Raw genomic sequence first — 144,179 nt, forward strand, 5'->3', positions numbered from 1 at the left:
GAAGTTGAATATCTGAAATTTGTTGTCCTCTTGTGTACATCTCCTGTATTCTCATTCTGAGATCCTTAGAAATCTTTTTAGCAGGCATCACTGTGTGTAGAAAGAAATACAAGCACAAGAATGTATATTCGATGTTGAGTCTGTGTATTCAATGTGCAGTGAATCCACAAAATGGATGGTGTATTTATACGTTAATGACTCACATTTAAGTGCGCCCACTTTTAACACCTGCACCTCAATCACAATAGGGACACAGTGTATAAGGTGACTCAAATTGCATAGCCCACCACACTCTGATCTGTATCTGAACATTCTCTTGTCCAGATACTGCATTGGGCTTTATTCCATCTGCATCCATGGATTCTATGGACGCAGGAACCCAGTCTCTTCTGAAGTGCCTGCCGTCTCGAAAAAGCGAAAGGCGGGAGCCTTTTCCAAGCCACAGCCAAAGCGAAAGGCCAAGGCTAATAAAGAAAATCTTCTGACGACTCCAAAGGCTAAGGCTTGTATGAAGCCTTATTATGTCAAGAAGAAATTTGCTGATATATCATTAAAGCAAAACAAATGGAAGCCCCTCCATCGAACCCACATTTCACCTTCTCCTGCACTCCTCGACGACGCTGTCGCTTATCCCCATGGAACCCCCAGGACACCTTCTCCTGCACCCCATGCTGCCACTTCTCTCTAGGGAACCCCCAGGACACCTTCTCCTGCACTCCTCGACGATGCTGCCGCTTCTCTCCATGGAACCTACAGGCCACCTTCTCCTGCACCCCACGCTGCTGCTTCTCTCCAGGGAACCCCTATCTCATCTGCTCCAGCACCCATCCTCTCAGATGTCCACATCACCCCATGCACAACATCCAGCTCGTTAGACCGCATGCTGAATGGGTTAAGTGTCAATACTCCTGAGAACTCTGGTATGCTGGTAAAGATAGATCTTCTTTTAGAGACCATGCTAAATATGGATCAACGGATGGAGAAGATGGATAAGCGTATGGAGAAGATGGATAAGCGCATAGAGAAGATAGAGACTGACATAGCGGGGATACATAATTTGCTTGGAGTTCCTGCCCCTGTATGTCGGCCGCAGGAGCAGGAGGGTGGAATGGATTGGATGGATGGGATGAATGGGACCCTCAACCTTCCATCACCAAGCGCACCCCCTCCATCAGAAGAATATGTGTTCATGTATGCCGTTGACGAGGATGACATGACAACCCCGTCAAGACCACGCTAGGAGACAACACAGACATGGCGACTAAGACAGGAGGAAAGCATCCTCCCAGACCACCTACCCTCGCCCGCTGTCACAAGCACACCCGTTCCCAGAAGCACACCCGCTCCCAGAATCCCACCCACACACGCTTGCATTGAGACGGTGCCCGACATCATCTTGCGCGACCTGTTCCAGCCACTCAGAGAGAAGTATAGGCTTGTAAGTGGTGGTGTAGCCCAGAAACATGCCATGTACATTTTCAAGCACCACGTGAGCTACTAGGTGTACTTACAGTGGGCACACAAAGTCAACTACGAAGGGAGTCGCGTCAAAAAGGCTCTTCCTGAAAATCAAAGACAGCTATGGTGGAGGAATTGCGGCGCTATCATTCCATTAAAGATCATTTAATGAGAATCGTGAGAGACTCCATCAATGGCATTTTGTGGCATACGGGGCATTGTCCCTGGAAGCACAGACTGGTGGGGATCGAATTTGATGCGTGCTTGGTCGTCTGTTCAAATGTTGATTCATTTTTTACTTACTGTACTGTACTCCAATAAAAATAATGTAGATTGTTTTCAATTGTATTAATAAATGTTTTTACTTACACCATACACAGAATAAATGCATACTTTTTTATTTTTGGGGTTTATTGTACAGTGCAGTATGTAAACAAGTATTTTATACTATATGAAAAAAACAGCATACTGAACTGTTTCAGGTTTTCTATAAAGCTCACCGTTATTCTATCCTAATCCATAAAAATGGCACTGTGCCTCTGCTGTAGACTGTTGCCTCCGGTACGTGGATTTTTAAATCAGATTCAACAATGTGTAAGCATCATTACAAAAAGCGACATTATTGATTGAAATCCCTCCATTTGCCGTTCTCCGCCTGATGACAAAGTTTCTTTTCTGAGGAAAAATAAAAGTATTACTGTAATGGTTGGTTCAAATTAGTCAGTCCCCTAAAGAAGTTCCCTCAGTCAGTCCCCACAGTCCCCTCGGTCAGTCCCAACAATAATTTTCTCGTGGGGCGTCTCTTGTTCACATACAGTACACGCATGCGCCTAGCTGTGATGACACGCATATGCATATCAACGAGGTACCAATGAGACATAGTGTACAGTACACGCATGTGCCTAGCTGTCCACGAATTGTTCAGTATCTACTGTAGAAGCTGCTCAGCCAATGATATTGTTGGACTACATTTTCGCGAATTGTGACTAAAATAATAGAACTAAATAACCATAAGCAAAGCGATTGATTACAGGAGAATCGCTTGACTGTGCATTGATATTGATATTTAAAAAAAAGAATAAAATACGGCAGCTGTACTCACCATAGACTGTTCCAATCGGTTGGCGCTGAGCCAATGCCAGCAGTCCCGTATTCTTGATTATACACGTAGTTGACAGCTGACAGCTGGCCTGCTACACCAGTAGTTGAGAGCTGATGAAGCTGAAAATCTTTTTTGTACATGCAAGCTTGCTGGTATCTGTACGTGAAATCCTGCTCAGGCTGCAGGTATCCAGGCGGGGACAGATAGCAAGGGTTGCCGGTCACCAGGTTTTCACTGACGGTCGGACCGTTATTGGAAGCCGGTGCTGGCGCTGGTCCCTGCACTGGGGCAGTTCCATTGCTGGCCTGAGACAGACGATTCTTAGTTGGTTTTACCATGACTTTTCGCCTTTTTAAGTCTCCATGATCAAAGATACTGGAAAAATCTGGCGCAACACACCAATACCCTCCTCTAACTCCGGGTGCGGGATCAATACGAAAAAAACACGGATCGATACATAACTTTTTCCTTATTGCACACTTGTACACACGAGAATCTGGTGAAAATTTGTGAAAGTCATAATTTTAGATAAAATATTGATAAATTTGACCAACTGTAGCCATTTTATCATCTGCTGCATTAATTACGGACCATATTAAATAAGCGTACGTTATGTCGGGCTTTTTGAACACGTACTGCGGCGGGGTATTCATCTCGGAACTCTCTGAACAATTCTGTAGAACACCAGACACTGTGCATTGAGTTTTTAATATGAAACGCCTAAATTGAGACAGTATTGTAACTTCTTCAATCCCAAAGTCAATTCACAATGGACCACTGTGGTATTTTTTAAACACCTGCAAGTCACACATTACTGAAGCGCATCTATAGTACTGTAGTGTACACATTAGAATCCATTACAATTCATGAATATCTGCCACCTGGCGGATACGCGAAGAATTGCACCCATTTAAATCCGAACCATTATCATTAAACTGATCAACCGCGGGTGACGGCCGGCATGAATGTGGCATGAACGCGGTGAAGCGCGTGGAATTCTGAAAATGCAACCGCAAAATAACCGAGAAGTGTTCAAATAAAAGCTGCAGTGGCTGTATTTTGCATTTTGCTGATTTTATTTTCAGATGCAATGTGCTGTTTTTGAGATTGAGATTTCATGTTTTTATTTCTGCATCTTTGTGTAATCCTTAACCATTTATTGGTATATATATATATATATATATATATATATAAAATACCCACTGTACAAATGAATGGGGGAAGGGTTGGTATCTGGGCAGGGTTGGTTAACCCCTTAATTACTTTCACGGTTAATAACCGCTAAGGTGTGTAAGGGGTTAACTGGCATTTTAAAGTATTTGCTATGTATTTTTTTTGCCAACGGAAGCCGTTTGTTGATCGGTCGCCCATCACATTGCCAGGGGGTAAGTAGAACTCTATTTATTTACTTTATTGATGCTGTTTTATGTGTTTAATAATGGGCAAATAATCTATTATCCATATCTGGAATAATAGTTATTTTGCACATTTCTGTATGTGTTTGGGGGAGGGGAGGTGGGGGGGGTATTTATTTATTTAAATGTATATGACAGGTTTATTTTATTTACATACAGGGTTGGTTCCTTAGGTCTGCGGGGACCTCTAGAGACCACCGGAGGGCCCACGGACACCCACGGGTACCAGGCTGCGGACCCACGTGGGACAGTTGCGGGGACGAACTGGGGGCCCCACAGCTGTGGGGGCCCCGTGGACCCATAGGAACAACTCGAGGGCCCCAGCCCCCTGTGAGAACCACCCGAGGACCCTCAGACACCTGTGGGGCTGACTCGGGGACCCCCAGAAACCTGCGGGCCCACCCGTGGAGACCCCATTTTGGGCCTACGGACCCGCAGGGACCACCTGGAGGCCCACGGCGCTTGACCCTGGAGTACTGGTACACTGTGGGGCCTGCGGACACCCACCAGGACCACCGGGGACTCCTGTGGGCCTGGAGTATTAACCCTGTATGTAAAAGAATAAATCATGTATTTATGGGGGGGCAAGTGGGTGGGTTATGTATTGTTTATTAAATATAGTGATGTTTATTGTGGGTAGCGGGGGTGAGAGAAGTGGGAATTGTCCCCAAGCCACGGTGGGTAGCCTCCCGAGGTAGTAGGTGAGGGGGGTAGTGGGTGAGGGTGGTTAGGCCTCACGGGGTGGGTAGTGGGAGAGGGTGGTTAGGCCTCCCGAGGGGTGGGTGAGGGTGGGTTAGCAGTTAATGACCGCTAGGGTGATATAGGGGTTAGGGGACATTACATTGGCTCATTTTATTCTTGTGTATGTTTTGTAGCACCGAAGAGGGACATGGGCAGGATGAGGATGAAGATGAGGATGAAGACGGCCTTCATCGTGGGTGCCTGGAAAGGGTGAGTGGAATATGTATTTACTATATTTAGTAAATTTAGTGATTCATGTATTTTAAATGGGCAAATGCACTATTATCCATATGGGGATAATATTAATTTTGCCCATTACTGTAGTGTATGTGTTAGGGAGCAGGGCGAGGGGGTGTATTTATTTACAAATTTGTTTATTTTTTGGGGGCACACCAATGGTACTGCAGGCCTGCAGGGACCCCCGGACGCCCGTGGGGACCCCCGGACTCCTGCAGGGATCACCCAGTGACACCGTGGGGTCAGCAAGGATCACCTACCGGCCTGTTGTATGGATGGTGTGCCTGCAAAAAGGTAAACAAATACATTTGTCTATGTCCTGCTCCTGAAGCGCCTGCCTTTGGCTTGCATGCTTTTTCAAGCGCGTTTTTAAAGCACGATCACTTATCGTAGCTTTCAAAATCACGCAGGCTGTCAGAAATCAGCGCATTAAGATGATCGTACGAGCTTTGTGGGACTTAGAAAAATGTCTTGAAAAAAGCCAGTTTAAGAGCGCAAACTCCCTGTTATCACTGCTCTGTGAATGGCGCTGAGCGCAATATCACGTTCTAAATGCACTTTGCGCTCTTAAAGACACTTATCGGAGTTTAGTGCATAGCCCCCATTGTGTGATATAATCTCTTGTGTGTGTGAATATCTGATATATTGTGTGGGATAATCTCACGTGTGATTATCTGATGCATTGTGTGGGATTATCTCACGTGTGATTATCTGATGCATTGTGTGGGATTATCTCACGTGTGATTATCTGATGCATTGTGTGGGATAATCTCACGTGTGATTATCTGATGCATTGTGTGGGATTATCTCACGTGTGATTATCTGATGCATTGTGTGGAATAATCTCTTGTGTGATTATCTGATGCATTGTGTGGGATTATCTCACGTGTGATTATCTGATGCATTGTGTGGGATAATCTCTTGTGTGTGTGATTATCTGATGCATTGTGTGGGATAATCTCACGTGTGATTATCTGATGCATTGTGTGGGATAATCTCACGTGTGAATATCTGATGCATTGTGTGGGATTATCTCACGTGTGAATATCTGATGCATTGTGTGGGATTATCTCACGTGTGATTATCTGATGCATTGTGTGGGATAATCTCACGTGTGAATATCTGATGCATTGTGTGGGATTATCTCACGTGTGAATATCTGATGCATTGTGTGGGATTATCTCACGTGTGATTATCTGATGCATTGTGTGGGATTATCTCACGTGTGATTATCTAATGCTTTGTGTGGGATTATCTCACGTGTGATTATCTGATGCACTGTGTGGGATTATCTCTTGTGTGTGTGATTATCTGATGCACTGTGTGGGATTATCTCTTCTGTGTGTGATTATCTGATGCATTGTGTGGGATAATCTCACGTGTGATTATCTGATGCATTGTGTGGGATTATCTCTTGTGTGTGTGATTATCTGATGCATTGTGTGGGATTATCTCACGTGTGATTATCTGATGAATTGTGTGGGATAATCTCTTGTGTGTGTGATTATCTGATGCATTGTGTGGGATAATCTCACGTGTGTGTGAATATCTGATTCATTGTGTGGGATAATCTCACGTGTGTGTGATTATCTGATGCATTGTGTGGGATAATCTCGTGTGTGTGTGTGTGTGTGATTATCTGATGCATTGTGTGGGATAATCTCTTGTGTGATTATCTGATGCATTGTGTGGGATTATCTCTTGTGTGTGTGATTATCTGATGCATTGTGTGGAATAATCTCGTGTGTGTGTGTGTGTGTGATTATCTGATGCATTGTGTGGGATTATCTCACGTGTGATTATCTGATGCATTGTGTGGGATAATCTCTTGTGTGTGAATATCTGATGCATTGTGTGGGATAATCTGGTGTGTGTGTGATTATCTGATGCATTGTGTGGGATTATCTCACGTGTGTGTGATTATCTGATGCATTGTGTGGGATTATCTCACGTGTGTGTGATTATCTGATGCATTGTGTGGGATTATCTCACTTCATATCAGATATTGCCATTTTGGAGTGATGACCTACAGAGTGAGTGTGAACACCCGATCAGATGGGCACTTTGAGGCGGACCTTGCACGATACCGAACAGTTTTAGCAAGAAAAGAGAAGTTGCGCCAAAAAGAATATCCTACTGTTCAATGTGTGGCTTCAGTTCTTTCCACAAAAGGAGTTCCGCTGCCTGAGTCTCTCAGAGGTAATTCACCAACCTCTGTATAGATGTAGGTAGAAAAAAGGGGAAGGGTCCTCAGGCGCGTTGCTCCGCTTGTGTCTCCACGACGTTTTGGACGTATGAAATTGAAGGGAAGAAAGGGGAACTACAGTGAAAAAACAACACAAAGGTAATATGCAATTCACTTCTTCATTTATGGGGAGGGGGGGAGGCGTAGACAATAAAAATTCACTTCTAGGAGGAGACACACTCACATCTAGTCTCCAGTTCTGATTAGATGTTTTCTCCTCTGTGGATGATTGGATGGGGTGGGGATGAGGGGATGACTCCTGGTATCTTTCTCAAGATAATAAAACAGAGGGAAAAAATAGTGCAATACAATTTATTAACAGGTAAGTAAAAGAGATTTAACACTCACAAGCGACCAATATCTATTGGCATTGGAAGGAGATGTCGCCAGACTCCACAGCGCGTCCCTTTCCGGGTTGGGGTGTCTTGTCCTGGCTGGTTCCCTGCTGGCAGGTTCTTTTTGTCTGTGCGTTGAGTTCAGCAGGCTGCAGAAAGGATATCCAGAAGCCCGTGCACAGGCTGGATCCCTCTCCGGCTGTCTTTCCCCTCTGCACACACGATATACAGCTCCTTTGTTCCGCTGCGCATGCGCATGCGCAAACGGCAAGATGCTAGGCCAAATGGCAGGGAAGTCAAACTCCTCACTACGGTGGCTTGCGGTGACCAAAAAACGTCAGACGCGTTTCGCTATTGCTTCCTCAGTGACGTGGCTATTTTTTTTCCCTCTCTTTTATTTTCTTGAGGAAGATACCAGGAGGCATCCCCTTATCCCCACCCCATCCAATCATCCACAGAGGAGAAATCATCTAATCAGAATTGGAGACTAGATGTGAGTGTGTCTCCTCCTAGAAGTGAATTTTTATTGTCTACCCCTCCCCCCCCTCCCCATAAATGAAGAAGTGAATTGCATATAACCTTTGTGTTGTTTTTGCACTGTGGTTCCCCTTTATTCCCTTCAATTTCATACGTCCTAAACGCCGTGGAGACACAAGCGGAGCAACGCGCCTGAGGACCCTTCCCCCTTTTTTCTACTTGCACGATACCGCCTGAGTCCGGCTGCTGGCTGCTTTTTCAAACCCCCCCCACCCCCCGCGGCCTTGCAAATGCCCCGAGTCAGATCCGGCCTGATCAGACTCATGCGTGATGATGCAAAATCCTGTCCTGATGCGTTTTGTCACACTCTGGCAACTTTCTTATGTTGTTTTTTTGTTATTTGTTTTTTTGGTTTGTATTTTTTGTTTGTTATAGACCATTAGGTGCCACTCATTTTCAACTCACTTTTACTTGTCACATTTATCACATGTTGGGTTGATACTGTTCCCTTAGTATTCACAGAATTAGCTCATTAATATATGATCACAATATACTTTAATATTAATGTAATATTCTATCACCTCACTTTATTGGCACTACTCTTTATTTCTTGTATGTATATCTTTATATATATAGCACCAAATGTGTAGTCAGCGCTTCACAAAGACAATACAGTACAGGGAATTATAATAATGCAATAAACGCAGCAAAATCAGACAATAAGAAAGGAAACCCCTGCCCCAGAGAGCTTACAATCTAAGTAGTATGATGGGAGAAGATGGCAGTGCCAGCCGTGATGGTGGATAAGTGCAGTAGATGGCAGTGCCTAGCCGTGATTGTGGATAAGTGCAGTTGATGGCAGTGCCTAGCCGTGATGGTGGATAAGTGCAGTAGATGGCAGTGCCTAGCCGTGATGGTGGATAAGTGCAGTAGATGGCAGTGCCTAGCCTTGATGGTGGATAAGTGCAGTAGATGGCAGTGCCTGGCCGTGATGGTGGATAAGTGCAGTTGATGGCAGTGCCTAGCCGTGATGGTGGATAAGTGCAGTAGATGGCAGTGCCTAGCCGTGATGGTGGATAAGTGCAGTAGATGGCAGTGCCTAGCCGTGATGGTGGATAAGTGCAGTTGATGGCAGTGCCTAGCCGTGATGGTGGATAAGTGCAGTAGATGGCAGTGCCTAGCCGTAATGGTGGATAAGTGCAGTTGATGGCAGTGCCTAGCCGTGATGGTGGATAAGTGCAATAGGTGGCAGTGCCTGGCCTTGATGGTGGATAAGTGCAGTAGATGGCAGTGCCTAGCCGTGATGGTGGATAAGTGCAGTAGATGGCAGTGCCTAGCCGTGATGGTGGATAAGTGCAGTAGATGGCAGTGCCTAGCCGTGATGGTGGATAAGTGCAGTAGATGGCAGTGCCTAGCCGTGATGGTGGATAAGTGCAGTAGATGGCAGTGCCTAGCCGTGATGGTGGATAAGTGCAGTTGATGGCAGTGCCTAGCCGTGATGGTGGATAAGTGCAGTAGATGGCAGTGCCTAGCCGTGATGGTGGATAAGTGCAGTAGATGGCAGTGCCTAGCCGTGATGGTGGATAAGTGCAGTTGATGGCAGTGCCTAGCCGTGATGGTGGATAAGTGCAGTAGATGGCAGTGCCTAGCCGTGATGGAGGATAAGTGCAGTAGATGGCAGTGCCTAGCCCTGATGGTGGATAAGTGCAGTAGATGGCAGTGCCTTACCGTGATGGTGGATAAGTGCAGTAGATGGCAGTGCCTAGCCGTGATGGTGGATAAGTGCAGTTGATGGCAGTGCCTAGCCGTGTTGGTGGATAAGTGCAGTTGATGGCAGTGCCTAGCCGTGATGGTGGATAAGTGCAGTAGATGGCAGTGCCTAGCCGTGATGGTGGATAAGTGCAGTTGATGGCAGTGCCTAGCCGTGATGGTGGATAAGTGCAGTAGATGGCAGTGCCTAGCCGTGATGGAGGATAAGTGCAGTAGATGGCAGTGCCTAGCCCTGATGGTGGATAAGTGCAGTAGATGGCAGTGCCTTACCGTGATGGTGGATAAGTGCAGTAGATGGCAGTGCCTAGCCGTGATGGTGGATAAGTGCCGTAGATGGCAGTGCCTAGCCGTGATGGTGGATAAGTGCAGAAGATGGCAGTGCCTAACCGTGATGGTGGATAAGTGCAGTAGATGGCAGTGCCTAGCCTTGATGGTGGATAAGTGCAGTAGATGGCAGTGCCTAGCCGTGATGGTGGATAAGTGCAGTTGATGGCAGTGCCTAGCCGTGATGGTGGATAAGTGCAGTAGATGGCAGTGCCTAGCCGTGATGGTGGATAAGTGCAGTAGATAGCAGTGCCTAGCCGTGATGGTGGATAAGTGCAGTAGATGGCAGTGCCTAACCGTGGTGGTGGATAAGTGCAGTAGATGGCAGTGCCTAGCCGTGATGGTGGATAAGTGCAGTTGATGGCAGTGCCTACAGTAGCCGTAATGGTGGATAAGTGCAGTAGATGGCAGTGCCTAGCTGTGATGGTGGATAAGTGCAGTAGATGGCAGTGCCTAGCCGTGATGGTGGGTAAGTGCAGTAGATGGCAGTGCCTAGCCGTGATGGTGGATAAGTGCAGTTGATGGCAGTGCCTAGCCGTGATGGTGGAAAAGTGCAGTAGATGGCAGTGCTTAGCCGTGATGGTGGGTGAGTGCAATAGATGGCAGTGCTTGGACACAATGGTTGGCAAGAGTGACTGTGGGTGTGGGACAATAGCCACGAGTGCAGGCTGTTGGGATGCTTGATTTGTGGGGTGAGTATTAAGGTTAGTCAGAATTAAATCAGATAGATTAACACCATTAGCAGGGGAAGAGGTGGAAGGGAGGCGTGGTTCAGAGCAGGTGTGTATATGGCTGGGATCAGGTTTAGGAGAGATATGCCCAGCAGCAGGAAGGAATAGATAGAGGATTTGTGTGGGTGCTTTTTATTGAGGGGTAAAGAAGTTGTTCGGAGAGGTGTATAGATAATGGTGCAGTGGGTTGGCACACGCATAGGTAGAGGGGAGGAGAGATGAAAAAATGTGGATAGGCGGGGGTTGGAGAGAACAAATGTTTACAAAGGAGTGAGGAAACAGTAAACAGAAAATGCAATAGGGAGGGCATAGTGAGATGCAGGAGGAGAGACTTCCCAGGTATTGGAGGATAGGAAGAGTACAAATAATCACAGCTTTTAGAAAGTCACGTGCTCACAGTTACAAGGTTGTAGTTGTTTTTGAAGTGCAGAGTCCAGATCTCCCTGTAGTTTTCACCTCCACTTCTACAGTAACTCCAGTATTAACTCCACAGACACTTTATATGTGACACTAAGATGTTACACACAGCCAAGATAGACTGACTTAAGTACTCTAAAACACTGTCACTTGACTAACAATTAAGGGAGGGGTCTGCCTATTCAGCTCATACCAGGTAGTTGTTAATTAGATATCAATTGCAGGTAACATCCCTTTATATCAGATTCTGCCTTCACAGCAACCATTTACGGACACAGATATTTCACGTGGCTCCAATGTGCCATTATTTTCATACATTAAGAGACAATTTGCTAGTTATCTCTTGAAAATAAATTGCCAGAATATGTGCAAAACACTAATTTTAAAATCAGATTTTACTGAGCAGAACGTAGTATTATTCCAAGGATAAATACCCTGGGGAAACCCATGAAACTCCCGGGATGGGTGGCCTGTGCCTCTCTTCCTCAGACACTGGTATCATCCATCACAATCACATTGACGTTTATTAATTCAACTGTAACAGGGATTATCGGGGGAAAATTTTCAATAAACAATCCCATTGACGTACAGTGGCGGCCGCCTTTAACCTCCTGCGGCCGCCACCGCAGGCTTTTTAAAAACGCGGGCAGATGCTGCGTTTTTTCGCTGTTTTCCGGGCGCCGCGGGCGCTTTCAATGATACTTCAATGACGCGCTTGTCTGGTGATGCGGCAAAACCCCGACACAAATTGAAAACATCCCCACATTTCTACGGGTAAGAAGGAGGATAGGAGGGGTCGCAGCAGTATGGGAACTGCCAATTAGTGTAGCCCAATCACCGTTTAATGAATTAGTCCCATTGTTTCAGATGATCTAATTATCAGGAAAGCGCCCATTCTCCGCTTTTTCCTATTTAACACAGCGTGGTCTATTTTCCTTCCTTGGAATGGCCAATGAATATAATTAAAAAAAGGGTTTTATTTGGCTACTCATTCCTACTGCTTTATCTTCTACTGAGTGTGAAAAGTACTTTAATGTTTTCTTCCTGTATGCCGGACTGTGATATTTACATTATGTCGCCTCACAGGATATCCCCATCTCCCCCTAAACCCATAATAACAGACTCTCATGGAGGTTGCTTGTGATTACAGCTGCAGAGATACCATCCAGCAGCTCTATCTGTACTACTAACCACCCACAGACCCACAGCTATCAGATCCAGACCCAGCAATGAGTAAATAAACAGGCTCTGCTCTGATTCACTTTATCCCCTCACTGGGTCGCACTCTCCTGGGAATCCGTAACCATAACATGGACTCATTGAAAGGGTTGGGTCACAGCCCAGTAACAACATGAGTAGCTCTGGCACAAATCCCCTGGGCTCAGCATACGTGAGGACTTCACACGTTGTACAAACAAAATGTGCTGTTTGTGTACAACCAAATAGACACATTTCCTATCTGGCACCTGATTGTAGTTAGATAAACACATTACTGACTGTCCTGTTCAGTCGGGCCCAGCACCTACTGACGTAGAGAACTCATGGGACAGGCTAGGAAAGCAGTGTTTGGCAATAAATGGGTTAAGCGGCACCCAGCCTGCAACCCTCACCATCAGCCCAAACCCCTATTTTTGCCACCTGGAATAAGCCCTCATTCTCTATCTTATTTCATCAGTTTTTTCCAAGGTGTAGCCCACTTTAGTATTTATTTTGCTGTGCTTATAGTCTGTTGTGTGCTTTAACATGTGGCCAAGCCCTGTTTGATCATGTATTTTATGGAAGTGAACTATGTTCCTTCATTCTAAGTGTTGAGCCTGTGGGATCTGATTGCAGTTCTCTGTTCCCTGTTATTATACTGCTGTGCCAGCCTTTATTCTAAATCTTCTCGGGTGCGTTACGGTTCCATGTCCTGAATGACACGCGGAATAAATGGAGCATCCCCCGTGCTCATGATGCATTCGCGCCGCCCGGCACCCGCGGTTGAACTGCGGTTGTTTGCGATTGATCTGTTTAATTCTAATGGTTCGGATTTATTTGGGGGCAATTCTTCGCGTATCCGCCAGTTGGCAGATATTCATGAATTGTAATGAATTCTGTGTACACTATTGTATTGTATGTCTTTATTTATATAGCGCCATAAATGTACATAGCGCTTCACAGTAGTAATATATATCATATAAATAACAAATAATATAAATAACAGATCATGGGAATAAGTGCTTCAGACATAAAAGTAACATTAAGGAAGGAGTCCCTGCTCCGAGGAGCTTACAATCTAATTGGTAGGTAGGGAGAACGTACAGAGACAGTAGGAGGGAATACTAGTAAGTGCGTCTGCAGGGGGCCAAGCTTTATGTATCGTGTTCAGAATGTTCACAGTGCTATTCATATGCTTCTTTAAGCAGATGTGTGTTAAGGTGGGTCTTAAAGGTGGATAGAGAGGGTGCTAGTCGGGTACTGAGGGGAAGGGCATTCCAGAGGTGTGGGGCAGTCAGTGAGAAAGGTTTAAGGCGGGAGAGGACTTTAGATACAAAGGGGGTAGAAAGAAGACATCCTTGAGCAGAACGCAAGAGTTGGGATGGTGCATAGCGAGAAATTAGGGCTGAGATGTAAGGAGGGGCAGAAGAATGTAAAGCTTTAAAAATGAGGAGGAGAATTCAGTGTGAGATGCGGGATTTGGTCAGAAGCCAGGAGAGGGATTTCATGAGGGGAGGCGCTGAGAAAGATTTAGGAAAGAGTAGAGTGATTCTGGCAGCAGCGTTTAGGATAGATTGTAGGGGAGACAGGTGAGAGGCAGGAAGGCTGGACAGCAGGAGGTTACAGTAATCGAGACGGGAGAGAATGAGGGCCTGAGTCAGAGTTTTAGCAGTTGAGTAACAGAGGAAAGGGCGTATCTTTGTGATATTGCGGAGGAAAAAGCGACAAGTTTTAGAAACGTTTTGAATGTGAGAGGAGAATGAGAGAGAGGAATCAAGAATAACCCCTAGGCAGCGTGCTTGGGCTACTGGGTGAATGATCGTATTTCCAATAGCAATGTGGAAGGAGGTAGTAGGGCCAGGTTTGGGAGGAAGTATAAGGAGCTCTGTTTTTGCCATGTTAAGTTTCAGTCGGCGGAGGGCTATCCAGGATGATATTCCAGAGAGACATTCAGAAACTTTGGTCTGTATAGCAGGTGTAAGGTCAGGGATTGAAAGGTAAATTTGTGTGTCATCAGCATAGAGGTGATATTTAAACCCAAAAGATGTGATTAGGTCACCTAGAAAGAGTGTGTAAAGAGAAAAGAGAAGGGGTCCCAGGACAGAGCCCTGGGGTACCCCCACAGAGAGATCAATAGAGGAGGAAGAGGTGTTAGCAAAAGAGACACTGAAAGTACGATGGGAGAGGTAAGAGGAGATCCAGGATAAAGCTTTATTCCGAATACCAAGTACATGTGCTACAGTAATGTGTCGACATGCAGGTGTTTAAAAAAAAACCACAGTGGTCCATTGTGAATTGACCTTGGTACTGAAGAAGTTACTGTATCAATTTAGGCATTTCATAATAAAACTAAATACACCGTGTCTTTTTCACATATTTTCTCACTGCACAATCGCCGGACGGAAAGCAAAGCAATGAGTACTAGTACACCGCAGTACGTGTGCAAAAGACCCGACTGTATCTATTCATATGTAACGGTTTTTGTGAACCGGCCTGACCCACCCAATCTCACATTGGCCCCTGTGGTCTAACCGGCCCCCGTTACAGTGTGATAGTGTCTGGTGGTGCACCTGTCGGCAACAGGACTCCCGAGTCTCCCGCATGATGGTGTATGGGGAGGACCCGTCCAGACAGGCAGCTGAGGTAGTGTGCTGAGTCTCACCTAGTTCCAGTGCAGCGCCTCCACCTCATCAGGGTCCCTGCGTCCGCATGGGGATGGTCCTGTTGAGGAACTCCTCCGTGGTGCTCCTCTCTGTACATTCACTCCACACATGTACACGAGAGGGTTTGTGATTGAGAACATCTTTATTGATTGATGTGGGCTAGCTGCCCCTCGCAGTATATTCTTAGCCACTCATTCTGCAGTCAGTGCCTCCCTTTAAAAGGTGTATCTCTCCTTAGATAGGGATTCCCTATCCCCGCAGGGATCACTGCCCTGTGCCAGGTCCCTGGACACAGTCTCCTCTATGGTTACTATAACATAACTTTCAGTCTCTTAGGCTAGTACTTGAACTTGGGCTCCTGCCAGAACTCCTCCTCTTGGCAGAGCTGAACGTAGATCTGTGCAGAACTAACTTTAGACTCAGTGCTGTGCCTTATGTATACTCTGGAAGCTGACACACCTCTGACATCACTAACCATGGAGTCAGAGCATGTGACTACTCCCATCCATACACAGGGCACCCCACCAGGGTGTGAGGGCAAACCTCCATAATTACTGCTGGCATACCCACAACTTACCAGGCCTTACTGCCAGCAGGAGAGATGACTGTAGCCATTTTACATGTCCGCTACACATATATAATATTTTCTGCAATTAATGCCGCAGCTGAAAAAATGGCCACAGTTGGTGAGATTTATCAATTTTTTATCTCAAATTATGACTTTTACCAATTTTCACCTGATGCTCGTGTGTGGAAGCATGCAATAAGGAAAAAGTTAAGTAGCGATCCGTGTTTTTTTCGTATTGCCCCTGCACACGGAGTTAGAGGAGGGTATTGGTGTGTGGTGCCAGATTTTTCCAGTATCTTTGATCATGTTAACTTCAAAAGGAGAAAGGTCATGTTAAATCCTAATAAGATTCGTCAATCCCAGGCAAACAATGTAACAGCGCCTGCGCTGGCGTCAGCACCAGCACCGGCTTCCAATAATGGCTCGATCGTCAGTGAAAACCCGGTGACAGGCAACCCTTGCTATCTCTCCCCGCCAGGATACCTGCAAAACTTCCAGCCTGAGCCTGATTTCACGTACAGATACCAGCAAGCTTGCATGTACCAAAAAGATTTCCAGCTTCATCAGATGTCAACTACAGGTGTAGCAGGACCACTGTCACCTGTCAACTACGTGTATAATGGAGAGGATGACACTCATGGCTTATCACCACCCATTTGGCAAAGTCTATAATACAGTATAATTTATTACATTAACTACCTGTATTACAGTACCCTAGAGTACGTGGGTTACGGTACTTACACTAGCTGCAGTTCAAGCTGCCGTATTTTATTCTATTTTTTAAAATATCAATACATTATGCGCACAGACAAGCGATTAGTTACTGCAGATCGGTCCGTTCTCTTGTAATCAATCGCTTTGCTTATGGATATTTAGTTCTATTATTTTATTCACAATTCTAGAAAATGTAGCCCAGCACTATGATTGGCTGGGCAGTTTTGTACAGTAGATAGTGAACATTTGGTGGACAGCTTTGGCGCATGCGTGTACGTCTCATGGTAGTACTGTACCTTGTTGAAACGCATATGCGTATCATCACATCCCCACCCCCCACCTACAGCAACATGACAACGGTAATGCAACCGCTTATCAACACCCCCCCTCCTTGTAGCCTTCTTGAAGGAACCATTATGGGAAATGTTATACGGTACTTACAGTACTGTACTGTATGTTTTATAAAATGTGACAATTAAACAATTTTAAAAATGCAACTTTGTTTATTTTTTTTGGAGTACAAACATTATTATTTTATACATTTTGAACAACAGAACAATCAATCAGCAGCAATAACAGAAATATATAATATTTTATTTTTCCTCAGAAAAGAAACTTTGTCATCAAGCGGAGAACGGCAAACGGAGGGATTTCGATGGACCTACAGTACAATACAATATCGCTTTTTTGAAACGTTGCTTGCGCATTGATGAATCTGATTTAAAAATCCAAGTACCGGAGGCAACAATTTAATGACTATGCAATTTTTATTGATTAGGATAGAATAATTGTGAGCTTTAGAAAACCTTAAACAGTATGCTGCTGTTTTCATATGCAATACTTTTTTACATACAGTACTGTAATATAGTACACGTGCACATTTAATTAACTCTTACTGTATAAGAAACCCCCAAAATAAAACGTTATAATCTTTTATTCTATACAGCACAGTATGTATTTATTCTACAGTATAGTTTACAGTTTATCAAACTAAAACAGTTTTAATGCCTCCTAATTTGGTCCAAACACCACATATGCACCTCGGTATAAAGAAAGCCAAATAGCAACCATAAATGTGAGATACCCTGTGTATAATGTGGCACAATAACCCCAGCGTGATAAGGCAAGCAATTTGCCTACCACCTGTTCGACCGGCCGGTCATACAATGGAAGCTATAAGGCTAACTGGAGCTAATAATGAGCCCTAGTTAAAGTATGCAAATGTACCAAGGGTCCTGCAAATCCCAGAAGTGCTAAACCCTGTCTTCAAAATACATGAGATGAGTCAATATGAACCCATGTGATGACAGAGGAGCAATGTATAGAAATGAATCAATGATGTGAACACAGCAGCCTCTATGAAACAGAGAAAGAACAAGTGCAAACACTGATGCACAAACATAGCATGATTAAACTGCCCAACAGATGTCTGTATTTAATGTTAGGCAAATCCACAGGAAGCTGATAAAGGATAAGGCAGAAGTAGATAATAATGAGGCAATACTTAGTCCAATGTTATGCCTTCTGTAGCAAGAGTTCCATAGAGTCAAAGTTCAGTCCGCTACTGATGTAAACATAATAGCCGCCGTCCATCCACAAGGTTCATCCGGAGAGTGCAGGAGCAAGGAGGAGATCACTTGAGAGTACAAACAGGCAAGGACAAACCCCGACGTACGTTTCGCCACCGCTTTGTCTAGGGGCTTGATTAGGATGTGTGCGCCAGTTAGTAATGTTATTACAATCTGGCTATCTCTATTTGATATGTATTTTGAGGTTTGCCATTAACTTCTGCTATTCTAAGCCTCTATTGACATGCATAGGTTACTATTGGCTCAGAGGGCTGCACACAGTGTTATGCCACAACACACCATGATTGGTTCATCACCCTCCTGAATCAGCTGTTGAAGCTCAGCACACTCTGTTTTTAATTGGATATCGTCACGGATGGAGCGTCTTAAATAGTACTGGCGCATACCTCCTAATCAAGGGTACCCCCGAAGAAGAGACCTGTTACTTTGCATCTCGAAATGCATAGGAAGAGTGGCACAACACGGACACCGTAGTGGAGTATTAGCTTGATGACGTCACTAGGAACAGCTGAGCGGTGGTGATTCGAAGGAGTCAGCCGGACGAGGCAGACCAGCGTGACCGGAAACAAGCACCCACAGAGGAACAGAGATCCGAGACGCTTGTGACATTTTCCACAAAGGCACATGACCTAGCCACTTGATGTGAGTAGGTTTTCAATGTTTACCCACGGCGGAGGAGTGTTTGACGGAGCCAACTGCTGTCAAGTTTATTTTATGTTGTGTTACCTTTTGTGCACATAGTTGTATGTATGTATGTATGTATGTCTTTATTTGTATAGCGCCATAAAATGTACATAGCGCTTCACAGTAGTAATACATGTCATATAAATAACAAATATAAATAACAGATCATGGGAATAAGTGCTTCAGACATACTGTAAAAGTAACATTAAGGAAGGAGTCCCTGCTCCGAGGAGCTTACAATCTAATTGGTAGGTAGGGAGAACGTACAGAGACAGTAGGAGGGAATACTAGTAAGTGCGTCTGCAGGAGGCCAAGCTTTGTGTCATGTGTCCATGATTATCCAGTGCTACTCATATGCTTCTTTAAGCAGATGTGTCTTAAGGTGGGTCTTAAAGGTGGATAGCGAGGGGGCTAGTCGGATATTGAGGGGAAGAGCATTCCAGAGGTGTGGGGCAGAAAGTGAGAAAGGTTTAAGGCGGGAGAGAGCTTTAGATACAAAGGGGGTAGAAAGAAGACATCCTTGAGAAGAACGCAAGAGTCGTGATGTATGTAATATATACAATTTTTAGTAGAGTGATATCTACATGTTGTTCCATATGGAGTATTACATTCTCTACCTTTGCCAGTGTATCTGGTATATGTTGGTATTTTGTCCCTGGGTAATGCCCTATGGTAGTGCGTATTATGTTTTTGTCTCCCATCTCCTGAGGTACTCATTATTCCCAGGATTCAAGTTTTTCTCCAGAGACTACAACCGAGACCAACTGTGGTATATTTAGTCCTAAGCGCCAGAGAGGTCTGTTTTGTTTACAAAGAGGTTGAGGCATTGAGAAAAGATTAAAGAATTGGATACAAAATGGTATAATGCGTTCTTACTTTGGTGGGAGAATTTGCGGCCAGTGCAGTAGTACTACTCACATTTCCCCAAATATGAACAGCATATCGCACTGTTTCAATGGCTGTGTGGATGATCTGCTCTTACACACCAACCCCTTAGTAGATAAGAGTCCCAACAGTTTACAGTCAAATCATGCTGACACAATGTCTCTCAGATAAATGATATCTTCCCATGTAACATATTCTGTAGTACAGTAATTACATAGGAGGTTGTCACTGTCACATGGCTTTGTCCTTTACAATATACTGTATATATACCGTATTTGAAGGAATATTCACTCATGGGAATAAGGGATGACATGTCCGTACATAAATACAGAATGCACATTAATTATAATAATAATTAAGCTGCAAATCCTTCTGTAGAGTTAAACATTGCTGACAATCTCAGTCTAATTATATTGTCCCCTCGGGATGGCTCATTATCTGGAGATGTAACAGAAAAGTCCCCAACTCTTGGGAAACATCGGAGTGGGATCCAGAGTACTTGTTTATTTGTCCGGTCGATAAGAGCAGAGCCATGACTTGCACGGAGGGTCACTGGAGACTTCCTGCATCCCCAGTGACAAGCTGTGAAACATCACGGCCCTGACACATAGCTGGCATCCTGCCCCTCGTACTGATCTCAGTCAGTGTGTAAATCCTCCCCAACATGGCAAAGCCCCAGAAACTGTTATTACAATGAGCATAATTAGTGAGGAGGGAGGAACAGCTAAACATCCCACAGAAAGCCTCACTGAAAGCTCTGGGCACCAAAGGAAAATCAAGTTAAAGTGCGTGTGTGGGTGCAATGGTCAGGACAGTCACAAGAGTAACCCCTCCACAGATTTATAAAGAAGCAATTTAACAAAACGGGAAAGATGAAAATGAATAATGACTTTTAGCAGTGGTATTAATATGATGCAATTACTGGGGCTATTATTATCTCTGTCCTCAGGAGTAAGGCTAAGGCCCCGGTCACGCCGCTGTAATGCGCGCCCGCGCTTTTGGCTGCGCGTTCCGGCGATTCTCCGGTCTGCAGCTCACTGCAGGAGCAGAGACCGGGGGGGGGGGCGTGGCGGAGGAGTGACGGGGGCGCGGCCATGACGTCATCCGGCAGGTTCGCCCTCATTGGCTGAACCGCCGGGGGGCGTGCCTAGCCGCTCGACGCGATGAGAGCAGGAGTAGCTCTCGCGCGAGCGCTGCGGCCCCCCCTCGCAGCGGGCACGGCGCCATTGCGGGGAGGGCTCTCGTGAGCGCAGCGTCCACCACAGCGGACGCTGTCGCAGGCAGCGGGGGCAAGGCCTAAGACAATACCAGCTGTTTCTTATCTAGCTAACAGTACATCTTGATATGAGACTTTTATAGAGCACAGTAAATGGATGTTACTCAGTATCTTCATCGGGTTGGTGCTGGATATACTGTAGACAGAACTGCTTTGGTTTGAGCAGATTTCGCACATTTGCTGAGTTCCAGTATTACAAAAACTTATTTTTTTCTGGAAAATGCCAGAACTAATCACTAAAGTCTCCCTGCATATTACCCAAACCCTAATATGCAAGACATCAGCACGAGCATTGTACTAGATTGATAGAAATGCTGAACGATAACCTTGGACGGCAGATACGGACCGCTCGCCCCCCATGTCTGCCCATTTCCTCTCTGTTGTAAAATCTCAAACATTATTTGGTCCTGGGCTTTCTGTCACATGTTTAGGATTTAGCATTGGGCTATCCCTAGCATTATATGCCCTTACTGTATTAAACTCTACTGTCTCTGCTGGGAGGCTATTGCATGGATTCACCGCCCCTCAGTGAAGAAGTACTTACTCGCATTTCCACAGCTGCTCCCACTCTCCAGCTTCAGAGAATAACATATTTTTCTAGCACCTCTCCAGCACCCTTCATACTCTCTCCCAGCACCCTTCATACTCTCTCCCAGCACCTTTCAGCAGCTCCCCCAGCACCCTTCATACTCTCTCCCAGCACCTTTCAGCAGTTCCCCCAGCACCCTTCATACTCTCTCCCAGCACCTTTCATAGTTCCCCACAGCACACTTCATACTCTCTCCCAGCACCTTTCATACTCTCTCCCAGCACCTTTCAGCAGTTCCCCCCCAGCACCCTTCATACCCTCTCCCAGGACCTCTCAGCAGTTCCCCCAGCACCCTTCATACTCTCTCCCAGCACCCTTTATACTCTCTCCCAGCCCCTTCCTGCAGTTCCCCCCCAGCACCCTTCATACTCTCTCCCAGCACCTCTCAGCAGTTCCCCCAGAACCCTTCATACTCTCTCCCAGCACCCTTCATACTCCCTCCCAGCACCTTTCTGCAGTTCCCCCAGCACCCTTCATACTCTCTCCCAGCACCCTTCATACTCTCTCCCAGCCCCTTTCAGCAGTTCCCCCCAGCACCCTTCATACTCTCTCCCAGCACCCTTCATACTCCCTCCCAGCACCTTTCAGCAGTTCCCCCAGCACCCTTCATACTCTCTCCCAGCACCTTTCAGCAGTTCCCCCAGCACCCTTCATACTCTCTCCCAGCACCTTTCAGCAGTTCCCCCCCAGCACCCTTCATATTCTCTCCCAGCCCTTTTCAGCACTTTCCCCACACCACCCTTCATACTCGCTCCCAGCACCTTTCAGCAGTTCCCCCAGCACCCTTCATACTCTCTCCCAGCACCTTTCAGCAGTTCCCCCAGCACCCTTCATACTCTCTCCCAGCACCTTTCAGCAGTTCCCCCCCAGCACCCTTCATACTCTCTCCCAGCACCTTTCAGCACTTCCCCCCAGCACCCTTCATACTCTCTCCAAGCACCTTTCAGCAGTTCCCCCCAGCACCCTTCATACTCCCTCCCAGCACCTTCCAGCAGTTCCCCCCCAGCACCCTTCATACTCTCTCCCAGCACCCTTCATACTCTCTCCCAGCACCTTTCAGCAGTTCCCCCCCAGCACCCTTCATACTCTCTCCCAGCACCTTTCAGCAGTTCCCCAGCACCCTTCATACTCTCTCCCAGCCCCTTTCAGCAGTTCCCCCCAGCACCCTTCATACTCTCTCCGAGCACCCTTCATACTCTCTCCCAGCACCTTTCAGCAGTTCCCCCCAGCACCCTTCATACTCTCTCCCAGCACCTTTCAGCAGTTCCCAACAGCACCCTTCATACTCTCTCCCAGCACCCTTCATACTCTCTCCCAGCACCCTTCATACTCGCTCCCAGCAGCTTTCAGCAGTTCCCCCCAGCACCCTTCATACTCTCTCCCAGCACCATTCAGCAGTTCCCCCCAGCACCCTTCATACTCTCTCCCAGCACCCTTCATACTCTCTCCCAGCACCTTTCAGCAGTTCCCCCCAGCACCCTTCATACTCTCTCCCAGCACCTTTCAGCAGTTCCTCCCAGCACCCTTCATACTCTCTCCCAGCACCTTTCAGAAGTTCCCCCCAGCACCCTTCATACTCTCTCCCAGCACCATTCAGCACTTTCCCCCCAGCACCCTTTATACTCCCTCCCAAACCCTTTCAGCAGTTCCCCCCAGCACCCTTCATACTCTCTCCCAGCACCTTCCTGCAGTTCCCCCCCAGCACCCTTCATACTATCTCCCAGCCCCTTTCAGCAGTTCCCCCCAGCACCCTTCATACTCTCTCCCAGCACCCTTCATACTCCCTCCCAGCACCTTTCAGCAGTTCCCCCAGCACCCTTCATACTCTCTCCCAGCACCTTTCAGCAGTTCCCCCAGCACCCTTCATACTCTCTCCCAGCACCTTTCAGCAGTTCCCCCCCAGCACCCTTCATATTCTCTCCCAGCCCTTTTCAGCACTTTCCTCCCACCACCCTTCATACTCTCTCCCAGCACCTTTCAGCAGTTCCCCCAGCACCCTTCATACTCTCTCCCAGCACCTTTCAGCAGTTCCCCCAGCACCCTTCATACTCTCTCCCAGCACCTTTCAGCAGTTCCCCCCCAGCACCCTTCATACTCTCTCCCAGCAACTTTCAGCACTTCCCCCCAGCACCCTTCATACTCTCTCCCAGCACCTTTCAGCAGTTCCCTCCAGCACACTTCATACTCCCTCCCAGCACCTTCCAGCAGTTCCCCCCCAGCACCCTTCATACTCTCTCCCAGCACCCTTCATACTCTCTCCCAGCACCTTTCAGCAGTTCCCCCCCAGCACCCTTCATATTCTCTCCCAGCACCCTTAATACTCTCTCCCAGCACCCTTCATACTCTCTCCCAGCACCCTTCATACTCTCTCCCAGCACCCTTCATACTCTCTCCCAGCACCCTTCATACTCTCTCCCAGCACCTTTCAGCAGTTCCCCCCCAGCACCCTTCATACTCTCTCCCAGCACCTTTCAGCAGTTCCCCAGCACCCTTCATACTCTCTCCCAGCCCCTTTCAGCAGTTCCCCCCAGCACCCTTCATACTCTATCCGAGCACCCTTCATACTCTCTCCCAGCACCTTTCAGCAGTTAACCCCAGCACCCTTCATACTCTCTCCCAGCACCTTTCAGCAGTTCCCAACAGCACCCTTCATACTCTCTCCCAGCACCCTTCATACTCTCTCCCAGCACCCTTCATACTCTCTCCCAGCAGCTTTCAGCAGTTCCCCCCAGCACCCTTCATACTCTCTCCCAGCACCATTCAGCAGTTCCCCCCAGCACCCTTCATACTCTCTCCCAGCACACTTCATACTCTCTCCCAGCACCTTTCAGCAGTTCCCCCCAGCACCCTTCATACTCTCTCCCAGCACCTTTAAGCAGTTCCTCCCAGCACCCTTCATACTCTCTCCCAGCACCTTTCAGCAGTTCCCCCCAGCACCCTTCATACTCTCTCCCAGCACCATTCAGCACTTTCCCCCCAGCACCCTTCATACTCCCTCCCAAACCCTTTCAGCAGTTCCCCCCAGTACCCTTCATACTCTCTCCCAGCACCTTTCAGCAGTTCCCCCCAGCACCCTTCATACTCTCTCCCAGCACCATTCAGCACTTTCCCCCCAGCACCCTTCATACTCTCTCCCAGCCCCTTTCAGCAGTTCCCCCCAGCACCCTTCATACTCTCTCCGAGCACCCTTCATACTCTCTCCCAGCACCTTTCAGCAGTTCCCCCCAGCACCATTCATACTCTCTCCCAGCACCTTTCAGCAGTTCCCCCCAGCACCATTCATACTCTCTCCCAGCACCTTTCAGCAGTTCCCAACAGCACCCTTCATACTCTCTCCCAGCACCCTTCATACTCTCTCCCAGCAGCTTTCAGCAGTTCCCCCCAGCACCCTTCATACTCTCTCCCAGCACCTTTCAGCAGTTCCCCCTAGCACCCTTCATACTCTCTCCCAGCACCTTTCAGCAGTTCCCCCAGCATCCTTCATACTCTCTCCCAGCATCTTTCAGCAGTTCCCCCCAGCACCCTTCATACTCTCTCCCAGCCCCTTTCAGCAGTTCCCCCAAGCACCCTTCATACTCTCTCCCAGCACCTTTCAGCAGTTCCCCCCAGCACCCTTCATACTCCCTCCCAACCCCTTTCAGCAGTTCCCCCCAGCACCCTTCATACTCTCTTCCAGCACCTTTCAGCAGTTCCTCCCAGCACCCTTCATACTCCCTCCCAGCACCATTCAGCAGTTCCCCCCAGCACCCTTCATACTCTCTCCCAGCCCCTTTCTGTAGTTCCCCCAGCACCCTTCATACTCTCTCCCAGCACCTTTCATACTCTCTCCCAGCACCTTTCAACAGTTCCCCCGAGCACCCTTCATACGCTCTTCCAGCACCTTTCAGCAGTTCCCCCCAGCACCCTTCATACTCTCTCCCAGCCCCTTTCTGTAGTTCCCCCAGCACCCTTCATACTCTCTCCCAGCACCTTTATACTCTCTCCCAGCACCTTTCAGCAGTTCCCCCCAGCACCCTTCATACTCTCTTCCAGCACCTTTCAGCAGTTCCCCCCAGCACCTTTCATATTCTCTCCCAGCACCTTTCAGCAGTTCCCCCCCAGCACCCTTCATACCCTCTCCCAGGATCTCTCAGCAGTTCCCCCAGCACCCTTCATAATCTCTCCCAGCACCCTTCATACTCTCTCCCAGCCCCTTCCTGCAATTCCCCCCCAGCACCCTTCATACTCTCTCCCAGCACCTCTCAGCAGTTCCCCCAGCACCCTTCATACTCTCTCCCAGCACCCTTCATACTCCCTCCCAGCACCTTTCTGCAGTTCCCCCAGCACCCTTCATACTCTCTCCCAGCCCCTTTCAGCAGTTCCCCCCAGCACCCTTCATACTCCCTCCCAGCACCTTTCAGCAGTTCCCCCAGCACCCTTCATACTCCCTCCCAGCACCTTTCAGCAGTTCCCCCAGCACCTTTCATACTCTCTCCCAGCACCTTTCAGCAGTTCCCCCAGCACCCTTCATACTCTCTCCCAGCACCTTTCAGCAGTTCCCCCCCAGCACCCTTCATATTCTCTCCCAGCCCTTTTCAGCACTTTCCCCACACCACCCTTCATACTCTCTCCCAGCACCTTTCAGCAGTTCCCCCAGCACCCTTCATACTCTCTCCCAGCACCTTTCAGCAGTTCCCCCAGCACCCTTCATACTCTCTCCCAGCACCTTTCAGCAGTTCCCCCCCAGCACCCTTCATACTCTCTCCCAGCACCTTTCAGCACTTCCCCCCTGCACCCTTCATACTCTCTCCCAGCACCTTTCAGCAGTTCCCCCCAGCACCCTTCATACTCCCTCCCAGCACCTTCCAGCAGTTCCCCCACAGCACCCTTCATACTCTCTCCCAGCACCCTTCATACTCTCTCCCAGCACCTTTCAGCAGTTCCCCCAGCATCCTTCATACTCTCTCCCAGCATCTTTCAGCAGTTCCCCCCAGCACCCTTCATACTCTCTCCCAGCCCCTTTCAGCAGTTCCCCCAAGCACCCTTCATACTCTCTCCCAGCACCTTTCAGCAGTTCCCCCCAGCACCCTTCATACTCCCTCCCAACCCCTTTCAGCAGTTCCCCCCAGCACCCTTCATACTCTCTTCCAGCACCTTTCAGCAGTTCCTCCCAGCACCCTTCATACTCCCTCCCAGCACCATTCAGCAGTTCCCCCCAGCACCCTTCATACTCTCTCCCAGCCCCTTTCTGTAGTTCCCCCAGCACCCTTCATACTCTCTCCCAGCACCTTTCATACTCTCTCCCAGCACCTTTCAACAGTTCCCCCGAGCACCCTTCATACGCTCTTCCAGCACCTTTCAGCAGTTCCCCCCAGCACCCTTCATACTCTCTCCCAGCCCCTTTCTGTAGTTCCCCCAGCACCCTTCATACTCTCTCCCAGCACCTTTATACTCTCTCCCAGCACCTTTCAGCAGTTCCCCCCAGCACCCTTCATACTCTCTTCCAGCACCTTTCAGCAGTTCCCCCCAGCACCTTTCATATTCTCTCCCAGCACCTTTCAGCAGTTCCCCCCCAGCACCCTTCATACCCTCTCCCAGGATCTCTCAGCAGTTCCCCCAGCACCCTTCATAATCTCTCCCAGCACCCTTCATACTCTCTCCCAGCCCCTTCCTGCAATTCCCCCCCAGCACCCTTCATACTCTCTCCCAGCACCTCTCAGCAGTTCCCCCAGCACCCTTCATACTCTCTCCCAGCACCCTTCATACTCCCTCCCAGCACCTTTCTGCAGTTCCCCCAGCACCCTTCATACTCTCTCCCAGCCCCTTTCAGCAGTTCCCCCCAGCACCCTTCATACTCCCTCCCAGCACCTTTCAGCAGTTCCCCCAGCACCCTTCATACTCCCTCCCAGCACCTTTCAGCAGTTCCCCCAGCACCTTTCATACTCTCTCCCAGCACCTTTCAGCAGTTCCCCCAGCACCCTTCATACTCTCTCCCAGCACCTTTCAGCAGTTCCCCCCCAGCACCCTTCATATTCTCTCCCAGCCCTTTTCAGCACTTTCCCCACACCACCCTTCATACTCTCTCCCAGCACCTTTCAGCAGTTCCCCCAGCACCCTTCATACTCTCTCCCAGCACCTTTCAGCAGTTCCCCCAGCACCCTTCATACTCTCTCCCAGCACCTTTCAGCAGTTCCCCCCCAGCACCCTTCATACTCTCTCCCAGCACCTTTCAGCACTTCCCCCCTGCACCCTTCATACTCTCTCCCAGCACCTTTCAGCAGTTCCCCCCAGCACCCTTCATACTCCCTCCCAGCACCTTCCAGCAGTTCCCCCACAGCACCCTTCATACTCTCTCCCAGCACCCTTCATACTCTCTCCCAGCACCTTTCAGCAGTTCCCCCCCAGCACCCTTCATACTCTCTCCCAGCACCCTTCATACTCTCTCCCAGCACCCTTCATACTCTCTCCCAGCACCCTTCATACTCTCTCCAAGCACCCTTCATACTCTCTCCCAGCACCCTTCATACTCTCTCCCAGCACCCTTCATACTCTCTCCCAGCACCTTTCAGCAGTTCCCCCCCAGCACCCTTCATACTCTCTCCCAGCACCTTTCAGCAGTTCCCCAGCACCCTTCATACTCTCTCCCAGCCCCTTTCAGCAGTTCCCCCCAGCACCCTTCATACTCTCTCCGAGCACCCTTCATACTCTCTCCCAGGACCTTTCAGCAGTTCCCCCCAGCACCCTTCATACTCTCTCCCAGCACTTTTCAGCAGTTCCCAACAGCACCCTTCATACTCTCTCCCAGCACCCTTCATACTCTCTCCCAGCAGCTTTCAGCAGTTCCCCCCAGCACCCTTCATACTCTCTCCCAGCACCTTTCAGCAGTTCCCCCCAGCACCCTTCATACTCTCTCCCAGCACCCTTCATACTCTCTCCCAGCACCTTTCAGCAGTTCCTCCCAGCACCCTTCATACTCTCTCCCAGCACCTTTCAGCAGTTCCCCCCAGCACCCTTCATACTTACTCCCAGCACCAATCAGCACTTTCCCCCCAGCACCCTTCATACTCCCTCCCAAACCCTTTCAGCAGTTCCCCCCAGCACCCTTCATACTCTCTCCCAGCACCTTTCAGCAGTTCCCCCCAGCGCCCTTCATACTCTCTCCCAGCACCATTCAGCACTTTCCCCCCAGCACCCTTCATACTCTCTCCCAGCCCCTTTCAGCAGTTCCCCCCAGCACCCTTCATACTCTCTCCGAGCACCCTTCATACTCTCTCCCAGCACCTTTCAGCAGTTCCCCCCAGCACCATTCATACTCTCTCCCAGCACCTTTCAGCAGTTCCCAACAGCACCCTTCATACTCTCTCCCAGCACCCTTCATACTCTCTCCCAGAAGCTTTCAGCAGTTCCCCCCAGCACCCTTCATACTCTCTCCCAGCACCTTTCAGCAGTTCCCCCCAGCACCCTTCATACTCTCTCCCAGCACCCTTCATACTCTCTCCCAGCACCTTTCAGCAGTTCCCCCAGCATCCTTCATACTCTCTCCCAGCATCTTTCAGCAATACCCCCCAGCACCCTTCATACTCTCTCACAGCCCCTTTCAGCAGTTCCCCCAAGCACCCTTCATACTCTCTCCCAGCACCTTTCAGCAGTTCCCCCCAGCACCCTTCATACTCCCTCCCAACCCCTTTCAGCAGTTCCCCCCAGCACCCTTCATACTCTCTTCCAGCACCTTTCAGCAGTTCCTCCCAGCACCCTTCATACTCCCTCCCAGCACCTTTCAGCAGTTCCCCCCAGCACCCTTCATACTCTCTCCCAGCCCCTTTCTGTAGTTCCCCCAGCACCCTTCATACTCTCTCCCAGCACCTTTCATACTCTCTCCCAGCACCTTTCAGCAGTTCCCCCCAGCACCCTTCATACTCTCTTCCAGCACCTTTCAGCAGTTCCCCCCAGCACCCTTCATACTCTCTCCCAGCCCCTTTCTGTAGTTCCCCCAGCACCCTTCATAATCTCTCCCAGCACCTTTCATACTCTCTCCCAGCACCTTTCAGCAGTTCCCCCCAGCACCCTTCATACTTTCTTCCAGCACCTTTCAGCAGTTCCCCCCAGCACCCTTCATACTCCCTCCCAGCACCTTTCAGCAGTTCCCCCCAGCACCCTTCATACTCTCTCCCAGCCCCTATCTGTAGTTCCCCCAGCACCCTTCATACTCTCTCCCAGCACCCTTCATACTCTCTCCCAGCACCTTTCAGCAGTTCCCCCCAGCACCCTTCATACTCTCTCCCAGCACCATTCAGCACTTTCCCCCCAGCACCCTTCATACTCTCTCCCAGCCCCTTTCAGCAGTTCCCCCCAGCACCCTTCATACTCTCTCCGAGCACCCTTCATACTCTCTCCCAGCACCTTTCAGCAGTTCCCCCCAGCACCATTCATACTCTCTCCCAGCACCTTTCAGCAGTTCCCCCCAGCACCATTCATACTCTCTCCCAGCACCTTTCAGCAGTTCCCAACAGCACCCTTCATACTCTCTCCCAGCACCCTTCATACTCTCTCCCAGCAGCTTTCAGCAGTTCCCCCCAGCACCCTTCATACTCTCTCCCAGCACCTTTCAGCAGTTCCCCCTAGCACCCTTCATACTCTCTCCCAGCACCTTTCAGCAGTTCCCCCAGCATCCTTCATACTCTCTCCCAGCATCTTTCAGCAGTTCCCCCCAGCACCCTTCATACTCTCTCCCAGCCCCTTTCAGCAGTTCCCCCAAGCACCCTTCATACTCTCTCCCAGCACCTTTCAGCAGTTCCCCCCAGCACCCTTCATACTCCCTCCCAACCCCTTTCAGCAGTTCCCCCCAGCACCCTTCATACTCTCTTCCAGCACCTTTCAGCAGTTCCTCCCAGCACCCTTCATACTCCCTCCCAGCACCATTCAGCAGTTCCCCCCAGCACCCTTCATACTCTCTCCCAGCCCCTTTCTGTAGTTCCCCCAGCACCCTTCATACTCTCTCCCAGCACCTTTCATACTCTCTCCCAGCACCTTTCAACAGTTCCCCCGAGCACCCTTCATACGCTCTTCCAGCACCTTTCAGCAGTTCCCCCCAGCACCCTTCATACTCTCTCCCAGCCCCTTTCTGTAGTTCCCCCAGCACCCTTCATACTCTCTCCCAGCACCTTTATACTCTCTCCCAGCACCTTTCAGCAGTTCCCCCCAGCACCCTTCATACTCTCTTCCAGCACCTTTCAGCAGTTCCCCCCAGCACCTTTCATATTCTCTCCCAGCACCTTTCAGCAGTTCCCCCCCAGCACCCTTCATACCCTCTCCCAGGATCTCTCAGCAGTTCCCCCAGCACCCTTCATAATCTCTCCCAGCACCCTTCATACTCTCTCCCAGCCCCTTCCTGCAATTCCCCCCCAGCACCCTTCATACTCTCTCCCAGCACCTCTCAGCAGTTCCCCCAGCACCCTTCATACTCTCTCCCAGCACCCTTCATACTCCCTCCCAGCACCTTTCTGCAGTTCCCCCAGCACCCTTCATACTCTCTCCCAGCACCCTTCATACTCTCTCCCAGCCCCTTTCAGCAGTTCCCTCCAGCACCCTTCATACTCCCTCCCAGCACCTTTCAGCAGTTCCCCCAGCACCCTTCATACTCCCTCCCAGCACCTTTCAGCAGTTCCCCCAGCACCCTTCATACTCTCTCCCAGCACCTTTCAGCAGTTCCCCCAGCACCCTTCATACTCTCTCCCAGCACCTTTCATCAGTTCCCCCCCAGCACCCTTCATATTCTCTCCCAGCCCTTTTCAGCACTTTCCCCACACCACCCTTCATACTCTCTCCCAGCACCTTTCAGCAGTTCCTCCAGCACCCTTCATACTCTCTCCCAGCACCTTTCAGCAGTTCCCCCAGCACCCTTCATACTCTCTCCCAGCACCTTTCAGCAGTTCCCCCCCAGCACCCTTCATACTCTCTCCCAGCACCTTTCAGCACTTCCCCCCTGCACCCTTCATACTCTCTCCCAGCACCTTTCAGCAGTTCCCCCCAGCACCCTTCATACTCCCTCCCAGCACCTTCCAGCAGTTACCCCACAGCACCCTTCATACTCTCTCCCAGCACCCTTCATACTCTCTCCCAGCACCTTTCAGCAGTTCCCCCCCAGCACCCTTCATACTCTCTCCCAGCACCCTTCATACTCTCTCCCAGCACCCTTCATACTCTCTCCCAGCACCCTTCATACCCTCTCCAAGCACCCTTCATACTCTCTCCCAGCACCCTTCATACTCTCTCCCAGCACCCTTCATACTCTCTCCCAGCACCTTTCAGCAGTTCCCCCCCAGCACCCTTCATACTCTCTCCCAGCACCTTTCAGCAGTTCCCCAGCACCCTTCATACTCTCTCCCAGCCCCTTTCAGCAGTTCCCCCCAGCACCCTTCATACTCTCTCCGAGCACCCTTCATACTCTCTCCCAGGACCTTTCAGCAGTTCCCCCCAGCACCCTTCATACTCTCTCCCAGCACTTTTCAGCAGTTCCCAACAGCACCCTTCATACTCTCTCCCAGCACCCTTCATACTCTCTCCCAGCAGCTTTCAGCAGTTCCCCCCAGCACCCTTCATACTCTCTCCCAGCACCTTTCAGCAGTTCCCCCCAGCACCCTTCATACTCTCTCCCAGCACCCTTCATACTCTCTCCCAGCACCTTTCAGCAGTTCCTCCCAGCACCCTTCATACTCTCTCCCAGCACCTTTCAGCAGTTCCCCCCAGCACCCTTCATACTTACTCCCAGCACCATTCAGCACTTTCCCCCCAGCACCCTTCATACTCCCTCCCAAACCCTTTCAGCAGTTCCCCCCAGCACCCTTCATACTCTCTCCCAGCACCTTTCAGCAGTTCCCCCCAGCGCCCTTCATACTCTCTCCCAGCACCATTCAGCACTTTCCCCCCAGCACCCTTCATACTCTCTCCCAGCCCCTTTCAGCAGTTCCCCCCAGCACCCTTCATACTCTCTCCGAGCACCCTTCATACTCTCTCCCAGCACCTTTCAGCAGTTCCCCCCAGCACCATTCATACTCTCTCCCAGCACCTTTCAGCAGTTCCCAACAGCACCCTTCATACTCTCTCCCAGCACCCTTCATACTCTCTCCCAGAAGCTTTCAGCAGTTCCCCCCAGCACCCTTCATACTCTCTCCCAGCACCTTTCAGCAGTTCCCCCCAGCACCCTTCATACTCTCTCCCAGCACCCTTCATACTCTCTCCCAGCACCTTTCAGCAGTTCCCCCAGCATCCTTCATACTCTCTCCCAGCATCTTTCAGTAATAACCCCCAGCACCCTTCATACTCTCTCACAGCCCCTTTCAGCAGTTCCCCCAAGCACCCTTCATACTCTCTCCCAGCACCTTTCAGCAGTTCCCCCCAGCACCCTTCATACTCCCTCCCAACCCCTTTCAGCAGTTCCCCCCAGCACCCTTCATACTCTCTTCCAGCACCTTTCAGCAGTTCCTCCCAGCACCCTTCATACTCCCTCCCAGCACCTTTCAGCAGTTCCCCCCAGCACCCTTCATACTCTCTCCCAGCCCCTTTCTGTAGTTCCCCCAGCACCCTTCATACTCTCTCCCAGCACCTTTCATACTCTCTCCCAGCACCTTTCAGCAGTTCCCCCCAGCACCCTTCATACTCTCTTCCAGCACCTTTCAGCAGTTCCCCCCAGCACCCTTCATACTCTCTCCCAGCCCCTTTCTGTAGTTCCCCCAGCACCCTTCATAATCTCTCCCAGCACCTTTCATACTCTCTCCCAGCACCTTTCAGCAGTTCCCCCCAGCACCCTTCATACTTTCTTCCAGCACCTTTCAGCAGTTCCCCCCAGCACCCTTCATACTCCCTCCCAGCACCTTTCAGCAGTTCCCCCCAGCACCCTTCATACTCTCTCCCAGCCCCTATCTGTAGTTCCCCCAGCACCCTTCATACTCTCTCCCAGCACCCTTCATACTCTCTCCCAGCACCTTTCAGCAGTTCCCCCCAGCACCCTTCATACTCTCTCCCAGCACCTTTCAGCAGTTCCCCAGCACCCTTCATACTCTCTCCCAGCACCTTTCTGCAGTTCCCCCCAGCACCCTTCATACTACCTCCCAGCACCTTTCTGCAGTTCCCCCCAGCACACTTCATACTCTCTCCCCGCCCCTTTCTGCAGTTCCCTCAGCACCCTTCATATTCTCTCCCAGCACCCTTCATACTCTCTCCCAGCACCTTTCTGCAGTTCACCCCAGCACCCTTCATACTCTCTCCCAGCACCTTTCTGCAGTTCCCTCCAGCACCCTTCATACTCTCTCCCAGCACCCTTCATACTCTCTCCCAGCATCTTTCAGCAGTTGCCCAGCACCCTTCATACTCTCTCCCAGCCCCTTTCTGCAGTTCCCCCAGCACCCTTCATACTCTCTCCCAGCACCCTTCATACTCTCTCCCAGCATCTTTCAGCAGTTGCCCAGCACCCTTCATACTCTCTCCCAGCCCCTTTCAGCAGTTCCCCCCAGCACCCTTCATACTCTCTCCCAGCACCTTTCAGCAGTTCCCCCCAGCACCCTTCATACTCTCTCCCAGCACCTTTCATACTCTCTCCCAGCACCTTTCAGCAGTTTACCCCCAGCACCCTTCATATTCTCTCCCAGCACCCTTCATACTCTCTCCCAGCATCTTTCAGCTGTTCCCCCCAGCACCCTTCATACTCCCTCCCAGCACCTTTCAGCAGTTCCCCCCAGCTCCCTTCATACTCTCTCCCAGCACCCTTCATACTCCCTCCCAGCACCTTTCAGCAATTCCCCCCAGCACCCTTCATACTCTCTCCCAGCACCTTTCAGCAGTTCCCCCCAGCACCCTTCATACTCTCTCCCAGCCCCTTTCAGCAGTTCCCCCCAGCACCCTTCATACTCTCTCCCAGCACCTTTCAGCAGTTCCCCCCACCACCCTTCATACTCTCTCCCAGCACCTTTCAGCAGTTCCCCTTAGCACCCTTCATACTCTCTCCCAGCACCTTTCAGCAGTTCCCCCCAGCACCCTTCATACTCTCTCCCAGCACCTTTCAGCACTTTCCCCCCAGCACCCTTCATACTCTCTCCCAACCCCTTTCAGCAGTTCCCCCCAGCACCCTTCATACTCTCTCCCAGCACCTTTCAGCAGTTCCCCCCAGCACCCTTCATACTCTCTCCCAGCACCTTTCACAGTTCCCCCCAGCCCCCTTCATACTCTCTCCCAGCCCCTTTCAGCAGTTCCCCCAAGCACCCTTCATACTCTCTCCCAGCACCTTTCACAGTTCCCCCCAGCACCCTTCATACTCTATCCCAGCATCTTTCAGCAGTTGCCCAGCACCCTTCATACTCTCTCCCAGCACCTTTCACAGTTCCCCCCATCCCCCTTCATACTCTCTCCCAGCCCCTTTCAGCAGTTCCCCCAAGCACCCTTCATACTCTCTCCCAGCACCTTTCACAGTTCCCCCCAGCACCCTTCATACTCTATCCCAGCATCTTTCAGCAGTTGCCCAGCACCCTTCATACTCTCTCCCAGCACCTTTCAGCAGTTCCCCCCAGCACCCTTCATACTCTCTCCCAGCCCCTTTCAGCAGTTCCCCCCAACACCCTTCATACTCTCTCCCAGCACCTTTCAGCAGTTCCCCCCACCACCCTTCATACTCTCTCCCAGCACCTTTCAGCAGTTCCCCTTAGCACCCTTCATACTCTCTCCCAGCACCTTTCAGCAGTTCCCCCCAGCACCCTTCATACTCTCTCCCAGCACCTTTCAGCACTTTCCCCCCAGCACCCTTCATACTCTCTCCCAACCCCTTTCAGCAGTTCCCCCAGCACCCTTCATACTCTCTCCCAGCACCTTTCAGCAGTTCCCCCCAGCACCCTTCATACTCTCTCCCAGCACCTTTCACAGTTCCCCCCAGCCCCCTTCATACTCTCTCCCAGCCCCTTTCAGCAGTTCCCCCAAGCACCCTTCATACTCTCTCCCAGCACCTTTCACAGTTCCCCCCAGCACCCTTCATACTCTATCCCAGCATTTTTCAGCAGTTGCCCAGCACCCTTCATACTCTCTCCCAGCCCCTTTCAGCAGTTCCTCCCAGCACCCTTCATACTCTCTCCCAGCACCTTTCAGCAGTTCCCCCCAGCACCCTTCATATTCTCTCCCAGCACCCTTCATACTCTCTCCCAGCATCTTTCAGCAGTTCCCCCCAGCACCCTTCATACTCCCTCCCAGCACCTTTCAGCAGTTCCACCCAGCACCCTTTATACTCTCTCCCAGCACCTTTCAGCAGTTCCCCCCACCACCCTTCATACTCTCTGCCAGCATCTTTCAGCAGTTCCCCCCAGCACCCTTCATACTCTCTCCCAGCACCCTTCATACTCCCTCCCAGCACCTTTCAGCAGTTCCCCCCAGCACCCTTCATACTCTCTCCAAGCACCTTTAAGCAGTTCCCCCCACCACCCTTCATACCCTCTCCAAGCCCCTTTCAGCAGTTCCCCCCAGCACCCTTCATACTCTCTCCCAGCACCTTTCAGCAGTTCCCCCCACCACCCTTCATACTCTCTCCCAGCACCTTTCAGCAGTTCCCCCCAGCACCCTTCATAATCTCTCTCAGCACCTTTCTGCAATTCCCCCCAGCAACCTTCATACTCTCTCCCAGCACCTTTCAGCACTTTCCCCCCAGCACCCTTCATACTCTCTCCCAACCCCTTTCAGCAGTTCACCCCAGCACCCTTCATACTCTCTCCCAGCACCTTTCAGTAGTTCCCCCCAGCACCCTTCATACTCTCTCCCAGCACCTTTCATAGTTCCCCAAAGCACCCTTCATACTCTCTCCCAGCCCCTTTCAGCAGTTCCCCCAAGCACCCTTCATACTCTCTCCCAGCACCTTTCACAGTTCCCCCCAGCACCCTTCATACTCTCTCCCAGCCCCTTTCAGCAGTTCCCCCCAGCACCCTTCATACTCTCTCCCAGCCTCTTTCAGCAGTTCCCCCCAGCACCCTTCATACTCTCTCCCAGCACCTTTCAGCAGTTCCCCCCAGCACCCTTCATACTCTCTCCCAGCACCTTTCAGCAGTTCCCCCCACAACCCTTCATACTCTCTCCCAGCACCTTTCTGCAGTTCCCCCCAGCACCCTTCATTCTCTCTCCCAGCACCTTTCAGCAGTTCCCCCCAGCACCCTTCATACTCTCTCCCAGCACCTTTCAGCAGTTCCCACCACAACCCTTCATACTCTCTCCCAGCACCTTTCTGCAGTTCCCCCAGCACCCTTCATTCTCTCTCCCAGCACCTTTCAGCAGTTCCCCCCACCACCCTTCATACTCTCTCCCAGCACTTTTCAGCAGTTCCCCCCACCACCGTTCATACTCTCTCCCAGCCCCTTTCAGCAGTTCCCCCCAGCACCCTTCATACTCTCTCCCAGCACCTTTCAGCAGTTCCCCCCACCACCCTTCATACTCTCTCCCAGCACCTTTCAGCAGTTCCCCCAGCACCCTTCATACTCTCTCCCAGCACCTTTCAGCAGTTCCCCCAGCACCCTTCATACTCTCTCCAAACCCCTTTCAGCAGTTCCCCCAGCACCCTTCATACTCTCTCCCAGCACCTTTCAGCAGTTCCCCCCCAGCACCCTTCATACTCTCTCCCAGCCCCTATCAGCAGTTCCCCCCAGCACCCTTCATACTCTCTCCAGCACCTTTCAGCAGTTCTCCAGCACCCTTCATACTCTCTCCCAGCACCTTTCATACTCTCTCCCAGCCCCTTTCAGCAGTTCCCCCCAGCACCCTTCATACTCTCTCCCAGCAACTTTCAGCAGTGCCCCCCAGCACCCTTCATACTCTCTCCCAGCACCTTTCAGCAGTTCCCCAGCACCCTTCATACTCTCTCCCAGCCCCTTTCTGCAGTTCCCCCAGCACCCTTCATACTCTCTCCCAGCACCCTTCATACTCTCTCTCAGCATCTTTCAGCAGTTCCCCAGCACCCTTCATACTCTCTCCCAGCACCTTTCTGCAGTTCCCCCCAGCACCCTTCATACTACCTCCCAGCACCTTTCTGCAGTTCCCCCCAGCACCCTTCATACTCTCTCCCAGCACCTTTCAGCAGTTCCCCCAGCACCCTTCATACTCTCTCCCAGCACCTTTCTGCAGTTTCCCCAGCACCCTTCGTACTCTCTCCAAGCACCTTTCAGCAGTTCCCCAGCACCCTTCATACTCTCTCCCAGTCCCTTTCTGCAGTTCCCCCAAGCACCCTTCATACTCTCTCCCAGCACCTTCACAGTTCCCCCCAGCACCCTTCATACTCTATCCCAGCATCTTTCAGCAGTTGCCCAGCACCCTTCATACTCTCTCCCAGCCCCTTTAAGCAGTTCCTCCCAGCACCCTTCATACTCTCTCCAAGCACCTTTCAGCAGTTCCCCCCAGCACCCTTCATATTCTCTCCCAGCACCCTTCATACTCTCTCCCAGCATCTTTCAGCAGTTGCCCAGCACCCTTCATACTCTCTCCCAGCCCCTTTCTGCAGTTCCCCCAGCACCCTTCATACTCTCTCCCAGCACCCTTCATACTCTCTCCCAGCATCTTTCAGCAGTTGCCCTGCACCCTTCATACTCTCTCCCAGCCCCTTTCAGCAGTTCCAACCAGCACCCTTCATACTCTCTCCCAGCACCTTTCAGCAGTTCCCCCAGCACCCTTCATACTCTCTCCCAGCACCTTTCATACTCTCTCCCAGCACCTTTCAGCAGTTCCCCCCCAGCACCCTTCATATTCTCTCCCAGCACCCTTCATACTCTCTCCCAGCATCTTTCAGCTGTTCCCCCCAGCACCCTTCATACTCCCTCCCAGCACCTTTCAGCAGTTCCCCCCAGCACCCTTCATACTCTCTCCCAGCACCCTTCATACTCCCTCCCAGCACCTTTCAGCAGTTCCCCCCAGCACCCTTCATACTCTCTCCCAGCACCTTTCAGCAGTTCCCCCCAGCACCCTTCATACTCTCTCCCAGCCCCTTTCAGCAGTTCCCCCCAGCACCCTTCATACTCTCTCCCAGCACCTTTCAGCAGTTCCCCCCACCACCCTTCATACTCTCTCCCAGCACCTTTCAGCAGTTCCCCTTAGCACCCTTCATACTCTCTCCCAGCACCTTTCAGCAGTTCCCCCCAGCACCCTTCATACTCTCTCCCAGCACCTTTCAGCACTTTCCCCCCAGCACCCTTCATACTCTCTCCCAACCCCTTTCAGCAGTTCCCCCAGCACCCTTCATACTCTCTCCCAGCACCTTTCAGCAGTTCCCCCCAGCACCCTTCATACTCTCTCCAGCACCTTTCACAGTTCCCCCCAGCCCCCTTCATACTCTCTCCCAGCCCCTTTCAGCAGTTCCCCCAAGCACCCTTCATACTCTCTCCCAGCACCTTTCACAGTTCCCCCCAGCACCCTTCATACTCTATCCCAGCATTTTTCAGCAGTTGCCCAGCACCCTTCATACTCTCTCCCAGCCCCTTTCAGCAGTTCCTCCCAGCACCCTTCATACTCTCTCCCAGCACCTTTCAGCAGTTCCCCCCAGCACCCTTCATATTCTCTCCCAGCACCCTTCATACTCTCTCCCAGCATCTTTCAGCAGTTCCCCCCAGCACCCTTCATACTCCCTCCCAGCACCTTTCAGCAGTTCCACCCAGCACCCTTTATACTCTCTCCCAGCACCTTTCAGCAGTTCCCCCCACCACCCTTCATACTCTCTGCCAGCATCTTTCAGCAGTTCCCCCCAGCACCCTTCATACTCTCTCCCAGCACCCTTCATACTCCCTCCCAGCACCTTTCAGCAGTTCCCCCCAGCACCCTTCATACTCTATCCAAGCACCTTTAAGCAGTTCCCCCCACCACCCTTCATACCCTCTCCAAGCCCCTTTCAGCAGTTCCCCCAGCACCCTTCATACTCTCTCCCAGCACCTTTCAGCAGTTCCCCCCACCACCCTTCATACTCTCTCCCAGCACCTTTCAGCAGTTCCCCCCAGCACCCTTCATAATCTCTCTCAGCACCTTTCTGCAATTCCCCCCAGCAACCTTCATACTCTCTCCCAGCACCTTTCAGCACTTTCCCCCCAGCACCCTTCATACTCTCTCCCAACCCTTTCAGCAGTTCACCCCAGCACCCTTCATACTCTCTCCCAGCACCTTTCAGTAGTTCCCCCCAGCACCCTTCATACTCTCTCCCAGCACCTTTCATAGTTCCCAAAGCACCCTTCATACTCTCTCCCAGCCCCTTTCAGCAGTTCCCCCAAGCACCCTTCATACTCTCTCCCAGCACCTTTCACAGTTCCCCCCAGCACCCTTCATACTCTCTCCCAGCCCCTTTCAGCAGTTCCCCCCAGCACCCTTCATACTCTCTCCCAGCCTCTTTCAGCAGTTCCCCCCAGCACCCTTCATACTCTCTCCCAGCACCTTTCAGCAGTTCCCCCCAGCACCCTTCATACTCTCTCCCAGCACCTTTCAGCAGTTCCCCCCACAACCCTTCATACTCTCTCCCAGCACCTTTCTGCAGTTCCCCCCAGCACCCTTCATTCTCTCTCCCAGCACCTTTCAGCAGTTCCCCCCAGCACCCTTCATACTCTCTCCCAGCACCTTTCAGCAGTTCCCACCACAACCCTTCATACTCTCTCCCAGCACCTTTCTGCAGTTCCCCCCAGCACCCTTCATTCTCTCTCCCAGCACCTTTCAGCAGTTCCCCCCACCACCCTTCATACTCTCTCCCAGCACTTTTCAGCAGTTCCCCCCACCACCGTTCATACTCTCTCCCAGCCCCTTTCAGCAGTTCCCCCCAGCACCCTTCATACTCTCTCCCAGCACCTTTCAGCAGTTCCCCCCACCACCCTTCATACTCTCTCCCAGCACCTTTCAGCAGTTCCCCCAGCACCCTTCATACTCTCTCCCAGCACCTTTCAGCAGTTCCCCCAGCACCCTTCATACTCTCTCCAAACCCCTTTCAGCAGTTCCCCCCAGCACCCTTCATACTCTCTCCCAGCACCTTTCAGCAGTTCCCCCCAGCACCCTTCATACTCTCTCCCAGCCCCTATCAGCAGTTCCCCCCAGCACCCTTCATACTCTCTCCCAGCACCTTTCAGCAGTTCTCCAGCACCCTTCATACTCTCTCCCAGCACCTTTCATACTCTCTCCCAGCCCCTTTCAGCAGTTCCCCCCAGCACCCTTCATACTCTCTCCCAGCAACTTTCAGCAGTGCCCCCCAGCACCCTTCATACTCTCTCCCAGCACCTTTCAGCAGTTCCCCAGCACCCTTCATACTCTCTCCCAGCCCCTTTCTGCAGTTCCCCCAGCACCCTTCATACTCTCTCCCAGCACCCTTCATACTCTCTCCCAGCATCTTTCAGCAGTTCCCCAGCACCCTTCATACTCTCTCCCAGCACCTTTCTGCAGTTCCCCCCAGCACCCTTCATACTACCTCCCAGCACCTTTCTGCAGTTCCCCCCAGCACCCTTCATACTCTCTCCCAGCACCTTTCAGCAGTTCCCCCAGCACCCTTCATACTCTCTCCCAGCACCTTTCTGCAGTTCCCCCAGCACCCTTCGTACTCTCTCCAAGCACCTTTCAGCAGTTCCCCAGCACCCTTCATACTCTCTCCCAGTCCCTTTCTGCAGTTCCCCCAGCACCCTTCATACTCTCTCCCAGCATCTTTCAGCAGTCCCCCCAGCACCCTTCATACTCTCTCCCAGCACCTTTCAGCAGTTCCCCCCAGCACCCTTCATACTCTCTCCCAGCCCCTTTCAGCAGTTCCCCCCAGCACCCTTCATACTCTCTCCCAGCACCTTTCAGCAGTTCCCCCCAGCACCCTTCATACTCTCTCACAGCAACTTTCAAACTCTCTCCCAGCACCTTTCAGCAGTTCCCCCCAGCACCCTTCATACTCTCTCCCAGCATCTTTCAGAAGTTCCCCCCAGCACCCTTCATACTCTCTCCCAGCCCCTTTCAGCAGTTCCCCCAGCACCCTTCATACTCTCTCCCAGCATCTTTCAGAAGTTCCCCCCAGCACCCTTCATACTCTCTCCCAGCCCCTTTCAGCAGTTCCCCCAGCACCCATCATACTCTCTCCCAGCCCCTTTCAGCAGTTCCCCCCAGCACCCTTCATACTCTCTCCCAGCACCTTTCAGCAGTTCCCCCCAGCACCCTTCATAATCTCTCCCAGCACCTTTCTTACTCTCTCCCAGCCCCTTTCAGCAGTTCCCCCCAGCACCCTTCATACTCTCTCCCAGCCCCTTTCAGCAGTTCCCCCAGCACCCTTCATACTCTCTCCCAGCATCTTTCAGCATTTCCCCAGCACCCTTCATACTCCCTCCCTGCACCTTTCAGCAGTTCCCCCCAGCACCCTTCATACTCTCTATCAGCACCTTTCAGCAGTTCCCCCAGCACCCTTCATACTCTCTCCCAGCACCTTTCAGCAGTTCCCCCCAGCACCCTTCATACTCTCTCCCAGCACCTTTCAGCAGTTCCCCCAGCACCCTTCATAATCTCTCCCAGCAACTTTCAGCAGTTCCCCCCAGCACCCTTCATACTCTCTCCCAGCACCTTTCAGCAGTTCCCCCCAGCACCCTTCATACTCTCTCCCAGCCCCTTTCAGCAGTTCCCCCCAGCACCCTTCATACTCTCTCCCAGCACCTTTCAGCTTCCCCCCCAGCACCCTTCATACTCTCTCCCAGCACCTTTCAGCAGTTCCCCCCAGCACCCTTCATACTCTCTCAGAGCCCCTTTCAGCAGTTCCCCCCAGCACCCTTCTACTCTCTCCCAGCACCTTTCAGCAGTTCCCCCCAGCACCCTTCTCACTCTCTCCCAGCACCTTTCAGCAGTTTCCCAGCACCATTCATACTCTCTCCCAGCCCCTTTCTGCAGTTCCCCAGCACCCTTCATACTCTCTCTCAGCACCTTTCAGCAGTTCCCCCAGCACCCTTCATACTCTCTCCCAGCACCCTTCATACTCTCTCCCAGCACCTTTCAGCAGTTCCCCCCAGCACCCTTCATACTCTCTCCCAGCACCTTTCAGCAGTTCCCCCAGCACCCTTCATACTCTCTCCCAGCACCTTTCAGCAGTTCCCCAGCACCCTTCATACTCTCTCCCAGCATTTTTCAGCAGTTCCCAAGCACCCTTCATACTCTCTCCCAGCATCTTTCAACAGTTCCCCCCAGCACCCTTCATACTCTCTCCCAGCACCTTTCAGCAGTTCCCCCCCAGCACCCTTCATACTCCCTCCCAACCCCTTTCAGCAGTTCCCCCCAGCACCCTTCATACTCTCTTCCAGCACCTTTCAGCAGTTCCCCCCAGCACCCTTCATACTCTCTCCCAGCACCTTTCAGCAGTTCCCCCCAGCACCCTTCATACTCTCTCCCAGCCCCTTTCTGTAGTGCCCCCAGCACCCTTCATACTCTCTCCCAGCACCTTTCATACTCTCTCTCAGCACCTTTCAGCAGTTCCCCCCAGAACCCTTCATATTCTCTCCCAGCACCTTTCAGCAGTTCCCCCCAGCACCCTTCATACTCTCTCCCAGCCCCTTTCTGTAGTTCCCCCAGCACTCTTCATACTCTCTCCCAGCACCTTTCGTACTCTCTCCCAGCACCTTTCAGCAGTTCCCCCCAGCACCCTTCATACTCTCTTCCAGCACCTTTCAGCAGTTCCCCCCAGCACCCTTCAGACTCCCTCCCAGCACCTTTCAGCAGTTCCCCCCCAGCACCCTTCATACTCTCTCCCAGCACCTTTCAGCAGTTCCCCCAGCACCCTTCATACTCTCTCCCAGCACCTTTCAGCAGTTCCCCCAGCACCTTTCATACTCTCTCCAGCACCCTTCATACTCTCTCCCAGCACCTTTCAGCAGTTCCCCAGCACCCTTCATACTCTCTCCCAGCACCTTTCAGCAGTTCCCCCAGCACCATTCAAACTCTCTCCCAGCACCTTTCAGCAGTTCCCCCCCAGCACCCTTCATACTCTCTCCCAGCCCCTTTCAGCAGTTCCCCCAAGCACCCTTCATACTCTCTCCCAGCACCTTTCAGCAGTTCCCCCCCAGCACCCTTCATACTCCCTCCCAACCCCTTTCAGCAGTTCCCCCCAGCACCCTTCATACTCTCTTCCAGCACCTTTCAGCAGTTCCCCCCAGCACCCTTCATACTCCCTCCCAGCACCTTTCAGCAGTTCCCCCCAGCACCCTTCATACTCTCTCCCAGCCCCTTTCTGTAGTTCCCCCAGCACCCTTCATACTCTCTCCCAGCACCTTTCATACTCTCTCTCAGCACCTTTCAGCAGTTCCCCCCAGCACCCTTCATACTCTCTTCCAGCACCTTTCAGCAGTTCCCCCCAGCACCCTTCATACTCTCTCCCAGACCCTTTCTGTAGTTCCCCCAGCACCCTTCATACTCTCTCCCAGCACCTTTCGTACTCTCTCCCAGCACCTTTCAGCAGTTCCCCCCAGCACCCTTCATACTCTCTCCCAGCACCTTTCAGTAGTTCCCCAGCACCCTTCATACTCTCTCCCAGCACCTTTCTGCAGTTCCCCCCAGCACCCTTCATACTACCTCCCAGCACCTTTCTGCAGTTCCCCCCAGCACCCTTCATACTCTCTCCCAGCACCTTTCTGCAGTTCCCTCCAGCACCCTTCATACTCTCTCCGAGCACCCTTCATACTCTCTCCCAGCATCTTTCAGCAGTTGCCCAGCACCCTTCATACTCTCTCCCAGCCCCTTTCTGCAGTTCCCCCAGCACCCTTCATACTCTCTCCCAGCACCCTTCATACTCTCTCCCAGTCTCTTTCAGCAGTTGCCCAGCACCCTTCATACTCTCTCCCAGCCCCTTTCAGCAGTTCCCCCCAGCACCCTTCATACAGTACTCTCTCCCAGCACCTTTCAGCAGTTCCCCCCAGCACCCTTCATTCTCTCTCCCAGCACCTTTCATTCTCTCTCCCAGCACCTTTCAGCAGTTCCCCCCAGCACCCTTCATATTCTCTCCCAGCACCCTCCATACTCTCTCCCAGCATCTTTCAGCAGTTTCCCCCAGCACCCTTCATACTCCATCCCAGCACCTTTCAGCAGTTCCACCCAGCACCCTTCATACTCTCTCCCAGCACCTTTCAGCAGTTCCCCCACCACCCTTCATACTCTCTCAGAGCCCCTTTCAGCAGTTCCCCCCAGCACCCTTCTACTCTCTCCCAGCACCTTTCAGCAATTCCCCCCAGCACCCTTCATACTCTCTCCCAGCACCTTTCAGCAGTTTCCCAGCACCATTCATACTGTCTCCCAGCCCCTTTCTGCAGTTCCCCCAGCACCCTTCATACTCTCTCCCAGCACCCTTCATACTCTCTCCCAGCATCTTTCAGCAGTTCCCCAGCACCCTCCATACTCACTCCCAGCACCTTTCAGCAGTTCCCCCCAGCACCCTTCATACTCTCTTCCAGCACCTTTCAGCAGTTCCCCCCAGCACCCTTCATACTCTCTCCCAGCCCCTTTCAGCAGTTCCCCCCAGCACCCTTCATACTCTCTCCCAGCACCTTTCAGCAGTTCCCCCCAGCACCCTTCATACTCTCTCCCAGCACCTTTCAGCAGTTCCCCCCAGCACCCTTCATACTCTCTCAGAGCCCCTTTCAGCAGTTCCCCCCAGCACCCTTCTACTCTCTGCCAGCATCTTTCAGCAGTTCCCCCCAGCACCCTTCATACTCTCTCCCAGCACCCTTCATACTCCCTCCCAGCACCTTTCAGCAGTTCCCCCCAGCACCCTTCATACTCTCTCCAAGCACCTTTAAGCAGTTCCCCCCACCACCCTTCATACCCTCTCCCAGCCCCTTTCAGCAGTTCCCCCCAGCACCCTTCATACTCTCTCCCAGCCCCTATCAGCAGTTCCCCCCAGCACCCTTCATACTCTCTCCCAGCACCTTTCAGCAGTTCTCCAGCACCCTTCATACTCTCTCCCAGCACCTTTCATACTCTCTCCCAGCCCCTTTCAGCAGTTCCCCCCAGCACCCTTCATACTCTCTCCCAGCAACTTTCAGCAGTGCCCCCCAGCACCCTTCATACTCTCTTCCAGCACCTTTCAGCAGTTCCCCCCAGCACCCTTCATACTCTCTCCCAGACCCTTTCTGTAGTTCCCCCAGCACCCTTCATACTCTCTCCCAGCACCTTTCGTACTCTCTCCCAGCACCTTTCAGCAGTTCCCCCCAGCACCCTTCATATTCTCTCCCAGCACCTTTCAGTAGTTCCCCAGCACCCTTCATACTCTCTCCCAGCACCTTTCTGCAGTTCCCCCCAGCACCCTTCATACTACCTCCCAGCACCTTTCTGCAGTTCCCCCCAGCACCCTTCATACTCTCTCCCAGCACCTTTCTGCAGTTCCCTCCAGCACCCTTCATACTCTCTCCGAGCACCCTTCATACTCTCTCCCAGCATCTTTCAGCAGTTGCCCAGCACCCTTCATACTCTCTCCCAGCCCCTTTCTGCAGTTCCCCCAGCACCCTTCATACTCTCTCCCAGCACCCTTCATACTCTCTCCCAGTCTCTTTCAGCAGTTGCCCAGCACCCTTCATACTCTCTCCCAGCCCCTTTCAGCAGTTCCCCCCAGCACCCTTCATACAGTACTCTCTCCCAGCACCTTTCAGCAGTTCCCCCCAGCACCCTTCATACTCTCTCCCAGCACCTTTCATTCTCTCTCCCAGCACCTTTCAGCAGTTCCCCCCAGCACCCTTCATATTCTCTCCCAGCACCCTCCATACTCTCTCCCAGCATCTTTCAGCAGTTTCCCCCAGCACCCTTCATACTCCATCCCAGCACCTTTCAGCAGTTCCACCCAGCACCCTTCATACTCTCTCCCAGCACCTTTCAGCAGTTCCCCCACCACCCTTCATACTCTCTCAGAGCCCCTTTCAGCAGTTCCCCCCAGCACCCTTCTACTCTCTCCCAGCACCTTTCAGCAATTCCCCCCAGCACCCTTCATACTCTCTCCCAGCACCTTTCAGCAGTTTCCCAGCACCATTCATACTGTCTCCCAGCCCCTTTCTGCAGTTCCCCCAGCACCCTTCATACTCTCTCCCAGCACCCTTCATACTCTCTCCCAGCATCTTTCAGCAGTTCCCCAGCACCCTCCATACTCTCTCCCAGCACCTTTCAGCAGTTCCCCCCAGCACCCTTCATACTCTCTTCCAGCACCTTTCAGCAGTTCCCCCCAGCACCCTTCATACTCTCTCCCAGCCCCTTTCAGCAGTTCCCCCCAGCACCCTTCATACTCTCTCCCAGCACCTTTCAGCAGTTCCCCCCAGCACCCTTCATACTCTCTCCCAGCACCTTTCAGCAGTTCCCCCCAGCACCCTTCATACTCTCTCAGAGCCCCTTTCAGCAGTTCCCCCCAGCACCCTTCTACTCTCTGCCAGCATCTTTCAGCAGTTCCCCCCAGCACCCTTCATACTCTCTCCCAGCACCCTTCATACTCCCTCCCAGCACCTTTCAGCAGTTCCCCCCAGCACCCTTCATACTCTCTCCAAGCACCTTTAAGCAGTTCCCCCCACCACCCTTCATACCCTCTCCCAGCCCCTTTCAGCAGTTCCCCCCAGCACCCTTCATACTCTCTCCCAGCCCCTATCAGCAGTTCCCCCCAGCACCCTTCATACTCTCTCCCAGCACCTTTCAGCAGTTCTCCAGCACCCTTCATACTCTCTCCCAGCACCTTTCATACTCTCTCCCAGCCCCTTTCAGCAGTTCCCCCCAGCACCCTTCATACTCTCTCCCAGCAACTTTCAGCAGTGCCCCCCAGCACCCTTCATACTCTCTCCCAGCACCTTTCAGCAGTTCCCCAGCACCCTTCATACTCTCTCCCAGCCCCTTTCTGCAGTTCCCCCAGCACCCTTCATACTCTCTCCCAGCACCCTTCATACTCTCTCCCAGCATCTTTCAGCAGTTCCCCAGCACCCTTCATACTCTCTCCCAGCACCTTTCTGCAGTTCCCCCCAGCACCCTTCATACTACCTCCCAGCACCTTTCTGCAGTTCCCCCCAGCACCCTTCATACTCTCTCCCAGCACCTTTCAGCAGTTCCCCAGCACCCTTCATACTCTCTCCCAGCCCCTTTCTGCAGTTCCCCCAGCACCCTTCATACTCTCTCCCAGCATCTTTCAGCAGTCCCCCCAGCACCCTTCATACTCTCTCCCAGCACCTTTCAGCAGTTCCCCCCAGCACCCTTCATACTCTCTCCCAGCCCCTTTCAGCAGTTCCCCCCAGCACCCTTCATACTCTCTCCCAGCACCTTTCATACTCTCTCCCAGCCCCTTTCAGCAGTTCCCCCCAGCACCCTTCATACTCTCTCCAAGCACCTTTAAGCAGTTCCCCCACCACCCTTCATACCCTCTCCCAGCCCCTTTCAGCAGTTCCCCCCAGCACCCTTCATACTCTCTCCCAGCACCTTTCAGCAGTTCCCCCCAGCACCCTTCATACTCTCTCCCAGCCCCTTTCAGCAGTTCCCCCCAGCACCCTTCATACTCTCTCCCAGCAACTTTCAGCAGTTCCCCCAGCACCCTTCAAACTCTCTCCCAGCACCCTTCATACTCTCTCCCAGCATCTTTCAGCAGTTCCCCAGCACCCTTCATACTCTCTCCCAGCACCTTTCTGCAGTTCCCCCCAGCACCCTTCATACTACCTCCCAGCACCTTTCTGCAGTTCCCCCCAGCACCCTTCATACTCTCTCCCAGCACCTTTCAGCAGTTCCCCCAGCACCCTTCATACTCTCTCCCAGCACCTTTCTGCAGTTCCCCCAGCACCCTTCATACTCTCTCCCAGCACCTTTCAGCAGTTCCCCCCAGCACCCTTCATACTCTCTCCCAGCCCCTTTCAGCAGTTCCCCCCAGCACCCTTCATACTCTCTCCCAGCACCTTTCAAACTCTCTCCCAGCACCTTTCAGCAGTTCCCCCCAGCACCCTTCATACTCTCTCCCAGCATCTTTCAGAAGTTCCCCCCAGCACCCTTCATACTCTCTCCCAGCCCCTTTCAGCAGTTCCCCCAGCACCCTTCATACTCTCTCCCAGCATCTTTCAGAAGTTCCCCCCAGCACCCTTCATACTCTCTCCCAGCCCCTTTCAGCAGTTCCCCCAGCACCCTTCACACTCTCTCCCAGCCCCTTTCAGCAGTTCCCCCCAGCACCCTTCATACTCTCTCCCAGCACCTTTCAGCAGTTCCCCCCAGCACCCTTCATAATCTCTCCCAGCACCTTTCATACTCTCTCCCAGCACCTTTCAGCAGTTCCCCCCAGCACCCTTCATACTCTCTCCCAGCCCCTTTCAGCAGTTCCCCCAGCACCCTTCATACTCTCTCCCAGCATCTTTCAGCATTTCCCCAGCACCCTTCATACTCCCTCCCAGCACTTTTCAGCAGTTCCCCCCAGCACCCTTCATACTCTCTATCAGCACCTTTCAGCAGTTCCCCCAGCACCCTTCATACTCTCTCCCAGCACCTTTCAGCAGTTCCCCCCAGCACCCTTCATACTCTCTCCCAGCACCTTTCAGCAGTTCCCCCAGCACCCTTCATACTCTCTCCCAGCAACTTTCAGCAGTTCCCCCCAGCACCCTTCATACTCTCTCCCAGCCCCTTTCAGCAGTCTCCCCCCAGCACCCTTCATACTCTCTCCCAGCACCTTTCAGCTTCCCCCCCAGCACCCTTCATACTCTCTCCCAGCACCTTTCAGCAGTTCCCCCCAGTACCCTTCATACTCTCTCAGTGCCCCTTTCAGCAGTTCCCCCCAGCACCCTTCTACTCTCTCCCAGCACCTTTCAGCAGTTCCCCCCAGCACCCTTCATACTCTCTCCCAGCACCTTTCAGCAGTTTCCCAGCACCATTCATACTCTCTCCCAGCCCCTTTCTGCATTTCCCCAGCACCCTTCATACTCTCTCCCAGCACCTTTCAACAGTTCCCCCAGCACCCTTCATACTCTCTCCCAGCACCCTTCATACTCTCTCCCAGCATCTTTCAGCAGTTCCCCAGCACCCTTCATACTCTCTCCCAGCACCTTTCAGCAGTTCCCCCCAGCACCCTTCATACTCTCTCCCAGCACCTTTCAGCAGTTCCCCCAGCACCCTTCATACTCTCTCCCAGCACCTTTCAGCAGTTCCCCAGCACCCTTCATACTCTCTCCCAGCATCTTTCAGCAGTTCCCAAGCACCCTTCATACTCTCTCCCAGCATCTTTCAACAGTTCCCCCCAGCACCCTTCATACTCTCTCCCAGCACCTTTCAGCAGTTCCCCCCCAGCACCCTTCATACTCCCTCCCAACCCCTTTCAGCAGTTCCCCCCAGCACCCTTCATACTCTCTTCCAGCACCTTTCAGCAGTTCCCCCCAGCACCCTTCATACTCCCTCCCAGCACCTTTCAGCAGTTCCCCCCAGCACCCTTCATACTCTCTCCCAGCCCCTTTCTGTAGTTCCCCCAGCACCCTTCATACTCTCTCCCAGCACCTTTCATACTCTCTCTCAGCACATTTCAGCAGTTCCCCCCAGAACCCTTCATACTCTCTTCCAGCACCTTTCAGCAGTTCCCCCCAGCACCCTTCATACTCTCTCCCAGCCCCTTTCTGTAGTTCCCCCAGCACTCTTCATACTCTCTCCCAGCACCTTTCGTACTCTCTCCCAGCACCTTTCAGCAGTTCCCCCCAGCACCCTTCATACTCTCTTCCAGCACCTTTCAGCAGTTCCCCCCAGCACCCTTCATACTCCCTCCCAGCACCTTTCAGCAGTTCCCCCCCAGCACCCTTCATACTCTCTCCCAGCACCTTTCAGCAGTTCCCCCAGCACCCTTCATACTCTCTCCCAGCACCTTTCAGCAGTTCCCCCAGCACCTTTCATACTCTCTCCAGCACCCTTCATACTCTCTCCCAGCACCTTTCAGCAGTTCCCCAGCACCCTTCATACTCTCTCCCAGCACCCTTCAAACTCTCTCCCAGCACCTTTCAGCAGTTCCCCCCCAGCACCCTTCATACTCTCTCCCAGCCCCTTTCAGCAGTTCCCCCAAGCACCCTTCATACTCTCTCCCAGCACCTTTCAGCAGTTCCCCCCCAGCACCCTTCATACTCCCTCCCAACCCCTTTCAGCAGTTCCCCCCAGCACCCTTCATACTCTCTTCCAGCACCTTTCAGCAGTTCCCCCCAGCACCCTTCATACTCCCTCCCAGCACCTTTCAGCAGTTCCCCCCAGCACCCTTCATACTCTCTCCCAGCCCCTTTCTGTAGTTCCCACAGCACCCTTCATACTCTCTCCCAGCACCTTTCAAACTCTCTCTCAGCACCTTTCAGCAGTTCCCCCCAGCACCCTTCATACTCTCTTCCAGCACCTTTCAGCAGTTCCCCCCAGCACCCTTCATACTCTCTCCCAGCCCCTTTCTGTAGTTCCCCCAGCACCATTCATACTCTCTCCCATCACCTTTCGTACTCTCTCCCAGCACCTTTCAGCAGTTCCCCCCCAGCACCCTTCATACTCTCTCCCAGCACCTTTCAGCAGTTCCCCAGCACCCTTCATTCTCTCTCCCAGCACCTTTCTGCAGTTCCCCCCAGCACCCTTCATACTACCTCCCAGCACCTTTCTGCAGTTCCCCCCAGCACCCTTCATACTCTCTCCCAGCACCTTTCTGCAGTTCCCTCCAGCACCCTTCATACTCTCTCCCAGCACCCTTCATACTCTCTCCCAGCATCTTTCAGCAGTTGCCCAGCACCCTTCATACTCTCTCCCAGCCCCTTTCTGCAGTTCCCCCAGCACCCTTCATACTCTCTCCCAGCACCCTTCATACTCTCTCCCAGTCTCTTTCAGCAGTTGCCCAGCACCCTTCATACTCTCTCCCAGCCCCTTTCAGCAGTTCCCCCCAGCACCCTTCATACAGTACTCTCTCCCAGCACCTTTCAGCAGTTCCCCCCAGCACCCTTCATTCTCTCTCCCAGCACCTTTCATTCTCTCTCCCAGCACCTTTCAGCAGTTCCCCCCAGCACCCTTCATATTCTCTCCCAGCACCCTCCATACTCTCTCCCAGCATCTTTCAGCAGTTCCCCCCAGCACCCTTCATACTCTCTCCCAGCATCTTTCAGCAGTTCCCCAGCACCCTTCATACTCTCTCCCAGCACCTTTCAGCAGTTCCCCCCAGCACCCTTCATACTCTCTCCCAGCACCTTTCAGCAGTTCCTCCAGCACCCTTCATACTCTCTCCCAGCACCTTTCAGCAGTTCCCCAGCACCCTTCATACTCTCTCCCAGCATCTTTCAGCAGTTCCCAAGCACCCTTCATACTCTCTCCCAGCATCTTTCAACAGTTCCCCCCAGCACCCTTCATACTCTCTCCCAGCACCTTTCAGCAGTTCCCCCCCAGCACCCTTCATACTCCCTCCCAACCCCTTTCAGCAGTTCCCCCCAGCACCCTTCATACTCTCTTCCAGCACCTTTCAGCAGTTCCCCCCAGCACCCTTCATACTCCCTCCCAGCACCTTTCAGCAGTTCCCCCCAGCACCCTTCATACTCTCTCCCAGCCCCTTTCTGTAGTTCCCCCAGCACCCTTCATACTCTCTCCCAGCACCTTTCATACTCTCTCTCAGCACCTTTCAGCAGTTCCCCCCAGAACCCTTCATACTCTCTTCCAGCACCTTTCAGCAGTTCCCCCCAGCACCCTTCATACTCTCTCCCAGCCCCTTTCTGTAGTTCCCCCAGCACTCTTCATACTCTCTCCCAGCACCTTTCGTACTCTCTCCCAGCACCTTTCAGCAGTTCCCCCCAGCACCCTTCATACTCTCTTCCAGCACCTTTCAGCAGTTCCCCCCAGCACCCTTCAGACTCCCTCCCAGCACCTTTCAGCAGTTCCCCCCCAGCACCCTTCATACTCTCTCCCAGCACCTTTCAGCAGTTCCCCCAGCACCCTTCATACTCTCTCCCAGCACCTTTCAGCAGTTCCCCCAGCACCTTTCATACTCTCTCCAGCACCCTTCATACTCTCTCCCAGCACCTTTCAGCAGTTCCCCAGCACCCTTCATACTCTCTCCCAGCACCCTTCAAACTCTCTCCCAGCACCTTTCAGCAGTTCCCCCCCAGCACCCTTCATACTCTCTCCCAGCCCCTTTCAGCAGTTCCCCCAAGCACCCTTCATACTCTCTCCCAGCACCTTTCAGCAGTTCCCCCCCAGCACCCTTCATACTCCCTCCCAACCCCTTTCAGCAGTTCCCCCCAGCACCCTTCATACTCTCTCCCAGCACCTTTCAGCAGTTTCCCAGCACCATTCATACTCTCTCCCAGCCCCTTTCTGCATTTCCCCAGCACCCTTCATACTCTCTCCCAGCACCTTTCAACAGTTCCCCCAGCACCCTTCATACTCTCTCCCAGCACCCTTCATACTCTCTCCCAGCATCTTTCAGCAGTTCCCCAGCACCCTTCATACTCTCTCCCAGCACCTTTCAGCAGTTCCCCCCAGCACCCTTCATACTCTCTCCCAGCACCTTTCAGCAGTTCCCCCAGCACCCTTCATACTCTCTCCCAGCACCTTTCAGCAGTTCCCCAGCACCCTTCATACTCTCTCCCAGCATCTTTCAGCAGTTCCCAAGCACCCTTCATACTCTCTCCCAGCATCTTTCAACAGTTCCCCCCAGCACCCTTCATACTCTCTCCCAGCACCTTTCAGCAGTTCCCCCCCAGCACCCTTCATACTCCCTCCCAACCCCTTTCAGCAGTTCCCCCCAGCACCCTTCATACTCTCTTCCAGCACCTTTCAGCAGTTCCCCCCAGCACCCTTCATACTCCCTCCCAGCACCTTTCAGCAGTTCCCCCCAGCACCCTTCATACTCTCTCCCAGCCCCTTTCTGTAGTTCCCCCAGCACCCTTCATACTCTCTCCCAGCACCTTTCATACTCTCTCTCAGCACCTTTCAGCAGTTCCCCCCAGAACCCTTCATACTCTCTTCCAGCACCTTTCAGCAGTTCCCCCCAGCACCCTTCATACTCTCTCCCAGCCCCTTTCTGTAGTTCCCCCAGCACTCTTCATACTCTCTCCCAGCACCTTTCGTACTCTCTCCCAGCACCTTTCAGCAGTTCCCCCCAGCACCCTTCATACTCTCTTCCAGCACCATTCAGCAGTTCCCCCCAGCACCCTTCAGACTCCCTCCCAGCACCTTTCAGCAGTTCCCCCCCAGCACCCTTCATACTCTCTCCCAGCACCTTTCAGCAGTTCCCCCAGCACCCTTCATACTCTCTCCCAGCACCTTTCAGCAGTTCCCCCAGCACCTTTCATACTCTCTCCAGCACCCTTCATACTCTCTCCCAGCACCTTTCAGCAGTTCCCCAGCACCCTTCATACTCTCTCCCAGCACCCTTCAAACTCTCTCCCAGCACCTTTCAGCAGTTCCCCCCCAGCACCCTTCATACTCTCTCCCAGCACCTTTCAGCAGTTCCCCCCCAGCACCCTTCATACTCCCTCCCAACCCCTTTCAGCAGTTCCCCCCAGCACCCTTCATACTCTCTTCCAGCACCTTTCAGCAGTTCCCCCCAGCACCCTTCATACTCCCTCCCAGCACCTTTCAGCAGTTCCCCCCAGCACCCTTCATACTCTCTCCCAGCCCCTTTCTGTAGTTCCCACAGCACCCTTCATACTCTCTCCCAGCACCTATCAAACTCTCTCTCAGCACCTTTCAGCAGTTCCCCCCAGCACCCTTCATACTCTCTTCCAGCACCTTTCAGCAGTTCCCCCCAGCACCCTTCATACTCTCTCCCAGCCCCTTTCTGTAGTTCCCCCAGCACCATTCATACTCTCTCCCATCACCTTTCGTACTCTCTCCCAGCACCTTTCAGCAGTTCCCCCCCAGCACCCTTCATACTCTCTCCCAGCACCTTTCAGCAGTTCCCCAGCACCCTTCATACTCTCTCCCAGCACCTTTCTGCAGTTCACCCCAGCACCCTTCATACTACCTCCAAGCACCTTTCTGCAGTTCCCCCCAGCACCCTTCATACTCTCTCCCAGCACCTTTCTGCAGTTCCCTCCAGCACCCTTCATACTCTCTCCCAGCACCCTTCATACTCTCTCCCAGCATCTTTCAGCAGTTGCCCAGCACCCTTCATACTCTCTCCCAGCCCCTTTCTGCAGTTCCCCCAGCACCCTTCATACTCTCTCCCAGCACCCTTCATACTCTCTCCCAGTCTCTTTCAGCAGTTGCCCAGCACCCTTCATACTCTCTCCCAGCCCCTTTCAGCAGTTCCCCCCAGCACCCTTCATACAGTACTCTCTCCCAGCACCTTTCAGCAGTTCCCCCCAGCACCCTTCATTCTCTCTCCCAGCACCTTTCATTCTCTCTCCCAGCACCTTTCAGCAGTTCCCCCCAGCACCCTTCATATTCTCTCCCAGCACCCTCCATACTCTCTCCCAGCATCTTTCAGCAGTTCCCCCCAGCACCCTTCATACTCTCTCCCAGCATCTTTCAGCAGTTCCCCAGCACCCTTCATACTCTCTCCCAGCACCTTTCAGCAGTTCCCCCCAGCACCCTTCATACTCTCTCCCAGCACCTTTCAGCAGTTCCCCCAGCACCCTTCATACTCTCTCCCAGCACCTTTCAGCAGTTCCCCAGCACCCTTCATACTCTCTCCCAGCATCTTTCAGCAGTTCCCAAGCACCCTTCATACTCTCTCCCAGCATCTTTCAACAGTTCCCCCCAGCACCCTTCATACTCTCTCCCAGCACCTTTCAGCAGTTCCCCCCCAGCACCCTTCATACTCCCTCCCAACCCCTTTCAGCAGTTCCCCCCAGCACCCTTCATACTCTCTTCCAGCACCTTTCAGCAGTTCCCCCCAGCACCCTTCATACTCCCTCCCAGCACCTTTCAGCAGTTCCCCCCAGCACCCTTCATACTCTCTCCCAGCCCCTTTCTGTAGTTCCCCCAGCACCCTTCATACTCTCTCCCAGCACCTTTCATACTCTCTCTCAGCACCTTTCAGCAGTTCCCCCCAGAACCCTTCATACTCTCTTCCAGCACCTTTCAGCAGTTCCCCCCAGCACCCTTCATACTCTCTCCCAGCCCCTTTCTGTAGTTCCCCCAGCACTCTTCATACTCTCTCCCAGCACCTTTCGTACTCTCTCCCAGCACCTTTCAGCAGTTCCCCCCAGCACCCTTCATACTCTCTTCCAGCACCTTTCAGCAGTTCCCCCCAGCACCCTTCAGACTCCCTCCCAGCACCTTTCAGCAGTTCCCCCCCAGCACCCTTCATACTCTCTCCCAGCACCTTTCAGCAGTTCCCCCAGCACCCTTCATACTCTCTCCCAGCACCTTTCAGCAGTTCCCCCAGCACCTTTCATACTCTCTCCAGCACCCTTCATACTCTCTCCCAGCACCTTTCAGCAGTTCCCCAGCACCCTTCATACTCTCTCCCAGCACCCTTCAAACTCTCTCCCAGCACCTTTCAGCAGTTCCCCCCCAGCACCCTTCATACTCTCTCCCAGCCCCTTTCAGCAGTTCCCCCAAGCACCCTTCATACTCTCTCCCAGCACCTTTCAGCAGTTCCCCCCCAGCACCCTTCATACTCCCTCCCAACCCCTTTCAGCAGTTCCCCCCAGCACCCTTCATACTCTCTTCCAGCACCTTTCAGCAGTTCCCCCCAGCACCCTTCATACTTCCTCCCAGCACCTTTCAGCAGTTCCCCCCAGCACCCTTCATACTCTCTCCCAGCCCCTTTCTGTAGTTCCCACAGCACCCTTCATACTCTCTCCCAGCACCTTTCAAACTCTCTCTCAGCACCTTTCAGCAGTTCCCCCCAGCACCCTTCATACTCTCTTCCAGCACCTTTCAGCAGTTCCCCCCAGCACCCTTCATACTCTCTCCCAGCCCCTTTCTGTAGTTCCCCCAGCACCATTCATACTCTCTCCCATCACCTTTCGTACTCTCTCCCAGCACCTTTCAGCAGTTCCCCCCCAGCACCCTTCATACTCTCTCCCAGCACCTTTCAGCAGTTCCCCAGCACCCTTCATACTTTCTCCCAGCACCTTTCTGCAGTTCCCCCCAGCACCCTTCATACTACCTCCAAGCACCTTTCTGCAGTTCCCCCCAGCACCCTTCATACTCTCTCCCAGCACCTTTCTGCAGTTCCCTCCAGCACCCTTCATACTCTCTCCCAGCACCCTTCATACTCTCTCCCAGCATCTTTCAGCAGTTGCCCAGCACCCTTCATACTCTCTCCCAGCCCCTTTCTGCAGTTCCCCCAGCACCCTTCATACTCTCTCCCAGCACCCTTCATACTCTCTCCCAGTCTCTTTCAGCAGTTGCCCAGCACCCTTCATACTCTCTCCCAGCCCCTTTCAGCAGTTCCCCCCAGCACCCTTCATACTCTCTCCCAGCACCTTTCAGCAGTTCCCCCACCACCCTTCATACTCTCTCCCAGCACCTTTCAGCAGTTTCCCAGCACCATTCATACTGTCTCCCAGCCCCTTTCTGCAGTTCCCCCAGCACCCTTCATACTCTCTTTCAGCACCCTTCATACTCTCTCCCAGCATCTTTCAGCAGTTCCCCAGCACCCTCCATACTCTCTCCCAGCACCTTTCAGAAGTTCCCCCCAGCACCCTTCATACTCTCTCCCAGCACATTTCAGCAGTTCCCCCCAGCACCCTTCATACTCTCTCCCAGCACCTTTCAGCAGTTCCCCCAGCACCCTTCATACTCTCTCCCAGCACCTTTCAGCAGTTCCCCAGCACCCTTCATACTCTCTCCCAGCATCTTTCAGCAGTTCCCCCCAGCACCCTTCATACTCTCTCCCAGCACCTTTCAGCAGTTCCCCCCAGCACCCTTCATACTCTCTCCCAGCATCTTTCAGCAGTTCCCAAGCACCCTTCATACTCTCTCCCAGCATCTTTCAACAGTTCCCCCCAGCACCCTTCATACTCTCTCCCAGCACCTTTCAGCAGTTCCCCCCCAGCACCCTTCATACTCCCTCCCAACCCCTTTCAGCAGTTCCCCCCAGCACCCTTCATACTCTCTTCCAGCACCTTTCAGCAGTTCCCCCCAGCACCCTTCATACTCCCTCCCAGCACCTTTCAGCAGTTCCCCCCAGCACCCTTCATACTCTCTCCCATCCCCTTTCTGTAGTTCCCCCAGCACCCTTCATACTCTCTCCCAGCACCTTTCATACTCTCTCTCAGCACCTTTCAGCAGATCCCCCCAGCACCCTTCATACTCTCTTCCAGCACCTTTCAGCAGTTCCCCCCAGCACCCTTCATACTCTCTCCCAGCCCCTTTCAGCAGTTCCCCCCAGCACCCTTCACACTCTCTCCCAGCATCTTTCAGCAGTTCCCCCCAGCACCCTTCATACTCTCTCCCAGCACCTTTCAGCAGTTCCCCCCAGCACCCTTCATACTCTCTCAGAGCCCCTTTCAGCAGTTCCCCCAGCACCCTTCTACTCTCTCCCAGCACCTTTCAGCAGTTCCCCCAGCACCCTTCATACTCTCTCCCAGCACCTTTCAGCAGTTCCCCAGCACCCTTCATACTCTCTCCCAGCATCTTTCAGCAGTTCCCCCCAGCACCCTTCATACTCTCTCCCAGCATCTTTCAACAGTTCCCCCCAGCACCCTTCATACTCTCTCCCAGCACCTTTCAGCAGTTCCCCCCCAGCACCCTTCATACTCCCTCCCAACCCCTTTCAGCAGTTCCCCCCAGCACCCTTCATACTCTCTTCCAGCACCTTTCAGCAGTTCCCCCCAGCACCCTTCATACTCCCTCCCAGCACCTTTCAGCAGTTCCCCCCAGCACCCTTCATACTCTCTCCCAGCCCCTTTCTGTAGTTCCCCCAGCACCCTTCATACTCTCTCCCAGCACCTTTCATACTCTCTCTCAGCACCTTTCAGCAGTTCCCCCCAGAACCCTTCATACTCTCTTCCAGCACCTTTCAGCAGTTCCCCCCAGCACCCTTCATACTCTCTCCCAGCCCCTTTCTGTAGTTCCCCCAGCACTCTTCATACTCTCTCCCAGCACCTTTCGTACTCTCTCCCAGCACCTTTCAGCAGTTCCCCCCAGCACCCTTCATACTCTCTTCCAGCACCTTTCAGCAGTTCCCCCCAGCACCCTTCAGACTCCCTCCCAGCACCTTTCAGCAGTTCCCCCCCAGCACCCTTCATACTCTCTCCCAGCACCTTTCAGCAGTTCCCCCAGCACCCTTCATACTCTCTCCCAGCACCTTTCAGCAGTTCCCCCAGCACCTTTCATACTCTCTCCAGCACCCTTCATACTCTCTCCCAGCACCTTTCAGCAGTTCCCCAGCACCCTTCATACTCTCTCCCAGCACCCTTCAAACTCTCTCCCAGCACCTTTCAGCAGTTCCCCCCCAGCACCCTTCATACTCTCTCCCAGCCCCTTTCAGCAGTTCCCCCAAGCACCCTTCATACTCTCTCCCAGCACCTTTCAGCAGTTCCCCCCCAGCACCCTTCATACTCCCTCCCAACCCCTTTCAGCAGTTCCCCCCAGCACCCTTCATACTCTCTTCCAGCACCTTTCAGCAGTTCCCCCCAGCACCCTTCATACTCCCTCCCAGCACCTTTCAGCAGTTCCCCCCAGCACCCTTCATACTCTCTCCCAGCCCCTTTCTGTAGTTCCCACAGCACCCTTCATACTCTCTCCCAGCACCTTTCAAACTCTCTCTCAGCACCTTTCAGCAGTTCCCCCCAGCACCCTTCATACTCTCTTCCAGCACCTTTCAGCAGTTCCCCCCAGCACCCTTCATACTCTCTCCCAGCCCCTTTCTGTAGTTCCCCCAGCACCATTCATACTCTCTCCATCACCTTTCGTACTCTCTCCCAGCACCTTTCAGCAGTTCCCCCCCAGCACCCTTCATACTCTCTCCCAGCACCTTTCAGCAGTTCCCCAGCACCCTTCATACTCTCTCCCAGCACCTTTCTGCAGTTCCCCCCAGCACCCTTCATACTACCTCCAAGCACCTTTCTGCAGTTCCCCCCAGCACCCTTCATACTCTCTCCCAGCACCTTTCTGCAGTTCCCTCCAGCACCCTTCATACTCTCTCCCAGCACCCTTCATACTCTCTCCCAGCATCTTTCAGCAGTTGCCTAGCACCCTTCATACTCTCTCCCAGCCCCTTTCTGCAGTTCCCCCAGCACCCTTCATACTCTCTCCCAGCACCCTTCATACTCTCTCCCAGTCTCTTTCAGCAGTTGCCCAGCACCCTTCATACTCTCTCCCAGCCCCTTTCAGCAGTTCCCCCCAGCACCCTTCATACAGTACTCTCTCCCAGCACCTTTCAGCAGTTCCCCCCAGCACCCTTCATTCTCTCTCCCAGCACCTTTCATTCTCTCTCCCAGCACCTTTCAGCAGTTCCCCCCAGCACCCTTCATATTCTCTCCCAGCACCCTCCATACTCTCTCCCAGCATCTTTCAGCAGTTCCCCCCAGCACCCTTCATACTCCATCCCAGCACCTTTCAGCAGTTCCACCCAGCACCCTTCATACTCTCTCCCAGCACCTTTCAGCAGTTCCCCCACCACCCTTCATACTCTCTCCCAGCACCTTTCAGCAGTTTCCCAGCACCATTCATACTGTCTCCCAGCCCCTTTCTGCAGTTCCCCCAGCACCCTTCATACTCTCTCCCAGCACCCTTCATACTCTCTCCCAGCATCTTTCAGCAGTTCCCCAGCACCCTCCATACTCTCTCCCAGCACCTTTCAGAAGTTCCCCCCAGCACCCTTCATACTCTCTCCCAGCACATTTCAGCAGTTCCCCCCAGCATCCTTCATACTCTCTCCCAGCACCTTTCAGCAGTTCCCCCAGCACCCTTCATACTCTCTCCCAGCACCTTTCAGCAGTTCCCCAGCACCCTTCATACTCTCTCCCAGCATCTTTCAGCAGTTCCCCCCAGCACCCTTCATACTCTCTCCCAGCACCTTTCAGCAGTTCCCCCCAGCACCCTTCATACTCTCTCCCAGCATCTTTCAGCAGTTCCCAAGCACCCTTCATACTCTCTCCCAGCATCTTTCAACAGTTCCCCCCAGCACCCTTCATACTCTCTCCCAGCACCTTTCAGCAGTTCCCCCCCAGCACCCTTCATACTCCCTCCCAACCCCTTTCAGCAGTTCCCCCCAGCACCCTTCATACTCTCTTCCAGCACCTTTCAGCAGTTCCCCCCAGCACCCTTCATACTCCCTCCCAGCACCTTTCAGCAGTTCCCCCCAGCACCTTTCATACTCTCTCCCATCCCCTTTCTGTAGTTCCCCCAGCACCCTTCATACTCTCTCCCAGCACCTTTCATACTCTCTCTCAGCACCTTTCAGCAGATCCCCCCAGCACCCTTCATACTCTCTCCCAGCCCCTTTCAGCAGTTCCCCCCAGCACCCTTCACACTCTCTCCCAGCACCTTTCAGCAGTTCCCCCCAGCACCCTTCATACTCTCTCCCAGCACCTTTCAGCAGTTCCCCCCAGCACCCTTCATACTCTCTCAGAGCCCCTTTCAGCAGTTCCCCCAGCACCCTTCTACTCTCTCCCAGCACCTTTCAGCAGTTCCCCCAGCACCCTTCATACTCTCTCCCAGCACCTTTCAGCAGTTCCCCAGCACCCTTCATACTCTCTCCCAGCATCTTTCAGCAGTTCCCCCCAGCACCCTTCATACTCTCTCCCAGCACCTTTCAGCAGTTCCCCCCAGCACCCTTCATACTCTCTCCCAGCATCTTTCAGCAGTTCCCAAGCACCCTTCATACTCTCTCCCAGCATCTTTCAACAGTTCACCCCAGCACCCTTCATACTCTCTCCCAGCACCTTTCAGCAGTTCCCCCCCCAGCACCCTTCATACTCCCTCCCAACCCCTTTCAGCAGTTCCCCCCAGCACCCTTCATACTCTCTTCCAGCACCTTTCAGCAGTTCCCCCCAGCACCCTTCATACTCCCTCCCAGCACCTTTCAGCAGTTCCCCCCAGCACCCTTCATACTCTCTCCCATCCCCTTTCTTTAGTTCCCCCAGCACCCTTCATACTCTCTCCCAGCACCTTTCATACTCTCTCTCACACCTTTCAGCAGATCCCCCCAGCACCCTTCATACTCTCTTCCAGCACCTTTCAGCAGTTCCCCCCAGCACCCTTCATACTCTCTCCCAGCCCCTTTCAGCAGTTCCCCCCAGCACCCTTCACACTCTCTCCCAGCACCTTTCAGCAGTTCCCCCCAGCACCCTTCATACTCTCTCCCAGCACCTTTCAGCAGTTCCCCCCAGCACCCTTCATACTCTCTCAGAGCCCCTTTCAGCAGTTCCCCCAGCACCCTTCTACTCTCTCCCAGCACCTTTCAGCAGTTCCCCCCAGCACCCTTCATACTCTCTCCCAGCACCTTTCAGCAGTTTCCCAGCACCATTCATACTCTCTCCCAGCCCCTTTCTGCAGTTCCCCCAGCACCCTTCATACTCTCTCCCAGCACCCTTCATACTCTCTCCCAGCATCTTTCAGCAGTTCCCCAGCACCCTTCATACTCTCTCCCAGCACCTTTCAGCAGTTCCCCCCAGCACCCTTCATACTCTCTCCCAGCACCTTTCAGCAGTTCCCCCCAGCACCTTCATACTCTCTCCCAGCACCTTTCAGCAGTTCCCCCAGCACCCTTCATACTCTCTCCCTGCACCTTTCAGCAGCTCCCCAGCACCCTTCATACTCTCTCCCAGCATCTTTCAGCAGTTCCCCCCAGCACCCTTCATACTCTCTCCCAGCACCTTTCAGCAGTTCCCCCCAGCACCCTTTATACTCTCTCCCAGCATCTTTCAGCAGTTCCCAAGCACCCTTCATACTCTCTCCCAGCATCTTTCAACAGTTCCCCCCAGCACCCTTCATACTCTCTCCCAGCACCTTTCAGCAGTTCCCCCCCAGCACCCTTCATACTCCCTCCCAACCCCTTTCAGCAGTTCCCCCCAGCACCCTTCATACTCTCTTCCAGCACCTTTCAGCAGTTCCCCCCAGCACCCTTCATACTCCCTCCCAGCACCTTTCAGCAGTTCCCCCCAGCACCCTTCATACTCTCTCCCAGCCCCTTTCTGTAGTTCCCCCAGCACCCTTCATACTCTCTCCCAGCACATTTCATACTCTCTCTCAGCACCTTTCAGCAGTTCCCCCCAGCACCCTTCATATTCTCTTCCAGCACCTTTCAGCAGTTCCCCCCAGCACCCTTCATACTCTCTCCCAGCCCCTTTCTGTAGTTCCCCCAGCACCCTTCATACTCTCTCCCAGCACCTTTCGTACTCTCTCCAAGCACCTTTCAGCAGTTCCCCCCAGCACCCTTCATACTCTCTTCCAGCACATTTCAGCAGTTCCCCCCAGCACCCTTCATACTCCCTCCCAGCACCTTTCAGCAGTTCCCCCCCAGCACCCTTCATACTCTCTCCCAGCACCTTTCAGCAGTTCCCCCAGCACCCTTCATACTCTCTACCAGCACCTTTCAGCAGTTCCCCCAGCACCCTTCATACTCTCTCCAGCACCATTCATACTCTCTCCCAGCACCTTTCAGCAGTTCCCCAGCACCCTTCATACTCTCTCCCAGCACCCTTCATACTCTCTCCCAGCACCTTTCAGCAGTTCCCCCAGCACCCTTCATACTCTCTCCCAGCACCTTTCAGCAGTTCCCCCCCAGCTCCCTTCATACTCTCTCCCAGCCCCTTTCAGCAGTTCCCCCAAGCACCCTTCATACTCCCTCCCAGCACCTTTCAGCAGTTCCCCCGAAGCACCCTTCATACTCCCTCCCAACCCATTTCAGCAGTTCCCCCCAGCACCCTTCATACTCTCTTCCAGCACCTTTCAGCAGTTCCCCCCAGCACCCTTCATACTCCCTCCCAGCACCTTTCAGCAGTTCCCCCCAGCACCCTTCATACTCTCTCCCAGCCCCTTTCTGTAGTTCCCCCAGCACCCTTCATACTCTCTCCCAGCACCTTTCATACTCTCTCTCAGCACCTTTCAGCAGTTCCCCCCAGCACCCTTCATACTCTCTTCCAGCACCCTTCATACTCTTTCCCAGCATATTTCAGCAGTTCCCCAGCACCCTTCATACTCTCTCCCAGCACCTTTCTGCAGTTCCCCCCAGCACCCTTCATACTACCTCCCAGCACCTTTCTGCAGTTCCCCCCAGCACCCTTCATACTCTCTCCCAGCACCTTTCAGCAGTTCCCCCAGCACCCTTCATACTCTCTCCCAGCACCTTTCTGCAGTTCCCCCAGCACCCTTCATACTCTCTCCAAGCACCTTTCAGCAGTTCCCCAGCACCCTTCATACTCTCTCCCAGCCCCTTTCTGCAGTTCCCCCAGCACCCATCATACTCTCTCCCTGCACCTTTCAGCAGTTCCCCCCAGCACCCTTCATACTCTCTCCCAGCACCTTTCAGCAGTTCCCCCCAGCACCCTTCATACTCTCTCCCAGCACCTTTCAGCAGTTCCCCCAGCACCCTTCATACTCTCTCCCAGCACCTTTCAGCAGCTCCCCAGCACCCTTCATACTCTCTCCCAGCATCTTTCAGCAGTTCCCCCCAGCACCCTTCATACTCTCTCCCAGCACCTTTCAGCAGTTCCCCCCAGCACCCTTCATACTCTCTCCCAGCATCTTTCAGCAGTTCCCAAGCACCCTTCATACTCTCTCCCAGCATCTTTCAACAGTTCCCCCCAGCACCCTTCATACTCTCTCCCAGCACCTTTCAGCAGTTCCCCCCCAGCACCCTTCATACTCCCTCCCAACCCCTTTCAGCAGTTCCCCCCAGCACCCTTCATACTCTCTTCCAGCACCTTTCAGCAGTTCCCCCCAGCACCCTTCATACTCCCTCCCAGCACCTTTCAGCAGTTCCCCCCAGCACCCTTCATACTCTCTCCCAGCCCCTTTCTGTAGTTCCCCCAGCACCCTTCATACTCTCTCCCAGCACATTTCATACTCTCTCTCAGCACCTTTCAGCAGTTCCCCCCAGCACCCTTCATACTCTCTTCCAGCACCTTTCAGCAGTTCCCCCCAGCACCCTTCATACTCTCTCCCAGCCCCTTTCTGTAGTTCCCCCAGCACCCTTCATACTCTCTCCCAGCACCTTTCGTACTCTCTCCCAGCACCTTTCAGCAGTTCCCCCCAGCACCCTTCATACTCTCTTCCAGCACATTTCAGCAGTTCCCCCCAGCACCCTTCATACTCCCTCCCAGCACCTTTCAGCAGTTCCCCCCCAGCACCCTTCATACTCTCTCCCAGCACCTTTCAGCAGTTCCCCCAGCACCCTTCATACTCTCTACCAGCACCTTTCAGCAGTTCCCCCAGCACCCTTCATACTCTCTCCAGCACCCTTCATACTCTCTCCCAGCACCTTTCAGCAGTTCCCCAGCACCCTTCATACTCTCTCCCAGCACCCTTCATACTCTCTCCCAGCACCTTTCAGCAGTTCCCCCAGCACCCTTCATACTCTCTCCCAGCACCTTTCAGCAGTTCCCCCCCAGCACCCTTCATACTCTCTCCCAGCCCCTTTCAGCAGTTCCCCCAAGCACCCTTCATACTCCCTCCCAGTACCTTTCAGCAGTTCCCCCCCAGCACCCTTCATACTCCCTCAGAACCCATTTCAGCAGTTCCCCCCAGCACCCTTCATACTCTCTTCCAGCACCTTTCAGCAGTTCCCCCCAGCACCCTTCATACTCCCTCCCAGCACCTTTCAGCAGTTCCCCCCAGCACCCTTCATACTCTCTCCCAGCCCCTTTCTGTAGTTCCCCCAGCACCCTTCATACTCTCTCCAAGCACCTTTCATACTCTCTCTCAGCACCTTTCAGCAGTTCCCCCCAGCACCCTTCATACTCTCTTCCAGCACCTTTCAGCAGTTCCCCCCAGCACCCTTCATACTCTCTCCCAGCCCCTTTCTGTAGTTCCTCCAGCACCCTTCATACTCTCTCCCAGCACCTTTCGTACTCTCTCCCAGCACCTTTCAGCAGTTCCCCCCAGCACCCTTCATACCCTCTTCCAGCACCTTTCTGCAGTTCCCCCCAGCACCCTTCATACTACCTCCCAGCACCTTTCTGCAGTTCCCCCCAGCACCCTTCATACTCTCTCCCAGCACCTTTCTGCAGTTCCCTCCAGCACCCTTCATACTCTCTCCCAGCACCCTTCATACTCTCTCCCAGCATCTTTCAGCAGTTGACCAGCACCCTTCATACTCTCTCCAAGCCCCTTTCTGCAGTTCATCCAGCACCCTTCATACTCTCTCCCAGCACCCTTCATACTCTCTCCCAGCCTCTTTCAGCAGTTGCCCAGCACCCTTCATACTCTCTCCCAGCCCCTTTCAGCAGTTCCCCCCAGCACCCTTCATACTCTCTCCCAGCACCTTTCAGCAGTTCCCCCCAGCACCCTTCATACTCTCTCCCAGCACCTTTCATTCTCTCTCCCAGCACCTTTCAGCAGTTCCCCCCAGCACCCTTCATATTCTCTCCCAGCACCCTCCATACTCTCTCCCAGCATCTTTCAGCAGTTCCCCCCAGCACCCTTCATACTCCATCCCAGCACCTTTCAGCAGTTCCACCCAGCACCCTTCATACTCTCTCCCAGCACCTTTCAGCAGTTCCCCCCACCACCCTTCATACTCTCTCCCAGCATCTTTCAGCAGTTCCCCCCAGCACCCTTCATACTCTCTCCCAGCACCCTTCATACTCCCTCCCAGCACCTTTCAGCAGTTCCCCCCAGCACCCTTCATACTCTCTCCCAGCACCTTTCAGCAGTTCCCCGCACCACCCTTCATACTCTCTCCCAGCACCTTTCAGCAGTTCCCCCCACCACCCTTCATACTCTCTCCCAGCAACTTTCAGCAGTTCCCCCAGCACCCTTCATACTCTCTCCCAGCACCTTTCAGCAGTTCCCCCCAGCACCCTTCATACTCTCTCCCAGCACCTTTCAGCACTTTCCCCCCAGCACCCTTCATACTCTCTCCCAGCACCTTTCAGCAGTTCCCCCCAGCACCCTTCATACTCTCTCCCAGCCCCTTTCAGCAGTTCCCCCAAGCACCCTTCATACTCTCTCCCAGCACCTTTCACAGTTCCCCCCAGCACCCATCATACTCTCTCCCAGCCCCTTTCAGCAGTTCCCCCCAGCACCCTTCATACTCTCTCCCAGCACCTTTCAGCAGTTCCCCCCACTTCATACTCTCTCCCAACACCTTTCAGCACTTTCCCCCCAGCACCCTTCATACTCTCTCCCAACCCCTTTCAGCAGTTCCCCCCAGCACCCTTCATACTCTCTCCCAGCACCTTTCAGCAGTTCCCCCCTGCACCCTTCATACTCTCTCCCAGCACCTTTCAGCAGTTCCCCCCAGCACCCTTCATACTCTCTCCCAGCCCCTTTCAACAGTTCCCCCCAGCACCCTTCATACTCTCTCCCAGCACCTTTCAGCAGTTCTCCAGCACCCTTCATACTCTCTCCCAGCACCTTTCAGCAGTTCCCCGCACCACCCTTCATACTCTCTCCCAGCACCTTTCAGCAGTTCCCCCCACCACCCTTCATACTCTCTCCCAGCAACTTTCAGCAGTTCCCCCAGCACCCTTCATACTCTCTCCCAGCACCTTTCAGCAGTTCCCCCCAGCACCCTTCATACTCTCTCCCAGCACCTTTCAGCACTTTCCCCCCAGCACCCTTCATACTCTCTCCCAGCACCTTTCAGCAGTTCCCCCCAGCACCCTTCATACTCTCTCCCAGCCCCTTTCAGCAGTTCCCCCAAGCACCCTTCATACTCTCTCCCAGCACCTTTCACAGTTCCCCCCAGCACCCATCATACTCTTTCCCAGCCCCTTTCAGCAGTTCCCCCCAGCACCCTTCATACTCTCTCCCAGCACCTTTCAGCAGTTCCCCCCACTTCATACTCTCTCCCAACACCTTTCAGCACTTTCCCCCCAGCACCCTTCATACTCTCTCCCAACCCCTTTCAGCAGTTCCCCCCAGCACCCTTCATACTCTCTCCCAGCACCTTTCAGCAGTTCCCCCCAGCACCCTTCATACTCTCTCCCAGCACCTTTCAGCAGTTCCCCCCAGCACCCTTCATACTCTCTCCCAGCCCCTTTCAACAGTTCCCCCCAGCACCCTTCATACTCTCTCCCAGCACCTTTCAGCAGTTCTCCAGCACCCTTCATACTCTCTCCCAGCACCTTTCATACTCTCTCCCAGCCACTTTCAGCAGTTCCCTCCAGCACCCTTCATACTCTCTCCCAGCAACTTTCAGCAGTTCCCCCCAGCACCCTTCATACTCTCTCCCAGCACCTTTCAGCAGTTCCCCAGCACCCTTCATACTCTCTCCCAGCCCCTTTCTGCAGTTCCCCCAGCACCCTTCATACTCTCTCCCAGCACCCTTCATACTCTCTCCCAGCATCTTTAATCAGTTCCCCAGCACCCTTCATACTCTCTCCCAGCCCCTTTCAGCAGTTCCCCCAAGCACCCTTCATACTCTCTCCCAGCACCTTTCACAGTTCCCCCCAGCACCCATCATACTCTCTCCCAGCCCCTTTCAGCAGTTCCCCCCAGCACCCTTCATACTCTCTCCCAGCACCTTTCAGCAGTTCCCCCTACCACCCTTCATACTCTCTCCCAGCCCCTTTCAGCAGTTCCCCCAGCACCCTTCATACTCTCTCCCAGCACCTTTCAGCAGTACCCCCCACTTCATACTCTCTCCCAGCACCTTTCAGCACTTTCCCCCCAGCACCCTTCATACTCTCTCCCAACCCCTTTCAGCAGTTCCCCCCAGCACCCTTCATACTCTCTCCCAGCACCTTTCAGCAGTTCCCCCCAGCACCCTTCATACTCTCTCCCAACACATTTCAGCAGTTCCCCCCAGCACCCTTCATACTCTCTCCCAGCCCCTTTCAGCAGTTCCCCCCAGCACCCTTCATACTCTCTCCCAGCATCTTTCAGCAGTTCTCCAGCACCCTTCATACTCTCTCCCAGCACCTTTCATACTCTCTCCCAGCCACTTTCAGCAGTTCCCTCCAGCACCCTTCATACTCTCTCCCAGCAACTTTCAGCAGTTCCCCCCAGCACCCTTCATACTCTCTCCCAGCACCTTTCAGCAGTTCCCCAGCACCCTTCATACTCTCTCCCAGCCCCTTTCTGCAGTTCCCCCAGCACCCTTCATACTCTCTCACAGCACCCTTCATACTCTCTCCCAGCATCTTTAATCAGTTCCCCAGCACCCTTCATACTCTCTCCCGGCACCTTTCTGCAGTTCCCCCCAGCACCCTTCATACTCTCTCCCAGCACCTTTCAGCAGTTCCCCCAGCACCCTTCATACTCTCTGCCAGCACCTTTCTGCAGTTCCCCCAGCACCCTTCATACTCTCTCCCAGCACCTTTCAGCAGTTCCCCTGCACCCTTCATACTCTCTCCCAGCCCCTTTCTGCAGTTCCCCCAGCACCCTTCATACTCTCTCCCAGCATCTTTCAGCAGTTCCCCAGCACCCTTCATACTCTCTAACAGCATCTTTCAGCAGTTCCCCCCAGCACCCTTCATACTCTCTCCAAGCACCTTTCAGCAGTTCCCCCAGCACCCTTCATACTCTCTCCCAGCCCCTTTCAGCAGTTCCCCAGCACCCTTCATACTCTCTCCCAGCACCTTTCAGCAGTTCCCCAGCACCCTTCATACTCTCTCCCAGCACCCTTCATACTCTCTCCCAGCACCTTTCAGCAGTTCCCCCAGCACCCTTCATACTCTCTCCCAGCACCTTTCAGCAGTTCCCCCCCAGCACCCTTCATACTCTCTCCCAGCATCTTTCAGCAGTTCCCCAGCACCCTTCATACTCTCTCCTAGCACCTTTCAGCAGTTCCCCCCAGCACCCTTCATACTCTCTCCCAGCCCCTTTCTGCAGTTCCCCCAGCACCCTTCATACTCTCTCCCAGCACCCTTCATACTCTCTCCCAGCATCTTTAATCAGTTCCCCAGCACCCTTCATACTCTCTCCCAGCCCCTTTCAGCAGTTCCCCCAAGCACCCTTCATACTCTCTCCCAGCACCTTTCACAGTTCCCCCCAGCACCCATCATACTCTCTCCCAGCCCCTTTCAGCAGTTCCCCCCAGCACCCTTCATACTCTCTCCCAGCACCTTTCAGCAGTTCCCCCTACCACCCTTCATACTCTCTCCCAGCCCCTTTCAGCAGTTCCCCCAGCACCCTTCATACTCTCTCCCAGCACCTTTCAGCAGTACCCCCCACTTCATACTCTCTCCCAGCACCTTTCAGCACTTTCCCCCCAGCACCCTTCATACTCTCTCCCAACCCCTTTCAGCAGTTCCCCCCAGCACCCTTCATACTCTCTCCCTGCACCTTTCAGCAGTTCCCCCCAGCACCCTTCATACTCTCTCCCAGCACCTTTCAGCAGTTCCCCCCAGCACCCTTCATACTCTCTCCCAGCCCCTTTCAGCAGTTCCCCCCAGCACCCTTCATACTCTCTCCCAGCACCTTTCAGCAGTTCTCCAGCACCCTTCATACTCTCTCCCAGCACCTTTCATACTCTCTCCCAGCCACTTTCAGCAGTTCCCTCCAGCACCCTTCATACTCTCTCCCAGCAACTTTCAGCAGTTCCCCCCAGCACCCTTCATACTCTCTCCCAGCACCTTTCAGCAGTTCCCCAGCACCCTTCATACTCTCTCCCAGCCCCTTTCTGCAGTTCCCCCAGCACCCTTCATACTCTCTCCCAGCACCCTTCATACTCTCTCCCAGCATCTTTAATCAGTTCCCCAGCACCCTTCATACTCTCTACCAGCACCTTTCTGCAGTTCCCCCCAGCACCCTTCATACTCTCTCCCAGCACCTTTCAGCAGTTCCCCCAGCACCCTTCATACTCTCTGCCAGCACCTTTCTGCAGTTCCCCCAGCACCCTTCATACTCTCTCCCAGCACCTTTCAGCAGTTCCCCTGCACCCTTCATACTCTCTCCCAGCCCCTTTCTGCAGTTCCCCCAGCACCCTTCATACTCTCTCCCAGCATCTTTCAGCAGTTCCCCAGCACCCTTCATACTCTCTCCCAGCATCTTTCAGCAGTTCCCCCAGCACCCTTCATACTCTCTCCAAGCACCTTTCAGCAGTTCCCCCAGCACCCTTCATACTCTCTCCCAGCCCCTTTCAGCAGTTCCCCAGCACCCTTCATACTCTCTCCCAGCACCTTTCAGCAGTTCCCCAGCACCCTTCATACTCTCTCCCAGCACCCTTCATACTCTCTCCCAGCACCTTTCAGCAGTTCCCCCAGCACCCTTCATACTCTCTCCCAGCACCTTTCAGCAGTTCCCCCCCAGCACCCTTCATACTCTCTCCTAGCACCTTTCAGCAGTTCCCCCCAGCACCCTTCATACTCTCTCCCAGCACCTTTCAGCAGTTCCCCCAGCACCCTTCATACTCTCTCCCAGCACCTTTCAGCAGTTCCCCCCAGCCCCTTTCATACTCTTTCCCAGCACCTTTCAGCAGTTCCCCCCCAGCACCTTTCATACTCTCTCCCAGCACCTTTCAGCAGTTCCCCCCAGCACCCTTCATACTCTCTTCCAGCACCTTTCAGCAGTTCCCCCAGCACCCTTCATACTCTCTCCCAGCACCTTTCTGCAGTTCCCCCAGCACCCATCATACTCTCTCCCAGCACCCTTCATACTCTCTCCCAGCACCTTTGAGCAGTTCCCCAGCACCCTTCATACTCTCTCCCAGCACCCTTCATACTCTCTCCCAGCACCCTTCATACTCTCTCCCAGCACCTTTCACATTTCCCCCCAGCACCCTTCATACTCTCTCCCAGCACCTTTCAGCAGTTCCCCAGCACCCTTCATACTCTCTCCCAGCATCTTGCAGCAGTTCCCCCCAGCACCCTTCATACTCTCTCCCAGCACCTTTCAGCAGTTCCCCCCAGCACCCTTCATACTCTCTCCCAGCATCTTTCAGCAGTTCCCAAGCACCCTTCATACTCTCTCCCAGCATCTTTCAACAGTTCCCCCCAGCACCCTTCATACTCTCTCCCAGCACCTTTCAGCAGTTCCCCCCCAGCACCCTTCATACTCCCTCCCAACCCCTTTCAGCAGTTCCCCCCAGCACCCTTCATACTCTCTTCCAGCACCTTTCAGCAGTTCCCCCCAGCACCCTTCATACTCCCTCCCAGCACCTTTCAGCAGTTCCCCCCAGCACCCTTCATACTCTCTCCCATCCCCTTTCTGTAGTTCCCCCAGCACCCTTCATACTCTCTCCCAGCACCTTTCATACTCTCTCTCAGCACCTTTCAGCAGATCCCCCCAGCACCCTTCATACTCTCTTCCAGCACCTTTCAGCAGTTCCCCCCAGCACCCTTCATACTCTCTCCCAGCCCCTTTCAGCAGTTCCCCCCAGCACCCTTCACACTCTCTCCCAGCACCTTTCAGCAGTTCCCCCCAGCACCCTTCATACTCTCTCCCAGCACCTTTCAGCAGTTCCCCCCAGCACCCTTCATACTCTCTCAGAGCCCCTTTCAGCAGTTCCCCCCAGCACCCTTCTACTCTCTCCCAGCACCTTTCAGCAGTTCCCCCAAGCACCCTTCATACTCTCTCCCAGCACCCTTCATACTCTCTCCCAGCATCTTTCAGCAGTTCCCCAGCACCCTTCATACTCTCTCCCAGCACCTTTCAGCAGTTCCCCCCAGCACCCTTCATACTCTCTCCCAGCACCTTTCAGCAGTTCCCCCAGCACCCTTCATACTCTCTCCCAGCACCTTTCAGCAGCTCCCCAGCACCCTTCATACTCTCTCCCAGCATCTTTCAGCAGTTCCCCCCAGCACCCTTCATACTCTCTCCCAGCACATTTCATACTCTCTCTCAGCACCTTTCAGCAGTTCCCCCCAGCACCCTTCATACTCTCTTCCAGCACCTTTCAGCAGTTCCCCCCAGCACCCTTCATACTCTCTCCCAGCCCCTTTCTGTAGTTCCCCCAGCACCCTTCATACTCTCTCCCAGCACCTTTCGTACTCTCTCCCAGCACCTTTCAGCAGTTCCCCCCAGCACCCTTCATACTCTCTTCCAGCACATTTCAGCAGTTCCCCCCAGCACCCTTCATACTCCCTCCCAGCACCTTTCAGCAGTTCCCCCCCAGCACCCTTCATACTCTCTCCCAGCACCTTTCAGCAGTTCCCCCAGCACCCTTCATACTCTCTACCAGCACCTTTCAGCAGTTCCCCCAGCACCCTTCATACTCTCTCCAGCACCCTTCATACTCTCTCCCAGCACCTTTCAGCAGTTCCCCAGCACCCTTCATACTCTCTCCCAGCACCCTTCATACTCTCTCCCAGCACCTTTCAGCAGTTCCCCCAGCACCCTTCATACTCTCTCCCAGCACCTTTCAGCAGTTCCCCCCCAGCACCCTTCATTCTCTCTCCAAGCCCCTTTCAGCAGTTCCCCCAAGCACCCTTCATACTCCCTCCCAGCACCTTTCAGCAGTTCCCCCCCAGCACCCTTCATACTCCCTCCCAACCCATTTCAGCAGTTCCCCCCAGCACCCTTCATACTCTCTTCCAGCACCTTTCAGCAGTTCCCCCCAGCACCCTTCATACTCCCTCCCAGCACCTTTCAGCAGTTCCCCCCAGCACCCTTCATACTCTCTCCCAGCCCCTTTCTGTAGTTCCCCCAGCACCCTTCATACTCTCTCCCAGCACCTTTCATACTCTCTCTCAGCACCTTTCAGCAGTCCCCCCCAGCACCCTTCATACTCTCTTCCAGCACCTTTCAGCAGTTCCCCCCAGCACCCTTCATACTCTCTCCCAGCCCCTTTCTGTAGTTCCCCCAGCACACTTCATACTCTCTCCCAGCACCTTTCGTACTCTCTCCCAGCACCTTTCAGCAGTTCCCCCCAGCACCCTTCATACTCTCTTCCAGCACCTTTCAGCAGTTCCCCCCAGAACCCTTCATACTCCCTCCCAGCACCTTTCAGCAGTTCCCCCCAGCACCCTTCATACTCTCTCCCAGCCCCTTTCTGTAGTTCCCCCAGCACCCTTCATACTCTCTCCCAGCACCTTTCATACTCTCTCCCAGCACCTTTCAGCAGTCCCCCCCAGCACCCTTCATACTCTCTCCCAGCACCTTTCAGCAGTTCCCCAGCACCCTTCATACCCTCTTCCAGCACCTTTCTGCAGTTCCCCCCAGCACCCTTCATACTACCTCCCAGCACCTTTCTGCAGTTCCCCCCAGCACCCTTCATACTCTCTCCCAGCACCTTTCTGCAGTTCCCTCCAGCACCCTTCATACTCTCTCCCAGCCCCCATCATACTCTCTCCCAGCATCTTTCAGCAGTTGCCCAGCACCCTTCATACTCTCTCCCAGCCCCTTTCTGCAGTTCCCCCAGCACCCTTCATACTCTCTCCCAGCACCCTTCATACTCTTTCCCAGCCTCTTTCAGCAGTTGCCCAGCACCCTTCATACTCTCTCCCAGCTCCTTTCAGCAGTTCCCCCCAGCACCCTTCATACTCTCTCCCAGCACCTTTCAGCAGTTCCCCCCAGCACCCTTCATACTCTCTCCCAGCACCTTTTATTCTCTCTCCCAGCACCTTTCAGCAGTTCCCCCCAGCACCCTTCATATTCTCTCCCAGCACCCTCCATACTCTCTCCCAGCATCTTTCAGCAGTTCCCCCCAGCACCCTTCATACTCCATCCCAGCACCTTTCAGCAGTTCCACCCAGCACCCTTCATACTCTCTCCCAGCACATTTCAGCAGTTCCCCCCACCACCCTTCATACTCTCTCCCAGCATCTTTCAGCAGTTCCCCCCAGCACCCTTCATACTCTCTCCCAGCATCTTTCAGCAGTTCCCAAGCACCCTTCATACTCTCTCCCAGCATCTTTCAACAGTTCCCCCCATCACCCTTCATACTCTCTCCCAGCACCTTTCAGCAGTTCCCCCCCAGCACACTTCATACTCCCTCCCAACCCCTTTCAGCAGTTCACCCCAGCACCCTTCATACTCTCTTCCAGCACCTTTCAGCAGTTCCCCCCAGCACCCTTCATACTCCCTCCCAGCACCTTTCAGCAGTTCCCCCCAGCACCCTTCATACTCTCTCCCATCCCCTTTCTGTAGTTCCCCCAGCACCCTTCATACTCTCTCCCAGCACCTTTCATACTCTCTCTCAGCACCTTTCAGCAGATCCCCCCAGCACCCTTCATACTCTCTTCCAGCACCTTTCAGCAGTTCCCCCCAGCACCCTTCATACTCTCTCCCAGCCCCTTTCAGCAGTTCCCCCCAGCACCCTTCACACTCTCTCCCAGCACCTTTCAGCAGTTCCCCCCAGCACCCTTCATACTCTCTCCCAGCACCTTTCAGCAGTTCCCCCCAGCACCCTTCATACTCTCTCAGAGCCCCTTTCAGCAGTTCCCCCCAGTACCCTTCTACTCTCTCCCAGCACCTTTCAGCAGTTCCCCCCAGCACCCTTCATACTCTCTCCCAGCACCTTTCAGCAGTTTCCCAGCACCATTCATACTCTCTCCCAGCCCCTTTCTGCAGTTCCCCCAGCACCCTTCATACTCTCTCCCAGCACCCTTCATACTATCTCCCAGCATCTTTCAGCAGTTCCCCAGCACCCTTCATACTCTCTCCCAGCACCTTTCAGCAGTTCCCCCCAGCACCCTTCATACTCTCTCCTAGCACCTTTCAGCAGTTCCCCCCAGCACCCTTCATACTCTCTCCCAGCACCTTTCAGCAGTTCCCCCAGCACCCTTCATACTCTCTCCCAGCACCTTTCAGCAGCTCCCCAGCACCCTTCATACTCTCTCCCAGCATCTTTCAGCAGTTCCCCCCAGCACCCTTCATACTCTCTCCCAGCACCTTTCAGCAGTTCCCCCCAGCACCCTTCATACTCTCTCCCAGCATCTTTCAGCAGTTCCCAAGCACCCTTCATACTCTCTCCCAGCATCTTTCAACAGTTCCCCCCAGCACCCTTCATACTCTCTCCCAGCACCTTTCAGCAGTTCCCAACCCAGCACCCTTCATACTCCCTCCCAACCCCTTTCAGCAGTTCCCCCCAGCACCCTTCATACTCTCTTCCAGCACCTTTCAGCAGTTCCCCCCAGCACCCTTCATACTCCCTCCCAGCACCTTTCAGCAGTTCCCCCCAGCACCCTTCATACTCTCTCCCAGCCCCTTTCTGTAGTTCCCCCAGCACCCTTCATACTCTCTCCCAGCACATTTCATACTCTCTCTCAGCACCTTTCAGCAGTTCCCCCCAGCACCCTTCATACTCTCTTCCAGCACCTTTCAGCAGTTCCCCCCAGCACCCTTCATACTCTCTCCCAGCCCCTTTCTATAGTTCCCCCAGCACCCTTCATACTCTCTCCCAGCACCTTTCGTACTCTCTCCCAGCACCTTTCAGCAGTTCCCCCCAGCACCCTTCATACTCTCTTCCAGCACATTTCAGCAGTTCCCCCCAGCACCCTTCATACTCCCTCCCAGCACCTTTCAGCAGTTCCCCCCCAGCACCCTTCATACTCTCTCCCAGCACCTTTCAGCAGTTCCCCCAGCACCCTTCATACTCTCTACCAGCACCTTTCAGCAGTTCCCCCAGCACCCTTCATACTCTCTCCAGCACCCTTCATACTCTCTCCCAGCACCTTTCAGCAGTTCCCCAGCACCCTTCATACTCTCTCCCAGCACCCTTCATACTCTCTCCCAGCACCTTTCAGCAGTTCCCCCAGCACCCTTCATACTCTCTCCCAGCACCTTTCAGCAGTTCCCCCCCAGCACCCTTCATACTCTCTCCCAGCCCCTTTCAGCAGTTCCCCCAAGCACCCTTCATACTCCCTCCCAGCACCTTTCAGCAGTTCCCCCCAGCACCCTTCATACTCCCTCCCAGCACCTTTCAGCAGTTCCCCCCAGCACCCTTCATACTCTCTCCCAGCCACTTTCTGTAGTTACCCCAGCACCCTTCATACTCTCTCCCAGCACCTTTCATACTCTCTCTCAGCACCTTTCAGCAGTTCCCCCCAGCACCCTTCATACTCTCTCCCAGCCCCTTTCTGTAGTTCCCCCAGCACCCTTCATACTCTCTCCCAGCACCTTTCGTACTCTCTCCCAGCACCTTTCAGCAGTTCCCAACCCAGCACCCTTCATACTCCCTCCCAACCCCTTTCAGCAGTTCCCCCCAGCACCCTTCATACTCTCTCCCAGCACCTTTCATACTCTCTTCCAGCACCTTTCAGCAGTTCCCCCCAGCACCCTTCATACTCTCTCCCAGCCCCTTTCTGTAGTTCCCCCAGCACCCTTCATACTCTCTCCCAGCACCTTTCGTACTCTCTCCCAGCACCTTTCAGCAGTTCCCCCCAGCACCCTTCATACTCTCTTCCAGCACCTTTCAGCAGTTCCCCCCAGAACCCTTCATACTCCCTCCCAGCACCTTTCAGCAGTTCCCCCCAGCACCCTTCATACTCTCTCCCTGCCCCTTTCTGTAGTTCCCCCAGCACCCTTCATACTCTCTCCTAGCACCTTTCATACTCTCTCCCAGCACCTTTCAGCAGTTCCCCCCAGCACCCTTCATACTCTCTCCCAGCACCTTTCAGCAGTTCCCCAGCACCCTTCATACCCTCTTCCAGCATCTTTCTGCAGTTCCCCCCAGCACCCTTCATACTACCTCCCAGCACCTTTCTGCAGTTCCCCCCAGCACCCTTCATACTCTCTCCCAGCACCTTTCTGCAGTTCCCTCCAGCACCCTTCATACTCTCTCCCAGCACCCATCATACTCTCTCCCAGCACCTTTCAGCAGTTCCCCCAGCACCCTTCATACTCTCTCCCAGCACCTTTCAGCAGCTCCCCAGCACCCTTCATACTCTCTCCCAGCATCTTTCAGCAGTTCCCCCCAGCACCCTTCATACTCTCTCCCAGCACCTTTCAGCAGTTCCCCCCAGCACCCTTCATACTCTCTCCCAGCATCTTTCAGCAGTTCCCAAGCACCCTTCATACTCTCTCCCAGCATCTTTCAACAGTTCCCCCCAGCACCCTTCATACTCTCTCCCAGCACCTTTCAGCAGTTCCCAACCCAGCACCCTTCATACTCCCTCCCAACCCCTTTCAGCAGTTCCCCCCAGCACCCTTCATACTCTCTTCCAGCACCTTTCAGCAGTTCCCCCCAGCACCCTTCATACTCCCTCCCAGCACCTTTCAGCAGTTCCCCCCAGCACCCTTCATACTCTCTCCCAGCCCCTTTCTGTAGTTCCCCCAGCACCCTTCATACTCTCTCCCAGCACATTTCATACTCTCTCTCAGCACCTTTCAGCAGTTCCCCCCAGCACCCTTCATACTCTCTTCCAGCACCTTTCAGCAGTTCCCCCCAGCACCCTTCATACTCTCTCCCAGCCCCTTTCTATAGTTCCCCCAGCACCCTTCATACTCTCTCCCAGCACCTTTCGTACTCTCTCCCAGCACCTTTCAGCAGTTCCCCCCAGCACCCTTCATACTCTCTTCCAGCACATTTCAGCAGTTCCCCCCAGCACCCTTCATACTCCCTCCCAGCACCTTTCAGCAGTTCCCCCCCAGCACCCTTCATACTCTCTCCCAGCACCTTTCAGCAGTTCCCCCAGCACCCTTCATACTCTCTACCAGCACCTTTCAGCAGTTCCCCCAGCACCCTTCATACTCTCTCCAGCACCCTTCATACTCTCTCCCAGCACCTTTCAGCAGTTCCCCAGCACCCTTCATACTCTCTCCCAGCACCCTTCATACTCTCTCCCAGCACCTTTCAGCAGTTCCCCCAGCACCCTTCATACTCTCTCCCAGCACCTTTCAACAGTTCCCCCCCAGCACCCTTCATACTCTCTCCCAGCCCCTTTCAGCAGTTCCCCCAAGCACCCTTCATACTCCCTCCCAGCACCTTTCAGCAGTTCCCCCCAGCACCCTTCATACTCCCTCCCAGCACCTTTCAGCAGTTCCCCCCAGCACCCTTCATACTCTCTCCCAGCCACTTTCTGTAGTTACCCCAGCACCCTTCATACTCTCTCCCAGCACCTTTCATACTCTCTCTCAGCACCTTTCAGCAGTTCCCCCCAGCACCCTTCATACTCTCTCCCAGCCCCTTTCTGTAGTTCCCCCAGCACCCTTCATACTCTCTCCCAGCACCTTTCGTACTCTCTCCCAGCACCTTTCAGCAGTTCCCAACCCAGCACCCTTCATACTCCCTCCCAACCCCTTTCAGCAGTTCCCCCCAGCACCCTTCATACTCTCTCCCAGCACCTTTCATACTCTCTTCCAGCACCTTTCAGCAGTTCCCCCCAGCACCCTTCATACTCTCTCCCAGCCCCTTTCTGTAGTTCCCCCAGCACCCTTCATACTCTCTCCCAGCACCTTTCGTACTCTCTCCCAGCACCTTTCAGCAATTCCCCCCAGCACCCTTCATACTCTCTTCCAGCACCTTTCAGCAGTTCCCCCCAGAACCCTTCATACTCCCTCCCAGCACCTTTCAGCAGTTCCCCCCAGCACCCTTCATACTCTCTCCCTGCCCCTTTCTGTAGTTCCCCCAGCACCCTTCATACTCTCTCCTAGCACCTTTCATACTCTCTCCCAGCACCTTTCAGCAGTTCCCCCCAGCACCCTTCATACTCTCTCCCAGCACCTTTCAGCAGTTCCCCAGCACCCTTCATACCCTCTTCCAGCATCTTTCTGCAGTTCCCCCCAGCACCCTTCATACTACCTCCCAGCACCTTTCTGCAGTTCCCCCCAGCACCCTTCATACTCTCTCCCAGCACCTTTCTGCAGTTCCCTCCAGCACCCTTCATACTCTCTCCCAGCACCCTTCATACTCTCTCCCAGCATCTTTCAGCAGTTGCCCAGCACCCTTCATACTCTCTCCCAGCCCCTTTCTGCAGTTCCCCCAGCACCCTTCATACTCTCTCCCAGCACCCTTCATACTCTCTCCCAGCCTCTTTCAGCAGTTGCCCAGCACCCTTCATACTCTCTTCCAGCACATTTCAGCAGTTCCCCCCAGCACCCTTCATACTCCCTCCCAGCACCTTTCAGCAGTTCCCCCCCAGCACCCTTCATACTCTCTCCCAGCACCTTTCAGCAGTTCCCCCAGCACCCTTCATACTCTCTACCAGCACCTTTCAGCAGTTCCCCCAGCACCCTTCATACTCTCTCCAGCACCCTTCATACTCTCTCCCAGCACCTTTCAGCAGTTCCCCAGCACCCTTCATACTCTCTCCCAGCACCCTTCATACTCTCTCCCAGCACCTTTCAGCAGTTCCCCCATCACCCTTCATACTCTCTCCCAGCACCTTTCAGCAGTTCCCCCCCAGCACCCTTCATACTCTCTCCCAGCCCCTTTCAGCAGTTCCCCCAAGCACCCTTCATACTCCCTCCCAGCACCTTTCAGCAGTTCCCCCCAGCACCCTTCATACTCCCTCCCAACCCATTTCAGCAGTTCCCCCCAGCACCCTTCATACTCTCTTCCAGCACCTTTCAGCAGTTCCCCCCAGCACCCTTCATACTCCCTCCCAGCACCTTTCAGCAGTTCCCCCCAGCACCCTTCATACTCTCTCCCAGCCCCTTTCTGTAGTTACCCCAGCACCCTTCATACTCTCTCCCAGCACCTTTCATACTCTCTCTCAGCACCTTTCAGCAGTTCCCCCCAGCACCCTTCATACTCTCTTCCAGCACCTTTCAGCAGTTCCCCCCAGCACCCTTCATACTCTCTCCCAGCCCCTTTCTGTAGTTCCCCCAGCACCCTTCATACTCTCTCCCAGCACCTTTCGTACTCTCTCCCAGCACCTTTCAGCAGTTCCCCCCAGCACCCTTCATACTCTCTTCCAGCACCTTTCAGCAGTTCCCCCCAGAACCCTTCATACTCCCTCCCAGCACCTTTCAGCAGTTCCCCCCAGCACCCTTCATACTCTCTCCCAGCCCCTTTCTGTAGTTCCCCCAGCACCCTTCATACTCTCTCCTAGCACCTTTCATACTCTCTCCCAGCACCTTTCAGCAGTTCCCCCCAGCACCCTTCATACTCTCTCCCAGCACCTTTCAGCAGTTCCCCAGCACCCTTCATACCCTCTTCCAGCACCTTTCTGCAGTTCCCCCCAGCACCCTTCATACTACCTCCCAGCACCTTTCTGCAGTTCCCCCCAGCACCCTTCATACTCTCTCCCAGCACCTTTCAGCAGTTCCCCCCAGCACCCTTCATACTCTCTTCCAGCACCTTTCAGCAGTTCCCCCCAGCACCCTTCATACTCCCTCCCAGCACCTTTCAGCAGTTCCCCCCAGCACCCTTCATACTCTCTCCCAGCCCCTTTCTGTAGTTACCCCAGCACCCTTCATACTCTCTCCCAGCACCTTTCATACTCTCTCTCAGCACCTTTCAGCAGTTCCCCCCAGCACCCTTCATACTCTCTCCCAGCCCCTTTCTGTAGTTCCCCCAGCACCCTTCATACTCTCTCCCAGCACCTTTCGTACTCTCTCCCAGCACCTTTCAGCAGTTCCCCCCAGCACCCTTCATACTCTCTTCCAGCACCTTTCAGCAGTTCCCCCCAGAACCCTTCATACTCCCTCCCAGCACCTTTCAGCAGTTCCCCCCAGCACCCTTCATACTCTCTCCCAGCCCCTTTCTGTAGTTCCCCCAGCACCCTTCATACTCTCTCCTAGCACCTTTCATACTCTCTCCCAGCACCTTTCAGCAGTTCCCCCCAGCACCCTTCATACTCTCTCCCAGCACCTTTCAGCAGTTCCCCAGCACCCTTCATACCCTCTTCCAGCACCTTTCTGCAGTTCCCCCCAAGCACCCTTCATACTACCTCCCAGCACCTTTCTGCAGTTCCCCCCAGCACCCTTCATACTCTCTCCCAGCACCTTTCTGCAGTTCCCTCCAGCACCCTTCATACTCTCTCCCAGCACCCTTCATACTCTCTCCCAGCATCTTTCAGCAGTTGCCCAGCACCCTTCATACTCTCTCCCAGCCCCTTTCTGCAGTTCCCCCAGCACCCTTCATACTCTCTCCCAGCACCTTTCAGCAGTTCCCCCCAGCACCCTTCATACTCTCTCCCAGCACCTTTCATTCTCTCTCCCAGCACCTTTCAGCAGTTCCCCCCAGCACCCTTCATATTCTCTCCCAGCACCCTCCATACTCTCTCCCAGCATCTTTCAGCAGTTCCCCCCAGCACCCTTCATACTCCATCCCAGCACCTTTCAGCAGTTCCACTCAGCACCCTTCATACTCTCTCCCAGCACCTTTCAGCAGTTCCCCCCACCACCCTTCATACTCTCTCCCAGCATCTTTCAGCAGTTCCCCCCAGCACCCTTCATACTCTCTCCCAGCACCCTTCATACTCCCTCCCAGCACCTTTCAGCAGTTCCCCCCAGCACCCTTCATACTCTCTCCCAGCACCTTTCAGCAGTTCCCCCCACCACCCTTCATACTCTCTCCCAGCATCTTTCAGCAGTTCCCCCCACCACCCTTCATACTCTCTCCCAGCACCTTTCAGCAGTTCCCCCAGCACCCTTCATACTCTCTCCCAGCACCTTTCAGCAGTTTCCCCCCAGCACCCTTCATACTCTCTCGCAGCACCTTTCAGCTCTTTCCCCCCAGCACCCTTCATACTCTCTCCCAGCACCTTTCAGCAGTTCCCCCCAGCACCCTTCATACTCTCTCCCAGCACCCTTCATACTCTCTCCCAGCATCTTTAATCAGTTCCCCAGCACCCTTCATACTCTCTCCCAGCACCTTTCTGCAGTTCCCCCAGCACCCTTCATACTCTCTCCCAGCACCCTTCATACTCTCTCCCAGCATCTTTAATCAGTTCCCCAGCACCCTTCATACTCTCTCCCAGCACCTTTCTGCAGTTCCCCCCAGCACCCTTCATACTCTCTCCCAGCACCTTTCAGCAGTTCCCCCAGCACCCTTCATACTCTCTGCCAGCACCTTTCTGCAGTTCCCCCAGCACCCTTCATTCTCTCTCCCAGCACCTTTCAGCAGTTCCCCTGCACCCTTCATACTCTCTCCAAGCCCCTTTCTGCAGTTCCCCCAGCACCCTTCATACTCTCTCCCAGCATCTTTCAGCAGTTCCCCAGCACCCTTCATACTCTCTCCCAGCATCTTTCAGCAGTTCCCCCCAGCACCCTTCATACTCTCTCCAAGCACCTTTCAGCAGTTCCCCCAGCACCCTTCATACTCTCTCCCAGCCCCTTTCAGCAGTACCCCAGCACCCTTCATACTCTCTCCCAGCACCTTTCAGCAGTTCCCCAGCACCCTTCATACTCTCTCCCAGCACCCTTCATACTCTCTCCCAGCACCTTTCAGCAGTTCCCCCAGCACCCTTCATACTCTCTCCCAGCACCTTTCAGCAGTTCCCCCCCAGCACCCTTCATACTCTCTCCCAGCATCTTTCAGCAGTTCCCCAGCACCCTTCATACTCTCTCCTAGCACCTTTCAGCAGTTCCCCCCAGCACCCTTCATACTCTCTCCCAGCCCCTTTCTGCAGTTCCCCCAGCACCCTTCATACTCTCTCCCAGCACCCTTCATACTCTCTCCCAGCATCTTTAATCAGTTCCCCAGCACCCTTCATACTCTCTCCCAGCCCCTTTCAGCAGTTCCCCCAAGCACCCTTCATACTCTCTCCCAGCACCTTTCACAGTTCCCCCCAGCACCCATCATACTCTCTCCCAGCCCCTTTCAGCAGTTCCCCCCAGCACCCTTCATACTCTCTCCCAGCACCTTTCAGCAGTTCCCCCTACCACCCTTCATACTCTCTCCCAGCACCTTTCATCAGTTCCCCCCAGCACCCTTCATACTCTCTCCCAGCACCTTTCAGCAGTTCCCCCCAGCACCCTTCATACTCTCTCCCAGCCCCTTTCAGCAGTTCCCCCCAGCACCCTTCATACTCTCTCCCAGCACCTTTCAGCAGTTCTCCAGCACCCTTCATACTCTCTCCCAGCACCTTTCATACTCTCTCCCAGCCACTTTCAGCAGTTCCCTCCAGCACCCTTCATACTCTCTCCCAGCAACTTTCAGCAGTTCCCCCCAGCACCCTTCATACTCTCTCCCAGCACCTTTCAGCAGTTCCCCAGCACCCTTCATACTCTCTCCCAGCACCTTTCATACTCTCTCCCAGCATCTTTAATCAGTTCCCCAGCACCCTTCATACTCTCTCCCAGCACCTTTCTGCAGTTCCCCCCAGCACCCTTCATACTCTCTCCCAGCACCTTTCAGCAGTTCCCTCAGCACCCTTCATACTCTCTGCCAGCACCTTTCTGCAGTTCCCCCAGCACCCTTCATACTCTCTCCCAGCACCTTTCAGCAGTTCCCCTACACCCTTCATACTCTCTCCCAGCCCCTTTCTGAAGTTCCCCCAGCACCCTTCATACTCTCTCCCAGCATCTTTCAGCAGTTCCCCAGCACCCTTCATACTCTCTCCCAGCATCTTTCAGCAGTTCCCCCAAGCACCCTTCATACTCTCTCCAAGCACCTTTCAGCAGTTCCCCCAGCACCCTTCATACTCTCTCCCAGCCCCTTTCAGCAGTTCCCCAGCACCCTTCATACTCTCTCCCAGCACCTTTCAGCAGTTCCCCAGCACCCATCATACTCTCTCCCAGCACCCTTCATACTCTCTCCCAGCACCTTTCAGCAGTTCCCCCAGCACCCTTCATACTCTCTCCCAGCACCTTTCAGCAGTTCCCCCCCAGCACCCTTCATACTCTCTCCCAGCATCTTTCAGCAGTTCCCCAGCACCCTTCATACTCTCTCCTAGCACCTTTCAGCAGTTCCCCCCAGCACCCTTCATACTCTCTCCCAGCACCTTTCAGCAGTTCCCCCAGCACCCTTCATACTCTCTCCCAGCACCTTTCAGCAGTTCCCCCCAGCCCCTTTCATACTCTTTCCCAGCACCTTTCAGCAGTTCCCCCCCAGCACCTTTCATACTCTCTCCCAGCACCTTTCAGCAGTTCCCCCCCAGCACCCTTCATACTCTCTCCCAGCACCTTTCAGCAGTTCCCCCAGCACCCTTCATACTCTCTCCCAGCACCTTTCTGCAGTTCCCCCAGCACCCATCATACTCTCTCCCAGCACCCTTCATACTCTCTCCCAGCACCTTTGAGCAGTTCCCCAGCACCCTTCATACTCTCTCCCAGCACCCTTCATACTCTCTCCCAGCACCCTTCATACTCTCTCCCAGCACCTTTCACATTTCCCCCCAGCACCCTTCATACTCTCTCCCAGCATCTTTCAGCAGTTCCCCCCAGCACCCTTCATACTCTCTCCCAGCACCTTTCAGCAGTTCCCCCCAGCACCCTTCATACTCTCTCCCAGCACCTTTCACAGTTCCCCCCAGCACCCTACTTACTCTCTCCCAGCACCTTTCAGCAGTTCCCTCCAGCACCCTTCATACTCTCTCCCAGCACCTTTCAGCAGTTCGCCCCAGCACACTTCATACTCTCTCCCAGCACCTTTCACAGTTCCCCCCAGCACCCTTCATACTCTCTCCCAGCACCTTTCAGCAGTTCCCCCAGCACCCTTCATACTCTCTCCCAGCACCCTTCATACTCTCTCCCAGCCCCTTTCAGCAGTTCCCCCAGCACCCTTCATACTCTCTCCCAGCACCCTTCATACTCTCTCCCAGCACCTTTCAGCAGTTCCCCCAGCACCCTTCATACTCTCTCCCAGCACCCTTCATACTCTCTCCCAGCACCTTTCAGCAGTTCCCCAGCACCCTTCATTCTCTCTCCCAGCAACTTTCAGCAGTTCCCCCCAGCACACTTCATACTCTCTCCCAGCACCTTTCAGCAGTTCCCCCCAGCACCCTTCATACTCTCTCCTAGCACCTTTCAGCAGTTCCCCCCAGCACCCTTCATACTCTCTCCCAGCATCTTTCAGCAGTTCCCAAGCACCCTTCATACTCTCTCACAGCATCTTTCAGCAGTTCCCCCCAGCACCCTTCATACTCTCTCCCAGCATCTTTCAGCAGTTCCCCCCAGCACCCTTCATACTCTCTCCCAGCATCTTTCAGCAGTTCCCCCCAGCACCCTTCATACTCTCTCCCAGCATCTTTCAGCAGTTCCCCCAGCACCCTTCATACTCTCTCCCAGCACCTTTCAGCAGTTCCCCAGCACCCTTCATACTCTCTCCCAGCACCTTTCAGCAGTTCCCCCCAGCACCCTTCATACTCTCTCCCAGCACCCTTCATACTCTCTCCCAGCACCTTTCAGCAGTTCCCCAGCACCCTTCATACTCTCTCCCAGCACCTTTCAGCAGTTCCCCAGCACCCTTCATACTCTCTCCCAGCACCCTTCATACTCTCTCCCAGCACCTTTCAGCAGTTCCCCCAGCACCCTTCATACTCTCTCCCAGCACCTTTCAGCAGTTCCCCCCCAGCACCCTTCATACTCTCTCCCAGCATCTTTCAGCAGTTCCCCAGCACCCTTCATACTCTCTCCCAGCACCTTTCAGCAGTTCCCCCCAGCACCCTTCATACTCTCTCCCAGCACCTTTCAGCATTTTCCCCAGCACCCTTCATACTCTCTCCCAGCACCTTTCAGCAGTTCCCCCCCAGCACCTTTCATACTCTCTCCCAGCACCTTTCAGAAGTTCCCCCCCAGCACCCTTCATACTCTCTCCCAGCACCTTTCAGCTGTTCCCCCAGCACCCTTCATACTCTCTCCCAGCACCTTTCAGCAGTTCCCCCAGCACCCATCATACTCTCTCCCAGCACCCTTCATACTCTCTCCCAGCACATTTGAGCAGTTCCCCAGCACCCTTCATACTCTCTCCCAGCACCCTTCATACTCTCTCCCAGCACCCTTCATACTCTCTCCCAGCACCTTTCACATTTCCCCCCAACACCCTTCATACTCTCTCCCAGCATCTTTCAGCAGTTCCTCCCAGCACCCTTCATACTCTCTCCCAGCACCTTTCAGCAGTTCCCCCCAGCACCCTTCATACTCTCTCCCAGCACCTTTCACAGTTCCCCCCAGCACCCTTCATACTCTCTCCCAGCACCTTTCAGCAGTTCCCTCCAGCACCCTTCATACTCTCTCCCAGCATCTCAGCAGTTCGCCCCAGCACCCTTCATACTCTCTCCCAGCACCTTTCACAGTTCCCCCCAGCACCCTTCATACTCTCTCCCAGCACCTTTCAGCAGTTCCCCCAGCACCCTTCATACTCTCTCCCAGCACCCTTCATACTCTCTCCCAGCCCCTTTCAGCAGTTCCCCCAGCACCCTTCATACTCTCTCCCAGCAGCCTTCATATTCTCTCCCAGCACCTTTCACATTTCCCCCCAGCACCCTTCATACTCTCTCCCAGCACCTTTCAGGAGTTCCCCAGCACCCTTCATAATCACTCCCAGCACCTTTCAGCAGTTCCCCCCAGCTCCCTTCATACTCTCTCCCAGCACCTTTCAGCAGTTCCCTCCAGCACCCTTCATACTCTCTCCCAGCACCTTTCACAGTTCCCCCCAGCACCCTTCATACTCTCTCCCAGCACCTTTCAGCAGTTCCCTCCAGCACCCTTCATACTCTCTCCCAGCACCTATCAGCAGTTCCCCCCAGCACCCTTCATACTCTCTCCCAGCACCTTTCACAGTTCCCCCCAGCACCCTTCATACTCTCTCCCAGCACCTTTCAGCAGTTCCCCCAGCACCCTTCATACTCTCTCCCAGCACCTTTCTGCAGTTCCCTCCAGCACCCTTCATACTCTCTCCCAGCACCCTTCATACTCTCTCCCAGCCCCTTTCAGCAGTTCCCCCAGCACCCTTCATACTCTCTCTCAGCACCTTTCAGCAGTTCCCCAGCACCCTTCATACTCTCTCCCAGCACCCTTCATACTCTCTCCCAGCACCCTTCATACTCTCTCCCAGCACCTTTCACATTTCCCCCCAGCACCCTTCATACTCTCTCCCAGCATCTTTCAGCAGTTCCCCAGCACACTTCATACTCTCTCCCAGCACCTTTCAGCAGTTCCCCAGCACCCTTCATACTCTCTCAGAGCACCCTTCATACTCTCTCCCAGCACCTTTCAGCAGTTCCCCCCCAGCACCCTTCATACTCTCTCCCAGCACCTTTCAGCAGTTCCCCCAGCACCCTTCATACTCTCTCCCAGCACCTTTCAGCAGTTCCCCACAGCACCCTTCATACTCTCTCCCAGCATCTTTCAGCAGTTCCCCAGCACACTTCATACTCTCTCCCAGCACCTTTCAGCAGTTCCCCAGCACCCTTCATACTCTCTCAGAGCACCCTTCATACTCTCTCCCAGCACCTTTCAGCAGTTCCCCCCCAGCACCCTTCATACTCTCTCCCAGCACCTTTCAGCAGTTCCCCCAGCACCCTTCATACTCTCTCCCAGCACTTTTCATACTCTCTCCCAGCACCTTTCCTACTCTCTCCATGCACCTTTCAGCAGTTCCCCCCAGAACCCTTCATACTCTCTCCAAGCACCTTTCTCAGTTCCCCCCAGTACTCTTCATGCTCTCTCCCAGCACCTTTCAGCAATTCCCCCAGCACCCTTCATACTCTCTCCCAGCACCTTTCATACTCTCTCCCAGCACCCTTCATACTCTCTCCCAGCACCTTTCAGCAGTTCCCCCCCAGCAACCTTCATACTCTCTCCCAGCCCCTTTCAGCAGTTCCCCCAGCACCCTTCATACTCTCTCCCAGCACCTTTCATACTCTCTCCAAGCACCCTTCATACTCTCTCCCAGCACCCTTCATACTCTCTCCCAGCACCTTTCAGCAGTTCCCCCCCAGCACCCTTCATACTCTCTCCCAGCCCCTTTCAGCAGTTCCCTCCAGCACCCTTCATACTCTCTCCCAGCACCCTTCATACTCTCTCCCAGCATCTTTCAGCAGTTCCCCAGCACCTTTCATACTCTCTCCCAGCACCTTTCTGCAGTTCCCTCCAGCACCCTTCATACTCTCTCCCAGCACCTTTCTCAGTTCCCCCCAGTACTCTTCATGCTCTCTCCCAGCACCTTTCAGCAATTCCCCCAGCACCCTTCATACTCTCTCCCAGCACCTTTCATTCTTTCTCCCAGCACCCTTCATACTCTCTCCCAGCACCTTTCAGCAGTTCCCCCCCAGCACCCTTCATACTCTCTCCCAGCCCCTTTCAGCAGTTCCCCCAGCACCCATCATACTCTCTCCCAGCACCTTTCATACTCTCTCCCAGCACCCTTCATACTCTCTCCCAGCACCTTTCAGCAGTTCCCCTCCAGCACCCTTCATACTCTCTCCCAGCCCCTTTCAGCAGTTCCCCCAGCACCCTTCATACTCTCTCCCAGCACCCTTCATACTCTCTCCCAGCATCTTTCAGCAGTTCCCCAGCACACTTCATACTCTCTCCCAGCACCTTCCAGCAGTTCCCCCCAGCACCCTTCATACTCTCTCCCAGCACCTTTCAGCACTTCCCCCCAGCACCCTTCATACTCTCTCCCAGTACCCTTCATACTCTCTCCCAGTACCCTTCATACTCTCTCCCAGCACATTTCAGCAGTTCCCCCACAGCACCCTTCATACTTTCTCCCAGCACCTTTCAGCAGTTCCTCCCAGCACCCTTCATACTCTCTCCCAGCACCTTTCAGCAGTTCCCCCCACCACCCTTCATACTCTCTCCCAGCACATTTCTGCAGTTCCCCCAAGCACCCTTCATACTCTCTCCCAGCACCTTTCATACTCTCTCCCAGCACCTTTCAGCAGTTCCCCCCAGCACCCTTCATACTCTCTCCCAGCACCTTTCAGCAGTACCCCCCACCACCCTTCATACTCTCTCCCAGCACATTTCTGCAGTTCCCCAGCACCTTTCATACTTTCTCCCAGCACCTTTCATACTCTCTCCCAGCACCTTTCTGTAGTTCCCTCCAGCACCCTTCATACTCTCTCCCAGCACCTTTCAGCAGTTCCCTCCAGCACCCTTCATACTCTCTCCTAGCACCTTCCAGCAGTTCCCCCCCAGCACCCTTCATACTCTCTCCCAGCACCCTTCATACTCTCTCCCAGCACCCTTCATAATCTCTCCCAGCACTCTTCATACTCTCTCCCAGCACCTTTCAGCAGTTCCCCCCCAGCACCCTTCATACTCTCTCCCAGCCCCTTTCAGCAGTTCCCCCAGCACCCATCATACTCTCTCCCAGCACCTTTCATACTCTCTTCCAGCACCCTTCATACTCTCTCCCAGCACCTTTCAGCAGTTCCCCCCCAGCACCCTTCATACTCTCTCCCAGACCCTTTCAGCAGTTCCCCCAGCACCCTTCATACTCTCTCCCAGCACCCTTCATACTCTCTCCCAGCATCTTTCAGCAGTTCCCCAGCACACTTCATACTCTCTCCCAGCACCTTCCAGCAGTTCCCCCCAGCACCCTTCATACTCTCTCCCAGCACCTTTCAGCACTTCCCCACAGCACCCTTCATACTCTCTCAAGTACCCTTCATACTCTCTCCCAGTACCCTTCATACTCTCTCCAAGCACCTTTCAGCAGTTCCCCCACAGCACCCTTCATACTTTCTCCCAGCACCTTTCAGCAGTTCCTCCCAGCACCCTTCATACTCTCTCCCAGCACCTTTCAGCAGTTCCCCCCACCACCCTTCATACTCTCTCCCAGCACATTTCTGCAGTTCCCCCCAGCACCCTTCATACTCTCTCCCAGCACATTTCTGCAGTTCCCCAGCACCTTTCATACTCTCTCCCAGCACCTTTCATACTCTCTCCCAGCACCTTTCTGTAGTTCCCTCCAGCACCCTTCATACTCTCTCCCAGTACCTTTCAGCAGTACCCCCCACCACCCTTCATACTCTCTCCCAGCACCTTTCAGCAGTTCCCTCCAGCACCCTTCATACTCTCTCCCAGTACCTTTCAGCAGTACCCCCCTCCACCCTTCATACTCTCTCCCAGCACATTTCTGCAGTTCCCCAGCACCTTTCATACTCTCTCCCAGCACCTTTCATACTCTCTCCCAGCACCTTTCTGTAGTTCCCTCCAGCACCCTTCATACTCTCTCCCAGCACCTTTCAGCAGTTCCCTCCAGCACCCTTCATACTCTCTCCCAGCACCTTCCAGCAGTTCCCCCCCAGCACCCTTCATACTCTCTCCCAGCACCCTTCATAATCTCTCCCAGCACCCTTCATACTCTCTCCCAGCACCTTTCAGCAGTTCCCCCCCAGCACCCTTCATAATCTCTCCCAGCACCCATCAAACTCTCTCCCAGCACCTTTCAGCAGTTCCCCAGCACACTTCATACTCTCTCCCAGCACCTTTCAGCAGTTCCCCAGCACCCTTCATACTCTCTCCCAGCACCCTTCATACTCTCTCCCAGCACCTTTCAGCAGTTTCCCCAGCACCCTTCATACTCTCTCCCAGCACCTTTCAGCAGTTCCCCCAGCACCCTTCATACTCTCTCCCAGCATCTTTCAGCAGTTCCCCAGCACCCTTCATACTCTCTCCCAGCACCTTTCAGCAGTTCCCCCCAGCACCCTTCATACTCTCTCCCAGCAACTTTCAGCAGTTCCCCCAGCACCCTTCATACTCTCTCCCAGCACCTTTCAGCAGTTCCCCCCCAGCACCTTTCATACTCTCTCCCAGCACCTTTCAGAAGTTCCCCCCCAGCACCCTTCATACTCTCTCCCAGCACCTTTCAGCAGTTCCCCCAGCACCCTTCATACTCTCTCCCAGCACCTTTCAGCAGTTCCCCCAGCACCCATCATACTCTCTCCCAGCACCCTTCATACTCTCTCCCCGCACATTTGAGCAGTTCCCCAGCACCCTTCATACTCTCTCCCAGCACCCTTCATACTCTCTCCCAGCACCTTTCACATTTCCCCCCAGCACCCTTCATACTCTCTCCCAGCACCTTTCAGCAGTTCCCCCAGCACCCTTCATACTCTCTCCCAGCACCCTTCATACTCTCTCCCAGCACATTTGAGCAGTTCCCCAGCACCCTTCATACTCTCTCCCAGCACCCTTCATACTCTCTCCCAGCACCCTTCATACTCTCTCCCAGCATCTTTCAGCAGTTACCCCCAGCACCCTTCATACTCTCTACCAGCACCTTTCAGCAGTTCCCCCCAGCACCCTTCATACTCTCTCCCAGCACCTTTCACAGTTCCCCCCAGCACCCTTCATACTCTCTCCCAGCACCTTTCAGCAGTTCCCTCCAGCACCCTTCATACTCTCTCCCAGCACCTTTCAGCAGTTCGCCCCAGCACCCTTCATACTCTCTCCCAGCACCTTTCACAGTTCCCCCCAGCACCCTTCATACTCTCTCCCAGCACCTTTCAGCAGTTCCCCCAGCACCCTTCATACTCTCTCCCAGCACCCTTCATACTCTCTCCCAGCCCCTTTCAGCAGTTCCCCCAGCACCCTTCATACTCTCTCCCAGCAGCCTTCATACTCTCTCCCAGCACCTTTCACATTTCCCCCCAGCACCCTTCATACTCTCTCCCAGCACCTTTCAGCAGTTCCCTCCAGCACCCTTCATACTCTCTCCCAGCACCTATCAGCAGTTCCCCCCAGCACCCTTCATACTCTCTCCCAGCACCTTTCACAGTTCCCCCCAGCACCCTTCATACTCTCTCCCAGCACCTTTCAGCAGTTCCCCCAGCACCCTTCATACTCTCTCCCAGCACCTTTCTGCAGTTCCCTCCAGCACCCTTCATACTCTCTCCCAGCACCCTTCATACTCTCTCCCAGCCCATTTCAGCAGTTCCCCCAGCACCCTTCATACTCTCTCCCAGCACCTTTCAGCAGTTCCCCAGCACCCTTCATACTCTCTCCCAGCACCCTTCATACTCTCTCCCAGCACCTTTCACATTTCCCCCCAGCACCCTTCATACTCTCTCCCAGCACCTTTCAGCAGTTCCCCACAGCACCCTTCATACTCTCTCCCAGCACCTTTCAGCAGTTCCCCAGCACCCTTCATACTCTCTCCCAGCACCCTTCATACTCTCTCCCAGCACCTTTCAGCAGTTCCCCCCCAGCACCCTTCATACTCTCTCCCAGCACCTTTCAGCAGTTCCCCCAGCACCCTTCATACTCTCTCCCAGCACTTTTCATACTCTCTCCCAGCACCTTTCCTACTCTCTCCCAGCACCTTTCAGCAGTTCCCCCCAGCACCCTTCATACTCTCTCCCAGCACCTTTCTCAGTTCCCCCCAGTACTCTTCATGCTCTCTCCCAGCACCTTTCAGCAATTCCCCCAGCACCCTTCATACTCTCTCCCAGCACCTTTCATACACTCTCCCAGCACCCTTCATACTCTCTCCCAGCACCTTTCAGCAGTTCCCCCCCAGCACCCTTCATACTCTCTCCCAGCCCCTTTCAGCAGTTGCCCCAGCACCCTTCATACTCTCTCCCAGCACCTTTCATACTCTCTCCCAGCACCCTACATACTCTCTCCCAGCACCCTTCATACTCTCTCCCAGCACCTTTCAGCAGTTCCCCCCCAGCACCCTTCATACTCTCTCCCAGCCCCTTTCAGCAATTCCCCCAGCACCCTTCATACTCTCTCCCAGCACCCTTCATACTCTCTCCCAGCATCTTTCAGCAGTTCCCCAGCACACTTCATACTCTCTCCCAGCACCTTCCAACAGTTCCCCCCAGCACCCTTCATACTCTCTCCCAGCACCTTTCAGCACTTCCCCCCAGCACCCTTCATACTCTCTCCCAGTACCCTTCATACTCTCTCCCAGTACCCTTCATACTCTCTCCCAGCACCTTTCAGCAGTTCCCCCCCAGCACCCTTCATACTCTCTCCCAGCACCTTTCAGCAGTTCCCCCCAGCACCCTTCATACTCTTTCCCAGCACATTTCAGCAGTTCCCCCCACCACCCTTCATACTCTCTCCCAGCACATTTCTGCAGTTCCCCCCAGCACCCTTCATACTCTCTCCCAGCACCTTTCATACTCTCTCCCAGCACCTTTCAGCAGTTCCCCCCAGCACCCTTCATACTCTCTCCCAGCACCTTTCAGCAGTACCCCCCACCACCCTTCATACTCTCTCCCAGCACATTTCTGCAGTTCCGCAGCACCCTTCATACTCTCTCCCAGCACCTTTCATACTCTCTCCCAGCACCTTTCTGCAGTTCCCTCCAGCACCCTTCATACTCTCTCCCATCACCTTTCTCAGTTCCCCCCAGTACTCATCATGCTCTCTCCTAGCACCTTTCAGCAATTCCCCCAGCACCCTTCATACTCTCTCCCAGCACCTTTCATACTCTCTCCCAGCACCCTTCATACTCTCTCCCAGCACCTTTCAGCAGTTCCCCCCCAGCACCCTTCATACTCTCTCCCAGCCCCTTTCAGCAGTTCCCCCAGCACCCATCATACTCTCTCCCAGCACCTTTCATACTCTCTCCCAGCACCCTTCATACTCTCTCCCAGCACCTTTCAGCAGTTCCCCCCCAGCACCCTTCATACTCTCTCCCAGCCCCTTTAAGCAGTTCCTCCAGCACCCTTCATACTCTCTCCCAGCACCCTTCATACTCTCTCCCAGCATCTTTCAGCAGTTCCCCAGCACACTTCATACTCTCTCCCAGCACCTTCCAGCAGTTCCCCCCAGCACCCTTCATACTCTCTCCCAGCACCTTTCAGCACTTCCCCCCAGCACCCTTCATACTCTCTCCCAGTACCCTTCATACTCTCTCCCAGCACCTTTCAGCAGTTTCCCCCCAGCACCCTTCATACTCTCTCCCAGCACCTTTCAGAAGTTCCCCCCCAGCACCCTTCATACTCTCTCCCAGCACCTTTCAGCAGTTCCCCCAGCACCCTTCATACTCTCTCCCAGCACCTTTCAGCAGTTCCCCCAGCACCCATCATACTCTCTCCCAGCACCCTTCATACTCTCTCCCAGCACATTTGAGCAGTTCCCCAGCACCCTTCATACTCACTCCCAGCACACTTCATACTCTCTCCCAGCACCCTTCATACTCTCTCCCAGCACCTTTCACATTTTCCCCCAGCACCCTTCATACTCTCTCCCAGCACCTTTCAGAAGTTCCCCCCCAGCACCCTTCATACTCTCTCCCTGCACCTTTCAGCAGTTCCCCCAGCACCCTTCATACTCTCTCCCAGCACCCTTCATACTCTCTCCCAGCACATTTGAGGAGTTCCCCAGCACCCTTCATACTCTCTCCCAGCACCCTTCATACTCTCTCCCAGCACCCTTCATACTCTCTCCCAGCATCTTTCAGCAGTTCCCCCCAGCACCCTTCATACTCTCTCCCAGCACCTTTCAGCAGTTCCCCCCAGCACCCTTCATACTCTCTCCCAGCACCTTTCACAGTTCCCCCCAGCAGCCTTCATACTCTCTCCCAGCACCTTTCAGCAGCTCCCTCCAGCACCCTTCATACTCTCTCCCAGCACCTTTCAGCAGTTCGCCCCAGCACCCTTCATACTCTCTCCCAGCACCTTTCACAGTTCCCCCCAGCACCCTTCATACTCTCTCCCAGCACCTTTCAGCAGTTCCCCCAGCACCCTTCATACTCTCTCCCAGCACCCTTCATACTCTCTCCCAGCCCCTTTCAGCAGTTCCCCCAGCACCCTTCATACTCTCTCCCAGCAGCCTTCATACTCTCTCCCAGCACCTTTCACATTTCCCCCCAGCACCCTTCATACTCTCTCCCAGCACCTTTCAGCAGTTCCCTCCAGCACCCTTCATACTCTCTCCCAGCACCTATCAGCAGTTCCCCCCAGCACCCTTCATACTCTCTCCCAGCACCTTTCACAGTTCCCCCCAGCACCCTTCATACTCTCTCCCAGCACCTTTCAGCAGTTCCCCCAGCACCCTTCATACTCTCTCCCAGCACCTTTCTGCAGTTCCCTCCAGCACCCTTCATACTCTCTCCCAGCACCCTTCATACTCTCTCCCAGCCCCTTTCAGCAGTTCCCCCAGCACCCTTCATACTCTCTCCCAACACCTTTCAGCAGTTCCCCAGCACCCTTCATACTCTCTCCCAGCACCCTTCATACTCTCTCCCAGCACCCTTCATACTCTCTCCCAGCACCTTTCACATTTCCCCCCAGCACCCTTCATACTCTCTCCCAGCACCTTTCAGCAGTTCCCCACAGCACCCTTCATACTCTCTCCCAGCATCTTTCAGCAGTTCCCCAGCACACTTCATACTCTCTCCCAGCACCTTTCAGCAGTTCCCCAGCACCCTTCATACTCTCTACCAGCACCCTTCATACTCTCTCCCAGCACCTTTCAGCAGTTCCCCCCCAGCACCCTTCATACTCTCTCCCAGCACCTTTCAGCAGTTCCCCCAGCACCCTTCATACTCTCTCCCAGCACTTTTCATACTCTCTCCCAGCACCTTTCCTACTCTCTCCCAGCACCTTTCAGAAGTTCCCCCCAGCACCCTTCATACTCTCTCCCAGCACCTTTCTCAGTTCCCCCCAGTACTCTTCATGCTCTCTCCCAGCACCTTTCAGCAATTCCCCCAGCACCCTTCATACTCTCTCCCAGCACCTTTCATACACTCTCCCAGCACCCTTCATACTCTCTCCCAGCACCTTTCAGCAGTTCCCCCCCAGCACCCTTCATACTCTCTCCCAGCCCCTTTCAGCAGTTGCCCCAACACCCTTCATACTCTCTCCCAGCACCTTTCATACTCTCTCCCAGCACCCTACATACTCTCTCCCAGCACCCTTCATACTCTCTCCCAGCACCTTTCAGCAGTTCCCCCCCAGCACCCTTCATACTCTCTACCAGCCCCTTTCAGCAATTCCCCCAGCACCCTTCATACTCTCTCCCAGCACCCTTCATACTCTCTCCCAGCATCTTTCAGCAGTTCCCCAGCACACTTCATACTCTCTCCCAGCACCTTCCAACAGTTCCCCCCAGCACCCTTCATACTCTCTCCCAGCACCTTTCAGCACTTCCCCCCAGCACCCTTCATACTCTATCCCAGTACCCTTCATACTCTCTCCCAGTACCCTTCATACTCTCTCCCAGCACCTTTCAGCAGTTCCCCCCCCAGCACCCTTCATACTCTCTACCAGCACCTTTCAGCAGTTCCCCCCAGCACCCTTCATACTCTCTCCCAGCACCTTTCAGCAGTTCCCCCCACCACCATTCATACTCTCTCCCAGCACATTTCTGCAGTTCCCCCCAGCACCCTTCATACTCTCTCCCAGCACCTTTCATACTCTCTCCCAGCACCTTTCAGCAGTTCCCCCTAGCACCCTTCATACTCTCTCCCAGCACCTTTCAGCAGTACCCTCCACCACCCTTCATACTCACTCCCAGCACATTTCTGCAGTTCCGCAGCACCCTTCATACTCTCTCCCAGCACCTTTCATACTCTCTCCCAGCACCTTTCTGCAGTTCCCTCCAGCACCCTTCATACTCTCTCCCAGCACCTTTCTCAGTTCCCCCCAGTACTCTTCATGCTCTCTCCTAGCACCTTTCAGCAATTCCCCCAGCACCCTTCATACTCTCTCCCAGCACCTTTCATACTCTCTCCCAGCACCCTTCATACTCTCTCCCAGCACCTTTCAGCAGTTCCCCCCCAGCACCCTTCATACTCTCTCCCAGCCCCTTTCAGCAGTTCCCCCAGCACCCATCATACTCTCTCCCAGCACCTTTCATACTCTCTCCCAGCACCCTTCATACTCTCTCCCAGCACCTTTCAGCAGTTCCCACCCAGCACCCTTCATACTCTCTCCCAGCCCCTTTCAGCAGTTCCTCCAGCACCCTTCATACTCTCTCCCAGCACCCTTCATACTCTCTCCCAGCATCTTTCAGCAGTTCCCCAGCACACTTCATACTCTCTCCCAGCACCTTCCAGCAGTTCCCCCCAGCACCCTTCATACTCTCTCCCAGCACCTTTCAGCACTTCCCCCCAGCACCCTTCATACTCTCTCCCAGTACCCTTCATACTCTCTCCCAGCACCTTTCAGCAGTTCCCCCCCAGCACCCTTCATACTCTCTCCCAGCACCTTTCAGCAGTTCCTCCCAGCACCCTTCATACTCTCTCCCAGCACCTTTCAGCAGTTCCCCCCACCACCCTTCATACTCTCTCCCAGCACATTTCTGCAGTTCCCCCCAGCACCCTTCATACTCTCTCCCAGCACCTTTCATACTCTCTCCCAGCACCTTTCTGTAGTTCCCTCCAGCACCCTTCATTCTCTCTCCCAGCACCTTTCAGCAGTTCCCTCCAGCACCCTTCATACTCTCTCCCAGCACCTTCCAGCAGTTCCCTTCCAGCACCCTTCATACTCTCTCCCAGCACCCTTCATACTCTCTCCCAGCACCCTTCATAATCTCTCCCAGCACCCTTCATACTCTCTCCCAGCACCTTTCAGCAGTTCCCCCCCAGCACCCTTCATACTCTCTCCCAGCACCCTTCATACTCTCTCCCAGCACCTTTCAGCAGTTCCCCAGCACCCTTCATACTCTCTCCCAGCACCTTTCAGCAGTTCCCCAGCACCCTTCATACTCTCTCCCAGCACCCTTCATACTCTCTCCCAGCACTTTTCAGCAGTTCCAACAGCACCCTTCATACTCTCTCCCAGCACCTTTCAGCAGTTCCCCCCCAGCACCCTTCATACTCTCTCCCAGCATCTTTCAGCAGTTCCCCAGCACCCTTCATACTCTCTCCCAGCAACTTTAAGCAGTTCCCCCCAGCACCCTTCATACTCTCTCCCAGCACCTTTCAGCAGTTCCCCCAGCACCCTTCATACTCTCTCCCAGCACCTTTCAGCAGTTCCCCCAGCACCCTTCATACTCTCTCCCAGCACCTTTCAGCAGTTCCCCCCAGCCCCTTTCATACTCTCTCCCAGCACCTTTCAGCAGTTCCCCAGCACCCTTCATACTCTCTCCCAGCACCTTTCATACTCTCTCCCAGCACCTTTCAGCAGTTCCCCCAGCACCCTTCATACTCTCTTCCAGCACCTTTCAGCAGTTCCCCCCCAGCACCCTTCATACTCTCTCCCAGCACCTTTCAGCAGTTCCCCCCAGCCCCTGTCATACTCTCTCCCAGCACCTTTCAGCAGTTCCCCCCCAGCACCTTTCATACTCTCTCCCAGCACCTTTCAGCAGTTCCCCCCCAGCACCCTTCATACTCTCTCCCAGCACCTTTCAGCAGTTCCCCCAGCACCCTTCATACTCTCTCCCAGCACCTTTCAGCAGTTCCCCAAGCACCCATCATACTCTCTCCCAGCACCCTTCATACTCTCTCCCAGCACCTTTGAGCAGTTCCCAGCACCCTTCATACTCTCTCCCAGCACCCTTCATACTCTCTCCCAGCACCCTTCATACTCTCTCCCAGCACCTTTCACATTTCCCCCCAGCACCCTTCATACTCTCTCTCAGCATCTTTCAGCAGTTCCCCCCAGCACCCTTCATACTCTCTCCCAGCACCTTTCAGCAGTTCCCCCCAGCACCCTTCATACTCTCTCCCAGCACCTTTCAGCAGTTCCCTCCAGCACCCTTCATACTCTCTCCCAGCACCTTTCAGCAGTTCCCACCCAGCACCCTTCATACTCTCTCCCAGCCCCTTTCAGCAGTTCCTCCAGCACCCTTCATACTCTCTCCCAGCACCCTTCATACTCTCTCCCAGCATCTTTCAGCAGTTCCCCAGCACACTTCATACTCTCTCCCAGCACCTTCCAGCAGTTCCCCCCAGCACCCTTCATACTCTCTCCCAGCACCTTTCAGCACTTCCCCCCAGCACCCTTCATACTCTCTCCCAGTACCCTTCATACTCTCTCCCAGCACCTTTCAGCAGTTCCCCCCCAGCACCCTTCATACTCTCTCCCAGCACCTTTCAGCAGTTCCTCCCAGCACCCTTCATACTCTCTCCCAGCACCTTTCAGCAGTTCCCCCCACCACCCTTCATACTCTCTCCCAGCACATTTCTGCAGTTCCCCCCAGCACCCTTCATACTCTCTCCCAGCACCTTTCATACTCTCTCCCAGCACCTTTCTGTAGTTCCCTCCAGCACCCTTCATACTCTCTCCCAGCACCTTTCAGCAGTTCCCTCCAGCACCCTTCATACTCTCTCCCAGCACCTTCCAGCAGTTCCCTTCCAGCACCCTTCATACTCTCTCCCAGCACCCTTCATACTCTCTCCCAGCACCCTTCATAATCTCTCCCAGCACCCTTCATACTCTCTCCCAGCACCTTTCAGCAGTTCCCCCCCAGCACCCTTCATACTCTCTCCCAGCACCCTTCATACTCTCTCCCAGCACCTTTCAGCAGTTCCCCAGCACCCTTCATACTCTCTCCCAGCACCTTTCAGCAGTTCCCCAGCACCCTTCATACTCTCTCCCAGCACCCTTCATACTCTCTCCCAGCACTTTTCAGCAGTTCCAACAGCACCCTTCATACTCTCTCCCAGCACCTTTCAGCAGTTCCCCCCCAGCACCCTTCATACTCTCTCCCAGCATCTTTCAGCAGTTCCCCAGCACCCTTCATACTCTCTCCCAGCAACTTTAAGCAGTTCCCCCCAGCACCCTTCATACTCTCTCCCAGCACCTTTCAGCAGTTCCCCCAGCACCCTTCATACTCTCTCCCAGCACCTTTCAGCAGTTCCCCCAGCACCCTTCATACTCTCTCCCAGCACCTTTCAGCAGTTCCCATCAGCCCCTTTCATACTCTCTCCCAGCACCTTTCAGCAGTTCCCCAGCACCCTTCATACTCTCTCCCAGCACCTTTCATACTCTCTCCCAGCACCTTTCAGCAGTTCCCCCAGCACCCTTCATACTCTCTTCCAGCACCTTTCAGCAGTTCCCCCCCAGCACCCTTCATACTCTCTCCCAGCACCTTTCAGCAGTTCCCCCCAGCCCCTGTCATACTCTCTCCCAGCACCTTTCAGCAGTTCCCCCCCAGCACCTTTCATACTCTCTCCCAGCACCTTTCAGCAGTTCCCCCCCAGCACCCTTCATACTCTCTCCCAGCACCTTTCAGCAGTTCCCCCAGCACCCTTCATACTCTCTCCCAGCACCTTTCAGCAGTTCCCCAAGCACCCATCATACTCTCTCCCAGCACCCTTCATACTCTCTCCCAGCACCTTTGAGCAGTTCCCAGCACCCTTCATACTCTCTCCCAGCACCCTTCATACTCTCTCCCAGCACCTTTCACATTTCCCCCCAGCACCCTTCATACTCTCTCTCAGCATCTTTCAGCAGTTCCCCCCAGCACCCTTCATACTCTCTCCCAGCACCTTTCAGCAGTTCCCCCCAGCACCCTTCATACTCTCTCCCAGCACCTTTCAGCAGTTCCCTCCAGCACCCTTCATACTCTCTCCCAGCACCTTTCAGCAGTTCCCCCCAGCACCCTTCATACTCTCTCCCAGCACCTTTCACAGTTCCCCCCAGCACCCTTCATACTCTCTCCCAGCACCTTTCACAGTTCCCCCAGCACCCTTCATACTCTCTCCCAGCACCCTTCATACTCTCTCCCAGCCCCTTTCAGCAGTTCCCCCAGCACCCTTCATACTCTCTCCCAGCACCCTTCATACTCTCTCCCAGCACCCTTCATACTCTCTCCCAGCACCTTTCACATTTCCCCCCAGCACCATTCATACTCTCTCCCAGCACCTTTCAGCAGTTCCCCACAGCACCCTTCATACTCTCTCCCAGCACCTTTCAGCAGTTCCCCAGCACCCTCCATACTCTCTCCCAGCACCTTTCAGCAGTTCCCCCCAGCACCCTTCATACTCTCTCCCAGCACCTTTCACAGTTCCCCCAAGCACCCTTCATACTCTCTCCCAGCACCTTTCAGCAGTTCCCTCCAGCACCCTTCATACTCTCTCCCAGCACCTATCAGCAGTTCCCCCCAGCACCCTTCATACTCTCTCACAGCACCTTTCACAGTTCCCCCCATCACCCTTCATATTCTCTCCAAGCACCTTTCAGCAGTTCCCCCAGCACCCTTCATACTCTCTCCCAGCACCTTTCTGCAGTTCCCTCCAGCACCCTTCATACTCTCTCCCAGCACCCTTCATACTCTCTCCCAGCCCATTTCAGCAGTTCCCCCAGCACCCTTCATACTCTCTCCCAGCACCTTTCAGCAGTTCCACAGCACCCTTCATACTCTCTCCCAGCACCCTTCATACTCTCTCCCAGCACCCTTCATACTCTCTCCCAGCACCCTTCATACTCTCTCCCAGCACCTTTCACATTTCCCCCCAGCACCCTTCATACTCTCTCCCAGCACCTTTCAGCAGTTCCCCACAGAACCCTTCATACTCTCTCCCAGCATCTTTCAGCAGTTCCCCAGCACACTTCATACTCTCTCCCAGCACCTTTCAGCACTTCCCCCCAGCACCCTTCATACTCTCTCCCAGCACCTTTCATAGTTCCCCACAGCACCCTTCCTACTCTCTCCCAGCACCTTTCAGCTGTTCCCCCCCAGCAACCTTCATACTCTCTCCCAGCACCTTTCAGCAGTTCCCCCAGCACCCTTCATACTCTCTCCCAGCACCTTTCATACTCTCTCCCAGCACCTTTCCTACTCTCTCCCAGCACCTTTCAGCAGTTCCCCCCAGCACCCTTCAATCTCTCTCCCAGCACCTTTCTCAGTTCCCCCCAGTACTCTTCATGCTCTCTCCAAGCAACTTTCAGCAATTCCCCCCAGCACCCTTCATACTCTCTCCCAGTACCCTTCATATTCTCTCCCAGCACCCTTCATACTCTCTCCCAGCACCTTTCAGCAGTTCCCCCCCAGCACCCTTCATAATCTCTCTCAGCACCTTTCAGAAGTTCCCCCCAGCACCCTTCATACTCTCTCCCAGCACCTTTCAGCAGTTCCCCCCACCACCCTTCATACTCTCCCCCAGCACATTTCTGCAGTTCCCCCCAGCACCCTTCATACTCTCTCCCAGCACCTTTCATACTCTCTCCCAGCACCTTTCAGCAGTTCCCCCCAGCACCCTTCATACTCTCTCCCAGCACCTTTCAGCAGTTCCCCCCTCCACCCTTCATACTCTCTCCCAGCACATTTCTGCAGTTCCCCAGCACCCTTCATACTCTCTCCCAGCACCTTTCATACTCTCTCCCAGCACCTTTCTGCAGTTCCCTCCAGCACCCTTCATACTCTCTCCCAGCACCTTTCATCACTTCCCTCCAGCACCCTTCATACTCTCTCCCAGCACCTTCCAGCAGTTCCCCCCCAGCACCCTTCATACTCTCTCCCAGCACCCTTCATACTCTCTCCCAGCACCTTTCAGCAGTTCCCCCCAGCACCCTTCAATCTCTCTCCCAGCACCTTTCTCAGTTCCCCCCAGTACTCTTCATGCTCTCTCCAAGCAACTTTCAGCAATTCCCCCCAGCACCCTTCATACTCTCTCCCAGTACCCTTCATATTCTCTCCCAGCACCCTTCATACTCTCTCCCAGCACCTTTCAGCAGTTCCCCCCCAGCACCCTTCATAATCTCTCTCAGCACCTTTCAGAAGTTCCCCCCAGCACCCTTCATACTCTCTCCCAGCACCTTTCAGCAGTTCCCCCCACCACCCTTCATACTCTCCCCCAGCACATTTCTGCAGTTCCCCCCAGCACCCTTCATACTCTCTCCCAGCACCTTTCATACTCTCTCCCAGCACCTTTCAGCAGTTCCCCCCAGCACCCTTCATACTCTCTCCCAGCACCTTTCAGCAGTTCCCCCCTCCACCCTTCATACTCTCTCCCAGCACATTTCTGCAGTTCCCCAGCACCCTTCATACTCTCTCCCAGCACCTTTCATACTCTCTCCCAGCACCTTTCTGCAGTTCCCTCCAGCACCCTTCATACTCTCTCCCAGCACCTTTCATCACTTCCCTCCAGCACCCTTCATACTCTCTCCCAGCACCTTCCAGCAGTTCCCCCCCAGCACCCTTCATACTCTCTCCCAGCACCCTTCATACTCTCTCCCAGCACCCTTCATAATCTCTCAAAGCACCCTTCAAACTCTCTCCCAGCACCTTTCAGCAGTTCCCCCCAGCACCCTTCATACTCCCTCCCAGCACCTTTCAGCAGTTCCCCCCTCCACCCTTCATACTCTCTCCCAGCACATTTCTGCAGTTCCCCAGCACCCTTCATACTCTCTCCCAGCACCTTTCATACTCTCTCCCAGCACCTTTCTGCAGTTCCCTCCAGCACCCTTCATACTCTCTCCCAGCACCTTTCATCACTTCCCTCCAGCACCCTTCATACTCTCTCCCAGCACCTTCCAGCAGTTCCCCCCCAGCACCCTTCATACTCTCTCCCAGCACCCTTCATACTCTCTCCCAGCACCCTTCATAATCTCTCAAAGCACCCTTCAAACTCTCTCCCAGCACCTTTCAGCAGTTCCCCCCAGCACCCTTCATACTCCCTCCCAGCACCTTTCTGCAGTTCCCTCCAGCACCCTTCATACTCTCTCCCAGCACCTTTCAGCAGTTCTCCAGCACCCTTCATACTCTCTCCCAGCCCCTTTCAGCAGTTCCCCCCAGCACCCTTCATACTCTCTCCCAGCACCCTTCATACTCTCTCCCAGCACCTTTCAGCAGTTCCCCAGCACCCTTCATACTCTCTCCCAGCACCTTTCAGCAGTTCCCCCCCAGCACCCTTCATACTCTCTCCCAGCACCTTTCAGCAGTTCCCCCCAGCACCCTTCATACTCTCTCCCAGCACCTTTCAGCAGTTCCCCCCACCACCCTTCATACTCTCTCCCAGCACATTTCTGCAGTTCCCCCCAGCACCCTTCATACTCTCTCCCAGCACCTTTCATACTCTCTCCCAGCACCTTTCATCAGTTCCCCCCAGCACCCTTCATACTCTCTCCCAGCACCTTTCAGCAGTTCCCCCCTCCACCCTTCATACTCTCTCCCAGCACATTTCTGCAGTTCCCCAGCACCCTTCATACTCTCTCCCAGCACCTTTCATACTCTCTCCCAGCACCTTTCTGCAGTTCCCTCCAGCACCCTTCATTCTTTCTCCCAGCACCTTTCAGCAGTTCCCTCCAGCACCCTTCATACTCTCTCCCAGCCCCTTTCAGCAGTTCCCCCCAGCACCCTTCATACTCTCTCCCAGCACCCTTCATACTCTCTCCCAGCACCTTTCAGCAGTTCCCCAGCACCCTTCATACTCTCTCCCAGCACCTTTCAGCAGTTCCCCCCAGCACCCTTCATACTCTCTCCCAGCAGCTTTCAGCAGTTTTCAGCACCCTTAATACTCTCTCTCAGCACCTTTCAGCAGTTCCCCCCAGCACCCTTCATACTCTCTCCCAGCACTTTTCAGCAGTTTCCCCCAGCACCCTTCATACTCTCTCCCAGCACCTTCCAGCAGTTCCCCCCAGCACCCTTCATACTCCCTCCCAGCACCTTTCAGCAGTTCCCCCAGCACCCTTCATACTCTCTCCCAGCATCTTTCAGCACTTCCCCCCAGCACCCTTCATACTCTCTCCCAGCACCCTTCATACTCTCTTCCAGCATCTTTCAGCAGTTCCCACCAGCACCCTTAATACTCTCTACCAGCCCCTTTCAGCAGTTCTCCCCCGCACCCTTCATACTCTCTCCCAGCATCTTTCAGCAGTTCCCCCCGCACCCTTCATACTCTCTCCCAGCACCTATCAGCAGTTCCCAAGCACCCTTCATACTCTCTCCCAGCATCTTTCAGCAGTTCCCCCCAGCACCCTTCATACTCTCTCCCAGCACCTTTCAGCAGTTCCCCCCGCACCCTTCATACTCTCTCCCAGCACCTTTCAGCAGTTCCCCCAGCACCCTTCATACTCTCTCCCAGCACCTTTCAGAAGTTCCCCCAGCACCCTTCATACTCTCTCCCAGCACCTTTCAGCAGTTCCCCCCAGCACCCTTCATACTCTCTCCCAGCACCTTTCAGCAGTTCCCCAGCACCCTTCATACTCTCTCCCACCACCTTTCAGCAGTTCCCCAGCACCCTTCAAACTCTCTCCCAGCACCCTTCATACTCTCTCCCAGCACTCTTCATACTCTCTCCCAGCACCTTTCAGCAGTTCCCCAGCACCCTTCATACTCTCTCCCAGCACCTTTCAGCAGTTCCCCCCCAGCACCCTTCATACTCTCTCCCAGCACCCTTCATACTCTCTCCCAGCACCTGTCATACTCTCTCCCAGCACCCTTCATACTCTCTCCCAGCACCTTTCAGCAGTTCCCCCCCAGCACCTTTCATACTCTCTCCCAGCACCTTTCAGCAGTTCCCCCCCAGCACCCTTCATACTCTCTCCCAGCACCTTTCAGCAGTTCCCCCAGCACCCTTCATACTCTCTCCCAGCACCTTTCATCAGTCCCCCAGCACCCTTCATACTCTCTCCCAGCACCTTTCAGCACTTCCCCCCAGCACCCTTCATACTCTCTCCCAGTACCCTTCATACTCTCTCCCAGCACCTTTCAGCAGTTCCCCCCCAGCACCCTTCATACTCTCTCCCAGCACCTTTCAGCAGTTCCCCCCAGCACCCTTCATACTCTCTCCCAGCACCTTTCAGCAGTTCCCCCCACCACCCTTCATACTCTCTCCCAGCACATTTCTGCAGTTCCCCCCAGCACCCTTCATACTCTCTCCCAGCACCTTTCATACTCTCTCCCAGCACCTTTCAGCAGTTCCCCCCAGCACCCTTCATACTCTCTCCCAGCACCTTTCAGCAGTTCCCCCCTCCACCCTTCATACTCTCTCCCAGCACATTTCTGCAGTTCCCCAGCACCCTTCATACTCTCTCCCAGCACCTTTCATACTCTCTCCCAGCACCTTTCTGCAGTTCCCTCCAGCACCCTTCATACTTTCTCCCAGCACCTTTCAGCAGTTCCCTCCAGCACCCTTCATACTCTCTCCCAGCACCTTCCAGCAGTTCCCCCCCAGCACCCTTCATACTCTCTCCCAGCACCCTTCATACTCTCTCCCAGCACCCTTCATAATCTCTCCCAGCACCCTTCATACTCTCTCCCAGCACCTTTCAGCAGTTCCCCCCAGCACCCTTCATACTCCCTCCCAGCACCTTTCTGCAGTTCCCTCCAGCACCCTTCATACTCTCTCCCAGCACCTTTCAGCAGTTCTCCAGCACCCTTCATACTCTCTCCCAGTCCCTTTCAGCAGTTCCCCCCAGCACCCTTCATACTCTCTCCCAGCACCCTTCATACTCTCTCCCAGCACCTTTCAGCAGTTCCCCAGCACCCTTCATACTCTCTCCCAGCACCTTTCAGCAGTTCCCCCCAGCACCCTTCATACTCTCTCCCAGCACCTTTCAGCAGTTCCCCACCACCCTTCATACTCTCTCTCAGCACCTTTCAGCAGTTCCCCCCAGCACCCTTCATACTCTCTCCCAGAACTTTTCAGCAGTTTCCCCCAGCACCCTTCATACTCTCTCCCAGCACCTTCCAGCAGTACCCCCCAGCACCCTTCATACTCCCTCCCAGCACCTTTCAGCAGTTCCCCCAGCACCCTTCATACTCTCTCCCAGCATCTTTCAGCAGTTCCCCAGCACCCTTCATACTCTCTCCCAGCACCCTTCATACTCTCTTCCAGCCCCTTTCAGCAGTTCCCCCCCGCACCCTTCATACTCTCTCCCAGCATCTTTCAGCAGTTCCCCCCGCACCCTTCATACTCTCTCCCAGCACCTATCAGCAGTTCCCAAGCACCCTTCATACTCTCTTCCAGCATCTTTCAGCAGTTCCCCCCAGCACCCTTCATACTCTCTCCCAGCACCTTTCAGCAGTTCCCCCCGCACCCTTCATACTCTCTCCCAGCACCTTTCAGCAGTTCCCCCAGCACCCTTCATACTCTCTCCCAGCACCTTTCAGAAGTTCCCCCAGCACCCTTCATACTCTCTCCCAGCACCTTTCAGCAGTTCCCCAGCACCCTTCATACTCTCTCCCACCACCTTTAAGCAGTTCCCCAGCACCCTTCATACTCTCTCCCAGCACCTTTCAGCAGTTCCCCAGCACCCTTCATACTCTCTCCCAGCACCTTTCAGCAGTTCTCCAGCACCCTTCATACTCTCTCCCAGCCCCTTTCAGCAGTTCCCCCCAGCACCCTTCATACTCTCTCCCAGCACCCTTCATACTCTCTCCCAGCACCTTTCAGCAGTTCCCCAGCACCCTTCATACTCTCTCCCAGCACCTTTCAGCAGTTCCCCCCAGCACCCTTCATACTCTCTCCCAGCACCTTTCAGCAGTTTTCAGCACCCTTAATACTCTCTCTCAGCACCTTTCAGCAGTTCCCCCCAGCACCCTTCATACTCTCTCCCAGCACTTTTCAGCAGTTTCCCCCAGCACCCTTCATACTCTCTCCCAGCACCTTCCAGCAGTTCCCCCCAGCACCCTTCATACTCCCTCCCAGCACCTTTCAGCAGTTCCCCCAGCACCCTTCATACTCTCTCCCAGCATCTTTCAGCAGTTCCCCAGCACCCTTCATACTCTCTCCCAGCACCCTTCATACTCTCTCCCAGCACCTTTCAGCAGTTCCCCCCCAGCACCCTTCATACTCTCTCCCAGCACCCTTCATACTCTCTCCCAGCACCTGTCATACTCTCTCCCAGCACCCTTCATACTCTCTCCCAGCACCTTTCAGCAGTTCCCCCCCAGCACCTTTCATACTCTCTCCCAGCACCTTTCAGCAGTTCCCCCCCAGCACCCTTCATACTCTCTCCCAGCACCTTTCAGCAGTTCCCCCAGCACCCTTCATACTCTCTCCCAGCACCTTTCATCAGTCCCCCAGCACCCTTCATACTCTCTCCCAGCACCTTTCAGCACTTCCCCCCAGCACCCTTCATACTCTCTCCCAGTACCCTTCATACTCTCTCCCAGTACCCTTCATACTCTCTCCCAGCACCTTTCAGCAGTTCCCCCCCAGCACCCTTCATACTCTCTCCCAGCACCTTTCAGCAGTTCCCCCCAGCACCCTTCATACTCTCTCCCAGCACCTTTCAGCAGTTCCCCCCACCACCCTTCATACTCTCTCCCAGCACATTTCTGCAGTTCCCCCCAGCACCCTTCATACTCTCTCCCAGCACCTTTCATACTCTCTCCCAGCACCTTTCAGCAGTTCCCCCCAGCACCCTTCATACTCTCTCCCAGCACCTTTCAGCAGTTCCCCCCTCCACCCTTCATACTCTCTCCCAGCACATTTCTGCAGTTCCCCAGCACCCTTCATACTCTCTCCCAGCACCTTTCATACTCTCTCCCAGCACCTTTCTGCAGTTCCCTCCAGCACCCTTCATACTTTCTCCCAGCACCTTTCAGCAGTTCCCTCCAGCACCCTTCATACTCTCTCCCAGCACCTTCCAGCAGTTCCCCCCCAGCACCCTTCATACTCTCTCCCAGCACCCTTCATACTCTCTCCCAGCACCCTTCATAATCTCTCCCAGCACCCTTCATACTCTCTCCCAGCACCTTTCAGCAGTTCCCCCCAGCACCCTTCATACTCCCTCCCAGCACCTTTCTGCAGTTCCCTCCAGCACCCTTCATACTCTCTCCCAGCACCTTTCAGCAGTTCTCCAGCACCCTTCATACTCTCTCCCAGTCCCTTTCAGCAGTTCCCCCCAGCACCCTTCATACTCTCTCCCAGCACCCTTCATACTCTCTCCCAGCACCTTTCAGCAGTTCCCCAGCACCCTTCATACTCTCTCCCAGCACCTTTCAGCAGTTCCCCCCAGCACCCTTCATACTCTCTCCCAGCACCTTTCAGCAGTTCCCCACCACCCTTCATACTCTCTCTCAGCACCTTTCAGCAGTTCCCCCCAGCACCCTTCATACTCTCTCCCAGAACTTTTCAGCAGTTTCCCCCAGCACCCTTCATACTCTCTCCCAGCACCTTCCAGCAGTACCCCCCAGCACCCTTCATACTCCCTCCCAGCACCTTTCAGCAGTTCCCCCAGCACCCTTCATACTCTCTCCCAGCATCTTTCAGCAGTTCCCCAGCACCCTTCATACTCTCTCCCAGCACCCTTCATACTCTCTCCCAGCACCTTTCAGCAGTTCCCCCCGCACCCTTCATACTCTCTCCCAGCACCTTTCAGCAGTTCCCCCAGCACCCTTCATACTCTCTCCCAGCACCTTTCAGAAGTTCCCCCAGCACCCTTCATACTCTCTCCCAGCACCTTTCAGCAGTTCCCCAGCACCCTTCATACTCTCTCCCACCACCTTTAAGCAGTTCCCCAGCACCCTTCATACTCTCTCCCAGCACCTTTCAGCAGTTCCCCAGCACCCTTCATACTCTCTCCCAGCACCTTTCAGCAGTTCTCCAGCACCCTTCATACTCTCTCCCAGCCCCTTTCAGCAGTTCCCCCCAGCACCCTTCATACTCTCTCCCAGCACCCTTCATACTCTCTCCCAGCACCTTTCAGCAGTTCCCCAGCACCCTTCATACTCTCTCCCAGCACCTTTCAGCAGTTCCCCCCAGCACCCTTCATACTCTCTCCCAGCACCTTTCAGCAGTTTTCAGCACCCTTAATACTCTCTCTCAGCACCTTTCAGCAGTTCCCCCCAGCACCCTTCATACTCTCTCCCAGCACTTTTCAGCAGTTTCCCCCAGCACCCTTCATACTCTCTCCCAGCACCTTCCAGCAGTTCCCCCCAGCACCCTTCATACTCCCTCCCAGCACCTTTCAGCAGTTCCCCCAGCACCCTTCATACTCTCTCCCAGCATCTTTCAGCAGTTCCCCAGCACCCTTCATACTCTCTCCCAGCACCCTTCATACTCTCTCCCAGCACCTTTCAGCAGTTCCCCCCCAGCACCCTTCATACTCTCTCCCAGCACCCTTCATACTCTCTCCCAGCACCTGTCATACTCTCTCCCAGCACCCTTCATACTCTCTCCCAGCACCTTTCAGCAGTTCCCCCCCAGCACCTTTCATACTCTCTCCCAGCACCTTTCAGCAGTTCCCCCCCAGCACCCTTCATACTCTCTCCCAGCACCTTTCAGCAGTTCCCCCAGCACCCTTCATACTCTCTCCCAGCACCTTTCATCAGTCCCCCAGCACCCTTCATACTCTCTCCCAGCACCTTTCAGCACTTCCCCCCAGCACCCTTCATACTCTCTCCCAGTACCCTTCATACTCTCTCCCAGTACCCTTCATACTCTCTCCCAGCACCTTTCAGCAGTTCCCCCCCAGCACCCTTCATACTCTCTCCCAGCACCTTTCAGCAGTTCCCCCCAGCACCCTTCATACTCTCTCCCAGCACCTTTCAGCAGTTCCCCCCACCACCCTTCATACTCTCTCCCAGCACATTTCTGCAGTTCCCCCCAGCACCCTTCATACTCTCTCCCAGCACCTTTCATACTCTCTCCCAGCACCTTTCAGCAGTTCCCCCCAGCACCCTTCATACTCTCTCCCAGCACCTTTCAGCAGTTCCCCCCTCCACCCTTCATACTCTCTCCCAGCACATTTCTGCAGTTCCCCAGCACCCTTCATACTCTCTCCCAGCACCTTTCATACTCTCTCCCAGCACCTTTCTGCAGTTCCCTCCAGCACCCTTCATACTTTCTCCCAGCACCTTTCAGCAGTTCCCTCCAGCACCCTTCATACTCTCTCCCAGCACCTTCCAGCAGTTCCCCCCCAGCACCCTTCATACTCTCTCCCAGCACCCTTCATACTCTCTCCCAGCACCCTTCATAATCTCTCCCAGCACCCTTCATACTCTCTCCCAGTACCTTTCAGCAGTTCCCCCCAGCACCCTTCATACTCCCTCCCAGCACCTTTCTGCAGTTCCCTCCAGCACCCTTCATACTCTCTCCCAGCACCTTTCAGCAGTTCTCCAGCACCCTTCATACTCTCTCCCAGTCCCTTTCAGCAGTTCCCCCCAGCACCCTTCATACTCTCTCCCAGCACCCTTCATACTCTCTCCCAGCACCTTTCAGCAGTTCCCCAGCACCCTTCATACTCTCTCCCAGCACCTTTCAGCAGTTCCCCCCAGCACCCTTCATACTCTCTCCCAGCACCTTTCAGCAGTTCCCCACCACCCTTCATACTCTCTCTCAGCACCTTTCAGCAGTTCCCCCCAGCACCCTTCATACTCTCTCCCAGAACTTTTCAGCAGTTTCCCCCAGCACCCTTCATACTCTCTCCCAGCACCTTCCAGCAGTACCCCCCAGCACCCTTCATACTCCCTCCCAGCACCTTTCAGCAGTTCCCCCAGCACCCTTCATACTCTCTCCCAGCATCTTTCAGCAGTTCCCCAGCACCCTTCATACTCTCTCCCAGCACCCTTCATACTCTCTTCCAGCCCCTTTCAGCAGTTCCCCCCCGCACCCTTCATACTCTCTCCCAGCATCTTTCAGCAGTTCCCCCCGCACCCTTCATACTCTCTCCCAGCACCTATCAGCAGTTCCCAAGCACCCTTCATACTCTCTTCCAGCATCTTTCAGCAGTTCCCCCCAGCACCCTTCATACTCTCTCCCAGCACCTTTCAGCAGTTCCCCCCGCACCCTTCATACTCTCTCCCAGCACCTTTCAGCAGTTCCCCCAGCACCCTTCATACTCTCTCCCAGCACCTTTCAGAAGTTCCCCCAGCACCCTTCATACTCTCTCCCAGCACCTTTCAGCAGTTCCCCAGCACCCTTCATACTCTCTCCCACCACCTTTCAGCAGTTCCCCAGCACCCTTCATACTCTCTCCCAGCACCTTTCAGCAGTTCCCCAGCACCCTTCATACTCTCTCCCAGCACCTTTCAGCAGTTCTCCAGCACCCTTCATACTCTCTCCCAGCCCCTTTCAGCAGTTCCCCCCAGCACCCTTCATACTCTCTCCCAGCACCCTTCATACTCTCTCCCAGCACCTTTCAGCAGTTCCCCAGCACCCTTCATACTCTCTCCCAGCACCTTTCAGCAGTTCCCCCCAGCACCCTTCATACTCTCTCCCAGCACCTTTCAGCAGTTTTCAGCACCCTTAATACTCTCTCTCAGCACCTTTCAGCAGTTCCCCCCAGCACCCTTCATACTCTCTCCCAGCACTTTTCAGCAGTTTCCCCCAGCACCCTTCATACTCTCTCCCAGCACCTTCCAGCAGTTCCCCCCAGCACCCTTCATACTCCCTCCCAGCACCTTTCAGCAGTTCCCCCAGCACCCTTCATACTCTCTCCCAGCATCTTTCAGCAGTTCCCCAGCACCCTTCATACTCTCTCCCAGCACCCTTCATACTCTCTTCCAGCATCTTTCAGCAGTTCCCCCCAGCACCCTTAATACTCTCTACCAGCCCCTTTCAGCAGTTCCCCCCCGCACCCTTCATACTCTCTCCCAGCATCTTTCAGCAGTTCCCCCCGCACCCTTCATACTCTCTCCCAGCACCTATCAGCAGTTCCCAAGCACCCTTCATACTCTCTCCCAGCACCTTTCATACTCTCTCCCAGCACCTTTCAGCAGTTCCCCCCAGCACCCTTCATACTCTCTCCCAGCACCTTTCAGCAGTTCCCCCCTCCATCCTTCATACTCTCTCCCAGCACATTTCTGCAGTTCCCCAGCACCCTTCATACTCTCTCCCAGCACCTTTCATACTCTCTCCCAGCACCTTTCTGCAGTTCCCTCCAGCACCCTTCATACTTTCTCCCAGCACCTTTCAGCAGTTCCCTCCAGCACAATTCATACTCTCTCCCAGCCCCTTTCAGCAGTTCCCCCCAGCACCCTTCATACTCTCTCCCAGCACCCTTCATACTCTCTCCCAGCACCTTTCAGCAGTTCCCCAGCACCCTTCATACTCTCTCCCAGCACCTTTCAGCAGTTCCCCCCAGCACCCTTCATACTCTCTCCCAGCACCTTTCAGCAGTTTTCAGCACCCTTAATACTCTCTCTCAGCACCTTTCAGCAGTTCCCCCCAGCACCCTTCATACTCTCTCCCAGCACTTTTCAGCAGTTTCCCCCAGCACCCTTCATACTCTCTCCCAGCACCTTCCAGCAGTTCCCCCCAGCACCCTTCATACTCCCTCCCAGCACCTTTCAGCAGTTCCCCCAGCACCCTTCATACTCTCTCCCAGCATCTTTCAGCAGTTCCCCCCGCACCCTTCATACTCTCTCCCAGCACCTATCAGCAGTTCCCAAGCACCCTTCATACTCTCTCCCAGCATCTTTCAGCAGTTCCCCCCAGCACCCTTCATACTCTCTCCCAGCACCTTTCAGCAGTTCCCCCCGCACCCTTCATACTCTCTCCCAGCACCTTTCAGCAGTTCCCCCAGCACCCTTCATACTCTCTCCCAGCACCTTTCAGAAGTTCCCCCAGCACCCTTCATACTCTCTCCCAGCACCTTTCAGCAGTTCCCCCCAGCACCCTTCATACTCTCTCCCAGCACCTTTCAGCAGTTCCCCAGCACCCTTCATACTCTCTCCCACCACCTTTCAGCAGTTCCCCAGCACCCTTCATACTCTCTCCCAGCACCCTTCATACTCTCTCCCAGCACTCTTCATACTCTCTCCCAGCACCTTTCAGCAGTTCCCCAGCACCCTTCATACTCTCTCCCAGCACCTTTCAGCAGTTCCCCCCCAGCACCCTTCATACTCTCTCCCAGCACCCTTCATACTCTCTCCCAGCACCTGTCATACTCTCTCCCAGCACCCTTCATACTCTCTCCCAGCACCTTTCAGCAGTTCCCCCCCAGCACCTTTCATACTCTCTCCCAGCACCTTTCAGCAGTTCCCCCCCAGCACCCTTCATACTCTCTCCCAGCACCTTTCAGCAGTTCCCCCAGCACCCTTCATACTCTCTCCCAGCACCTTTCATCAGTCCCCCAGCACCCTTCATACTCTCTCCCAGCACCTTTCAGCACTTCCCCCCAGCACCCTTCATACTCTCTCCCAGCACCCTTCATACTCTCTCCCAGTACCCTTCATACTCTCTCCCAGTACCCTTCATACTCTCTCCCAGCACCTTTCAGCAGTTCCCCCCCAGCACCCTTCATACTCTCGCACAGCACCTTTCAGCAGTTCCCCCCAGCACCCTTCATACTCTCTCCCAGCACCTTTCAGCAGTTCCCCCCACCACCCTTCATACTCTCTCCCAGCACATTTCTGCAGTTCCCCCCAGCACCCTTCATACTCTCTCCCAGCACCTTTCATACTCTCTCCCAGCACCTTTCAGCAGTTCCCCCCAGCACCCTTCATACTCTCTCCCAGCACCTTTCAGCAGTTCCCCCCACCACCCTTCATACTCTCTCCCAGCACATTTCTGCAGTTCCCCCCAGCACCCTTCATACTCTCTCCCAGCACCTTTCATACTCTCTCCCAGCACCTTTCAGCAGTTCCCCCCAGCACCCTTCATACTCTCTCCCAGCACCTTTCAGCAGTTCCCCCCTCCACCCTTCATACTCTCTCCCAGCACATTTCTGCAGTTCCCCAGCACCCTTCATACTCTCTCCCAGCACCTTTCATACTCTCTCCCAGCACCTTTCTGCAGTTCCCTCCAGCACCCTTCATACTTTCTCCCAGCACCTTTCAGCAGTTCCCTCCAGCACCCTTCATACTCTCTCCCAGCACCTTCCAGCAGTTCCCCCCCAGCACCCTTCATACTCTCTCCCAGCACCCTTCATACTCTCTCCCAGCACCCTTCATAATCTCTCCCAGCACCCTTCATACTCTCTCCCAGCACCTTTCAGCAGTTCCCCCCAGCACCCTTCATACTCCCTCCCAGCACCTTTCTGCAGTTCCCTCCAGCACCCTTCATACTCTCTCCCAGCACCTTTCAGCAGTTCTCCAGCACCCTTCATACTCTCTCCCAGTCCCTTTCAGCAGTTCCCCCCAGCACCCTTCATACTCTCTCCCAGCACCCTTCATACTCTCTCCCAGCACCTTTCAGCAGTTCCCCAGCACCCTTCATACTCTCTCCCAGCACCTTTCAGCAGTTCCCCCCAGCACCCTTCATACTCTCTCCCAGCACCTTTCAGCAGTTCCCCACCACCCTTCATACTCTCTCTCAGCACCTTTCAGCAGTTCCCCCCAGCACCCTTCATACTCTCTCCCAGAACTTTTCAGCAGTTTCCCCCAGCACCCTTCATACTCTCTCCCAGCACCTTCCAGCAGTACCCCCCAGCACCCTTCATACTCCCTCCCAGCACCTTTCAGCAGTTCCCCCAGCACCCTTCATACTCTCTCCCAGCATCTTTCAGCAGTTCCCCAGCACCCTTCATACTCTCTCCCAGCACCCTTCATACTCTCTTCCAGCCCCTTTCAGCAGTTCCCCCCCGCACCCTTCATACTCTCTCCCAGCATCTTTCAGCAGTTCCCCCCGCACCCTTCATACTCTCTCCCAGCACCTATCAGCAGTTCCCAAGCACCCTTCATACTCTCTTCCAGCATCTTTCAGCAGTTCCCCCCAGCACCCTTCATACTCTCTCCCAGCACCTTTCAGCAGTTCCCCCCGCACCCTTCATACTCTCTCCCAGCACCTTTCAGCAGTTCCCCCAGCACCCTTCATACTCTCTCCCAGCACCTTTCAGAAGTTCCCCCAGCACCCTTCATACTCTCTCCCAGCACCTTTCAGCAGTTCCCCAGCACCCTTCATACTCTCTCCCACCACCTTTCAGCAGTTCCCCAGCACCCTTCATACTCTCTCCCAGCACCTTTCAGCAGTTCCCCAGCACCCTTCATACTCTCTCCCAGCACCTTTCAGCAGTTCTCCAGCACCCTTCATACTCTCTCCCAGCCCCTTTCAGCAGTTCCCCCCAGCACCCTTCATACTCTCTCCCAGCACCCTTCATACTCTCTCCCAGCACCTTTCAGCAGTTCCCCAGCACCCTTCATACTCTCTCCCAGCACCTTTCAGCAGTTCCCCCCAGCACCCTTCATACTCTCTCCCAGCACCTTTCAGCAGTTTTCAGCACCCTTAATACTCTCTCTCAGCACCTTTCAGCAGTTCCCCCCAGCACCCTTCATACTCTCTCCCAGCACTTTTCAGCAGTTTCCCCCAGCACCCTTCATACTCTCTCCCAGCACCTTCCAGCAGTTCCCCCCAGCACCCTTCATACTCCCTCCCAGCACCTTTCAGCAGTTCCCCCAGCACCCTTCATACTCTCTCCCAGCATCTTTCAGCAGTTCCCCAGCACCCTTCATACTCTCTCCCAGCACCCTTCATACTCTCTTCCAGCATCTTTCAGCAGTTCCCCCCAGCACCCTTAATACTCTCTACCAGCCCCTTTCAGCAGTTCCCCCCCGCACCCTTCATACTCTCTCCCAGCATCTTTCAGCAGTTCCCCCCGCACCCTTCATACTCTCTCCCAGCACCTATCAGCAGTTCCCAAGCACCCTTCATACTCTCTCCCAGCATCTTTCAGCAGTTCCCCCCAGCACCCTTCATACTCTCTCCCAGCACCTTTCAGCAGTTCCCCCCGCACCCTTTATACTCTCTCCCAGCACCTTTCAGCAGTTCCCCCAGCACCCTTCATACTCTCTCCCAGCACCTTTCAGAAGTTCCCCCAGCACCCTTCATACTCTCTCTCAGCACCTTTCAGCAGTTCCCCCCAGCTCCCTTCATACTCTCTCCCAGCACCTTTCAGCAGTTCCCCAGCACCCTTCATACTCTCTCCCACCACCTTTCAGCAGTTCCCCAGCACCCTTCATACTCTCTCCCAGCACCCTTCATACTCTCTCCCAGCACTCTTCATACTCTCTCCCAGCACCTTTCAGCAGTTCCCCAGCACCCTTCATACTCTCTCCCAGCACCTTTCAGCAGTTCCCCCCAGCACCCTTCATACTCTCTCCCAGCACCCTTCATACTCTCTCCCAGCACCTGTCATACTCTCTCCCAGCACCCTTCAAACTCTCTCCCAGCACCTTTCAGCAGTTCCCCCCCAGCACCTTTCATACTCTCTCCCAGCACCTTTCAGCAGTTCCCCCCCAGCACCCTTCATACTCTCTCCCAGCACCTTTCAGCAGTTCCCCCAGCACCCTTCATACTCTCTCCCAGCACCTTTCATCAGTCCCCCAGCACCCTTCATACTCTCTCCCAGCACCTTTCAGCACTTCCCCCCAGCACCCTTCATACTCTCTCCCAGTACCCTTCATACTCTCTCCCAGTACCCTTCATACTCTCTCCCAGCACCTTTCAGCAGTTCCCCCCCAGCACCCTTCATACTCTCTCCCAGCACCTTTCAGCAGTTCCCCCCAGCACCCTTCATACTCTCTCCCAGCACCTTTCAGCAGTTCCCCCCACCACCCTTCATACTCTCTCCCAGCACATTTCTGCAGTTCCCCCCAGCACCCTTCATACTCTCTCCCAGCACCTTTCATACTCTCTCCCAGCACCTTTCAGCAGTTCCCCCCAGCACCCTTCATACTCTCTCCCAGCACCTTTCAGCAGTTCCCCCCTCCATCCTTCATACTCTCTCCCAGCACATTTCTGCAGTTCCCCAGCACCCTTCATACTCTCTCCCAGCACCTTTCATACTCTCTCCCAGCACCTTTCTGCAGTTCCCTCCAGCACCCTTCATACTTTCTCCCAGCACCTTTCAGCAGTTCCCTCCAGCACAATTCATACTCTCTCCCAGCCCCTTTCAGCAGTTCCCCCCAGCACCCTTCATACTCTCTCCCAGCACCCTTCATACTCTCTCCCAGCACCTTTCAGCAGTTCCCCAGCACCCTTCATACTCTCTCCCAGCACCTTTCAGCAGTTCCCCCCAGCACCCTTCATACTCTCTCCCAGCACCTTTCAGCAGTTTTCAGCACCCTTAATACTCTCTCTCAGCACCTTTCAGCAGTTCCCCCCAGCACCCTTCATACTCTCTCCCAGCACTTTTCAGCAGTTTCCCCCAGCACCCTTCATACTCTCTCCCAGCACCTTCCAGCAGTTCCCCCCAGCACCCTTCATACTCCCTCCCAGCACCTTTCAGCAGTTCCCCCAGCACCCTTCATACTCTCTCCCAGCATCTTTCAGCAGTTCCCCCCGCACCCTTCATACTCTCTCCCAGCACCTATCAGCAGTTCCCAAGCACCCTTCATACTCTCTCCCAGCATCTTTCAGCAGTTCCCCCCAGCACCCTTCATACTCTCTCCCAGCACCTTTCAGCAGTTCCCCCCGCACCCTTCATACTCTCTCCCAGCACCTTTCAGCAGTTCCCCCAGCACCCTTCATACTCTCTCCCAGCACCTTTCAGAAGTTCCCCCAGCACCCTTCATACTCTCTCCCAGCACCTTTCAGCAGTTCCCCCCAGCACCCTTCATACTCTCTCCCAGCACCTTTCAGCAGTTCCCCAGCACCCTTCATACTCTCTCCCACCACCTTTCAGCAGTTCCCCAGCACCCTTCATACTCTCTCCCAGCACCCTTCATACTCTCTCCCAGCACTCTTCATACTCTCTCCCAGCACCTTTCAGCAGTTCCCCAGCACCCTTCATACTCTCTCCCAGCACCTTTCAGCAGTTCCCCCCCAGCACCCTTCATACTCTCTCCCAGCACCCTTCATACTCTCTCCCAGCACCTGTCATACTCTCTCCCAGCACCCTTCATACTCTCTCCCAGCACCTTTCAGCAGTTCCCCCCCAGCACCTTTCATACTCTCTCCCAGCACCTTTCAGCAGTTCCCCCCCAGCACCCTTCATACTCTCTCCCAGCACCTTTCAGCAGTTCCCCCAGCACCCTTCATACTCTCTCCCAGCACCTTTCATCAGTCCCCCAGCACCCTTCATACTCTCTCCCAGCACCTTTCAGCACTTCCCCCCAGCACCCTTCATACTCTCTCCCAGCACCCTTCATACTCTCTCCCAGTACCCTTCATACTCTCTCCCAGTACCCTTCATACTCTCTCCCAGCACCTTTCAGCAGTTCCCCCCCAGCACCCTTCATACTCTCGCACAGCACCTTTCAGCAGTTCCCCCCAGCACCCTTCATACTCTCTCCCAGCACCTTTCAGCAGTTCCCCCCACCACCCTTCATACTCTCTCCCAGCACATTTCTGCAGTTCCCCCCAGCACCCTTCATACTCTCTCCCAGCACCTTTCATACTCTCTCCCAGCACCTTTCAGCAGTTCCCCCCAGCACCCTTCATACTCTCTCCCAGCACCTTTCAGCAGTTCCCCCCGCACCCTTCATACTCTCTCCCAGCACCTTTCAGCAGTTCCCCCAGCACCCTTCATACTCTCTCCCAGCACCTTTCAGAAGTTCCCCCAGCACCCTTCATACTCTCTCCCAGCACCTTTCAGCAGTTCCCCCCAGCACCCTTCATACTCTCTCCCAGCACCTTTCAGCAGTTCCCCAGCACCCTTCATACTCTCTCCCACCACCTTTCAGCAGTTCCCCAGCACCCTTCATACTCTCTCCCAGCACCCTTCATACTCTCTCCCAGCACTCTTCATACTCTCTCCCAGCACCTTTCAGCAGTTCCCCAGCACCCTTCATACTCTCTCCCAGCACCTTTCAGCAGTTCCCCCCCAGCACCCTTCATACTCTCTCCCAGCACCCTTCATACTCTCTCCCAGCACCTGTCATACTCTCTCCCAGCACCCTTCATACTCTCTCCCAGCACCTTTCAGCAGTGCCCCCCCAGCACCTTTCATACTCTCTCCCAGCACCTTTCAGCAGTTCCCCCCCAGCACCCTTCATACTCTCTCCCAGCACCTTTCAGCAGTTCCCCCAGCACCCTTCATACTCTCTCCCAGCACCTTTCATCAGTCCCCCAGCACCCTTCATACTCTCTCCCAGCACCTTTCAGCAGTTCCCCAGCACCCTTCATACTCTCTCCCAGCACCTTTCAGCAGTTCCCCCCCAGCACCCTTCATACTCTCTCCCAGCACCTTTCAGCAGTTCCCCAGCACCCTTCATCCTCTCTCCCAGCACCCTTCATACTCTCTCCCAGCACCCTTCATACTCTCTCCCAGCACCTTTCACATTTCCCCCCAGCATTTTTCAGCAGTTCCCCCCAGCACCCTTCATACTCTCTCCCAGCACCTTTCAGCAGTTCCCCCAGCACCCTTCATACTCTCTCCCAGCACCTTTCAGCAGTTCCCCCCAGCACCCTTCATACACTCTCTCAGCACCTTTCACAGTTCCCCCCAGCACCCTTCATACTCTCTCCCAGCACCTTTCAGCAGTCCCCCCCCCAGCACCCTTCATACTCTCTCCCAGCACCCTTCATACTCTCTCCCAGCACCTTTCAGCAGTTCCCCCCAGCACCCTTCATACTCTCTCCCAGCACCTTTCAGAAGTTCCCCCCAGCACCCTTCATACTCTCTCCCAGCACCTTTCAGCAGTTCCCCCCAGCACCCTTCATACTCTCTCAAAGCACCTCTCAGCAGTTCCCCCAGCACCCTTCATACTCCCTCCCAGCACCTTTCATACTCTCTCTCAGCACCTTTCACAGTTCCCCCCAGCACCCTACATACTCTCTCCCAGCACCCTTCATACTCTCTCCCAGCACCTTTCAGCAGTTCCCCCCAGCACCCTTCATACTCTCTCCCAGCACCTTTCAGAAGTTCCCCCCAGCACCCTTCATACTCTCTCCCAGCACCTTTCAGCAGTTCCCCCCAGCACCCTTCATACTCTCTCAAAGCACCTCTCAGCAGTTCCCCCAGCACCCTTCATACTCCCTCCCAGCACCTTTCATACTCTCTCTCAGCACCTTTCACAGTTCCCCCCAGCACCCTACATACTCTCTCCCAGCACCTTTCAGCAGTTCCCCACCCAGCACCCTTCATACTCTCTCCCAGCCCCTTTCTGCAGTTCCCCCAGCACCCTTCATACTCTCTCAAAGCACCTTTCAGCAGCTCCCCCAGCACCCTTCATACTCTCTCAGAGCCCCTTTCAGCAGTTCCCCCCAGCACCCTTCATACTCTCTCCCAGCACCCTTCATACTCTCTCCCAGCACCTTTCAGCAGTTCCCCAGCACCCTTAATACTCTCTCCCAGCACCTTTCAGCAGTTCCCCAAAGCACCCTTCATACTCTCTCCCAGCACTTTTCAGCAGTTCCCCCCAGCACCCTTCATACTCTCTCCCAGCACCTTCCAGCAGTTCCCCCCAGCACCCTTCATACTCTCTCCCCGCACCCTTCATACTATCTCCCAGCATCTTTCAGCAGTTCCCCAGCACCTTTCATTCTCTCTCCCAGCACCCTTCATACTCTCTCCCAGCATCTTTCAGCAGTTCCCCCCAGCACCCTTCATACTCTCTCCCAGCATCTTTCAGCAGTTCCCCCCGCACCCTTCATACTCTCTCCCAGCACCTTTCAGCAGTTCGCCCCAGCACCCTTCATACTCTCTCCCAGCACCTTTCAGCAGTTCCCCCCAGCACCCTTCATACTCTCTCCCAGCACCTTTCAGCAGTTCCCCCCACCACCCTTCATACTCTCTCCCAGCACATTTCTGCAGTTCCCCCCAGCACCCTTCATACTCTCTCCCAGCACCTTTCATACTCTCTCCCAGCACCTTTCAGCAGTTCCCCCCAGCACCCTTCATACTCTCTCCCAGCACCTTTCAGCAGTTCCCCCCTCCACCCTTCATACTCTCTCCCAGCACATTTCTGCAGTTCCCCAGCACCCTTCATACTCTCTCCCAGCACCTTTCATACTCTCTCCCAGCACCTTTCTGCAGTTCCCTCCAGCACCCTTCATACTTTCTCCCAGCACCTTTCAGCAGTTCCCTCCAGCACCCTTCATACTCTCTCCCAGCACCTTCCAGCAGTTCCCCCCCAGCACCCTTCATACTCTCTCCCAGCACCCTTCATACTCTCTCCCAGCACCCTTCATAATCTCTCCCAGCACCCTTCATACTCTCTCCCAGCACCTTTCAGCAGTTCCCCCCAGCACCCTTCATACTCCCTCCCAGCACCTTTCTGCAGTTCCATCCAGCACCCTTCATACTCTCTCCCAGCACCTTTCAGCAGTTCTCCAGCACCCTTCATACTCTCTCCCAGTCCCTTTCAGCAGTTCCCCCCAGCACCCTTCATACTCTCTCCCAGCACCCTTCATACTCTCTCCCAGCACCTTTCAGCAGTTCCCCAGCACCCTTCATACTCTCTCCCAGCACCTTTCAGCAGTTCCCCCCAGCACCCTTCATACTCTCTCCCAGCACCTTTCAGCAGTTCCCCACCACCCTTCATACTCTCTCTCAGCACCTTTCAGCAGTTCCCCCCAGCACCCTTCATACTCTCTCCCAGCACTTTTCAGCAGTTTCCCCCAGCACCCTTCATACTCTCTCCCAGCACCTTCCAGCAGTACCCCCCAGCACCCTTCATACTCCCTCCCAGCACCTTTCAGCAGTTCCCCCAGCACCCTTCATACTCTCTCCCAGCATCTTTCAGCAGTTCCCCAGCACCCTTCATACTCTCTCCCAGCACCCTTCATACTCTCTTCCAGCCCCTTTCAGCAGTTCCCCCCCGCACCCTTCATACTCTCTCCCAGCATCTTTCAGCAGTTCCCCCCGCACCCTTCATACTCTCTCCCAGCACCTATCAGCAGTTCCCAAGCACCCTTCATACTCTCTCCCAGCATCTTTCAGCAGTTCCCCCCAGCACCCTTCATACTCTCTCCCAGCACCCTTCATACTCTCTCCCAGCACCCTTCATACTCTCTCCCAGCACCTTTCACATTTCCCCCCAGCATTTTTCAGCAGTTCCCCCCAGCACCCTTCATACTCTCTCCCAGCACCTTTCAGCAGTTCCCCCAGCACCCTTCATACTCTCTAACAGCACCTTTCAGCAGTTCCCCCCAGCACCCTTCATACACTCTCTCAGCACCTTTCACAGTTCCCCCCAGCACCCTTCATACTCTCTCCCAGCACCTTTCAGAAGTTCCCCCCCAGCACCCTTCATACTCTCTCCCAGCACCCTTCATACTCTCTCCCAGCACCTTTCAGCAGTTCCCCCCAGCACCCTTCATACTCTCTCCCAGCACCTTTCAGAAGTTCCCCCCAGCACCCTTCATACTCTATCCCAGCACCTTTCAGCAGTTCCCCCCAGCACCCTTCATACTCTCTCAAAGCACCTCTCAGCAGTTCCCCCAGCACCCTTCATACTCCCTCCCAGCACCTTTCATACTCTCTCTCAGCACCTTTCACAGTTCCCCCCAGCACCCTACATACTCTCTCCCAGCACCTTTCAGCAGTTCCCCCCCCCAGCACCCTTCATACTCTCTCCCAGCCCCTTTCTGCAGTTCCCCCAGCACCCTTCATACTCTCTCAAAGCACCTTTCAGCAGCTCCCCCAGCACCCTTCATACTCTCTCAGAGCCCCTTTCAGCAGTTCCCCCCAGCACCCTTCATACTCTCTCCCAGCACCCTTCATACTCTCTCCCAGCACCTTTCAGCAGTTCCCCAGCACCCTTAATACTCTCTCCCAGCACCTTTCAGCAGTTCCCCAAAGCACCCTTCATACTCTCTCCCAGCACTTTTCAGCAGTTCCCACCAGCACCCTTCATACTCTCTCCCAGCACCTTCCAGCAGTTCCCCCCAGCACCCTTCATACTCTCTCCCCGCACCCTTCATACTATCTCCCAGCATCTTTCAGCAGTTCCCCAGCACCTTTCATTCTCTCTCCCAGCACCCTTCATACTCTCTCCCAGCATCTTTCAGCAGTTCCCCCCAGCACCCTTCATACTCTCTCCCAGCATCTTTCAGCAGTTCCCCCCGCACCCTTCATACTCTCTCCCAGCACCTTTCAGCAGTTCCCCCCAGCACCCTTCATACTCTCTCCCAGCACCTTTCAGCAGTTCCCCCCAGCACCCTTCATACTCTCTCCCAGCACCTTTCAGCAGTTCCCCCCAGCACCCTTCATACTCTCTCCCAGCACCTTTCAGCAGTTCCCCCCAGCACCCTTCATACTCTCTCCCAGCACCTTTCAGCAGTTCCCCCAGCACCCTTCATACTCTCTCCCAGCACCCTTCATACTCTCTCCAAGCATCTTTCAGCAGTTCCCGACAGCACCCTTCATACTCTCTCCCAGCACCTTTCACAGTTCCCCCCAGCACCCTTCATACTCTATCCCAGCACCTTTCACAGTTCCCCCCAGCACCCTTCATACTCTCTCCCAGCACCTTCCAGCAGTTCCCCCCAGCACCCTTCATACTCTCTCCCAGCACCTTTCAGCAGTTCCCCCCCAGCACCCTTCATACTCTCTCAAAGCACCTTTCAGCAGTTCCCCCAGCACCCTTCATACTCTCTCAAAGCAACTTTCAGCAGTTCCCCCAGCACCCTTCACACTCCCTCCCAGCACCTTTCAGCAGTTCCCCCCAGCACCCTTCATACTCTCTCCCAGCACCTTCCAGCAGTTCCCCCCAGCACCCTTCATACTCTCTCCCAGCACCTTTCAGCAGTTCCCCCCCAGCACCCTTCATACTCTCTCAAAGCACCTTTCAGAAGTTCCCCCAGCACCCTTCATACTCTCTCCCAGCACCTTTCAGTAGTTCCCCCCCAGCACCCTTCATACTCTCTCTCAGCACCTTTCAGCAGTTCCCCCCAGCATCCTTCATACTCTCTCCCAGCACCTTTCAGCAGTTCCCCCCAGCACCCTTCATACTCTCTCCCAGCACCTTTCAGCACTTCCCCCCCAGCACCCTTCATACTCTCTCCCAGCACCTTTCAGCAGTTCCCCCCCAGCACCCTTCATACTCTCTCAAAGCACCTTTCAACAGTTCCCCCAGCACCCTTCATACTCTCTCCCAGCACCTTTCAGCAGTTCCCCCCCAGCACCCTTCATACTCTCTCCCAGCACCTTTCAGCAGTTCCCCCCAGCACCCTTCATACTCTCTCCTAGCACCTTTCAGCAGTTCCCCCCAGCACCCTTCATACTCTCTCCCAGCAGTTCCCCCCAGCACCCTTCATACTCTCTCAAAGCACCTCTCAGCAGTTCCCCCAGCACCCTTCATACTCCCTCCCAGCACCTTTCAAACTCTCTCCCAGCACCTTTCACAGTTCCCCCCAGCACCCTTCATAATCTCTCCCAGCACCTTTCAGCAGTTCCCCCCCCCAGCACCCTTCATACTCTCTCCCAGCACCCTTCAGCAGTTCCCCCAGCACCCTTCATACTCTCTCAAAGCACCTTTCAGCAGTTCCCCCAGCACCCTTCATACTCTCTCAAAGCAACTTTCAGCAGTTCCCCCAGCACCCTTCATACTCTCTCAAAGCACCTTTCAGCAGTTCCCCCAGCACCCTTCATACTCTCTCAAAGCAACTTTCAGCAGTTCCCCCAGCACCCTTCATACTCCCTCCCAGCACCTTTCAGCAGTTCCCCCAGCACCCTTCATACTCTCTCAAAGCACCTTTCAGCAGCTCCCCCAGCACCCTTCATACTCTCTCAGAGCCCCTTTCAGCAGTTCCCCCCAGCACCCTTCATACTCTCTCCCAGCACCCTTCATACACTCTCCCAGCACCTTTCAGCAGTACCCCAGCACCCTTAATACTCTCTCCCAGCACCTTTCAGCAGTTCCCCAAAGCACCCTTCATACTCTCTCCCAGCACTTTTCAGCAGTTCCCCCCAGCACCCTTTATACTCTCTCCCAGCACCTTCCAGCAGTTCCCCCCAGCACCCTTCATACTCTCTCCCCGCACCCTTCATACTATCTCCCAGCATCTTTCAGCAGTTCCCCAGCACCTTTCATTCTCTCTCCCAGCACCCTTCATACTCTCTCCCAGCATCTTTCAGCAGTTCCCCCCAGCACCCTTCATACTCTCTCCCAGCATCTTTCAGCAGTTCCCCCCGCACCCTTCATACTCTCTCCCAGCACCTTTCAGCAGTTCCCCCCAGCACCCTTCATACTCTCTCCCAGCACCTTTCAGCAGTTCCCCCCAGCACCCTTCATACTCTCTCCCAGCACCTTTCAGCAGTTCCCCCCAGCACCCTTCATACTCTCTCCCAGCACCTTTCAGCAGTTCCCCCAGCACCCTTCATACTCTCTCCCAGCACCCTTCATACTCTCTCCCAGCATCTTTCAGCAGTTCCCCCCGCACCCTTCATACTCTCTCCCAGCACCTTTCAGCAGTTCCCCCCAGCACCCTTCATACTCTCTCCCAGCACCCTTCAGCAGTTCCCCCCAGCACCCTTCATACTCTCTCCCAGCACCTTTCAGCAGTTCCCCCCAGCACCCTTCATACTCTCTCCCAGCACCTTTCAGCAGTTCCCCCCACCACCCTTCATACTCTCTCCCAGCACCTTTCAGCAGTTCCCCCAGCACCCTTCATACTCTCTCCCAGCACCCTTCATACTCTCTCCCAGCATCTTTCAGCAGTTCCCGACAGCACCCTTCATACTCTATCCCAGCACCTTTCACAGTTCCCCCCAGCACCCTTCATACTCTCTCCCAGCACCTTCCAGCAGTTCCCTCCAGCACCCTTCATACTCTCTCCCAGCACCTTTCAGCAGTCCCCCCCCAGCACCCTTCATACTCTCTCAAAGCACCTTTCAGCAGTTCCCCCAGCACCCTTCATACTCTCTCCCAGCACCTTTCAGTAGTTCCCCCCCAGCACCCTTCATACTCTCTCTCAGCACCTTTCAGCAGTTCCCCCCAGCATCCTTCATACTCTCTCCCAGCACCTTTCAGCAGTTCCCCCCAGCACCCTTCATACTCTCTCCCAGCACCTTTCAGCACTTCCCCCCCAGCACCCTTCATACTCTCTCCCAGCACCTTTCAGCAGTTCCCCCCCAGCACCCTTCATACTCTCTCAAAGCACCTTTCAACAGTTCCCCCAGCACCCTTCATACTCTCTCCCAGCACCTTTCAGCAGTTCCCCCCCAGCACCCTTCATACTCTCTCCCAGCACCTTTCAGCAGTTCCCCCCAGCACCCTTCATACTCTCTCCCAGCACCTTTCAGCAGTTCCCCCCAGCACCCTTCATACTCTCTCCCAGCAGTTCCCCCCCCCCAGCACCCTTCATACTCTCTCAAAGCACCTCTCAGCAGTTCCCCCAGCACCCTTCATACTCCCTCCCAGCACCTTTCATACTCTCTCCCAGCACCTTTCACAGTTCCCCCCAGCACCCTTCATAATCTCTCCCAGCACCCTTCAGCAGTTCCCCCAGCACCCTTCATACTCTCTCAAAGCACCTTTCAGCAGTTCCCCCAGCACCCTTCATACTCTCTCAAAGCAACTTTCAGCAGTTCCCCCAGCACCCTTCATACTCCCTCCCAGCACCTTTCAGCAGTTCCCCCCAGCACCCTTCATACTCTCTCCCAGCACCTTCCAGCAGTTCCCCCCAGCACCCTTCATACTCTCTCCCAGCACCTTTCAGCAGTTCCCCCCCAGCACCCTTCATACTCTCTCAAAGCACCTTTCAGCAGTTCCCCCAGCACCCTTCATACTCTCTCCCAGCACCTTTCAGTAGTTCCCCCCCAGCACCCTTCATACTCTCTCTCAGCACCTTTCAGCAGTTCCCCCCAGCATCCTTCATACTCTCTCCCAGCACCTTTCAGCAGTTCCCCCCAGCACCCTTCATACTCTCTCCCAGCACCTTTCAGCACTTCCCCCCCAGCACCCTTCATACTCTCTCCCAGCACCTTTCAGCAGTTCCCCCCCAGCACCCTTCATACTCTCTCAAAGTACCTTTCAACAGTTCCCCCAGCACCCTTCATACTCTCTCCCAGCACCTTTCAGCAGTTCCCCCCCAGCACCCTTCATACTCTCTCCCAGCACCTTTCAGCAGTTCCCCCCAGCACCCTTCATACTCTCTCCCAGCACCTTTCAGCAGTTCCCCCCAGCACCCTTCATACTCTCTCCCAGCAGTTCCCCCCAGCACCCTTCATACTCTCTCAAAGCACCTCTCAGCAGTTCCCCCAGCACCCTTCATACTCCCTCCCAGCACCTTTCATACTCTCTCCCAGCACCTTTCACAGTTCCCCCCAGCACCCTTCATAATCTCTCCCAGCACCTTTCAGCAGTTCCCCCCCCAGCACCCTTCATACTCTCTCCCAGCACCCTTCAGCAGTTCCCCCAGCACCCTTCATACTCTCTCAAAGCACCTTTCAGCAGTTCCCCCAGCACCCTTCATACTCTCTCAAAGCAACTTTCAGCAGTTCCCCCAGCACCCTTCATACTCCCTCCCAGCACCTTTCAGCAGTTCCCCCCAGCACCCTTCATACTCTCTCCCAGCACCTTTCAGCAGTCTCCCCCCCCCAGCACCTTTCATACTCTCTCCCAGCAACTTTCAGCAGTTCCCCCCAGCACCCTTCATACTCTCTCCCATACTCTCTCCCAGCACCTTTCAGCAGTTCCCCCCAGCACCCTTCATACTCTCTCAAAGCACCTTTCAGCAGTTCCCCCAGCACCCTTCATACTCCCTCCCAGCACCTTTCAGCAGTCCCCCACCCCCTGCTCCTACCTGATCAAGACGGTGGCAGCGGAAGCGGGCCTCAGCCAGGAGGTTTTAGCCGTGCGGCTACCAGTAGCAGGGCAAGGTGAAGCGCGCTCTAGCAGCCGACCCTAGAAGCTCTGGGTCACACTACTAGAGCGGGCTTGCGGGGGAGTGCACAGCGAGTAGTGCGTGCGCGTGTCAACTGCAGGTGCTGGAGCAGGCTCGGCGGGGGAGGAGAGTGAGAGGAGAGAGAGCGCATCACTGCATCACCCTACCAAGGAAAGGAGGTGGAAGGGGAGGTGGAAGTGGAAGGGGCCGTCGAGGGCCGCACAGGGAGTCCCAGCGGGCCGCATGCGGCCGGTGGGCCGTATCTTGTGCAGGGCTTCCTTAGCTGATTAAGAGCAGGGACACATCTGCAACGCTGCGCAGCCCTGTGGAGAGTGGTCTGGGCTCAGACCACCCTGCAATGTCAAAGACTATCTGTATGTGGGACACTCCTGCTGGATACCACCCACGCGGAGGCAGAGGCGGACTCATCGCTGGATCGATGCATCCCATCGTTCTTCCAGTCGGGGCACCCGGTAAGTACCTTCATTACTAAGTGCACCAACCAAATATCACACACCATAGTGGCAGCGCTGACCACATATAGGGGTGGGGGCTAGACTCTTGTGGACACAGGAGTGTTCGGATGCCCGAGGGCCCCGTCAATTAGTGTGGACACGGTGGTGGGTAAGGCCGTTGGAGGCAGGATGGGTAGCTGTAACCAGTAGTATTACTATCCTCATTATCGTTATATATATATGTTCCTAAGAAAAGGTTATTGTTATGGTATACTGTGTGTGTGTATCAGTATTTTGGTTCCTGTGAGGGGCTCTTCCCACTACATTGGGATCCCTCCCAGGTGGAGGCGCTGCACCAAGATTGAGTTGTTATATCATACCGGGCTCGCCGTGGCAGAGGCTTGGGACCTCCGTGAGCAAACAGGTAATGCCAGCACCAGTAGACTCTTTACACTAGGGGAAAAGAGGGCTACATAAGTAATCGTTCAAGAGCAAATCAGTAATCAGATAGATTGTCTTCTATCACTAATGGAGTTTGTTTATTAATTTCACACTCACTTACAGTAACTAGAAAAAAGAGTGGTGTGATTAGCGCTAAAAAATGTGTGCAAATACAATTCAAATGTTGACAAAAACGTGATAATAGACAAGGCTGCCAGGAAAAACTAACCCAAACACAGTTAGTGGTGAACAAAAAGAAAAACAATACAGACCGGCGCCTTAGAGTCCAAATGGGAGATATAAAAGTTCAATGGATGATTAGAAATGTCCAATGGATGTTGGTCTGGTCCAGTGGACAGCAGGTACCTCAACAGCAGGATGATTAGGACATGCAGGGGAGACAAGAGGATAAGATCATAGTGCAATACTGTGAGATTATTACAAAGAACACATAGACATAGACAGACATATACATATAACACTAAACAGTAGGCTGACTAATATAAGGAGAAATATTTAATGAACAATAAAAAAGCAGGTACTGGTGACGAGCAGGTCTAGGATCCGGTGTTTTAAAACCGGAATCCTACTTACAGCAGGTCCCTAGAACACAAGCAGGTAGGATGGTGTAGGTGTCCGACGGGCAGTGCTGGTGGACACGCGCCACGTGTAGGTGCCTGTGGGAGCTTCCCTCAGCTCCTGCCGATGATGGCGATGCTTCCCTTCACTCCACGTGATTCTCCTTCGCTGGCGTCCGGAAGTGCGTCACAGCGGGCGGGACTACACACCGGGTACTTCTGCCGATTGTAGCACTTGTATACTGCGGCTCCAGGGGCTGCTGAAAAGGTCTGCTCCTCTGCCAGTAATGCTGCTATATGATTCTCAATGGCCCAACGCGTTTAGTGTTATATGTATATGTCTGTCTATGTCTATGTGTTCTTTGTAATAATCTCACAGTATTGCACTATGATCTTATCCTCTTGTCTCCCCTGCATGTCCTAATCATCCTGCTGTTGAGGTACCTGCTGTCCACTGGACCAGACCAACATCCATTGGACATTTCTAATCATCCATTGAACTTTTATATCTCCCATTTACACTCACTTACAGTATTATTTCTTCTGGTTTCAAGACACTATGGGGCCTATGCAGTAAAGGTTAAAAAAAATATCGCCAGCCCATTTATATCGCCGTTGTTTGGAACGTTGCCATCATGGTATCAGAAAGGCTTCACTACCTGTCATAGCAAAAATCCCAAAACGAGCGAGTTGCTGTCAGCGATAGGATGGACCCTCTGAAAAGGCCTTACCCGGCGATTCATTTCTGCGGCAGAGAGAGCCGCCTCTCACAGCGAAAATCTCACCCGAAAATTATGTTTTTTTAATATACATTTTATTCCTAGTGTAGATGTGCAGGGGGTCTCCGGAGCAGAACCGCGTTGTTTTGCGGTCTGGGGACCCCCTGCTTCCTTAGATATAGGCCCCTTTATGGGGTGCCGGTATCTCCTATGCATGGAGATATCCCGATCACGTGACGCGGGACATTTCCATGCACCCCATAAAGGGGCCTATATCTAAGGAAGCAGGGGGTCCCCGGACATAAAACCAACGCGGTTCTGCTCCGGAGACCCCCTGCACATCTACACTAGGAATTAAATGTATATTAAAAAATATTTACTAAGCATTAATACACCACCCCCCCTGCCCCCCCCCCCCCCCCCATAATGTAAAACCATGATTAATTTTTAACATACAGGATTCATACCCCAGACTGACGGGTGTCCGCAAGCCCCACAGTGCACAAGAGGGGGGTGCCCACAGGTGTCTGGGGGTCTCCGGGTGGTCCCCGCTAAGCGCCGTGGGCCTCCAGGTGGTCCCCGCGGGTCACCGTGGGTCTAGGGGCCCTCGGGTGGTCCCTGCGGGTCCGCGGAGCCCCAACAGCTGAATGTGGGAACAACCCGAGTGCCCTCAGACACCTGTGGGGATGACCCGGGGACCCCCAGACACCCACGGGCCAACCAGTGGACCCCATTGTGGCCCACGGTGACCCCCTGGAGGCCCACGACACCTAGCGGTGTTCACCCGGAGACCCCCAGACACCTGTTTTCACCCCCCTCTGGTGCACTGTGGGGCATTCGGATACCCGCCAGGCCCACCGGGACCCTCGTCGATCTGGGGTATGAATCCTGTATGTTAAAAAATAAATCGTGGTTTTACATTATGTGGGGCACGGGGGGTGGGTGGTGTATTGGTGTTTATTAAATATTGCTATGTTTATTGTGGCCTAGGAAGTGGGTATTGGGGCTGTTGTGTGTATTGTTTTTATTGTGGGTAGTGGGGGTGGGTAAAGGGGGTATTAGCCCCAAGGATGAGTGTTTAGGCCTTATGGGTGGGTAGCGGGAGGGTTAACCCCTTTATTACCGTAGCGGTATTAACCGCTATGGTAATGAAGGGGTTAAGTCCACCCGCATACCCCCCCACAAGGCCTAAACACCCACCAAGGGAAAAATACCCCCTTCACCCACCCCCCGCTACCCACAATAAGCCTGGAATGGGTGGTTAACCCCTTCATTGCCTTAGTGGTTAGCCGCTAAGGTAATAAAGTGGGCTGTAAATGCATTTTTCCTGCATCGGATGCATGCCGGGGCTCTCGGGGCTAGTATTAATGGGTATCAGCTCTGGAGATCCCCTGCATCAATCCGAGGCAGGAAAAATGCCAAAAAATGTTCTAAGTGCCTTATTGACGCTTCTCCCCACCAACTTGCCAACTTTTTCTGGCGTTTGGATTTGGGTAGAAAATCGCCATTCTAGGGCGGCGATAGGCGGCGATAGGCTTCTCGGGCTACTAGAATCACACGTGTTTATGAACATTCCGAAAAGCGTCTAAGTGGCTTATCGCTGCTCAGCCGGCGATTTGATTTTGTTCAAAAGTGTTTTTGGCGATTTCAGGCATTTATCGCCCACTTAGCAACGCTTACTGAATCGGAGTAGGTTTTGCTTACTGCATGAGGCCCTATATATTTACAAACCACTGGCAATGCTATGGAGACCAGATTTGCGCCAAGCTATGCAAATCTTCTGATGGGGCTGTGGGAGGAGGAACATATCTGGGCCAATCGGGAGTTCGGCGCAAATCTGGTGCTCTACAAATGCTATATTGACGATATTATTATTATTTGGTGTAGGGGTCGGGACACTTTCTAATTATTTTTAACACAATTACATTTCAACAATTACAATTTGAATTTCACATCTAAATTGAGTACCTCTGAACTTGAGTTTCTGGACTTTCTTATCTATGTTAATGATGGGTCCATTTGTACTTAGACCTACCATAAGCCAGTAAACTGTTTAAACTATATTAAAGCAGAGAGTAATCATTACAACCAATGGTTAAAGAACATACCCTTTGGAGAACTAAGACGGGTTAAACGCAACTGCTCTGAACTTCAAATCTATGAGGAAAAAGATGCTGTTATAATGGACACATTTAAAACTACATCCAATAAACCTGACATCCTAGAGGATGCATGTAATGAAACTTCACAATTGAATAGAAAGGATCTGCTTCAAAAACAGATCCCTGAACAACTTGACTCCACATTAAACAGCGACTGTTGTTGATCCATTCATTACTCAATTTAACCCTCTCTCTGCGAAAATCAAACGTATCCTTAACAAACACTGACATTTGGTCCTTAAAGACTCTATTTTACATTCATATTACCGTCCATCCCCAGAGTAATCTTTACTAAGGCTAATTCATTCAAACACATTATTGCTCCTAACTGTCTTAAATCCAATAAAGACACCAAAAGTAAAATGTTTTTCAATCTAAAAGGCTTTTGCAAATGCCGCAAATGCAAAAATGAGCAAGTTAAATCTAACGGAAGCTAAACAGGTCAAGTGTTTCCCCTCCACTCATACTAAGAAGGAATTCTCCATGAATAAATTCATCAGTTGTGATTCTGTTAATACTGTTTAGCTTATTTAATTAATTAATTAATTTATTTATAAAATATTTTACCAGGAAGTAATACATTGAGAGTTACCTCTCGTTTTCAAGTATGTCCTGGGCACAGAGTTAAGACAAATAATACATGGTTACAAATACAGTTACATAAATGAACAGGGTATACATTATATACAAGACATTGCATGCACAGTTAAAGAAAATATATATTATGAGCGTATGAAACAGTTACAGACCAGGTTAAAATGTGAGACAGCCTTAGATTTGAAAGAACTTAAACTGGTGGTGGATGTGAGAGTCTCTGGTAGGTTGTTCCAGTTTTGGGGTGCACGGTAGGAGAAGGAGGAACGTCCGGATACTTTGTTGAGCCTTGGGACCATGAACAGTCTTTTGGAGTCTGATCTCAGGTGATAGGTGCTGCGTGTGGTAGGGGTGAGGAGCTTGTTCAGGTAGCTGGGTAGCTTGCCCATGAAGAATTTAAAGGCAAGACAGGAAAGGTAAACTTTGCGCCTAGACTCTAGTGTTGACCAATGTCCGTGCCAGAAACAATATATAGGCCACACTACCCGTAAACTCAAATTGATGTTTGCAGAACATATAAAAAATATTCAAAAGGAATTCATGCAACACAATCTTTCTAGACACTTAAAAGAGTGTCATGATTAACCCTATGGGAATCAGGTGGTTTGGTATTGATCAATTGGAGTCTAACTGGAGAGGGGGAGACATGGTAAACCACATTTCTAAACTTGAAACAAAATGCATGTAAGTATGTATGTCTTTATTTATATAGCGCCATTAATGTACATAGCACTTCATAGCAGTAATATACGTGACAATCATATAAATAATACATAAGTGCTTCAGACCTAAAAGTAAAATTTAGGAAAAGGAGTCCCTGCTCCGAAGAGCTTACAATCTAATTTGTTGGTAGGGAGAAGGTACAGAGACAGAAGGAGGGCGTTCTCGTAAGTGCGTCTGCAAGGGGCCAAGGTTAATGTATGTGCTAATTATGAGCCATGGAGCTACTCATATGCTTCCTTAAGCAAGTGTGTTTTAAGGTGTCTCTTAAAGGTGGATAGAGAGGATGCTAGTCAGATATTGAGGGGAAGGGAATTCCAGAGGTGTGGGGCAGTCAGTGAGAAGGGTTTAAGGCGGGATAGGTCTTTAGATACAAAGGGGGTAGAAAGAAGACATCCTTGAGCAGAACGTAATAGTCAGGATACATACCATCAAACGCCTAGTACCCCATGGGCACAATGTTGATAAAGATCTGGGAGCTTTTCTCCAGAATTACATTTGTGTCTCCTCTCCTTTTGACTCATAAATTACTTGCTCTCTCCACCTATTGATATTTATTTATTGGTTTATAGTTATCTGTGTTTTTATTTCTATTTTTAGTTATATTCTGGGATTATATATTACCTTTTGTATTTCTATGTTTATACGTGGTTTATTATGACAGCAGCTTATTAGTAGTTTTCCCTAATATTGTTTTTACACAATTTATAGTATTTTACTGTTTTACTTGATTATTAAAAAATTCATAATATTGTGTTGTTTATAACATCATATTCTGTGCTATGCAAATACAAATACATTTCCCTATGTACCATTAGCCTGTAACTCAGTGATTGGCTGGAACCTATTAAATCGATTGGACAATCAATCTTTCAATCAACCTACTGTATACAGGCACGGACACAGGTATACAGTTGTGTGAAAAAGAAAGTACACCCTCTTTGAATTATATGGTTTTACATATCAGGACATAATAACAATCATATGTTCCTTAGCAGGTCTTAAAATTAGGTAAATACAACCTCAGATGAACAAGGTCAGACCGTGCAATGCTCTGAGAAATTGCAAAAACCCCAAGAGTTACATCTCAGACTCTACAGGCTCTAAAAAGAACATGGCAGAACGGCTTAGGTTTGAAAAGTTCCATCTGAACAAACCACAAGACGTCTGGAACAATGTCCTTTGGACAGACGAGACCAAAGTGGAGATGTTTGGCCATAATGCACAGTGCCACGTTTGGCAAAAACCAAACACAGCATATAAGCACAAACATCTCTTACCAACTGTCAAGCACGGTGGTAGAGGGGTGATGATTTTGGCTTGTTTTGAAGCCATAGGACCTGGGAACCTTGCAGTCTTTGAGTCGACCATGAACTCCTCTGTATACCAAAGTATTCTAGAGTCAAATGTGAGGCCATCTGTCCGACAGCTAAAGCTTGGCCGAAATTGTGTCATGCAACAGGACAATGATCCCAAGCACACCAGCAAATCTACAACAGAATGGCTGAAAATGAAAAGAATCAAGGGGTTGCAATCCAGACCGCAACCCGATTGAAATGCTGTGGCTGGACCTTAAGAGAGCTGTGCATAAACAAATGCCCACAAACCTCAATGAACTGAAGCAACTTTGTAAAGAAGAGTGGGTCAGAATTCCTCCACAACGAAGTGAGAGACTGATAAAGTCATACAGAAAACAATTACTTCAAGTTATTGCTGCTAAAGGTGGTTCTACAAGCTATTGAATCATAAGGTGTACTTAGTTTTTCACACATGGCTTCTCCATTTTGACTTTATTTTTGTTAAATAAATCATGACACGGTGTGATATGCCATCTGTGGTTGTATTTACCTAATTTTAAGACCTGCTAAGTGTCACGCTTGTGCTCTCCTCACAAGTGCAGGGAAGAAAGGGAAGGACCCGTAAGCGAGGTGGGGAGGCCGCAGGAGATACGAAGGGAGTAAGTTACCGCGCAGCTGGGGATCGGCGCATGTAGTCACATTACCGCGCAGCTGGGGATCGGCGCACGTAGTCACGTGACCGCGCCGCGCGCATGAGAATGCGCGATGCGTCTGGAGGTGCAGAGCCAAGCTCAAAGACACGACTTATCCAGCTGCATGTGCACGCATGCTCTGACAGCAGAGCGAGAGTGCGCGCGTTCTCAGGCACCAACGCAGGGGTTGCTTGAAGCCAACGCTTCAGCACGGGAGTCTGGAAACGGAAACCAGGAACATGGGCATGGAGTCCAGAGCACAAGGTAACATCCAGAGAAGGATTGCCTCTTGGAGAACGTCCAGACTTCTTAAAGGCATAGTGACAGAAACAGTAATGTGCAGCGAAACCAAACATAACATAAGGGTTCTTAATCTAATCCATTAGCCAAGGAATTATAAGCCTTCTACCACGTCAAGGTGAATCCTACTAAGCAGGTACCTACACTACCCGACAGTAAACTAACCTCAGTAGTATGAGTGACTGTCCCAGTTTTCCGGAATCCATAGGAGATAAGTAAAGGTCCCAAGGAGGTCCAGGCAGGAACAGTATGCGATGAGTACTAGCAGGCACCAGGGCAGACAGCAAAAGACTAATAACAGAGAGAAAGTCAAAGAGAGGCTTACTTCCTGTCAGGAGGGAGAGGGCAGGATTTGCCAGGAAGCAAGATGGCGTTGCTTGCTTCAGAATCCCTTAAAGACACAGGATCTTGACTCGCAGCTAGAGGGCGGCGATCAGAAGTAAACAGGTAAGGAAGGAACACGCCGCAGGGGGCGTGTTCCGCGCATCGTTACACTAAGGAACAGATGATTGTTATTATGTCCTGATATGTAAAACCATAGAATTCAAAGAGGCTGTACTTTCTTTTTCACACCACTGTAAATGTAAGTTTTTAACTTTTATTTGTATACCCCATATGAATGCGTGTGCTGAATAACGCAGGAGAGCCCATGGGAGTCCGTTCACGGGATCAGGGAGACGAGGTCTCTGGCGGAGTGACCGCAGAGCTTTGCTGGCGTGACCATAAGCAATGTCCGGTGGAGGAGGTGCAGACATGGGCGTCTGCAGGGGGTGCAAGGGGGGGCTCTTGCCCCCCCCTGGATCCAGGGCCGCAAACAGGGGGGGACAGGGGGGACAAAGGGTACTGCTTCCCGGGCCCCGTGGGTCAGGCCGGGCCCCCTGCGCGGCCAAGCAACAGTTAATTAAATAAATTTAAAAAAAAAAAGTTTAAAAAAATGGCGCAGATTCCCCGCGGTCCCGGCGCGCATGCGCATGCGCAGGGCAAGCAGGGCCCGCTTCCCCCCGCTCCCAACGTGGGATGGAGGGGGAAGTACCAGCTCCGCTGCAGCCCGCTCCCCCTCCCGCTCCCAACGTGGGATGGAGAGGGAAGTACCAGCTCCGCTGTGGCCCGCTTCCCCCCCTTGGCCAGCTTCCCGCGCACCCACCTCCCACGTGCCCCCCGGCCCACCTCCCTTGGCCTTGCCCCCCCCCGAGCCCACCTCCCGTGCCCCCCCCCGAGCCCACTCCCGCGCCCCCTCCCCAAACCCACCTCCCGTCCCTGGCAGCTGCCGCGGGGATATCAGGGGCAGAAGGGGATATCGGGGGCAGGAGGGGGAAGCGTCCGGCGACAAGCTGCACCCACCCGGTCAAGGTAAGTCACCCCACCCAGTCACTGTCACCCATTGTCACTGTCACCCACTGTCACCATAACCTACTGTCACTGTCATCTACTGTCACCGTTACCCACTGTCACCATTACCCACTGTCAACGTCAACCACTGTCACTGTCACCCACCCACTCACTGACTGTCACTCACCAAGTCATTGTCACCCACCCAGTCACTGTCAAGTCACTGTCCCACCCAGTCACTGTCACTCACTCAGTCACCCAGTCACTGTCTCCCACCCAGTCACTGTCTCCCACCCACCCAGTCACTGTCTCCCACCCACCCAGTCACTGTCTCCCACCCACCCACTGTCTCCCACTGACCCAGTCACTATCTCCCACCCACCCACCCAGTCACTGTTTCCCACCCACCCACCCACCCAGTCACTGTCTAAGTCACTGTCTCCCACCCACCCACTGTCTCCCACCCACCCAGTCACTGTCTCCCACCCACCCAGTCACTGTCTCCCACCCACCCAGTCACTGTCTCCCACCCACCCAGTCACTGTCACCCACCCACCCAGTCACTGTCACCCAGTCACTCTCTCCCACCGTCATTCACCCACCCACATTCAACATTCACCCACCCACCCACTGTCATTCACCCACTGTCATTCACCCATCCACCCACTCACTCACTGTCATTCATCCACCCACCATCATTCATCCACCCACCCACCATCATTCATCCACCCACCCACCGTCATTCAACCATCATTCACCCACCCACCGTCATTCACCCACCCACCCACTGTCATTCACCCACCCACCCACTGTCATTCACCCATCCACTGTCATTCACCCACCCACTGTCATTCACCCACTCACCCACTCACCCACTCACCCACTGTCATTCTACTGTCATTCACCCACTCACCCACCCAGGCAGGCAGACACATGTCTTTTGTTGAAAATATAAAAATAAACAGGTTGCATTGTAATGTTTTATTCTGTATCACATTAAGAAAACAGTTAAGTAAAAGTTGCGCTCTAAAAGATATTTTTTCGTGGTAGGTGCGCTATGGGTTCGGGGGGGGGGCGCTATGGGTTCGGGGGGGGCTGCTCCTTTCATTTGTCCTGGGCCCCTTGATTACTGTTGGCGGCTCTGCCTGGATCACTCGCAGTCCTGGGCTGTTTTTCGCATTTATGGCGCCGTACAGTACGTTAACGGCGCTATAAACGCCAAAAACAGACTCTGGGTGGACCGGGACGGAGGTGGGTGGACCGGGACGGAGGTGGGTGGGTGCCCCTGGCGCCACGGCAGGCAGCTAGTGGTAGGCTAGCCTATGCTGCTACGCAGGAGGAAGCGCAGCGCACTGTCATTGGTAGCACTCGGGAGTGATGTGGCTCTCATTGGTAACACTACCTACCAATGAAAGCCGTCTCACTCCCAAGTCGGGACCAATCTGTGCCGCAGCCAGGACCGCCATTGCGCTGTGGTTATAAATTATGCCCCCCCCTGAAAAAATTTCTGCGGACGCCCATGGGTGCAGAGGTGTACCATCGAGACCTGAGAAACGCGGTGTCTGGTGGTGTGCCGGAGGAAAATTTGAACTGTCATTTCCCAGTGTGCTGTTACCAGCGGTACCAGAGAGACGCGATGTCCGACAGTGTGCCGGAAGAGACCTGGAACAGCCATTGCTCGGTGTGGGGGGGGAGATACAACGGAAATCTGCTAACCAGCGGAGTAGTATTACATCTAATCCCCACGACCTGTGAGAAGTCTTTAACCCTGTGATGATACAGGTAAATTGACGGCCGCAGTCCCTCTAGTGCAAAAGGGTAATTTCATCAGGTGATCCCCAACTCTCCTGGACCCTAAGTCAAATCTAAGGCTGTCTCACATTTTAATCTGGTCTGTAACTGTTTCATACGCCCATAATATATATTATCTGTAACTGTGCATGGAATGTCTTGTATATAATGTATACCCTGCTCATTATGTAACTGTATATGTAACCGTGTATTATTTGTCTTACTCTGTGCCCAGGACATACTTGAAAATGAGAGGTAACTCTCACTGTATTACTGCCTGGTAACACATTTTATAAATAAATAAATAAGTGACGGACACTAATACATCAGATGAAAAGCTGCTGTTTTTTTACCATATCGTTCGCTTTAGGAAACAAAGCGACAGGTAATTTCCCAGTTTGCTACAACAGTAGAACTACAAAGAAGAAAGTGACACATTCTAACATTGTTCAACACTTTTTGAATTCTTAACTTCTTTTTATTGACATTCTACACAGTATACATTTTCTCTAGTCCCAGTGACTTTGAATCTATATAGTGCATATTGCTATCGATACAGGACTTTCATGTTCTGCCATTAACTTTCCAGTCCCTCAGAATTAAGGGGTTCCTATAATATTTGATATTGTCTTATTGCGCCAAATACATTTTTCCTATATGATATCTAGGTTTTTGTGTTAAAACCAGCATTGAGGCTACAAATACTGCTGCGGCAGCTTTTATTTTAAAATTTCTCGAGGGTGTAGCGGTTGCATTTTCTAAATTCCACGCACCTCACCGCATTCATGCCGCATTCATGCCGCAGTTGCGCCTCCCAGCACCCGGCTGATCCGCGGTTGATCTGTTTAATTATAATGGTTCGGATTTAATTGGGGGCAATTCTTCACGTATCCGCCAGGTGGCAGATATTCATGAATTGTAATGAATTCTAATGTGTACACTACAGTACTGTACATGTGCTTCAGTAATGTGTGACTTGCAGGTGTTTAAAAAAAACCCACAGTGGTCCATTGTGAATTGACCTTGGTACTGAAGAAGTTACAATACTGTATCAATTTAGGCGTTTCATAATAAAAAAACTCAATGCACAGTGTCTTTTTTATATAACTGTACTGGATTTCTCCTGTCGTGCAATGAGTACACCGCCGCAGTCCGTGTGCAAAAAGCCCGATATAACGTATGCTTATTTAATATGGTCCGCAATTAATACAGCAGATGATAATATGGCCACAGTTGGTCAAATTTATCAAAATGTTATCGAAAATTATGACTTTCACAAATTTTCACCAGATTCTCGTGTGTACAAGTGTGCAATAAGGAAAAAGTTATGTATCGATCCGTGTTTTTTTCGTATTGATCCCGCACCCGGAGTTAGAGGAGGGTATTGGTGTGTTGCGCCAGATTTTTCCAGTATCTTTGATCATGGAGACTTCAAAAGGCGAAAGGTCATGGTAAAACCAACTAAGATTCATCAGTCCCAGGCCAGGAATGGAACAGCACCGCCAGCGCCGGCACCGGCACCGTCTTACTGTAACGGTCCGACCATCAGTGAAAACCTGGTGACCGACAACCCCGCCTGATACCTGCAGCCTGAGCAGGATTTCACGTACAGATACCAGCAAGCTTGCATGTACCAAAAAGATTTCCAGCTTCATCAGCTCTCAACTACAGGCATAGCAGGACGCCTGTCAACTACGTGTATAATCAAGAATACAGACTGGTGGCTGTGGCTCTGCGCCAACCAATTGGCAAAGTCTATGGTGAGGGTACAGTTCAAGCTGCCGTATTTTATTCTGTTTTTAAAATATCAATACATTATGCGCACAGACAAGTGATTAGTTACTGCAGATCGGTCCGTTCTCCTGTAATCAATCGCTTTGCTTATGGATATTTACTTCTCTTATTTTAGTCACAATTCGAGAAAATGTACAGTACAGTAGTCCAGCAATATCATTGGCTGAGCAGCTTCTACAGTAGATACTGAACAATTGGTGGAAAGCTAGGCGCATGCGCATACTGTATGTCTCATTGGAACCTTGTTGAAATGCATATGCGTGTCATCACATTTAGGCGCATGTGTGTATGTGAACTGACTGAGGGAACTGAAAAATATTCGACTTTATTTTATTTTTTTGTACTTTGTTTTTATTTTTCCTCAGAAAAGAAACTTTGTCATCAAGCGGAGAATGGCAAATGGAGGGATTTTCGATGGATAATATCGCTTTTAGTAAACCCCTGACCCTTTTAGTAACCCTAAAAATCCAAGCACTGGAGGCAACAATTTAGTGACAGCGCCATTTTTATTGATTAGGATAGAATAACTGTGAGCTTTATAGAAAACCTTAAAAAGTGTGCTGCTGTTTTCATATACAATACATTTTTACATACTGTGTAAGAAACCCGAAAATTACTCCCAAAAAGGCACATGTCGAGAAACAATTTTTTTTTCTCCAGACTTTAAATTCTAATTGAATGGGAAGTCATAAACACATGCGCATAAATAATCAACAAGGTTCCAATGAGACATACACGCATGCGCAGAAATGTGAGAACACACTCGGGAAGATTAAACTATTAAACTTAGCCAGAAAGCCACCCATTACAAATGAATGGTTTGGGAGAGGTGTCGATAAGAAGTAGAAATACTTTAGCCTTGTGTGTGCGGGGGAAGGGGGAGAGCGCTGTATGCTGGATTATCAGTTCAAAGAAATATTTTCAACAGGCCATCATAATGTTTTGAACCCCACACCCCCCCAAATAAAAATCACAGTATGCCACCCACCTCATAAATAATACATAAAGTACGTACAGTACATGACTAGTGTAGAATTAAAAAGCTACAGTAGTGATTGATTCTCAGAATAGCAAGAATTGTTATGCAGGCACATGTCAAGAAACAAATGTTTTTTCCAGATTTAAATTCTAATTGAATGGGAAGTCATACACGCATGCGCATAAATAATCAAGAAGGTTCCAATGAGACATACACGCATGCGCAGAAATGTTATGACAGGCTCAGGAAGATTACAGCCAGAAAGCCACCCATTACAAAAGAATGGTGTGGGAGAGGTGTAGATAAGAAGTAGATATACTTTAGCCTTGTGTGTGTGCGGGGGCGAGGGGGAGAGCGCTGTATGATGGATTATCAGTTCAAAGAAATATTTTCAACAGGTCATCATAATGTTTAATGCGCAGAAATGTGATACTGTAACACGCCTATGCGTTTCAACAATGTTCCAATGAGACATACACGCATGTGCATAAAATAAAAGCCGTATGAAAAGAAGAGCAAGCCTAGCAAAAGTATTGATTAATAAATAATACATTTAGAAATGTGATGACATGCATACAGTATCCGCATGAGCGGGATAATCCGGGATAAAAATATTTTATATTCGGAAGAAGACGCAACGTTATATTTTTGTAATACTGTACTTTTTGTATCCTGTAAACAGTACAGTACTGTATGTGTCCTCATATTTTTTTATGTGTAACCCTTAGACCTCCCCCCCCCCCGGTCGCAGATCGGACCCCTAGGGTGTACTAAGGTCTGGCTACATGTGTCTAGGTGGTGCATACCTGCTGGCAACCGGAGGGCCCGAGTCTCCCGCGATGGCATGGGGGACAACAGGAACAGGTTTCTGGGATTCTTGCCTTCATCTGGTTCTAGTGGTGCAACGCCTCCATCTCTGGCAAGCCCTATCAGGGTAGGGTGAAATCCGTCCAGAGAACCCCAGTCTGGGGCGAGAGATTTCAGTCTCACACAGTCTTTGTAAAAGTAGCAGCAGCTTTCTTTATTGCTCACAGCAGCAGCAATCAGGTACAGCAGGTCTTCTCTCTCCAGACTGCACTCCCTCAGGATGGTCTGTGGGTTCTCACTGTTCCCTGCCACCACCCCAAGTCACAGGCACTCAGGGTGGGGCTAGCTCTTCCCTCACCCCCTACGCAGGGTGAGGGACACTGGTCCAACGCAGCTCTATCAGCTCTACTCAGGGCCTTATAAAAATATGGGGTAGAGGACCCCAGTCACCCAGTGCTACAGAGCTTTGTATTAACCCACAATAATAAAAAATGAGTATGTCTAACTGCTTTTGAACCGGGTCACTTGATGTGAAAATGCGTGCTTGAGGCTGTATGCATGAATCCCCTAGATGGCACAAGGTAGCAGAGATATGCAGAGTTGTAAGGGGGGAGTCTTGAAACCCCCCCCCTGACCTCTCCAGTCTCTCTGAACTGAATAAGCCTATATGCCTGGGGCAGCTCTCATGGGGCAGCAATGGTACTCACGTATATGTGAAACCACCGGTTCTGTGTGCTCCAAGCTGATGTGACAAGCAGACGAAGTGTACCTGTTCCGGTGAGGAGAGGCAATTCAGCGGGCACCACAATGCAGAAGAAAAACTGCGCATGACACTGATGCCCAGGGTGCCGCGCGATTGTCATCCAGCCTGGACTCAGTATCCCATCATGTAGCTTGCGGCAGGCCATAAGGTCATTGGCTGGATGACGTCACTTCCGGTTCACTCCGTGTTGGCGCCGTCAGGCAGTGAGCTTGGCATCCCATCATGCCGCTCGCGACATACTCACAGCCCATTGGCTGGATGGCGTCACATCCGGTTAACTC

Source organism: Ascaphus truei, chromosome 4 (genome assembly GCF_040206685.1).
Source record: "Ascaphus truei isolate aAscTru1 chromosome 4, aAscTru1.hap1, whole genome shotgun sequence".
NCBI classification, from domain to species: domain Eukaryota; kingdom Metazoa; phylum Chordata; class Amphibia; order Anura; family Ascaphidae; genus Ascaphus; species Ascaphus truei.